Here is a 123,352-nt window from a genome sequence, read left to right as displayed (position 1 = left end):
TGGTCTCACATGATGTGTCCATCCCACACACCCACTTCCCTCAGCCTCATTATCCATCCTCTACATGTTCCAGGACAACTAAATCATGTCTAACTTACTGAGAGTTGGACATCATTTTTTCCAGTCTACATGGGTCCACCCCAGCAGTGGGTTTGCCCCATGCCCTGAGGTCTTTGATAAGCCCATACCCTGAGAAAGTGCTCCCAAGCCAAAGGTGTTTTTTTAAATTTATCCAGCTTGATTCTGGCCCTTTGATCAAACACCCTTAAATTCCAATCCCAGAACTGCTCCTCAGGCTCCTACGGGGACATAATGGCTGTTACTGCAAAGCTCCTGAGTGGAATTCCCGCTGCATCATAGGGGTGAGGCTTCTGCAGCATCTTCCAGTGTAGGAAGTGGGAACCATTACTAGAGAAGGGCGAGCCTCCTCTGCATGCCCAGAGAGTTCTAAAGGGCACCCATAGGATAACCCTGTTCCAGTTTGCAGAATCTTCGGTTTCCCCACCAAGGCCTTGACTTTCCCACAGCAGGTCTGCCTCTGATGAGTGTCCAGACATCTCTGTAGTACTGTGACTTTCACAATGATGTCATCAGCTATCATTCCACCCTGCAAGGGGAGAGGGGCAGGTGCCCCTCCTTGGTCTGTCTCCACCAGGCCCTGTGAGGGTGGGTGGAGGCTCTCTCCAAGCCCTCGTTTGGCCCCACCCCAGCATGTCTCCAGGTTCCTCTTAGCCCTGGTTCCTTTTGGCCCTGCAGTCACAATGGGCAACACTGTGACACACCCTGTCCTGTGTCACAGTGTCATACACTCAGGCTCACATTGCCCCTAGGCCACTTGCCAGCCGAGGGACATGGCCACATTTTGTGCCTTCTGTACCTCAGCCTTGCTTTCAAGTGCAGGTGATGATGGCACCCATGCAGAACAAATGTTATTTGCTATCTTCATCGAGTTTAGTCATCCAATTTTCCAGCCCTCAATGGGCAAGTAAGAGTGTGGTTTTCACCAGAAGGCAGGATGTCAGCAGTCACAGGGGCAACCAACAGGCAAAGCCACTGGAAAATAGACCCCGCAGGAAGCACAGGTGTCCAGTGGAGATGGGAGCCCTGCAGATTTGACCGTCTTTAAGCACATTAGAAAGATTACCATTACTAACAACTTAGCCATAAAAGTTTATTAGCTATTTTCAAAAAGCATAAAATTATGTAATATAATTTTTTTAAATTTCCATCAATACAAAACTAATCTGGGCACTGCAACTTCCGGTGGGCAACTGGGATAGGCGGCATCATCAGGAAGGCGAGCCCTGCCGTGCCCCATGTGCCAGTGCCCCAGATGGCGGCAGCCTCCCCAGAAGCACCTTGTATCTCCCCTGCACAGGGCCAGGGTCCCAGCTCCCCATACACCTTCTCCTGCTTTTTCTTTTCTGTCCTTTCCTTTTTTGATAAACCACCTGCAAAAAGGAAAAACCATTCTGAGGACAAGAAACATGTCAATGGGAAATACACAGTTGCCAGAGGGTAAAAGGCCCTGTTCATTCTCATTGAAAAGCTCAGGTATTTCTGTTAAAGTCTCTCCTTTTACTTTAGGATGCTGACTCCTGCGTCCATCTCAACCTGGGCATCGTGCCACCACCTTCAAGAAGAGAAAAACTAAGTAGTGCTTTGCAAAGGGGCAGCAGCATTTCTCATTTCTGACCATGTCAGGCACACGGCCATGCAGATGAGCAGGTGGGGGACACAGGTGAGTCTCCAGACCTGCTCTCCTCCCACAGTACATTCTTGAGTCTTTTTAAACAGTTGTGAAAATGCCACAGATGCAAACACCTGTGGGCCACTCCCATGGGGACCGTTGCACAAGGCAGTGCCACTCATTCTCAGAACCTCCTACCATGGGCTATGCTTAGTGACCCGAGGCCAAGCCAAGGACGACGCCAGCCACAGGGTGCCATCCTCAGGGGCATGCTGCCAGCAGGGGCAAAGTTATCCCTAGCAACAAGATACAGAAAGAAAGAAAAAAGGAAGGAAATGTAGCCAATGGGCCAGCTCAGGTTCTTGACTTTGCCACACAAAAGAATTTGAGAGCAAGTCCTAAGTAAAAGTCAGCAAGAGAATTTATTGCAAAGTGAAAGTACACTCTGACAGCTGATCAGAGCAGCTGCTCAAAAGAGAGACAGTACCCTCCCCTCACGGGAGTCTTACATGATTATTCATGAATAGGTGGGAAGGGGTATTGTTTTAAGCATGTTCTGTGGTCTCTTGGATGTGCATGCACTGTGGTTGTACATATCAGCACACACATCTTACGTCTCATTAGCATCTTAACTTCCCGCTCAGAGTTGTGTTTGCTACTATTGTAATGAGCATAGGTCAGCCCAAGGACGCTATTCACGGGTTTCTGGGCTTCCTCAGATGTGGGGATGCTTCCCTTGGCTCTTCTACCTCTTTGCTGCAGGATGTTCTAACCACAAGCCCAGGATATGGTTTGCACACCGTCGAACAGCTTGTTCTCTCCATCAACCTGACAAGTCTCTTGTTTCCTTTCAAGGGAGGCTGTGAGCACCCTATCTCACCGACCTCAGAAGGACAGTACAGCAGTAGCCACCATGACCAAAAAGATGATTCCAGAAGTGCAGGACAACTCCCTACCCAGAGGCTGTGGCTGTGCAGTTACACACCAAGAGGGGAGTCCAGCTGGCTCTCAGGGTGCTCAGTACCCTCATCTGGGGGCCTGGAGGACATCAATTCCTGAGAACGCCACGTTCTAGTGAGTAGAATGAACTGAGAGATACACAGCAAAGCTCCACACACTTTTCCTTTTCTTTGTGCCTGCAGTGTTCTTCATCAGTGTGCTCTCGCTTTTCAGCTACTACTGTTGGCTGGCTGGAAAAAATAGAACAATAGTAAAAATTAGAGACCAGTCTTTGGTGATGAAGAGAAATATTGGCTACTTCCAGTATTTTCTAGCTTTGGTTATGGTTGCAGTTTTCCAGCTCACCTTGTGGGGATGAATTCAGAAAAAACTTCAGTTACAAATTGAAATGAAGATGCCAGAAGTATTGGCTCAAATCAACCTTGTCCTATTAAGTCACTTAGTGAATCAAAAGACCACTTGTTGGACTGTTAATCTCGGTGGCCAGAGAAAGGAGCTGAAGAAGGTGTTGTCAGATCAGGAACAAATAATTACAGCGGCAATAGAAAATGGAAGGCCATTTGTTCATAACCATTTGAATAAGGGCAAGGTGTATGGAAACACATTATGAACTGATATTTTCAGTTTTGTTTGCAAGAAAATGATTAATGGGGTGAAATAATTGAAGTATCATGGAAGATACATTAAAAAAAAAAAGCCTTTGTACAGTTTGCTGGAGCCACAGAAGCCCTACTCCAGAGCAGAACAATGCCCGAATCTTCAGGGTCCATTTGTGCCGCATTCACTAGCAACCATAAACGTGACTTAATTTTACTTTGGAAATAATGCTTACCTATTGTGAGATGCTGTAATATGAACCATCATTACATGTTAACATGGCACATGGAATTTTGAGTGTCTAAGTTACATTTTTATAGTTGTTTCTTAGTAGCCATGTGAGTTTCCACTCCAAAAACACAAGCTAAAAACTTGTTTTGAGTGAAGGACATCTAGGGCAAATGGTGGCTGAAAGTGAATGAGATCCCAATTACTCTTTCTTGTACTGTATAAGGAAAAGAAAATAAGTGCTTTTCTTGTTGGGTGTTTGCTAATTTATAATTACTGTTTTATGCTTTTCAACATTTTTAATAAAGTTTTTTATTGTTGGCTATAAACGTTTTAAAAGGATTCTCTTCCTCTAGAATCACTCTAAGTACCAAAATCTATTATTCTGGATTCATTAGAGAAACAGAACCAATAAGGTGTGTGTGTGTATGTGTTTTATTCGTGTTATGAAACTGACTCATGCAATTATTACGGTGGCAAGTGTGAAATCTGTAGGATACGCCAGCAGGCTGAAAATGCAGACAGAAGTTGATATGGTAGTCTTAAGACAGAATTTCTTCTTTTCTGGGAAACTGTAGTTTCTGCTCTTAAAGCCTTCTACTGATTGGATGAGGTTCCTCTACATTATTGAGGGTAATTTCCTTTTCATAAAGTCAATTGATTGTAAATGTTAACCACATGTACTAAATATCTTCACAGCAACATCTAGATTAGGTTTCGATTAAATGACTGGGTGCTATGTCCTAGCCAAGTTTATTGGCATTGACTCTGGGTCAAGGCACCGTGTCTCCCTCCCATCGAGTTTTCCATCATCTACACGAGACCTAGATGACTACTTTGATATCTACTGAGGGCCACAGCCTTGTCAAAGCCAGCCCCAGCTGAAATGCACTCACTGCATTCCCACACAATTTTACATACAATTTGGGGGAGGTTATGGGACCTATGAAGACCAAGGGTCTGTGGTCCTGTGACACTTTCTCTCAGAGGGTGAAGAAGGAGTTCCTTGGGGCAGCAACTCCCCAGGGGTCTCCTGCCTGCCTCTCCTCCCCTCTCAGCCCCAATCCTCTTTCCTGCTGTTGATCATCATGCAGTTTTTAAATCCCTACTCCCTGCCCCACCAAGGTTGGGCTCTAGGACCTGCCTATTGGGAACCTGCGGTTGGGAGAAAGTACGAAGTGACCCACCTGAATTTAGAGGAGGGAAGTGAGGAATTTGGAGACATCTAAAAACATTTTGTCCCTGTGGTTTGACTTAAAATTATCTATTTTTATTGGAGATTTGTTTGAAATTATAACCGGTATCTCATGATTATTCAGCATATGCCATGCCCCCTGGTAACCCTGGTTCTTATTTTTTTAAACTTGTACAAATATTTTAAGCAAACACAAAAGTAGACAGAAAAGTGACCTTCACTGTACACTTCACTCAGTCACATCCACTCTTGATTTATCTACATCCTCAACCATAGCCCAACACCAGGTTATTTTCAACTAAATCCTAGACAATATATTATTTCACAAGTTAGCAATTTTCTTTTGAAGATGCCAATGTTCAGCTTCTTTAAAAAGAGAAACAGAGACAGGCAGGAGAAGGATTGAACTGACAAAATATATTTTCAAATACAATTAAGGCAGAGGACAATGCAGGAACCCTCGAGTCCCGTTTTAACTGAATGCTCAGCACCTCTTAGATTCTCAATACAAGAAAGCAGCAGCCCAGAGCCAAGGAGCCCAGGGAGGCACATCATGGTTTGATTTTGTGGCTGTTTTCAGGGCAGTATCTGTCATCTCTGAATGGTTACACTGGACATTTCTATTCCCACACTTGCAATGGGACTCCCCAGCTCAGAGAAAGGGAAATTATCACCCATTCTCATTTATACCTTTAATGCCTCCATCCGTTCCTTTGGTCCTGACTTTCCGGTTGGAGGAGGGGGAGGAAAAGCAGAGGCACGAAATTGAAATGTCTTCTCTGCCATCTGCTGGGAATATGCTTGAATAACAGGAAAGGCCTACATAAAAGATATGCAGCCAGGAATAGAGGTTCCTTTTCCTGTTTCCTTCAGGAAATTTCCCCGGGGGCAGACAGAGCAAGAGCGATGGACAGAGGAATGGGAACAGGACCCAGGGGGAGGTCTGGTCATATGTGTGCGTTTCTGCCTCCCCGTCTGTCATTGTCCTTCCTCACCAGGCCTGCAGACCACCTGCGATGACCTGGCCTCTTGCCATCCCTAGCTGGGCCAAAATTCCATCACAGGAACACACAGGATGGCAGAAGCGCAAGGCCTCATACCCGCTGGGGCAGCCTCCTGGAGATGGCTTCAGAAGGGCTTCTGGGAACTTCTTTAAAACCTGCACTGCAGGCACCAATTTCCCCAGTTATCCCATCCTTAAGTGAAAAATCAACCACAGAGATGATTTATTGTAATAGCCTTATTTCAGTACAAGCAGACAAAAAGTGTTTCTCTTCACTGGCCCATTAGTTACAATGGGGAGGGGTCACTGAGTGAGCAGTGGGTGGTGGCAGTGACGACCACACCCTCTCACTGCGGCCCAGTACTTTTGAGACAAGTTCCCACCTCTCCATTAGATGTGTCTTCTCCACATGCAGTAAATGTGGTCTCGTAGCTTCCCTTCTCGGTGCTGGATTGCTGGCATTTCTTTTCTTTATCAGAGACATGAATATCTTTTTTCTTTATGGATTTCTAAGACTTCAGGGTTTCTTCAGGGAGAAGCTGCTTAAGGAGGCTCCTGCATGGACTGAGTCCTTCCTGAGGGTTTGCTGGATGCCTCCGGACACTGTGCGGCTGTGTCCTCCGGGGTCCCTAAAGCTGGCACATTCTGCTGTGTACCCAGAGGTGGGGACAGATGCTGCCAGCTCCACCTTACAGCTGCCACATGAAATTTGAGGTCAGAGAATTCTCTTGTCTTTAAGGGCCCCCACATTTGCCTTCTTCGATGTTTCAGGAAATCATAACTGAATTTAGAAAGGTTCCCTTCTCAGTTTACTCTCTGGAAGGAAATATACTGAAAATTCAGTTTATTTTCAGGTATTGAATAGAATTGAAAAGTCAAACTGTCAGTTTGCTTGCAGTGCACACAGAGAAATTGAGTGTTCCAAGCCATTGGGACATTTCTAGCAGCTCCATCCTTTTCCAGTAGGACATGAGTAAAGTCAGTGAGGAGCGAACCTGCAGTCCACGGGCACCTCCAGGATTGTGGGAGGAGACGCACATGTCTTTCTGATGTGTGGAGTCCTGAGGACAGAGGCTGAGACCCTGCATTTCCCAAAGTACTTGTTTTCTAAGCAAGTGTTTCTGCTACTTGAAATAAACTTGGGGGTGTGGAAGCCACCTTGCAACCAACCAAACACAGGTGAGAAAATGAATATGAAGTGTTCTGGGAGAAAGCAGAAAAGCCCATTGCCATCATGTTTCCTTATTTTTACAATTCTCTTAAACAACGTGCCAAAGGTTATAACCCCTCCCGTTTGTAACAACTTCTAAATGAGAAAATCGTTGAAGGGGCATTAGTAAGTGTGGATACAGAATAAATGCTGAAAATCAGTGCTTTATTCAAAGTAGCGATAGAGTCTCCCAGGTATCAATAGAGAGGTGGGCCAGGGACTTTTCCCAGTGACCAGAAACAAGAGCCTCAGGGAGATGAGGATGTCTCACAGCCAGGGACGGGACAGTGAAGGGCCCTACGGGAGTGCATCCCAGGGGTCTGTTCCTGTTTAGACGCCAATGCTCAGCACCCAGTGCGGCACGTGGCAAGACCTCAGCAAATATGTCAGTTGGCTGGATGAAGGAGGGCAGGTGTGAGCCAAAAAAAGATTTTTGCTGGGGCATAAATGTAAAAGTGTTGATGAACCTACCTTGCAAGGAGATAGAAAGGTGGATGGGTGGATGGGTAGATGGATGGATGGATGGATGGATGGATGGATATTCATTTTCTCTATGTGTGTGTGTACGTGTGTATCTATCTCTATGTCTGTCTCTCTGCTCTTTCTCTCCATTTGCCATTGTTCCTTCACAATCATGATTTCACTAACTTTTTTTTTTTTTCTTTGAGACAGAGTCTCACTCTGTCGCCCAGGCTGGAGTGCAATGTCACAATCTCTGCTCACTGTAGCCTCCACCTCCCGGGTTCAAGCGATTATCCTGCCTCAGCCTCCTGAGTAGCTGGGATTATAGGCACATGCCACCACGCCCGGCTAATTTTTGTATTTTTATTTTTATTTTTTTGTAGAGATGGGGTTTCACCATGTTGGCCAGGCTGGTCTCAAACTCCTGACCTCGTGATTCACCCACCTCAGCCTTCCAAAGTGCATCAGTAACATCTTTTACCTGGTCTTACAGGACCTTGCCTGTCTATTCTATTCGTGGTCACAAGACAGAAAAAGAAAAGGAGTGTGTGGAAAACAAGATAAGGAAACATGCTTCTGATGTGGGGCAGTGGGGAGACAGGGGCTGCGCCTCACTGCAGAGTCCATCCTGCTGAACACAGAGGGGCAAAAGCGCCCAGACAGCCATGCCTGTGCTGATCAGAAGGGAGGGCTGCGCCTCGCGATCCTTCTACCTGTATCTTTCAGGCTTTGCTGTCTAGGTCCAAGTTACTGCTATGAAAAGAGATTTGAGAATTCCCAGAGGGGCCTTTCAGCCTCTTTCCATGGCTCTTCCTGCCCTTTCGAAAGCACAGCCAGAGACATCAGAAATGAAATTGTACATAATTCTTTTGGACTTTGATGCAATCTTTGGAAAGAACTTTTGTAAATGCCAAGCTACATTTTGGCAACCCCATCAAGAGTCAGGTGTGCCCAGGGCAGTCAACCCAGGCCCTGGAATCTCATTCTAGTTGGATTCTATGACAGCTATTTTGCCATAAGAATTCTAGAGCCAGATCTTGCTACACCACAATTGCCTCACGTTGCAAGACAAACAAATCTAACCTGAGTCCTGTGATTCCAGAGGTGCTCAGGAGGAACCTCCATCTCAGCGTGGATGACCTCAGGTTCAGCCCCGTTTGCCCATTCAGCCCGCAGCCCCGTCCCGGAGAGCACTCAGAATCCGAGAGCCAGCGCAGCGACGCCCCCGTGTGGCCACAGGGCCGAGGACAGAGACCCCGCTCCCCTTTCTCCCTAGCCAGGACCTCCCAGGCTCTCCTGCACCCAGCACCTGGACAGGGCTCTGCATACAAGGGGGTTCCCGATCTCAAGTCAGGCTCTGAGTCCATCCAGCTTCCCAAAATCCATGTTGACACTGACGTTTCCTCCCACCACTGAGTGACTCTGGATTTTGGCTTCAGGGAAGAGACACCTCCAGGCCAAAACAGTGGGATCATATCTGGGGCTCATGAACCCCCAAACCATTGCTACCACATGACCTAGTCCCTCAGCCTCCAAAATGGGGCCTTGCCCTCCTGTCCCCTCCCTTGTTCCTGCTGCTGCTCCTGCAGGTGGAGGCTGCTCATCCCAGGAATCAGCCTGTGAGCTCCAACCCTGGAGTCCGGGCCTGGGGCCTTGGTCCAGAGAGCGGAAGGGAGACGAAATGGATCATAAGAGAAAGGGGAGAGTGGAAGGAACCAGGGGGGAGAGAAAAACGAGAAGGGCCTGTTAGAAGTTGTGTGTGCATGTGTGTGTGTGTGTGTAGATCAGGAGGGGGTTTCTAGGGACCTGGGGAAAGGAGACCTAAGGGCAGGTGCTAAGGGGCCCAGCCCTGTTAATTCCAAGGTCTGGAATTAATTCCAGGATACTGCACTTCCTACAGTACCACTTTATGGCCATATCCAAGTCCAGCCCTGAGCAGCCTATGGTCACAGAAAATCGTGAGAATAATCAGAGAAAAATGACACGTTACATACATGAGAACAATTATGAGAATGACCAGTCCATGTGTTCATAATTTGTCATCAGAAACTATGGTGGTCAGAAGACAATGAAATGGCATTTTTTTGAGTGCTGTAAGAAAACAACCTAACTCAGAATTACACATCCAGTAAAAATATTTTCAGGGAAGAAAAATGAAAAGGTGTCTCCAGATAAAATAAAACTAGGAAAATTTGTTGCAAACATAACTCTACTACAAGAAAAATACTGAAGGAGTTTCTCAGGTTGAAAGAAATCATACCAGATGGTAACTTGAGTCTTCAGATAGGAGTGACCAGCACTGGAAATGCCAAATATATGGTGGGAAGTTAAAGATGCTCTATTTTTTCTTAGTTTTTTTTTATTAATTTTTTTTTGAGATGGAGTTTCGCTCTTGTTGCCCAGGCTGGAGTGCAATGGCACAATCTCTGCTCACTGCAACCTCTGCCTCCTAGGTTCAAGCAATTATCCTGCCTCAGCCTCCCGAGTAGCTGGGATTACAGGCGTGCGCCACCACACCCAGCTAATTTTGTATTTTTAGTAGAGACGTGGTTTCTCCATGTTGGTTAGGCTGGTCTCGAACTCCCGACCTGAGGTGATCCACACGTCTTGGCCTCCCAAAGTGCTGGGATTACAGGCGTGAGCCACCGCGCCCAGCTTTTTCTTAGTTTTTTAAAAATACAAATGAACAACACTATCAACCGTCTTGATCTGACATTTACAGTCACTGTGTTCAACAACTCCAGAATATATATTTTGTAAAGTGAATATGGTACATTCACTAACACAGGTCATATGTTGAGACACAAAACAAGTAACAACATATTTCAAAGGACTGAAATCATACAGAATATGTTCTCTGACCAAAATAGATTTTATTGGAAATCAATAATAAGTTGTCTAGGGGCAAAAAAGTATTGAAAATTTTAAATCTTCCTTCTAAATAACCTACTGATCAAAGAAGAAAACATAAGGGAAGTTAGATAATATTTTCAACTGAATGATGATGAAAACATACCTTTCAAAATTATTAGATATTATTTCCAGTCTTTCTGCAAAGGACAGTGATCAAGAGAGTGTGGTATTGGCAAAAGGACAGACACATAGATCAACATAACAGAATGGAGAGGCCAGAAATGGAAGGACAAAAATAGAGTCACCTGATTTTGAATACAAGTACAAAGGTCATCCAATGAAGAAGGGAATCTCCTTTCAATAATGATGCTGAAACAATTGGCATCCATCTACTTTGGGAGGCTGGGGCAGGTGGATCACTTGAGGTCAAGAGTTTGAGACTGGCTTGGCCAACATGGTGAAACCCTGCCTCTACTAAAGGTACAAAAATTAGCTGGTGTGGTGGCTCATGCCTGTAATCCCAGCTACTCGGGAGGCTGAGGTAGAAGAATCACTTGAACCTGGGAGGCAGAGGTTGCAGTGAGCAGAGATCACGCCATTGCACTCCAGCCTGGGCCACAGAGTAAGACTCAATCTCAAAAAAAAAAAAAAAAAAACTTGACAATACTTCACACCTATAAAAAAGTAACTCAAAACGTATCATAGACTTAAAAATAATATGCACAGCCATAAAACTTCTGGAAGAATATAAAGGAAAAAATCTTAACCTTGAGTTTGTGTTTTTAGATAAAACACCAAAAATACAATCCATGAAAGAGAAAACAAATCAATTAGACTTTATCATAATTAATAGTTTTTGCTTTACAAAAACACTGGTAAGTGAATGAAAAGAAGACAAGGCACAGACTGGAAGAAAATACTTGTCAAAAAACTGGAAGTTACAGATGTGACAAAGGACTTGTAAAGATAATACGTGAACAAAATTAAAACACAATAATTGGGAAAAAAATCTTGATTTTAGAAGTGGTTGAAAGATCTCAACAGACACCACCAAAGAAGATATATGGGTGGTAAATAATACTTGAAAATATGCTTAAGATCATCTGTCATTAGGGAAATGCCAATAGGGTGCAGTGGCTCATGCCTGCAATGCCAACACTTTGGTAGGCTAAGGCAGAAGGATCACTTGAGCCCAGGAGCTCAAGACCAGCCTGGGTAACATGGTGAGACAATGTCTCTACAAACAAACAAACAAACATTAACCAGGTGTAGTGGCATGCGCCAGTGATTCCAGCTACTTGGGAGAGTGAGACGGGAGGATTGCTTAAACCTGGGAGGTGGAGGCTGATGTGAGCTGTGATCGCACCACTTTACTCCAGCCTGGGCAACAGAGTGAGACTCTGTCTCAAAAAGCAAAACAAAACAGAACACCAAAACAAAGTACTGCTACACTATTAGAGTAGCTAAAATTTTTTAAACTTACAATAAAAAATGCTGAAAATATACAGAGCAACAAGAATTCCCACTCACTGCTAATGGGAATGGAAAATAGTAAAGCCACTTTGAAAGACAGTTTAGAAGTTTCTTATAAAGTTAAGGAGAGACTTACCATCAATCGTGCTCTTAGGTATTTACCCAAGTTAATTCAAGGTTGATATCCACACAAAAACCTGTACATGAATATTTATAGCAGCTTTACATATGTTCACTAAAAACTGTAAACAACCAAGATATCTTTCAACCATGCAAGACTAAGCAAACTGTGGTATAACCATATGGATCATAAGAAATGAGCTATTGTCAGGCCAGATGAGGTGGCTTACACCTGTAATCCCAGCACTTTGGGAGGCTGAGGCAGGTGGATTACCTGAGGTCAGGAGTTTGAGACCAGCCTGGGCAACATGGCAAAACTCCGTCTCAAGTAAAAATACAAAAAGAAAACATTAGCCAGGCGTGGTGGCGAGCAACTGTAGTCCCAGCTCCTCGGGAGGCTGAGGCAGGAGAATCACTTGAACCTGGGAGGCAGAGGTTGGAGTGAGCCAAGACTGCATCATTGCACTCTAGTCTGGGCAACAGAGCAAGGATCTGTCTAAAAAAAAAAAAGAAAAAAAGAAAAAAAAAAAAAGCTGTTGCCCTGGTGCAGTGGCTCATTTTGGGAGGCCAAGGTGGAAGGATCGCTTGTGGCCAGGGTTCAAGACCAGTCTGGGCAACATACCGAGATGCTATGTTTATTTAAAAAAAAAAAAAAAAATTGGCCAGGCGCAGTGGCTCACACCTGTAATCCCAGCACTCTGGGAGGCCGAGGCATGTGGATCACCTGAGGTCAGGAGTTCGAGACCAGCCTGGCCAACATGAAGAAACCCCGTCTCTACTAAAAATACAAAATTAGCCGGGAGTGGTGGCGCATGCCTGTAATCCCAGCTACTCAGGAAGCTGAGGCAGAAGAATCATTTGAACCTGGGAGGCGGAGGTTGCAGTGAGCTAATATCGCACCATTGCACTCCAGCCTGGGCAACAAGGGCAAAACTCTGTCTCAAAAAAAAAAAAAAAAAAAAATATATATATATGTAAATAAAGTATTAATCCATACATCAATTAATCTTAAATGCGTTTTACTAGGTGAAAAAAATGTCAGACACAAAAGGCTTCATTTTATCTGACTCAATTCATATACCATTCTGGAAAAAGCAGATCTATGGGGACAGAAAACAGGTTAATGGTTATCAAAGGTTGGAGGGAGAAGGGATAAAGAACATTCAAAGGGAAATTTTTAGGATGAAGGAACTGTTGTAGATGGTACTAGGGTAGTGGATATATGATTCTATACATTTGTCAAAATCCAGGCTGGGTGTGGTTGCTCATGCCTGTAATCCCAGCACTTTGGGAGGCCGAGGCGGGTGGATCACCTGAGGTCAGGGGTTCAAGACCAGCCTGGCCAACATGGTGAAACCCCGCCTCTACCAAAAATACAAAAATTAGCCGGGCGTGTTGATGGGCGCCTGTAATCCCAGCTACTCGGGAGGTTGAGGCAGGAGATGGAGGTTGCAGTGAGCCCAGATAGCACCATTGCACTCCAGCCTGGGCCACAAGAGTGAGACTCCGTCTCAAAAAAAAAAAAAAAAAAAAAGAGACTTCATCTCAAAAAAAAAAAAAAAAAAAAAGTCATTGTTGTAAAAAGGGCACAGGCTTTGCTACAGATTTTTCTACCAGTGAAAAGATGTATACACTTGCCTGGCCTCATCATTCAGACCAATTCATAAAATAACAAATGCACGGAAAAAAAAACTTAAAAACACAATCATCATGTGACTGACTTCCAAATTAGATTCTCCTTCAAATCAGAGAGTATTGCTTGTTAATAGTGTTTATAAATTTTAATTCCTGATTGCTGAGACAATATGTACATAAAATATTTAGCCAAAGAGTTCAAAATAAAATTACCCAAATTACCTATTTGTTATTTTATACATAGTAATTATTTTTTAAAAATCGTTTGGCTGGGTGCGGTGGTTCATGCCTGTAATCCCAGCATTTTGGGAGGCCAAGGCGGGCGGATCATGAGGTCGGGAGTTCGAGACCAGCCTGACCAACATGGTGAAACCCTGTTTCTACTAAAACAACAAAAATTAGCCGAGCATGGTGTCGCGAGCCTGTAATCCCACCTACTTGGGAGGCTGAGGCAGGAGAATCGCTTGAACCCAGGAGGCAGAGGTTGCGGTGAGCCGAGATCACGCCATTGCACTCCAGCCTGGGCAACAAGAGCAAAACTCCATCTCAAAAAAAATTTTTTAGAAAGCATAAATTAAAAAAAATAATAAAACTTTTAAGATGTTAAGCCCCTGAAGCTCCAACTACAAAGTAGGGTAAAAGGCTGCCTAAAGCAGTGAAGATCAAGGAGTGACCTTGGAGGCAGCAGAGGGAGACTGTATTAGTCCATTTGCGTTGTTGTAAAGGAATACCTGGGTTTAAGTCATTTATAAAGAAAAGAGATTTATTTGGCTCACAGTTCTGCAGGCTGTACAATCATGGGGCCAGCTCCACTAGGATTCTGGTGAAGTCTCAGGAAGCTTTTACTTGTGGCAGAAGGCAAAGGAAGAGCAGGTGTGTCACATGGAGAGAGAAGGAGCAAGAGAGCTGCTAGGCTCTTTTAAATAATCAGCTCTCGTGTGAACGAATAGAGTGAAAGCTCACTCATTACCATGGGCAGGGTACTAAGCCACTCATGAGAGAACCGCTCCCATGACCCAAACGCCTCCCACTAGGCCCCAGCTCCAACACTGGGGATCTTTCAACATGAGATTTGGAGGGGACAAACACCCAAACCTTATCAGAGATGATCCCAGCCACAGGTCTCAGACAACCAGCAGAGGGCACTCCTCCACGGCCCAGCCTGAGTGTGGAAATAGCTGTCAGAATCACGTCAGAATGTTTCAGAACTCATGGGGAAAAGCTGAGACAGAAAAAAAGAAGAAAGTAAGAAGCTGGCAGAAATCAGATAGGAACCTTGAGAGACTTGGTATTTCACTGAAAGGTAAGATAGGAGTGTTTTGACTCCCGTCGTCCCTAAGGAAGACCACCAGCATCTGAACTGTCGGAGAGCTCCTCTGCCCTCACAAAGCCAAACACTGACGTGCATGGCGATTTGGGAACTTCTGGAGGGCATCACACCAGACAACCAACTTGCGCTGGGTCACTTGTCCCTCCTCCAGACTCGGACAGTGTTGGCAGGGTGCCATATTAGGAGTGTAGCCATCAGGGGACTGTGTCCTTCCCAGGGAACCCCAACCTTTGTATATTCACATCACAGAAGCTCCTGCAGCCATGCCCCCAGTGCCCACTTGGATTGTGGCAGCCACACAGGGCTGGCTGGACCCAGTGGAGCTGCAGGGTTCCCAGTGGTCTAGCCATCAGGGATTACTGCGCCTAAGGAAAGGGAGACTGCAGTACACAAAAAAGTACCATTTGGGACAAAGGAGGCCAGACCATGTACTCATCTGTGTCCAAGAGCTCCTTGTTTGTGGGCTGAGTGACTGCACCACTTCCAGCAGAGTCGTGGACACTGTGTTCAGCTCTGCGCTGAAGGAGTGTAGTTCCATCCCAGCAGCCAAGCAGCCCCAGTGCTTAGGATCAGGCATGGAAAGGGGAAATTCTCCTGCCCTTCCCCCATCCACCACTGCTTCAAACACAGCATGGCCACTCCCATGGGAAATTGGCACATGTGTGCCAGAGAAGAGCCTTTCTAGGACTATCAGGGGTGACTGTGTTTCCACTGGCAGTGTGGAGTGAGCCAGGCTTGTGTGAAAGACAGGGCCCTTTCCCCTCTCTACAGGGAGTGCTAGCATTCCTGCAGTGGAGAGCAGGAAAGCTGAAAAGCTATGTGCAGGCCAGGCACGGTGGCTCACGCCTGTAATCCCAGCAGTTTGGGAGGCCGAGGTGGGCGGATCATCTGAGGTCAGGAGTTCGAGACCAGCCTGACCAACATGGAGAAACCCCGTCTCTACTAAAACTACAAAAACAATTAGCCAGGTGTGGTGGCGCATGCCTGTAATCCCAGGTACTCAAGAGGCTGAGGCAGGAGAATTGCTTGAACCTGGGAGGTGGAGGTTGCGGTGAGCTGAGATCGCGCCATTGCACTCCAGCCTGGGCAACAAGAGCAAAACTCCATCTCAAAAAAAAAAAAAGAAAAAGAAAAGCTATGTGCTTGGGGTTGAGGGAGGATGCTCTGCACCAAAGACATTTAAATGGTGAGCTGAGGAGAAGACATCTTTAATGAGTCTCAACTACATTGCAGTTGGAGATAGAGAGTAGTGTCTGGTCAATTTGAGTTTCCCCGATGCCAGGACTAGGGAATGACAGGGAAATGGATGGCATTCCTGCCTGGCCAGGTCATGAAGCTGGGGCAGCCCTCTCCTCATCTGTGGAGACCTAGGCACGTTTCACCAGAAGTTTCCCATGCCATCACTCCTGCCTGAAAGCTGCTGCCTGTGCTCACCATTGTGGGGCAGGCTTGGGGATCCAGCTCTACTCAGCTATGTCCCCCTCTCTGGTGCTGAGCAGGGAGCCCAGGCTGCTGTACCTTCCACTTACCAGCACATTTCCCGAGGCAACAGAGAACTTTTCTAGGTATACAATGATGAAGCATATACTCACGTGCTTCTGCCGCATAGGCTTTTAGGCATAAGCCCACCTACTGTTCTGGAGGCTGAACCACGCACCTCAATACAAATCAGTTGACAAAAGGGCACATGAGTGGAAATAAACTTCTCATCTCTTCCAAAAGAGGAAATGAGATAAACTTCTTAAACCTCTGCCATCCTGGCCCTGCAGGAGGCTGTGAGCCTGTTCACACTCCCAGTACATCACCACCACAACTGGCCTTTGAGAAAGCCACCATACAAAGGCTATCTATAACCAGGGGACAACTACAGAGTCTTTGCCACTGAAAGCATTCACAAACAAATGCAAAGGACCTTAAACAACATACATTATAGTCACATTGTAAAGGGAAAAAAAATCCTGCCCAAATGAAATAAATTCAAAAATAAGAAGAGAAAGTTTCTACAGATGAGAAGGAACCAAAGAAATGATTCTGGAACTCTCTATGTTTTCTATTTTTTAAGTAAGTCCTTTGTTTCTCTGTTGAAAACAGTAGAATGTTTTGAAAACATACTCTGAAAAGATAGAGTGTTATGACATCCCCAAAACATTACACTAACTTTCTAGCAATAGAGCCTAACAAAAATAAAATCTTTGAAATACCAAATAAATAATTCAAAATAATGATTATAAAGAAGCTCAATGAAATCCAAGAGAAAGTTGAAAACAACACAAAGAAATGTAAAAAATCAATTCAGCATATGAATAAAAAATTTACCAAGAGATAAATATTTTTTAAAAAGTAAACCACCTGGGCTGGGCGCGGTGGCTCACGCCTGTAATCGCAGCATTTTGGGAGGCTGAGGCGGGCAGATCACGAGGCCAGGAGATCTAGACCATCCTGGCTAACACAGTGAAACCTCGTCTCTACTCAAAATACAAAAAATTAGCCGGGCCTGGTTGCAGGCGCCTGTAGTCCCAGCTACTCAGGAGGCTGAGGCAGGAGAATGGTCTGAACCCGGGAGGCGGAGCTTGCAGTGAGCCGAGATTGCGCCACTGCACTCCAGCCTGGGCGACAGAGCGAGACTCCTTCTCAAAAGAAAAAAAAAAAAAAAATTAAACCACCTGGAAATAAAAAATTCATCAAAGTAGTTCCAAATGCAGCTGAAAGCTTTAACAATAGACTAGACCAAGCAGAAGAAAGAATTTCAGAGCTTGAAGATAGGTCTTTCAAATTAACCCAGTCAGACAAAAAGAAAGAAAAGATAATTAAAATATGAACAAAGCCTTCAGGAAGTATGGTGTTATGTAAAACATCTGAACCCATGAATCATAGGTATTCCTAAGGGAGAATGAAGGGTAAAAAGTGTGGAAAATCTACTTGAGGAAATAATTGAGGAAAACTTCCCTAACCCTGGCTAGAGATTTAAAATCCAGATAGAAGATACTTAGAGAACTCCTGGAAAATACATTGCAAGATGGACTTCACCAAGACAAATAGTCATCAGACAATCTAAACTCAATGTAAAGGAAAAAAAATCTTAAAATGAGCAAGAGAAGAGAAAAAGTGTCCTAAAAACCTATATAGGAAATTCCATCAGTCTAACAGTGGATTTTTCAGGCCGGGCACGGTGGGTCACGCCTGTAATCCCAGTACTTTGGGAGGCTAAGGTGGGTGGATCACGAGGTCAGGAAATCGATACTGTCCTGGGTAACACTGTGAAACCCCGTCTCTACTAAAAATACAAAAAACTAGCCGGGCGTGGTTGCAGGCGCCTGTAGTCCCAGCTACTCGCGAAGGTGAGGCAAGAAGGAGAATGGCCAGAACCCGGGAGGCGGAGCTTGCAGTGAGCCGAGATCGCGCCACTGCACGCCAGCCTGGACGACGGAGCGAGACTCCGTCTCAAAAAAAAAAAAAAAAAAAAAAAAAAAAGCACTGTGAAAATCCCTATCCTGTTTTTTCCGATCTAATTACTGGGACATGCAGCCCCTAGTCACATAACCCCTGCTTGCTCAATCGATCACGAACCTCTCAAGCGCACCCCCTTAGAGTTGTGATCCCTTAAAAGGGACAGAAATTGCTCACTGGGGGAGCTCGGCTCCTGAGACAGGAGTCTTGCCGATGTCCCCGGCCGAATAAACCCATTCCTTCTTTAACTCGGTGTCTGAGGAGTTTTGTCTGCGGCTCGTCCTGCTACAATATGGCGCCATTGCACTCTAGCCTGGGCAACAAGAGCCAGACTCCTTCTCAAAAAAAAAAAAAAAAAAAAAAATTGCGGCCGGGCGCGGTGACTCACGCCTGTAATCCTAGCTCTTTGGGAGGCTGAGGTGGGCGGATCACGAGATCAGGAGTTAGAGACCAGCCTGGCCAGTATGGAGAAACTCCACCTCTATTAAAAATACAAAAATTAGCTGGGCATGGTGGCACGCACCTGTAGTCCCAGCTGCTCAGGAGGCTGAGGCAGGAGAATCGCTTCAACCTGGGAGGCGGAGCTTGCAGTGAGCCGAGATCGTGCCACTGCACTCCAGCCTGGCTGACAGAGCGAGATTCTTTCTCAAAAAAAAAAAAAAAAAAGAAAAGAAAAAAAGAAAAACAAGCAAAGAGTGGTGATGAAATTTGAAAGAAGGGACTAGGCCGGGCGAGGTGGCTCACGACTAATCCCAGCGCTTTGGGAGGCTGAGGCAGGCAGATCACCCGAGATCAGGAATTCAAGACCAGCCTGGCCAACGTGGTGAAAACCTGCCTCTATTAAAAATACAAAATTAGCCGGGTATGGTGGTGCGTGCCTATAAATCCCAGCTACTTGGGAGGCTGAGGCAGGAGAATCGCTTGAACCCAGGAGGCAGAGGTTGCAGTGAGCCCAGATCGCGCCATTGCACTCCAGCCTGGGCGACAAGAGTGAAATTCCCTCTCAAAAAAAAACAAAAAAGTAAAGGAAAAGAAAAGAAAAGAAATAGCATATAGTAGCATATAAATTCCCAAACATTAAACAATTGCCTTTGTTCATATAAACAATAAAAAGTTAAAATTTTTGTGAGGCGATAACCTCATATATAATAGAAACAAAAAGGTTTTTAATGAAAAAAATCACTAAGAAGTGTGCAAACTTTAAATGAAAACATTAAAACACATCTGAAATTTAAAAATTAGATATGAACAAATCGGGCCGGGTGCGGTGTCTCACGCCTGTAATCTCAGCACTTTGGCAGGCTGAGGTTGGAGGATCACCTGAGATCAGGAGTTTGAGACCAGCCTGGCCAAGTGGTGAAACCCCGCTTCTACTAAAAATACAAAAATTAGCCGGGTGTGGTGGTGTGAGCCTGTAATCCCAACTACCTGGGAGGCTGAGGCAGGAGAATGGCTTGAACCTGGGAGGTGGAGGTTGTGGTGAGCTGAGGTCACACCACTGCACTCCAGCCTGGGTGACAGAATGAGAGTCCATTTCAAAAAAAAAAAAAAAGGAAGAACTTTTTTTTTCTTTTCCGTAAGTTCTTGGGGTACAGGTGGTATTCGGTTACACGAGTAAGTTCTTTAGTGGTGATTTGTGAGATTTCGATGCACTTATCACCTGAGCAGTATACACTGCACCTTGTAGTCTTCTGTCCCTTGCCCCCTCCTACTCTTCCTCCCAAGTCCCCAAAGTCCATTGCATCATTCATATGCCTTTGTGTCTTCATAACTCAGCTTCTACATATCAGTGAGAACATACGATGTTTGGTTTCCCATTCCTGAGTTATTTCACTTAGAATAACAGTCTCCAATCTCATCCAGGTCACTGAAAATGGTGTTAATTCATTCCTTTTTATGGCTGTGTAGTACAGAAGAACATTCTCAAACAGGAAGACTATACAGCACATTTGCAGAGTAAATTTTCAAATGTAATACCTCCTAATCAAAATGCCAACAACTACTTTTTTTCTCAAGCTAGACAAGTAGATTATAAAGTTCGCATGAGAAAATAAATAAGAATAATTAGAAAATCCCTTGGGGGAAAAAATAAATTGAGAATTGGGTGTCTAGTTATGCCTAATAGTTAAATATTTTACAAATTCCCTGTCACTAGAACAGTGTGGCACTGGTGAATGAATAGACCAACCAATGGAACCGCACAGGAAGTCCAGAAACAGCCAAGTGCATAGCAACCTAGTCCTCATTTAATGACTTTAATTCATTCCTGGACATCGTGCCACTAAATAAAAAGTATTAAACCAGGCTGGGTGCGGTGGCTCACGCCTGTAATCCCAGGAAATTGGGAGGCCAAGGCCGGCAGATCACCTGAGGTTGGGAGTTTGAGACCAGCCTGACCAACATGGAGAAACCCCCTCTCTACTGAAAATACAAATTAGGCAGGCGTGGTGGTGCATGCCTTTAATCCCAGCTACTCGGAAGGCTGAGGCAGGAGAATCGCTTGACTTGAACCCAGGAGGCAGAGGTTGTGGTGGGCCAAGATCGGGCCATTGCACTCCAGCCTAGGCAACAACAGCGAAACTCTGTCTTAAAAAGGCCGGGCACGGTGGCTCACGCCTATCATCCCAGCACTTTGGGAGGCCGAGGCGGGCGGATCACTAGGTCAGGAGATCGAGACCATCCTGGCTAACGCGGTGAAACCTCGTCTCTACTAAAAATACAAAAAAATTAGCCGGGCGTGGTGGCGGGCACCTGTAGTCCCAGCTACTCTGGAGGCTGAGGCAGACGAATGGCGTGAACTCGGGAGGTGGAGCTTGCAGTGAGCCGAGATCCCGCCACTGCACTCCAGCCTGGGCGACAGAGAGAGACTCTGCCTCAAAGTGGAGAAAATGGTACAGAGGCCGGGCGCGGTGGCTCACGCCTGTAATCCTAGCACTTTGGGAAGCCGAGGAGGGCGGATCACGAGGTCAGGAGATCGAGACCATCCTGGCTAACAGGCGAAACTCCGTCTCTACTAAAAATACAAAGAATTAGCCAGGCACGGTGGCGGGCGCCTGTAGTCCCAGCTACTCGGGCGGCTGAGGCAGGAGAATGGCGTGAACCCGGGAGGCGGAGCTTGCAGTGAGCAGAGACAGCGCCACTGCACTTAAAGAGCGAGACTCCGTCTCAAAAAAAAAAAAAAAAAAAAAAAAAAAGAAAGTGATACAGAAGTGAAAGAGATGTTTACCTATTGAGCAAAAGGTGTGAGGGTGTGTGTGTGTGATAAATGATACTAGAAAAAAAGAGAGCAAATGAATGATATTGTATTCTCTTCAAAGTTAAGGTGTTCTGCTGTTTATATTTTGTGGGGGAAGGGGGGCGCGGGGCGGACAGAGTCTCACTCTGTCGCCCAGGCTGGAGTGTAATGGCGCCATCTCGGCTCACTGCAAACTTCTGCCTCCCTGGTTCAAGGGATTCTCCTGCCCCAGCCTCCTGAGTAGCTGGGATTACAGACACGTGCCACCACGCCCGGCCAATTTTTGTATTTTTAGTAGAGATGGGGTTTCACCATTTTGGTCAGGCTGGTGTTTATATGATATTAATAAACAATGAAAGATAAAGAAAAGATCTGAATCATTTGCATTTTCAGGAAAATTGTTACACATCAGAAAATCTGTCAGGAAATATTTGAGACTCCATCACAATCATTGCCCCTTAAACATACCCATCAAGACGACTGTTCTTCCTCCTTTAGAGAGTAAAATGAACCTTCAGTACATTGAGTTTTGTGGAATTCTTACCTATTTACTCTGAAGTTTCTATTTACTACTTACATACCTTTGTTTTCATTGCTCTATTGATATATCTATCTGCAAAGTTTTCTGTGAGTCCTCTATTGTTATAGAATGCACCATAATTTTTTCCATTAGGAAAATTAAATTTTGTTTACTCTTTTTTTTTTTTTTTCTTTGAGACAGAGTTTCACTCTTGTTGCCCAGGCTGGAGTGCAATGGCATGATCTTGGCTCACTGCAACTTCCACCTCCCGGGTTCAAGCAATTCTCCTGCCTCAGCCTCCTGAATAACTGGGATTACAGGCATGTGCCATCACACCTGGCTAATTTTCTATTTTTAGTAGAGACAGGGTTTATCCATGTTGGTGAGGCTGGTCTCAAACTCCCAACCTCAGGCAAAAAAAAAAAAAAGTTCTCAATGTGGTGGTGGTGTTGGAGGTGGGGCTTAGTGGGAGGTGTTTGGGTCATTGGGAGCAGATCCTTCATGAATAGATTAATGCCCTCCCACATGAGCGAGTAATTTATTACTCTGTTGGGGCTAGGTTAGTTACCAAAGAGCAGGTTGTTATAAAAGCAAGTTTGGTTTCCTAGACTCTCTCTTGCTTCCCTGTCTCCCCATGTGATCTTTTTGCACATGCCACTCACTTTTCCCCTTCTCCACCATGTTTTGACCTAACATTTGGCCTTCACCAGAAGTTTGCCAGATCCAGCACTATCCTGTTGAACTTCCCAGCCTGCAAAATCATGAGCTAAATAAACATCTTCTCTTTATAAACTACCCAGTTTCAAGTTATTCTGTTAGAGTAATACTCAACATACTAAGACAGTCATTGAAAACAAAGTCAACCTGGAGGAGCCTTAAGGAGACATGATTAGGACTAAATACAATGTGATATCCTCGATGAAATCCTGTGACAGAAAAAGGAAGTTAAAAGAACTAATGAAACCTGGCTGGGCATGGTGGCTCACACCTGTAATCCTAGCACTTTGGGAGGCCAAGGCGGGTGGATCACTTTAGGTCAGGAGTAAGAGACCAGCCTGACCAACATGGTGAAATCCTGTCTCTACTAAAAATACGGAAATCAGCCAGGCACGGTGGCATGTGTCTGTAGTCACAGCTATTCAGGAGGCTGAGGCATGAAAATCATTTGAACTCGGGAGGTGGAGGTCGCAGTGAGTGGACATCATGCCATTGCACTCCAGCCTGGGTGACAGAGCAAGACTTTGTTTCAAAACAGAAAGAGCTAATGAAATTGAAATAAAGTTTAGTGATACTGTATTAATATTGTCTCACTGGTTGTGAAAAATGTATAATAGTGATATAAGATGTTAACAATGGGGCTGGGGGCAGTGGCACACGCCTGTAATCCCAGCACTTTGGGAAGCCGAGGCGGGTAGATCACCTGAGGTCAGGAGTTCGAGACCAGCCTGGCCAATGTGGTGGAACTCTGTCTTTACTAAAACTACAAAAACTAGCTGGGCATGGTGGTGCGCACCTGTAATCCTAGCTACTCAGGAGGCTGAGGCAGGAGAATGGCTTGAAACCCGGAGGCAGAGGTTGCAATGAGCCGAAATCGTGCCATTGCACTTCAGCCTGGGCGACAGAGTAAGACTCCCTCAAAAAAAAAAAAAAAAAAATATGTTAACAATGGGGAACTGAGTGTGACATATGTGAGAACTATGTATTATCTTTGCAACTTTTGTGTAATCTAAAAGTATTCTAAAATAAATAAGTTTATTAAAAAAAAAAAACCCTCAGAAGAGGAAAGGAATAGGGAGTTAAAGAAAAAACAGTAGACTTTTTAGTTTTCCCAGGGTTTTCTATCAAGGGGCTGGGAAGAGGGAGAAAAGATTGGAACCTCAGAGACAGTGCAGGGCTCCAGAGTTCTCTTGTCCTCTGACTACTGGGGCTGCTCAGAAATTGTCTTCATCCCCCTATTGATGTCAGGTTCCAGGGTCAGCCACCTCTGCCCAACTCAGACCACAGACATCCCAGCCTTTTCTGATTGCTCAATTTGTGTCTGAGACGCCAGAGATGTGCCACCCCCAAGTGGCCATAGGCCTGAGGACAGACGACCTGAGCCCCCTTTTCTTCTCGCTGTGGACCTCCCCTGCGTCTCCTTGGGCTCCCAGAAGTCAGACAGGGTTCTTCATGCAAGGGCAAGTGTTTTAGTCTCTTTGGGCTGCTGTTAAAAATTATATATCATAGACTGGGAAACACTGCCCTAGCCAAGAGATGGAGGTTAACATAATCATTCGATAAATCAACTGGGTAATATACACTCTTGGTATGTTGTATTGAGAGTATTGCATTTCATCTCTGTGCTCTTCTTCCCCCAAACCTATAGCCCTGTCAACCACACTCAAATTAAGGGACATTTTACAATATGCCTCACCAGTACTCCTCAAGAAATACCAAATTATCAAAAACGAGGTCTGAGAAATTGTCATAGACCAGAGGAGGCTAAGGAGATATGAAGGGGACTAAATGTAATGTATCCTGGATGGGATCCTGGAACATAAAAGTGATGTTAGGGAAAAGAATAAAATCCAAATAAAATAGGAGTTAGTAACAATGTATCAATATTGTTTCATAACCTGTCACAAATGTATAATAAAATAAGACATTCATAATAGGGGAAACTGAATGTGGAACATACGAGAACTATGTACTATCTTTGCAACTTTTCTGTAAATCCAAAAATATTGTAGATTTGATTTGATTTGATTTAATTTTTGAGACGGAGTTTTGCTCTTGTTGCCCAGGCTGGAGTGCAATGGCGCGATCTTGGCTCACCGCAACCTCCACCTCCCAGGCTCAAGAGATTCTCCTGCCTCAGCCTCCTGAGTAGCTGGGATTACAGGAATGCACCACCATGCCCGGCTAATTTTGTATTTTTAGTAGAGAGAGGATTTCTCTATCTTGGTCAGGCTAGTCTCAAACCCCCCACCTCAGGTAATCCATCTGCCTCGGCCTCCCAAAGTGCTGGGATTACAGGTGTGAGCCACCGTGCCTGGCCAATATTTTAGATTTTAAAAGGATATTTTTATAACTAGTGCTCAGGAAAGAAAAAGAAAGTGGAAGTAAAAATTATCTACTTTTCTGGCGGCTTACCTTCACTCCCTCATTGACAGCCAGCCTCCACACCAGCCATATCTGTCCAGTTTAGACTGCAGCCCAGTCCTCTCCCAGGCTGCTCAATCAGAATCCAAGAGAGCAGAACATCGGCACTTGTGTGTGGTCACCGGGCTGAGAACAGAAGACCGGACTCCTTTGGCCTCCTCCTCAGGTTGAGACCTCCCCATTGTCACCTTTGGCTTTCAGCAACTGGACAGGACAACGTACCCAAGGGGGCGCCCCAGTCCCGTGTTAGGTTCGGAATCTGAAGTGTTTCCCAAATCCACGCTGACATAGATGTTTCCTCTCCACCTAGTGACCGTGGATTCTGACCTCGGGACAGAGCAAGGTTTCCAGGCCAAAACAAGTGGCTCCCAGGTTACAAGTGGACCCCACAAACATACTGTCACTTCTGCTGCTGCTTCCAGGGATAAATGTGGCTTATCCTGGGGACCAACCCCTACTCTCCATCCCCAGGATGGGGGAGAGGAAGGGAAATTCTCAGGGCATTGGCCTAGGGAGTTGGAGAAGCTGCTGGTGAAGTGAAAACAGGAACAGAATAGGGACATTAGAGATAAAGGGGCATAGAAAGGAATCAGCTCTGATGACACCTGTGTAGGATCAATGGGTTCTGCTTGGGGAGAGGCTCACAGGTTTCTAACTGGGATGGTGTTTTTCACATGGATGATAATTATAGCTGTGTCAGTTTTACAAGCGATCAGAAAACTACACTTAAATTTTAGGCAATTTCTGTGCTTACAGAGATAGTATAATGTGCTTACACATGAAGAAAGGGAAGAAGACAAGGGGAGAAGAAGTGATTGTAGGAATTAGGTTCCTGTTTCCTTGCTAGCTGTCAACCAAGGGTTGCTTTCAGCTTCTGGAAGTTACCTGCATTCTTTTGCTCATGGCCACCTCCATCTTGAAACACAGCCATGGTACACTGAATACTTCTTTTGCTTTGAATCTTCCCAACTTCTCTTTGATCTTTGTTTTTTCTGCCCCTTAAGGAGTTCATGTGGTTAGATCAGGCCCAACCAGATAACCTGTTTTATGGTCAATTGTCTTGGGACTTCAATTACAACAGCATAATCCCTACATAGTGGTACAGATGGTCCCTGATTTACGATGGCTCAACTTACAGTTTTTCAACTTTATGATGATGTGAAAGCAACACAATTCAGTATAAACTGTACTTTGAATTTTGATATTTTCCTGGGTTAGAGAGTATGATACTCTCTGATGGTGCTGGACAGCAGTAGTGAGCTGCAGCTCCCATCAGCCACACAATTATGATGGTAACAACTGATACTGTACTCTATAGTATACTGTATGCAACCAGTTACATAGATAGTCAACACTTTATCATACAATGGGATTTGTGTTAAGTGATTTTGCCCAACTGTAGGCAAATGTGTTCTGAGCACATTTAAGGTAGGCTAGGCTGAGCTAATACATTCAGTAGGTTAGGTGCATTAAATACATTTTCCACTTGAAAATATTTTTCAGTTACAATGGTTTTATTGAAACATAACCCCATTTTAAATTGAAGAGCATCTGTACTTAGATTAGTATTTGACTGAATAACCAGGGGAAGCAATCTTGAGGGGGAAAGCATCTTTAGAATTCTGCCTATCACAGTACCTTGGGGACTACTGCAAATGAATGTATCCCATTAGAACTTCTCTACACCTCTAATCACCTTTTGTCTTAAAGTGGCTGAGGTGAGATAAAGGGATCTAAAGGGATCGGGAGCATGGAGGGAGAAACCAGTTCTGTTCCATTAAAGTCACACATTTACTTTCAGTTTCTTGCTGCATGGCAAGCTTTCAGTGTTCTCAGCCCACCCAATACTTTATATTGGGCAGAAACGTCCTGATGGCTGATGCCATCAGTTTTGGCCTTGGATCTAGCACCCACAGCCATAGGCTCTGGCTGAGTCCATGGGGTTTGCACCTTCAGGCTGACTTGAGCTTGACTTGCACAGGGGTAACCTTGAATGAGGAGGATTCCATCCATTACCAAGTTAACATTTTTAAAGTTCTCATCAGGTTTCAACATAAGGGCTAGGGGAATTTTTCAGAGGAACAGGGCTGACTGCAAGCATTTATTTACATTTCTTTAGGTCAGTTTGTTTTTCATCAATGGATCGCCTTCGTCAGTACGGTAACACCAACCCAGAGTACTAAGAGGCTGAATATGCACTTGATTTCCCATAGTACTTTGTCTCAGGGAAATCTTACCTAGAGGACCAAATCTTCCTGATGGCAGTCAGGGCTCACTGTGATGAAAATATGAGACCTTTTACTGTTGCCTACAAATGGATCTAAGGTTGGGCTCGTAGACTGCAGAAGGTGCTGATCTGTAAGGCAGCACAGTTGTTGCCATTCTTTCTTAACAAGCATTGACATGCTACCTCCTTATACCCTCAACGTCTCAACTCCCAGATGATCCAGCTAAAGTGTAATGATTTGTTTGGCTCTGCCAATAGCTATTGTTAATTTCCCTCCTTTCACATTCACTGTGCGTCTCTGTAATTTTCTGCGGAAAAATTGCAGATACTAGGATGAAATAACTTTTGTCAGACCCAGATAAAATAGGGCCAGGCCAGGCACGGTGGCTTACGCTTGTAATCCCAGCACTTTGGGAGGCCGAGGCGAGCGGATCACCTGAGGTCAGGAGTTCGAGACCAGCCTGGCCTACATAGTGAAACCCCCATCTCTACTAAAAGTACACAAATTAGTCGGACGTGCTGGCATGTGGCTGTAATCCCAGCTACTGGGGAGGCTGAGGCATGAGAATTGCTTGAACCTGGGAGGTGGAGGTTGCAGTGAGCCAAGATCACACCATTGCACGCTAGCCTAGGTGAAGAAGCGAGACTCTGTCTCAAAAAAAAAAAAAAAAAAAAAAAAAAAAAAATGGCCAGGAAGGCATGAAGGAGAGGAACGTCATGCTTACATGTTTGAAGTAAGAATTGTTAAGTTGGGCGTGGTAGCTCATGCCTGTAATCCCAGCACTTTGGGAGGCCGAGGTGGGTGGATCACCTGAGGTCGGGAGTTCGAGAACAGCCTGACCAACATGGAGAAACCCCATCTCTACTAAAAATACAAAATTAGCCAGGCATGGTGGTGCATGCCTGTAATCCCAGCTACTTGGGAGGCTGAGGCAGGAGAATCGCTTGAACCCGGGAGGCGGAGGTTGCGGTGAGCCGAGATCATGCCATTGCACTCTAGCCTGGGCAATAAGAGCGAAACTCTGTATCAAAAAAAAAAAAAAAAGAAAAGAAAAGAATTGTTTCAAAGGACTTTTTAAAAACTCCACAAGAAATCTTTTCTAGGGAGTGGGGAGGGATAGCATTAGGAGATATATCTAATGTTAAATGATGAGTTAATGGGTGCAGCACACCAACATGGCACATGTATACATATGTAACCGGCATGTTGTGCACATGTACCCTAAAACTTACAGTATAATTAAAAAAAAAAAAAGAAAAAAGAAAGAAATCTTTTCTAGCCAGGCGCGGTGGCTCACGCCTGTAATCCCAGCACTTTGGGAGGCTGAGGCAGGCAGATCATGAGGTCAGGAGTTTGAGACCAGCCTGACCAACATGGTGAAACCCTGTGTCTACTAAAAAAAAAAAAAAAAAAAAATTAACTGGGTATGGTGGCACGCACCTGTAATCCCAGCTACTCAGGAGTTGGAGGTTGCAGTGAACTGAGATGGCGCCACTGCACTCCAGCCGGGGCAACAGAGCAAGACTCTGTCTCAAAAAAATGAAAATAAAAAAATAAATCTTTTCTTCATCCTTCATGAATGTCCTGTCACAAGGTTTATCAGCAGGCATTCTTTTTTTTTTGTTCTGTTTAGAAATAGGGCCTCACTCCATTGCCAAGGCTGGAATGCAGTGGTGCAATCATAGCTCACCGTAACCTCAAACTCCTGGGCTCAAGCAATCCTCCCACCTCAACCTCCTAAGCAGCTAGGACTAAAAGCATGTACCACCACACCTGGCCAAGTTGTTTTCATTTTTTCTAGAGAAAGGGTCTTGCTATGTTGCCCAGGTTGGTCTTGAACTCCTGGCCTCCAGCAATCCTCCCTCCTCAGCTTCCCAAAGTGTTAGCATTCCAGGAGTGAGCCATGGGGCCCAGCCTAGACATTCTTTAGTACTATAGTAATTCAGAGAAGATGCTCTTGAAAGAACACTTGCCCAGTAACGGCAATGTCTCCCAAGTAGCTGGGATTACAGGTGTGCATCACCACCACCGGCTAACTTTTGTATTTTTAACAGGGACAAGGTTTCGCCATATTGGCCACGCTGAGGTCGAACTTCTGACCTCAGGTGATCCGCCCCCTCCGCCTCCCAAAGTGCTGGGATTACAGGTGTGAGCCACCGCTCTCGGCCGCGTGTTTTAATCATAATACTTTGCTCTTTTTTTTTTTTTCGTAAATACTTTCCTTTTTTTTTTTTTTTTTTCGGATGAAGTTTCACTCTTGTTGCCCAGGCTGGAGTGCAGTGGCGTGATCTGGGCTCACTGCAACCTCCACCTCCCGGATTCAAGCGATTCTCCTGCCTCAGCCTCCTGAGTAGCTGGGGTTACAGGCGCCCGCCACCAAGCCTGGCTAATTTTTGTACTTTTAATAGAGACGAGGTTTCGCCATGTTGGCCAGGGTGGTCTTGAACTCCTGACTTCAGGTAATTCACCCGCCTCGACCTCCCAAAGTGCCGGAATTACAGGTGTGAGCAACCGCGCCCAGGCTTTTTTTCTTCTTCTTCTTTTAGAGTCAATTAAGACTGGGAAAGCGAAAATCCTAGCGCTAGTTGGGACCAGCAGTTATCAGTTGGTCGGAGGCTCGAAGTGGTGGTGCATGGCCAGGCTGTCTATGATTCTTAGAATGGGAAGCTTGACCTTGGCGGGCTCACCCTCTCAGCTGGGTCAAGGGGCACGTTCTCGGTGGCCTGATGACTGGGAGGGAGCGGAAGAGGGCGGGGACGGGGCGGGGCCGCGGCGCCGGGACTGCGGGTGCTCGTCCGGAGCGCTCCAGCCGCTGGTCCCCGGGATACCCTGTGCCCCTAAATCGCGGTCCACTGCGCGCGTCAGGTGAGTAGAGCGGCGGCGGGGAGTCGCGCTAGCGGTAGTAGAGGCTGATGTTGGATGTTGTCCCCACTCCTCTGACTCTTCCGCAGGCCAGGGGAGCACTGCGCCCCTAATCTTGGAGGGGCTTCCAACCTCTGGGGTCCTCCGGGGAAACGTGGGTTAGTCTGGGGTGTATCCAGGTGCCCTGTCCACTGTGGGCACTCTGGGGATTCCGGGCCGAGGAAGGGCTCCTGGCACGTGTTGAAAAAGTCGGCATCCCAGAAGGAAGATTCTGGGCAGATAGGCATCGGGGAAGGTAGTCCCAACCAATGGGACCGTTTCTGAGCACATAAGCGTATTCAGTGGGTGCTAACAAGCGCCTGCTTTGCCAGGCAACTGTGAGCAAAACCGGCTTTGTTCCCGGCCACCGGAAGCTTCGAGGCTGGGGTTCCGGATCTGGGCGCGCAATGACAAACTAAGCGCGGAGGACAGGGCCAGGAGCGCCCACCAGGGCGGCGATCTGGTGGGTAGGTGCAGGGCAATGGCTGGAAAGGGTCCCTGAAGCCCTGAGCAGAGACCAAAGGGCCGTGCGACTGCAGGAAGGCCATTTTGCTTGGCTGACAGGCGAAAAACTCACGTGGCTGGAGTAGCAGGGTTGGTGACGACAAGGGTGAATCCCACTAAGCATTGCAACTGTTTGCGGTGTGAGGGGTGAGGGGGATTCTCATCATTCTCAGAATTGCTGTGGATAAAGGGTTTTGGGTTGGAGAGAGACTGGGTGCACTCAAAGGACTGAAAGATGGCGACGACACATTCCCTCAGAGGATTTACATTCTGGAAGGGTGGGGACAGGCCCGGGTACAGATAAGCCCGCAGGCGGCCTCCGGCTCTTACAGTCGAAAGTCTGATGAGTTATGCCCAGTCTCCTTCCTCCTCCCGCCGGCATGAGGTTTGGGGCCCTGTGGATGAAGGAAGTTCATGGGAGGCAAACGTGCCTGGGCAAGCAACAGCTGCAGAGATTCAGTCCCCACGGGGGTTAGAATCCACACTTAGGGCCTCTGCCTACCGCCTCCAGCAAATGCCATCTTGAGGACTAGCGGCAGCAGTAGGTCTTCTCTGCCAGAGAACTGGAAGGCCAGGTTCTTGAGGGCACTGTTACTAACGCGTTTTTTTTTGTTGTTGTTGTTTGTTTGTTTGTTTTTGAGACGGAGTTTCACTCTCGTTTCCCTGGCTGGTGTGCAATGGCGCGATCTCCGCTCACCGCAACCTCCGCCTCCCGGGTTCAAGCGATTCTCCTGCCTTAGCCTCCCTAGTAGCTGCGATTACAGGCATGCGCCACCATGCCGGGATAATTTTGTATTTTTAGTAGAGACGAAGTCCATGTTGGTCAGGCTGGTCTCAAACTCCCGACCTCAGGTGATCAGCCCGCCTTGGCCTCCCCAGGTGTTGGGATTACAGGCTGAGCCACCGTGCCCAGCCTTATTAAGGCTGTTTTGAAGTGCAGTTGGCTGGAAAGTGGAAGAATAATCCAAGATCTGCATGCCTCATAAAAGGAGTGCGAATGGTTTTGAAAGACAGGAAAGGAAAGGGAGAGAGAAGAAAGAAAGAGAGAGGAAGAAAGGAAGGAAATCAAATTCATATCCCAGGAATACACCTTTCATGACAACATTTTGGAGATCCAATTAACTCTATTCCTCGAGGGCGTTTTTCCTTGCTGGTATTTTCAGTTCTATTAACACTTCTCAAAAAGTGAAAGGAAAAAATAGTCAACAGGGTTTTTTGGTCTTTATTCTTTTCTTTCTATCTCTAGTGAGGGAGATGTGGGTGAGTGGCTGTCAGCAGGAAAAGGTGAGAGTTCAGCTATGTTTGCATCTGAGCAGGAAATTTCCAAGGATGAGCAGGGAACTCCAGTGCTGGGCTCATTGTGAGCCCTGAATAAGTGATTGCTCTTGGGTTGTTAGCAGTATTCTTCACAAAGATCTGTGTATACAGTGGTTCCCCTTATCCACAGGTGATATGTTCCAAGAGCTCTAGTGGATACTTTGTTTTTGTTGTTGTTTGAGGCAGAATCTCGCTCTGTCACCCAGGCTGGAGTACAGTGGCAAAGTCTTGGCTCACTGCAACCTTCACCTCACGGGTTCAAGTAATTCTGCCTCAGCATCCTGAGCAGCTGGGACTACAGCGTGCCACCACGCCCAGCTAATTTTTGTATTTTCAGTAGAGACGGGGTTTCACCATGTTGGCTAGGCTGGTCTCAAATTCCTGCCCTGAAGTGATCCACCGCGCCCCACCCCAGTGGATACTTTGAAACCATGAATAGTACCAAACCCTGTATACACTATGGTTTTCTTTTTCTATACATACATAATAATGATAAAGTTTAATTTACAAATTAGGCATGGTAAGAGATTGACAACAATAACTAGTAATAAGATAGAACAATTACAGCAATATATTGTAATAAAAGTTGTATGAATGTGGTATCTCTCTCAAAATAATTTATATTGTAAATCTTAGCAACCTCAGCATATGATTATTTTTTCTTTCCTTAAGACAAGAATTTTTACCTTTTTATTTTATGGCTTCTCTTTGCATATCTGAATTTCCAGCATCTCTACTCTTGTGCTTTAGGGTCATTATTAAGTAAAATAAGGCATTCTTGAGCACAGGCAACTGCTATACTACAGTAGTCAACCTGATAACTGAGATGGCTAGCTACTAAGGAACTAATGGGCAGGTATTGTCTGCAGTGTGGATATGCTAGTCAAAGGGATGATTCACATCCTGGGCAGGCCAGAGAGAAAAGGTACAAGATTTCATCACACTACTCAGAATGTCAAGCAATTTAAAACTTAGGAATTGTTTATCTCTGGATTTTTTTTTGAGACGGAGTCTCGCTCTATGTCCCAGGCTGGAGTGCAGTGGCGCAGTCTTGGCTCATGGCAACGTCCGCCTCCAGGGTTCAAGTGATTCTCCTGCCTCAGCCTCCTGAGTTGCTGGGATTACAGATGTGTGCCACTATGCCCAGCTATTTTCTTTTTGTATTTTTAGTAGAGACAGGGTTTCACCATGTTGACCAGGCTGATCTCGAACTCCTGACCTCAGATGATCTGCCTACCTCAGCCTCCCAAAATGCTGGGATTACAGGTGTGAGCCACTGTGCCTGTCCTCTGGAATTTTTCATTTAATATTTTTGAACCATGGTTGACCATGGGTAACTGAAGCATTGGAAAACAAAACCATGATAAAGGGGAACTACTACATGTATTGAAAATCCAGATCACAGAATTGTGTGTGTGTGTGTGTGTGTGTGTGTGTTTTGGTCATGGAAGAGATCTTAGAGAGTGTCTCCTTTATTCTCACATTTCTGATGAAACCAAGTCAGAAAGAATAAAGAGACTCACTCGAGGTGATCTGTGACAGATCCTAGCCTGGTTACCCCAGCTACATGATTTCCAATGGTACTGAGTCTAACATTAACATTAGGTTTAAACATTAACTTTTGTAGATCAAGAATGTCCACTTGTCCTTGGAAAATTATTTAGCATCTCTGCATTAGGTCCTTAAGACAGGGCCAGTAATTGTTACCTCATTGCTGAGAGCATCCAGTGGCACACAGCAGGGGTTTAGTAACTGCTGGCATTCCCTGACCAAATAAGGAAGCTGTTTCTTACCCTCCCTCTTGCTGATATGTTTTGTTTTTCTCTGACCTCAGGTTTCTAGAAGCAGGGTAGAACAGAGGGCAGACACCTAGCAGGCTGGTGTTGTTACTAAACAATGGCAGCTGGTGAGCCAAGGGTGACCAGGGCCCTGAACTCTGTGGCCCCAGCTTTGAGGGAAGCAAAATTGTTCTCAATTGTGGAAGAGGAGAATTTGGACAGCAGAACAAAAAAGGAAGACAGCCTCTTGGAGCAGATACATTTGTCACAGGAAGCCACATCAAACCCTGGGGCCTTTGCTGGGCCTCTCCATCTGCCCAGTTACTGGGAGGTAGATAGCCCCAGGAAGGAATCCAGTCAGGCCTGGGCACCAGGCCAGGAGTGGATAAAGCTAGAAAGAGACACCACAGAAGAGAAGATGTTTGAACAGCTGAAGCCAATCGAACCTGTACAGAAGACGCTCCCATGGGTGGGCGAGGTAGCTGCCACCCTGCAGGAAGCCATGAAGAGAGATTGCTGGAGGGAGGCACGGGTGAAGAAGGTGAGGAGACTAAGCTAGAGAGAGGTGGGGTCCAGGTCCTGGACTCCAGGAGCTCTTTCATGCATACTCCTGCCTGCAGGTCAAATGAAATCTCAGATTGTTCCAGACTGAACGACATCCAGAAAAAGGAGCTGCAAGACCTTTCTCCATCTCCCGCACCATCCTGGCATCCTTCATGGAGTACTTCCTGAAATTTGTTAGAGTGGCAGCATTTTTTCCTTTGCTTTGCTTTCCTGTTTATATTCTGCATATCTGCATATCCTCTTTCCTCTCCCCCATGTCTTATCTTTCTCCCTTTCTCTTCACCTTTCCTTTCCTTTTTTTTTTTTTTTTTTGAGACGGAGTCTCGCTCTGTCACCCGGGCTGGAGTGCAGTGGCGCGATCTTGGCTCACTGCTACCTCTGCCTCCCGGGCTCAAGCAATTCTCCTGCCTCAGCCTCCTGAGTAGCTGGGATTACAGGCAGGCGCCACCACGCCCAGCTAATTTTTGTGTTTTTAGCAGAGACCAGGTTTCACCATATTGGTCAGGCTGGTCTCGAACTCCTGACCTTGTGATCTACCTGCCTCAGCCTCCCAAAGTGCTGGGATTACAGGCGTGAGCCACCGCGTCCGGCCTCCTTTCCTTTCTATACTTCACAGTTGCTGGCCTTGTGTCTGTCTTTTAATATTTCTCTCTTCCTTCCATGGTTTTATCTTTCTCTTAGGTTTTAATTCTCTGAATCTTGAGACTGGATGTTAATCTTGTACACACACGCACACACACACACACACACATACATATATTTATATAAACTTCTTGAGTCTCTCCTGTTCTTCCAGAAGCCAGTCACCTTTGAGGATGTGGCAGTGAATTTCAGCCAGGAAGAGTGGGACTGTCTAGATGCCAGCCAGAGGGTCCTTTACCAGGATGTTATGTCGGAAACCTTTAAGAATCTAACATCTGTGGGTAAGAGGCTGGGCTTCCCTCAGCAAGCCCCCTGTCCTAAGGGCCCTGGAACATCTGGTTTCCCTGGACAGGTAGATCAGCTTACAATTAGTTTCACTGACCCCTGGTTCTATGCTTTCCAGGTGTGAAAGATCTGAGTCACTAAGCTCAGTGGTAAAGAGAAGAAATGATAGCCTGCATGAAGGCAAAGATAACACTTGTAACATGATGATAGTGTTCTCAAAATATGCAAATTTTTCCATTCATCAAACAAATATTTACTAAGTCACTCCTGAGAACCAGGTACTTTGCTAGCAGCTGGCCTTTTAATGTCTCCTTTCCGCATCTACATGTCCCAGGTTATGGTTCTTAAACAAAGGCTACAGGAGGTAGCCTGTTGTCCCCATCAGATGTGAAGGGGCCATACCTGGGACCAACTCAACTCTTTCTCATTCCCACACATCAGCCAGAATCTTTCTGCATAAGCCAGAGCTAATCACCAAGCTTGAGCAAGAAGAGGAACAGTGGAGAGAGTTTGTCCATCTCCCAAACACAGAAGGCCTTTCAGGTAAGAATTGCCAAGCAGGGAGGAAGGGGAAAAGGGCCCAGGATAACCCCTGAAAGGATGGAGAGTTGATGGAGAGGATGAATGCTCTATAGATGCTCTCCTAGTGTACCTCTGTCCAGCCTGGTCAGACTTGGAGTTGAAAGAGAGCTTAATATCATAGGCTCAAGTCCCTTGACTTCAAGTTGAAGATCCAAGTCTCTCTCTCTCTCTTTTTTTTTTTTTTTTGAGACACAGTCTCGCTGTGTTGCCAGGCTGGAGTGCAGTGGCACAATCTTGGCTTACTGCAACCTCCACTTCCCGGGTTCAAGCAATTCTCCTGCCTCAGCCTCTCGAGTAGCTGGGACTACAGGCACGTGCCACCATGTCCAGATAATTTTTGTATTTTTAGTAGAGACAGGGTTTCACCATGTTGGCCAGGATGGTCTTGATGTCTTGACCTCAGGTTATCCATCCACCTCGGCCTCCCAAAGTGCTGGGATTACAGGCGTGAGCCACCGTGCCTGGCTGGCTGAAGATCTAAGTCTTTCAGGAGAAGTAGATGTCTTCAGTTTCTAGAGATTGAGAGATGACATGAAAGTTGCTTATGTCCATGATAGTGCTCTGATTAAAATGTTCTTTCCAAGAGAAAAGAGAAGCAAAGGAGATAGGTTTCATGCTGGGTTGGAGTAAGGGAGGCTTGTCCCTGGTAGTAAATAGTTGAGAGAGATATCAAGCCAGGCTGACTACACTTTTTGGTTTTCCAGGACAGTCCTGGTTTATACTTCTCATCCCAGCTTGATTATTAATAACACCTCTTTTCACCCTCAAGTGGCCCAGTGTTCATGATGCATTATTATGTGGGTGTCTGTGGATTGTCTATGGGAGTTTGAGCAATATTGAGAATGAGATAAGATAGATTTCAAGAAGTGTTGTAAGTTAAAATTTACATTTCTGACAGTGTTGAAAGATTCCAGTTAAATTTTTATTTGCTTCTAATTTGAAAAGCCAATTTTTTCTTTTTTTCTTCTTATTTCTAGCCTATGAGGCCCAAGGGTAAGGATGAATGTGCTGGGTGGGAGAGCAAGGGCAGAGACAAGAAGTGTGTTGGGCTGAATGGAGCGCTGTGTTGGAGTTCTTTCTCCTTCTTCTTCTTCTTCTTCTTTCTTCTTCTTCTTCTTTCTTCTTTTCTTCTTCCCCTTCTTCCCCTTTTCTTCCCCTTCTTTCTTCCCCTTCTTCCCCTTCTTCCCCTTCTTCTCCTTCTCCTTCTTCTTCTTTTTCTTTCTTTCTTTTTTTTCTTTTTGAGACAGAGTTTCACTCTAGTTGCCCAGGCAGGAGTGCAGTGGCACCATCTTGGCTCACTGCAACCTCCGCCTCCCGGGTTCGAGTGATTGTCCTGCCTCAGTCTCCCTAGTAGCTGAGATTACAGGCAGATGCCATGACGCCCAGCTAATTTTTGTATTTGTAGTAGAGACAGGGTTTCACCATGTTGGTCAGGCTGGTTTCGAACTCCTAACCTCAGGTGATCCGCTGGCCTCGGCCTCCCAAAGTGCTGGGATTACAGGTGTGAGCCACCATGCCAAGCCTCTGTTGGAGTTCTTACAGTGAATTTTGTGTTATTCTTCCTCATTCACTGTAGAAGGCAAGGAGAAAGAGCTTCGAGAACAACATCCCAGTCTGAGAGATGAGGGGACTAGTGATGACAAGGTCTTCCTTGCATGCAGAGGGGCTGGCCAGTGCCCCCTATCTGCCCCAGCTGGGTCTATGGACAGGACCCGGGTGCTTCAAGCATCCCAGGCTGGGCCACCCTTTTTTTGCCACACCTGTGGCAAATGTTTCAGCAGGCGCTCCTACCTCTATAGCCACCAGTTTGTTCACAATCCCAAGCTGACTAACAGCTGCAGTCAGTGTGGGAAGTTATTTCGGAGCCCCAAGTCCCTCAGCTATCACAGACGCATGCATCTTGGGGAGAGGCCCTTCTGTTGCACGCTCTGTGACAAGACCTACTGTGATGCTTCTGGACTAAGTCGTCACCGCCGCGTCCATCTGGGTTACCGGCCCCATTCATGCTCTGTGTGTGGGAAGAGCTTCCGGGACCAGTCTGAGCTCAAACGCCACCAGAAGATACACCAAAACCAGGAGCCAGTGGATGGAAACCAGGAGTGTACTTTGAGGATTCCAGGCACCCATGCTGAATTCCAGACACCCATCGCCAGAAGCCAGAGGTCCATCCAGGGGCTTTTGGATGTGAACCATGCACCAGTGGCCAGGTCCCAGGAACCCATATTTAGAACTGAGGGTCCTATGGCCCAGAACCAGCCATCTGTACTTAAGAACCAAGCACCTGTGACCAGGACCCAGGCACCCATCACTGGAACCTTCTGTCAGGATGCCAGATCCAACTCTCATCCAGTGAAGCCCTCAAGACTCAATGTCTTCTGTTGCCCCCACTGTCCTTTGACTTTTAGCAAGAAATCCTATCTCTCCAGACATCAGAAGGCCCACCTCACAGAGCCGCCCAACTACTGCTTCCATTGCAGCAAGTCTTTCAGCTCATTTTCCAGGCTGGTCAGACACCAGCAGACCCACTGGAAGCAGAAGAGCTACCTTTGCCCTATCTGTGACCTCTCCTTTGGGGAGAAAGAGGGCCTTATGGATCACTGGAAGGGCTATAAAGGCAAGGAACTGTGCCAGAGCAGCCACCATAAATGCCGGGTGATCCTGGGCCAGTGGCTTGGCTTCTCTCATGATGCCCCCACTATGGCTGGGGAGGAATGGAAGCATGGAGGTGATCAATCTCCCCCCAGGATCCACACCCCCAGGAGAAGAGGCCTAAGAGAGAAGGCCTGCAAAGGAGACAAAACAAAGGAGGCAGTGAGCATCTTGAAACATAAATAAATGGCCTTTCTGTCTGAGCTCTTTCTTTGTGTTTGGTTTTCCTGAGGACTGACCTCTGGGGTAATGAGGCTGGAGTAGACGGAGACAGGTGCGTGGATAAGGAAGGAAATACATAAAAGACAAGGGGTTAGAAGTGTGCTTATGAAAACTTGTATTATTATTTATTTATTTATTTATTTATTTAATGTATTTATTTTTGAGACAGAGTCTTACTCTGTCACTACAGCTAGAGTGCAGTGGCACGATCTCAGCTCACTGCAACCTCTGCCTCCTGGGTTCAAGCGATTCTCCTGCCTCAGCCTCCCGAGTAGCTGGTATTATAGGTGCCCACCACTATGCCCAGTTAATTGTTTGTATTTTTAGTAGAGATGGGGTTTCACCATGTTGGCCAGGCTGGTCTCGAACTCCTGACCTTGTGATTCGCCCGCCTCGGCCTCCCAAAGTGCTGGGATTACAGGCATGAGCCACCGCACCCGGCCAAAACTCGTATCGTTATTAATTAGCACCTAGCTTGTTTGTTTGTGTCTGACCATCAAGTAGTAATTGTTGAATAAACAGTGGATACTCTGATAGATATGAAGATAGGAGAAAAGGATGAGAGGAAGGAAAGATTCTGAGACCTGTGGAAGATGTGTAAGTAGAAGGAAAACATTCTAAAGCAGGCATGTTGCCCAGCTTTCGTTTTTGCTTCCCCAGGTCCCTAGTAGGCTGCCAAGACAAGGTGGAGCTCTGGCTAGTATTCTGTAGGTTTCTCCCCATCTCCAGGTTTGGGTTGGGGCTACTCATATCCTCACTCTTCAGCTCACTCAGCTCTCTCTTCAATGTTTTGCACTCTTCCTCTTCCTTCCCTTCACATGCCTTTCAGTTTTGCGCAATCAGGGCTGGAGTCTTGGAAGAAACAACCACCATTTGCAAAGTTACCATACTGTAATTTTCAGTGAGGAGATTCCTGGCCTCCAGTTCATGGCAGAGACCATCCTGTGTTGCTCTCCAGTACAGGTGTCCTCTGATGGAGAGAGGGGCACCTGCCTGTCCTTAGCCAGAGAGGGCTTCCAGGTGGAAGACTGGAGAGAGAAATGGAAAGAAGGGTAATAAAAATGGGAAAATGAAGGAAGAGAAAAGGTAGATGACAGAAGAAGGGAAATCAATTCTACTTGGAATTCAGAGTGTTCCTGAAAGTGCAAATTGGAATGTCCCCATAGCAAAGATGCCAGTGAGTGTGCAACTTGATGGATGAGATATACCCAAGGACCAATCCCTGGGCAACCAGGCTCTCCTCCACCCCTGCCAAGATGTGACATCACTCAGAAGGGATTTCCTAGAAGAAGGAGAAAATAACTTGAAAAACGTATGTCAGTAGTTTGTATCATAAAACCATTGAACTAAGGAGAAGAAAAGCCCTTGGGGTCATCTTGTCTCCATTCCTGACTCAATGGTTGATCTGAGAGGTGAGGCACTGGGCAGTTGCTGTGGAATGGGCAATGAGACCAGCTAGGGTTGGATTCCTGCTTAGGGGCAGTGAAGGAGGAATGGATCAGGTGGCAGATAGGAGTGCCTCCAGCTTCTCTGCCACCTGTAAATGTGTCTCTAACAGCTGGCCTCTTTGCCCTCTACCTCCCAGGAGGAGTCTTCCCTCCACCCAGGCTCTCCAGCTCCTCCTTTCCTCTGGGAATGTGATCCCTCAATAGCCCGCCTCTTCCTCTTGTTGCTTCTGTCTCCCTTTCCTGGCTTTTTATTCTCTGCTTATAACAGAGAGAAGAGAACTTACGTAGCTCTTCAAGGAATTGCCCTGAAAACAAAAAGAAACAAATATGTGATTAGTGGAAGATGAATAGCACCTTCCCCACATCCTCCCTATGGACATTTGGAGTGACCCACACTGCCCTTTCCACTGGGGAATCCCACAGATCCAGTAAGTGGTTCTCTTCACACTTTCTCAGAAGAGCCTGGGGTTGGGCATGGGGACAGAGGAATAAGGAAATCCCAGCTCCCCTAATCTTGAGTCCTGGTTCTATTCTCTTTTGGCTTCCCATTCAGAGCTGACTTGGTCCCCCACTATCTGGCGGTCTTGCCTGCTGCCCAGACACTGCACCTGCTAGTCTTCGATGTAGCCAGTTGTAGCAGATGATCAAGGCAACCAAGGGTCCAAGAACCGGCACAATTACAAACAGGGTTATCTTCCAGCAGGGCACCCTCAGAAAGTGGGGATCTGAATTGTTCACCAGAACAAACAGGGTTAACATGTGTTTCCCCTCATGCCCCACCCACCTGTCTTTTTTGGTTCCTTAACCTGGGGTCCTAGAACACCAAAGGACTCTGGGGACAAAATTCAGAGAGTCCATGAACTTGGATGAGAAAAGTACTGCCTCCTTATTTTCAATAACTGGATTTAACATTTTCTTTCATTAAAAATGTAACAACTGCCAGGTGTGGTGGCTCATGCCTGTAATCCCAACACTTTGGGAGTCTGAGACGGGTGGATCATGAGGCCAAGAGTTCAAGACCAGCCAGGCCAGCATGGTGAAACCCCATCTCTACTAAGAATGCAAAAATTAGCTGGGCGTGGTGGCACGTGCCTGTAATGCCAGCTACTCAGGAGGCTGAGGCAGGAGAATCGCTTGAACCTGGGAGGCGGAGGTTGCAATGAGCCAAGATCCTGCCCCTGCACTCCAGCCTGGGCCACAGAGCAAGACTCTTGTTGATCCCACCAACACCCATTCCCCCAAGTCTTGGAAAAAACAAAACAAACCAAAACATTTTACAACTAACCACAATATGAGCAGTACCTGTGACTTAATTACCAATGGAAGCCATAGATGTTTTCATTCCCATTAGAGTTATTGCAGAAATCTTGAAATACTGTTTATGTTTATTAGTATTTTGAAATTAAAGGTTATTGGGCTGGGCCTGGTGGCTCATGCCTGTAATCCCAGCACTTTGGAAGGCCAAGGCAGGCAGATCACCTGAGGTCAGGGGTTCAAGACCAGCCTGGCCAACATGGTGAAACCCCGTCTCTACTAAAAATACAAAAATTAGCTGGGCATGGTGGCATGCACCTGTAGTTCCAGCAACTTGGGAGGCTGAGGCAGGAGAATCGCTTGAACCCAGGAGGTGGAGGTTGCAGTGAGCCGAGATTGTGCCATTGCACTCCATCTCAAAAAAAAAAAAAAAAAGAAAGAAAGAAATTACAGGTTATTAGACTTGCTGCTACATTACTTAATGTATTACTTTGGCTAAAGAAATATTTATGGCCGGGCACGGTGGCTCATGCCTGTAATCCCAGCACTTTGGGAGGCCAAGGCGGGTGGATCACCTGAGGTCAGGAGTTCGAGGCCAGCCTGGCCAACCTGGTGAAACCTAGTCTCTACTAAAAATACAAAAATTAGCTGGGTGTGGTGGCGGGCACCTGTAATCCCAGCTACTCGGGAGGCTGAGAATCGCTTGAACCCGGGAGGCAGAGGTTTCAGTGAGCCTAGATCGCGCCATTGCACTCCAGCCTGGGCGACAAGAGCAAAACTCTGCCTCAAAAAAAAAGAAAAGAAACATTTATGTTACTATATCACAAATGTGATTATCGGTTGATAACTGTATTTTAGTACAATGATTGTTTTTGCAATCCTATGTGTTCTATTTTATGTGTATATTTAAAAACATTCTGCAAAGGGGTCCTTTAGACTTCACTGGAGTGCCAGAGAGATTCATGGTACAAAAAGGAGTTAAGACCTTTCATAGTCAAGTCCTCCAAAACAAAGATACTATTCCTCCTCTTTGGGTGTGTAAAGATGTGTGTGTGTGTGTGGTCCACACACTGGTCTAATTTCATAAATCGTAGGATAGAACTCTGTGTGCCAGGTGACAAGAGTAGAGTCACCTACAGCCTCGGGAGGAGGAGCTGTGAAGGAAGTTTGCTCAGAGAAGGTACCATCTGTGCCCTAATGACACCTTCTAGTGTCTGCAACATTTATCTAACAAATATTTGGGTGCTCTTCTGTTGCCATTATCTTTAGGCATTGGGCAATCTGCAGTGAACAAAAAGGCTAGAAACCATGTCCTTGAGGGGTCAATTCCTAGTGGGGCTTGGTGGCTTTTCTATTCCTCTATGAGGTCTTCTCTGATTAGTCATGTTGTGTACTCATGGAAACATCCTGAGTTTGTAAAGCAGAAATATAAGTACAGGTGATACAGTTGTGTCTTGTTTCTGTTTGTTTCACCTCCCCAACCAGACATCAGGTTTACGTGTAAACGATCTATTTACCTCTGTTTTGCCATTCCTGAAAAGAGAGATCATGTGCATAAGGAGTTAAACAGAATAAGATAACGTTTTTCTAAAGTAGTTAGAATAGTGCCTGGCACATAAAAACAGTACATGAGTATTTTTATTATGATTTTACCAATCCTAAATGCAAATGACTTCTTATTTAAAGAAAGAAAAGAGAAGAGAGGAAGAGACCCAACCAGGAGCCAGGGGTCCTTGTTCCCCCAGGTGACTGGAACTAGAGTGAAATACCAAGTTGACCCGGGAGGGCCTAGACATGCCGGAACTTACCAAAAGTCCGGTGGAGATTCTCTGAAAGAGAAACAAATGGAAATGGATTTAGTAGGGCACTCAAAAAGGATCTTTTATCCTGAGTCTTTGTTATTTAATTACTTAAAACTTGTTCTAGGCACGACACACCCACCGTAGAGAAAGGGAAACTGAGCGGAAAACAGGGTATTGAGAGGGAGAGACGGTCCAAGAACGGGACCATTTCCGTTATGCCAAAAAACCAAAAGGCAAGAATTGGGAGAAACGATGACTGGAACTCACCTATCTCTGCTCGAAGTTTTCCTAAAATAGAAAAAGGCAACATTTTAGTTCCTGCATGTTCTGGCTCTCGGTGGGGACCCTCCCGCACCCAGCGCCTGGGCCCCTTGTGCAGGCTATTTCTCTGCAGCCTGGAAACAACCTTAGGAGAGTAGGAAGAGCACTGGATTTAAAGCCAAGGGTTGCGGCTCTTTCTCTAGCTATAGTCTAGATACAATAGAGAATAAAGAATGAGCAATGCTCCAAGCCAGCACAAGCATCTAATACATCCCAGCTGCTCTTCGCCCCTTTTCTTGGATTCTCAGTTCACAGAGCTGCTCCAGCCCACTGCTTTGCCACTTTGTAGATCTAAAGCCACTTCCCATCTGAATGAGGAAGGAGGAGCTGAACATTTAGTGAGTAGCTAGCTACTTTGTGACTGGATTTGTAGTAGACACTTTGCATGACTTTAATCCTCCCTACAATTTAGGAGGGAGGATGTTTTCTCTATTTGACAGACAAGGCAACTGAGGCTTGGAGAATCTAAGAATTTTGCTATATAGTTCAGTACCTGAGATGGAATTGAAACCCAGGCTGCCTGACTCTAACATTCAGATTCTTTCTGCTCAGCCATGAGGGCTGAAGGCCTTTTTTCGTGTGGAAGAAGTAAACAAGCAGGCATCTGGGATGAATTCAAGGTGAGAGAAAGGACTTTGTTGTTGATCCCACCAACACCCATTCCCCCAAAACATTCCCCATACCCTCCTTGCTACTTTCTCCTCTCCTCTTAGTAACAAATGGGAGGTGGGGCATGGGGAGGAGTGAAGACTCTTCCTGCTCTGGCACTGGGGAGACACTTGGTAGGAGGAGCAGGCTCAGAATGAAAGCTCTAGGCAAAAAAGAGGAGCTTCATCAGCAGCTGGACCTGAGTCCTCAGTGTTGAATGGAGAAGGAGGAAACAATTTTCGAATGCCTACTGTGTGGTAGAGACTTTCACTTCAGTATTTTTATTCAAAACTCCTAATAGCCTAGACCTGTCTGACTTTGAAGCTCACACTCTCCCAAGTTGCATGGAGCTGCTAGGTATGATACAGAGGCCCCAGCTCTACCACTTATAAGTTATATCGGTTTGAGTAAGTCACTGAACTACTCCTGGCCTCAGTTGTATCCTCTGTAAAATGGGGTTACTATATGCCATAGTTAGCTCATAGGGAAATGCTAGGTCCGATTATTCATATGAAAGCATTCCGTAAGATGTAAAACTCCTTCATCATGGAGTTATTTTTTTTCTTTATCACTCAATAGTGAGAACTTCTGAACCCAGAAGTCACTCACAAATACATGTTAAGTGGTGTAGCTCCAAGAAGCCAGCTCATTTAAAGAAAGGATCCTGATCCACCCACCCTCTGCCCTGTACCTCTCAGTCTGTACTGCAGGCAGAGGAAGACGAGGCCAACAGTGATCTGCAGGAGGAGCACAGGCAGCACTGCGAGGAGAACCAGCACTCCAGGGCTCACCCAGTAGAAAGGATCTGAAAGGCAGGACTGACATTTGACTTTGTCCAGAGCTGAATCCCCAACACTCAGCATGGTGCCTGGGGCCCAATAAATCAGGTCAAATAAAGAAGTGAATATCATCAGGATTCAAAGAAGGTGACACAGAATTGGTCCCTGAGCTTAGCCCTGAAGGAAAAATGGTTTTTTTTTTTCCAGGAAATGCTAGTGATTTAGAATGACAAGTGGTTTAAAGTCAAGATTGTGTATTGGGTCAGGCTGGGGGAGTTTTAAGGAGCAGCTAACGGACTTAGATCGGATCCTCAAGGCTGTGGGGGTGCACTGAAGGATTCCAAGCTGAGAAGTGACCACATCAGATTTAGCACCTACAGGACTGGAGAACATAGGGAGAAATGTTAGGAGACTGTGATAACAATTAAAGTAAAAAACAACATGAACCTGAACTAGGACAGTGGTAATGGTATAGGAAGTCAGGGGATTCAAAGCTTAAATAGGGAATAAAAAATACATATTTATTTTCAGTAAACTTTAAACTGAAATTTAGTGTTTATTTTAATTATGCTTGTAGGCGATACACCACAATAATATGAAGAGAACCTTTGACTTTGTCATCAATAAAAATCACAAATATTGGCCAGGCGCGGTGGCTCACACCTGTAATCCCAGCACTTTGGGAGGCCGAGGCGGGCGGATCGCCTGAGGTTGGGAGTTCGAGACCAGCCTGATCAACACGGAGAAACCCCGTCTCTACTAAAAAATACAAAATTAGCTAGGCGTGGTGGCACATGCCAGTAATCCCAGCTACTTGAGAGACTGAGGCAGGAGAATCGCTTGAACCCAGGAGGCGGAGGTTGCAGTGAGCCGAGATCTTGCCATTGCACTCCAGCCTGGGCAACAAGAGCGAAACTCCATCTCAAAGAAAAAAAAAAGAAAAAGAAAAATCACAAATATTTTCATGTCACATTAGAAAAGTCACAGAAATCTCAAACTATCACTTATGTTCATTACTATTTTGAAATTACACTAATTAATAGGGCCACCCTAACTCTTGTTAATTTAATATTTTGATAACTGTATTTTGGTATTAATGTTTTATTTGGTGTATTTAAAACATTCTTCTGGTTAGGTGTGGTGGCTCTCCCCTGTAATCCCACCACTTTGGGAGGCCAAGGCAGGAAGATTGCTTGAGCCCAGGAGTTCTCAAGGCCAGACTGGGCAACATAATGTGAGACCCTGCCTCTATGAAAAAAAATTAAAAATTAGCTGGGCATGGTGACACAAGCCTGTGGTCTCAGCTCTTCAAGAGGCTGAGTCAGGAGGATCACTTGAGCCTGGGAGGTGGAGGCTGCAATGAGCCATGATCGTGCCACTGCAACCAATCCTGGGTGACAGAGTGAGACACTGTCTCAAAAAAAAAAAAAAAAAATTCTGAGATGGGGTCTATCAACTTCATCAGCTTGCGGAAGGTGCATGACACACAACAAAAGGTTAAGAGCCCTCTTCTAGAGCTTTTAAGAAGGTAGTTTACAGCGGGCACGGTGGCTCACACCTGTAATCCCAGCATTTTGGGAGGCCAAGGTGGGTGGATCACTTGAGGTCAGGAGTTCGAGACCGGCTTGGCCAACATGGTGAAACCCTGTCTCTACTGATAATACAAAAATTAGCCAGACATGGTGGTGCACGCCTGTAATCCCAGCTACTCGGAAGGCTGAGGGAGGAGAATTGCATGAACCTGGGAGTTGGAGGGTGCAGTGAGCCGAGATTGCACCATTGCACTCCAGCCTGGGTAACAAGAGCAAAACTCCGTCTCAGAAAAAAAAAAAAAAAAAAAAAAAAAAAGAAAAGAAAAAAGAAAAAGAAGGTAGCTTACACAGGATTCAGTAACTGAACAGATGTGCAGACCTGGAGATGTGGAGTAGGTTGAGCAATGAGGGAGGGGGACCTTCACTTCTGTGGCTCCCATCTATTTCCCATTCTAGGTCTGCTCCTCAGCATCCAAAAGCCCCACTCTAATCTCCATGTGCCATGCTGCAACTGAAGCCCTTTTCATCTTGATCTCTGCTTTAAGGGAGCTAAGTAAGGATAATGACATCAAAGGTAGGGATACATCACAGCTAATAACGTTGAACTGGTCCAGGAGGGTTGCTTAGGTATAATTACAATCCTTCAAGCTGTAGACTAAGGCTCCTGTCTATCGTTGTGTTCCCTAGGGGAAAATGCAGCTACCTTTACTTTCAAGTTCTTAATGGAAGTTACCTGTAGCAATGTGATTTAGTGAGTATGTACTTAAGGGTTTTTTTCTCCCAACCCCCCACATTTTTCCTTTCACAAATAATTAGAAAAGAGAGAAAAGCAGACATTATCAGCCTCCGGATGCAAAGCAACAAGAAGTATAGAGTATCACTGATGAATTATATTTGCCAAAGTAAATCAAACACAAATGTCATTGCACCTCCACATCTATCAGTTTACAGAAAAACACAGGGCATGGAGGACCGTATTACATAGCAACATGGGAATGTCGTCAACAAAATTCAGACCCTGGGAAACCCTAAGGGCAAAGGTCAAAAGGTGGGTCTCGTTTGAATCTCTCTAAAAGAAACCAACTGTAAGAGTATATTTATGAAACAATCAGGAAAATTTGAACACAAACTGGGTATTTGATGATATTAAGAAATTTTTGTTGAGTTTGTAAGATGTGATAATAGTATTGTGGTTATTTATTTATTTATTTATATTATTGTGTGTGGGGAGGGGGGGCTTTTTTTTTTTTTTTTTTTTTGAGACAGAGTCTCACTCTGTTGCCCCAGGCTGGAGTGCAGTGGCATGATCTCAGCTCACTGCAAGCTCCGCCTCCCGGGTTCACTCCATTCTCCTGCCTCAGCTCCCAAGTAGCTGGGACTACAGGCGCCTGCCACCATGCCAGGCTAATTTTGTTTTTGTATTTTTAGTAGAAATGGGGTTTCACCATGTTAGCTAGCATGGTCTCGATCTCTTGACCTCATGATTCGCCCTCCTTGGGCTCCCAAAGTACTGGGATTACAGGCATGAGCCACCGCACCCGGCCTATTTATTTTTTAAAAAGTGTTCTTCGCTGGGTGCAGTGGCTCACGCCTGTAATTCTAGCACTTTGGGAGGCCGAGGTGGGAGGATTGCTTGAGCCTAGGAGTTTGAGACCAGCCTGATCAACATGGTAAAACCCAGTCTCTACAAAAAATACAAAACATTAGCAGTGTGTGGTGGTGTGTGCCTGTGGTCCCAGCTACTACGTAGGCTGAGGTGGGAGGATGGCTTCTGCCCAGGAGGCAGAGGCTGCAGTGAGCAGAGATATGCCACTACACTCCAGCCTGGGTGACAGAGACAGATCCTGTCTCAAAATAAATAAAAAGAAAAAAAAGAAATGATCATGCTGCCTAGGATTTACCTCAGTAATTGAGTAGGGGAGGGTGGTAATGAGTGGGGAGCCGGTGAAGTGGGTGGTCCCTGGATTGACAAGTGCTGCAGCAAGATGGTAGGCACTTGGAGGCTCATTATAATATTATCTCTGGTTTGTATGTGGTTTTTTTTTTTTGAGATGGAGTTTTGCTCTTGTTGCCCAGGCTGGAGTGCAATGGCGCGATCTTGGCTCACCGCAACCTCTGCCTCCCGGGTTCAAGCGATTCTCCTGCCTCAGTCTCTCAAGTAGCTGGGATTACTGGCATGTGCCACCACGCCTAGCTAATTTTGTATTTTTTAGTAGAGACGGGGTTTCTCCATGTTGATCAGGCTGGTCTCGAACTCCTGACCCCAGGTGATCTGCCCGCTTCGGCCTCCCAAAGTGCTGGGATTACAGGCGTGAGCTGCCGCGCCTGGCATTTGTTTTTATTTTTCATAATGAAGAATTTAAAGAAAGGATTAGAGACAACTAGTAATAAAATCATAAAAATGACAAGAAAAAAATAAGTAAAAAAGAGAAATTAGAAACTCTTCAGAGAAAGAGCAGAGGTAGTTACACCTGAGACTTGCAATAATACCATTACTTCATCTCATTCCTAAATTTGTCTCAACTTCCTGGCTCCGAAGCCTAGACAAAGCGTCCCTTATTTACTTGTAAAACAGTTTCTTAGGCATGCAGACGAAGAGGTGGGAACAGGAGGTTGGAATGTCGATAGCAACCCAAAAGAGAACTTTCTCCCCTGAGGCAAAGTCTTTAGCTGCTTTTCTTTTTGTCTTCCTTGTTTTTTTTTTTTTTTTTTTTGAGATGGAGTTCCACTTTTCTTGCCCAGGCTGGAGTGCAATGGCACGATCTTGGCTCACTGCAACCTCCGCCTCCGGGGTTCAAGCGATTCTCCTGCCTCAGCCTCCCAGCTCGGATTACAGGAATGCGCCACCATGCCAGGCTAATTTTGTATTTTTAGTAGAGACAGGGTTTCTCCATGTTGGTCAGGCTGGTCTCGAACTCCCGACCTCAGGTGATCCACCCGCCTCGGCCTCCCAAAGTTTTGGGATTATAGGTGTGAGCCACTGCACCTGGCTTGTCTTCCTTTTTTGGTGTGGTGAAACTGAGGGAGTTTGTTGGGAGAGGCAGTTACTGAGCTAGGAAGTTGTTGAGCAGGAAGGAGAAAAATCTGCAAACTGGAGAGGATCTCACTATCAAACTTTTCAGCAAGTAGAATTTCCCCAATAAGAACAGCTGTATGAAGAACATTCTGAGACACATAAAGCTATTTCCATATCCCTGCAGGCAGTCTCTAGAAATAGTGCTTTGTTGTTCCACATACAGTGCCATCTTCTGGTCCCAGCACTGCAATGGTCACTCCCACCTCCAAGATACAATAGTGATCAATTGTCTGATGTTTGCACTGCAAGTGGGGAGGAGGAAAAGGCAGAGGATCTGACCCCCAGGCTCTCAAAGCAGTTTAGTTCCTCAATTAAATAGCAAGTAACTTTCAAAGCTCCCCCTCCATCCACTTCACCTTGTCCACATCTTAATCATCCTGCGATAGAGCAAAAAATATTCTCCAAAATCACCCATCATGCAAAACATGTTGAAAATGAAATTCTGAGGCCGGGCATCATGGCTCATGCCTGTAATCCCAGCACTTTGGGAGGCTGAGGCGAGTGGATCACCTGAGGTCAGGAGTTTGAGACCAGCCTTGCCAACCTGGTGAAACCCTGTCTCTACTAAAAATACAAAAATTAGCTGGGTGTGGTGGTGGGCACCTGTAATCCCAGCTACTCGGGAGGCTGAGGCAGGAGAATCACTTGAACCCAGGAGGCGGAGGGCACCATTGCACTCCAGCCTGGGTGACACAGCGAGACTCTGTGTCAAAAAAAAAAAAAAAAGAAAAGAAAGAAAGAAAAAAAAAAGAAATTCTGCAATTCTGCAGAATGAAATAGTGGAGGTACAGCCAAAAGGTGACATCTCCTTTCTATAATTATATTTAGACATTTGATTTACTTGCTTATTCACTAGGACCAAGCACAGGTGTGTGTGTGTGTGTGTGTGTGCTCACAAATACAGGGTTTTTTTGTTTGTTTGTTTGTTTTTTTTTTGAGACAGAGTCTCGCTGTGTCCCCCATGCTGGAGTGCAGTGGCAGAATTTCGGCTCACTGCAACCTCTGCTTCCGGGTTCACGCCATTCTCCTGCCTCAGCCTCCCGAGTAGCTGGGACTACAGGCGCCTGCTACTACGCCTGGCTAATTTTTTTTTTTTTTTTGTATTTTTAGTAGAGACGGGGTTTCACCGTTTTAGCCAGGATGGTCTCGATCTCCTGACCTTGTGATCTGCCCACCTCGGCCTCCCAAAGTGCTGGGATTACAGGCGTGAGCCACGGCGCTGGGCCCAAGGGTTTTTTTGTTTTTGTTTTTGTTTTTTTTAGAGACGGGTAGGGAGTGGGGGTGAAGGTCTTTGCTCTGTTACCCAGGCTGGAGTGCAGTGGTGCAATCATAGCTCACTGTAACTGCAAACCCCTGGGCTCAAGCCAGCCTCCCACCTCAGCCTCCTGAGTAGCTGTGAGGCAAACCACCATGCCCTAGGGTTTTGTTTTTGTTTTTGTATCCTACAGCAGCTTGCTCTTATCACTCAATAATACCTTATAGAAGGCCTCCAAACCATCTGGCCTAGTGCTAAAATAATCTTTTTAATGCCTGCATAATATTCACAGTATGGCTACCATTGTTCATTCAGTCATTACCTACTCAAAGGCCTTGATTTTGATCCCAATTTCCTTGCTACTCTGAATAATGATGCAACAGACATCCCTAAGCATGAGTTTCTGTTTATTGATGTGTACATTTTTATGGAAATCATTCCCAGGACTGAGATGTTTGGGTTGAGGGATCTCATCTCAGTTGAGAGAATAATTGTTCTTGGCCACCCAACAGTTAATACCTAATATTATATGGCACTACTCACCTTCTACTTTCAATTCCATTGCTGCCTCCTCTTGGTAAGAGTGATCTCGGAAGAAGCAGGTGAAACCTCCTTCATCTGAGAACCTTACATTCCGGATCCTGAGAGTCACCTTTCCCTCACCAATAGCATCTTTCAGCAGCTCTGTCCGGCCCCGATATTCAGGTGCCTGGTCTCCATCTTGGTCCTTGCCATTTCTGTAGAGATGAACCACCCTAGAGAAGGGGGGGCGGTACCACCCCACCTCCATGCCTGTAGCATTCTTCCCAGGAGATATGCGACATGGCAATTCCACTTCATCCCCGACCAGAGCCCGGATAGGTTGTCTTGGTCCTATCACTCTGAACTGCCCTGTCCAAGACACCAAAAGGAAGAGATTTAAGGTCAGAGGGAACCTTGGCAAGCAAGCCTGTCATGAGAAGGGCTGCTTCAAAACAGGGAAGGAAGAAGACACTCGACTTTTAAATGACATTCTAGAGCCAGGGAGTATTGCAATTGTTCTTCTTCTTCTTCTTCCTTTTTATTTATTTATTTATTTTTTGAGACAGTCTTACTCTCTGTCGCCCAGGCTGGAGTGCAGTGGTGCAATCTTGGCTCACTGCAACCTCCGCCTCCCTGCAACCTCCGCCTCCCAGGTTCAAGTGATTCTCCTGCCTCAGCCTCCTGAGTAGCTGGGATTACAGGCACCTACCGCCACACCCAGCTAATTTTTGTTTTTTTAGTAAAGATGAGGTTTCACACTGTTGGCCAGGCTGGTCTCGAACTCCTGACCTCAGGTGATCCGCCTGCCTTGGCCCCAAAGCGCTGGGATTATGGGCATAAACCACCACACCCGGCCCCAAGTTTCCTTCTTGAGAACAACAACGACAAAAAAGACTCTGGTTATAGAGATACTGTGAATGTCCTGGACAGAACATTCTAGCAATCATCTCCTCTCAGCATCTGCCCATCTTTTTGCCAGCTGTAGCCATCTCTGACTCTTCAGCCCAGCCTTTAGGTTCCCTCTTGGAATGTGGCGCAGCATCTTGAGGTTGAATCCTCCCATGGGCCTCCCTGTTAGGACTTGGCCAAATTGCTGCCTATTCTACCCTTAGAGGTTTTGCTTTTGTCACTCCATCTACTTTAACTGTCTCTCCATCACTTCTCACTATTCAGTCCTTGTTCATACCTTGTTTCCCAAATTCTCTTCTGAGCTCTTCCACCCTGGGGATGGCTCTATTTCACTCTTCCTTCCCTTGTATCTTCCACCTCACTGTGGCTCCCAGACCCTGACCCCAAAAAGTTCCTTGTTTTTTTCTATGTGGATGTGTTTCTCAAGTCAGATTCTGAGCTACTAAGAAACAAGGCTGCTTTCTCCCCTAGACCTGGAGAGTGGATGCACTGTGCCTCTGTCAGTCAGGTGGCTCCCTGAGGGTGGGAATCTTTCTGTTTATTTCTCCTCTGCACATGACAGCCGGGTTCCTTTATAAAAACCTACTGGTGCCTGATTATGCAGAGCAAAGTCTCAAACATGACAAGATATTATAATTCCACAAACATTTATTGAGATTTACTATGGACAGGCACTGCTAAGCATGTTACATATCTCATTTCATGTAATCCTGATGAGAACTCCAAGAGGTTGTTATTATTTTATCTCAATTTGAGAGGTGAAAAGACAAAGCTGGAAAGACAAGTAAGAACTAGTTCAAGGAAAGCCTTGAGTTAGTCGCATTAAGGAGTCTGGGTCAGACGCAGTGGCTCATGCCTGTAATCCCAGCACTTTGGGAGGCTGAGGAGGGCAGACCACTTGAGGTCAGGGGTTCCAGACCAGCCTGGCCAACATGGTGAAACCCCATCTCTACTAAAAATAAAAAAATTAGGCCTAGCGCAGTGGCTCACGCCTGTAATCCCAGTACTTTGGGAAGCCGAGGCGGGCGGATCAGCAGGTCAAGAGATCGAGACCATCCTGGCCAACATGTGAAACCCCGTCTGTACTAAAATACAAAAAAAAAAAAGAAAAAAGAAAAGAAAAAATTTAGCTGGGCGTGGTGGCAGGCGCCTGTAGTCTCCGCTACTTGGGAGGCCAAGGCAGGAGAATTGCTTGAACCAGGGAGGCTGAGGTTGCAGTGAGCCGAGATCATGCCACTGCACTCCAGCCTGAGCAACAGAGGGAGACTCTGTCTCAAAAAAAAAAAAGAGTCTGGACTCCATCTTGAACGCTGTAAGAACCACCCACGGAAGGTTTCTGAGGAAGGGAGGCATGTCAGCAGGTCTATGTTTTAGAAAGATAATATAGCAACTTGAGGATGATTGAAGGAGCTAAGCCCCAGGAAACTAGCCTTTCTGTTTTCAGGGTCTCCCCAGGACAGGAAAAAAATAATGTCTTACCTGCATAGCTGGAAGACACTTGGAGGAGGAGGAGGAGGAAGGAGCAGAGGCAGCTGGGCAGAGAGGGTCTCGATAAGCTTGCCATCTCTACTGCTCCTGGGGACAGAGAGCCCCCGCAGCAAGGTCAGGCCAAGTGGAGGCCCTTGGGGTGCATGTCCCCTTACTGCTGAAAAGCCCGAGGGAAGATCTTGGAGGGCAGTGCTGCCTGGGCCCTGCCTCCACTCCGGTAAGTGCTGCAGCTGTGCCCGCAGAAACAGCCCCACGTCACCCTTGCCAGGCACTCACACAAAAGGGCTACAGACTGAGGGGATGACCAGGGTTTGCCTTCCCCACCCCCCCAGAGCAATGGAGCAGAGGCTGCCTGGTACAGGGCTTTCCTCCCCCACTCCCTCCTGGAGATCCAACCTTTGAAGGGTCTTCTAGGGGCTAATCAGTGGGGCAGGATCACTTACAGGACCTTAGGAAGAGGCTTGTTCATGGAATACGTAAGGTTCCTCCAATCCACCCCAGCCCTACTGACTAGTCAAAAGAGAGAAATTATTATTGGTTCTTAAAAAAAGAAAGAAAACTTAGATTTCTTTATCCTATTTCTATTATCTCACAACTGTCATCACCAGACCATTCTTCTTGATGTCCAACCTCCCTTTCTTCTACCGCAAATCCAAACTCTGTTCTGTATGTTTGTATATGTGATAGGTCACTTGGGATTTGTTAGTTTCTTGTTCCCAAAGAATGTTTTTAGGGAAGTCATGAGATGAATGTCAGGTGTGCTCAGAGAGGCAAGGTTGGAGGAAGGGAGACCAGCAAAGGCAGCAACTAACTATGTCAGTCAACACAGGCGGAAGGGACAGAGCCAGCATACAGGACACGCTCTCCAGCCTTCACATCACTTGCCAGTTTCCTCAGTGTCACAGGGGAGAGTGAGATCTGGAATGGAAAATGACCTTTCTCTCACCTCGGGGCTCAGCTGAGAATTGCAAGTGTGAGACCAGCATTGGTAGCAGGTTCCAAAAATAGACTTCCCAATATTAAGGCAAGTATGCCTCATCAAATAAGGAAAAAAGGCCCAATTTAGAGCCGTGCTGTCCAATGCAGCAGTCACTCCCTGCATGTGGCCACTTAAAATTAATTACAATTAAATAAAATTAAAAATTTGGTTCATTGATTACACTAGCCATGTTTCAAATGCTCAATAGCACTACAGTTAGTGGTTATCTCATCAGACAACACAAATACAGAACTTTTCCATCGTCACAAAAAATTATATTGGGCAACACAAAAATTTATATTGGGCAGCAAGGGGTAGAAACACAATTGAGACATACATTTCTGCTTTTGTCCGAGATGGGCATAAGGAGCTAGAAGGACATTAAAGTCAGCTGAGTTTGGGAACTGCTTATTCTTTCACCCTGCAAGGCAGCCAGCGTTTGGACACAAGCAATGTTTGGCTACTCTTGTGCTGTGTGGTTGAAAGTCAAGATTGCAGGGGTCAGTCCCATGGAAAAAGTGGCCGCTGTGGATCTCTGGCTTTTTACCAAGTGGGGATTTTCTCCTTCAAAAACCTAAAATGTCCTGGGACACTCTTTCTCCCTGTTGCATATTCAGGTAGGAGAGTTACGCACAAGATGCTTCTGGGCAGGGTTTGGGGGTGGTAAGATGTGTGCAACTGTCCAGCACCAAGCAAGCTGTCAAAAGCTGGATGGGAGATCAGGATGAGGGTGGAGGCATGTGGGAGCAGAGAGGGTCAGGAGCCTGCCCAGCCATCACAGCCACTTTGGAGAAATCACAGCATCTCTGAAAACAACAATAAAAAATTTAACCACCTTACTGAGATATTCTATGTGCTGTGGTTCTAAGTGGTTTACTTGCATTAACACCTTTAATCCTCACAACAACAAAACAAATATCAAACTATTATCACCCATATCTTACAGGTGAGAAAAGGGAGGTACAAAAGAGGTAAAGGAACTTGCTAAAATCACACCACTAGGGAGTGGCAGAGCTGGGATTTCAAGCCAGGCTTTCTAGTCCTAGAACTGGCTCTTTTAACCACCACAATACAAGGCCTCTGATGAGCTCAGCTTATTTACTTTCATGCCCTCAACTGCCTCAAATTTCCTGAAAGGGGAGGATTCCTGGAGCTGTGAGAGCAGTCCCTTGGCTGACGTGGTCTTTGGGCAAAGGTGATATATACAAGGGAAGGCCAGAGGGGCCACCAGCAAAATGAAGCCAGCAGTGTTGCCACTTGCAGAAATCTGGGGTATAGGGGCCGGGCCTACTCACGCCTGTAATCCCAGCACTTTGGGAGGCCGAAGCGGGCAGATTACCTGAGGTTGGGAGTTCGAGACCAGCCTGACCAACATGGAGAAACCCTGCCTCTGGTAAAAATACAAAAATTAGCTGGGCATGGTGGCATGCGCCTGTAATCCCAGCTACTCGGGAGGCTGAGGCAGGGTAATCCCTTGAACCCGGGAGGCGGAAATTGCGGTGAGCCAAGATCCCACCATTGCACTCCAGCCTGGGCAAGAAGAGCAAAACTCTGTCTCAAAATAAAATAAAGAAATCTGGGGTATGGGAACATCAGGTATTGCCAGGAATAGAGCTCAGTGTAGATGTGTCCAAGAAGTGAAACCACCCTGTATCACCCTGGGAACTGCTCATTTCTTTCAGCATTTAAATATTATTTTAATTGATTTTGTATAGCATATGTTATGAGATCCTGCAAGTATTCTTGAGTTCTTGAGTTGCCTCTTTTTTTCTTTCTTTCTCTTTTTTGAGACAGGGTCTCTCTCTGTCACAGGCTGGAGAGCAGTGGCGTGATCAGGGCTCACTGCAGCCTTGACCTCTCAAGTTTAAGTGAACCTTATGCCTCAACCTCCTGAGTAGCTGAAACTACAGGTATGTGCCAGCATGCCTGGCTAAATGAAAGCTTCTTTTCTTTTCTTTCCCTTGGTCTCAAACTCCTGGACTCAAGTGATCCTCCTGCCTCAGCCTTCTGAAATGTTGGAATTACAGGCTGAGCCACTACACCCAGCTCAATTTTCTTCCAGTGTTGCTGTCCTCAGTAATTTCAGCTTAATCTGTATCTCTCACCATGTCCAATGACAGACCATGTACACAGTAATATATTCAGAGTGACACATTGAATACAGTAAATGTGTGTGGTAATTTTTTAACATGCTCTATGCTGTCCATATGTGAAATAGTAAGCATTCAATAAATGGTAGCTTTCCTACATAAATACCCAGCAACAGTACTGTATAAGCTTTTACAGATAATCTGTAAAATATGTATCTTTACATTATTTATGTTATCAGAAGTGATAATAGACACACCGTTTTGATTCTTGTTGTCTACTTAATTCATAATTCCACATTAATACATAATATGGCTTTTTTGTACTTTTGAAAATTGATTGTTAGCTGGGCGTGGTGACATGCACCTGTTGAGCCCAAGAGAGAGAGGCTGCAGTGAGCACTGATCGTGCTGCTGCACTCCAACCTGTGCGACAGAGTGAGACCCTATCTCAAAAAAATTTTTTTAAATAAAAATGGATTCTTATAAAGTAACATGCTTTGAAAATCTCAGCCAGCCAAAGCCGATCTGTATTTTCTCTAAATCCTTCCGTTTGTATATATACCACTAGAGGGCGCTCCATGAAAGTCACTGCCTGTGAGTACTGCAAGTAGCGCTCACACATCCCTCCCTCTCCCTCCTCCCACCTGTTTTACATAAATGGTAACAATTTATCTTGAAGCTCTTTCCTTATCAGTACCTAAAGAAATCCTTGTTATTTTTAAACAGCTTACAATATTTTATTGGATGAATATAATATAGTTATTTAAGTAGCTTCCCAAGACATTTAGACTGTTTCAGTTTTTTAAATATCTATTTTTACTAGGTTGAAGCAAAAATGTACTCAATTAATTTAAGTCAATACATATGTAAAAGCAAGTGCTATGTGTCATACTTTATATTAGGCCCTGATTATAAAACTTTCAGCAAGGCAGACAAGATTCTTGCCTTTATGAGTTATATTCTAGTTGTATTGCAGTTATATTACAGTTATATGTTACCTAAAGGCACAAATTGATCAATGTCAGGCCATTATTTTCAACCTTTTTGCTCTTACATATAATTTGGCAATGAATATCAGTCTACTAAGGCCAGCTACATATTTTGAGGGGCAAAATGAAACTATGGAGCTCCTTGTTTAATAGCAGGAAAAAACCAGGTGCAGTGGCTCACGCCTGTAATCCCATCACTTTGGGAGGACCAGGTTGGAGGATCGCTTGGGCCCAGGGTCTCGAGTCCAGCCTTTACGACATAGTGAGACCCCATCTCTAGTTAAATAAATCTATTAAAAAATAATAAAATAGAAAATAAAAAGCAGAAAAAAACCCCAACCTTTTCCTTTTTTCTGTGGTTCCACTGTCAACCTATTATGTGGGGTTTTTTTTCTTTTCTTTTCTTTTTTTTTTTTTGAGATGGAGTCTCGCTCTGTCGCCCAGGCTGGAGTGCAGTGGCGCAATCTCGGTTCACTGCAAGCTCCGCCTCCCGGGTTCAAGCCATTCTCCTGTCTCAGCCTCCCAAGTAGCTGGGACTAGAGGCGCCCGCCACCATGCTCAGATAATTTTTTTGTACTTTTAGTGGAGACGGGATTTCACCGTGTTAGCCAGGGTGGTCTCGATCGCCTGACCTCGTGATCCGCCTGCCTTGGCCTCCCAAAGTGCTGGGATTACAGGCGTGAGCCACCGCGCCCGGCATTTTTTTTTTTTTTTTTTTAATTTAATGTCACACTCCAGGCACAGGAGTACCTAGTGGGAAGTGCAGATCTTCACAAGTGCCTAGGGCCATGCCTTCCATTTGGCAAGGGAGGTGTGTATGCCTGACCGCTCCCCTCCTTTCCACTGTTCCCAGTCCCCTGCTGGGAGCGAGCCTGCACAGAAGGTGGTGGAGCCGGCAGCTGAAAACCAGTCCTGGGGAGGCTGGGAGGCATGGGGAGCAGGACCTCGCTTGGGCCGAGGCTCCAAAAGTCTCTAGCCCATGTTCTGCCTTCTCATCGGACTTCATTATAAGACACAAATTGAAAGATAAAATTATTAAGAATTTCAAGACAGGAACCACAGAGCTTTAGAACCCAAACACAGTATCCCTTCTAAGCATGGGGCCCTTGTGTGACTGCCCTGGCCACTCACCCATGAAGTTTACTCTGCTTTCTACACTGGTAGAATAGTTTGTTCAGAGAGCATGTTTTTTGGTAATTTCAATAAATATTGATAAATTGCCCTGCACAAAGTTGTATACTTCACTGTACCCTGGCTTTCTCCTTAGTGAGTGAGGGAATAATATCATCCACTTCATCAGGGTTATAATGAGAATGACATGAATGAGTCCCTGTGAACTGTGAATGGTACACAGTAACCACTCAGTAAATACAGTCATTAGCCCTTACATGCAGTGATTTTCTTCTGGAACTCCCTCTAGTGGCATAAATATAAAGAGGAATTCACGTTTTCTTTTCTACTTTTGTGGCCCTATTTCCCATAATATTTGTGTGTCTAAATTGGTCTAGATATTCCACTGAGGCTCAATGACTGATAGACTATAAAATGTCTAATTTACATCAATTTAGCCAGATGCTTCCTAGGTAGGTCGGAGAAATGAGAACACTGATCCGAATCAATGTGAGGCAGCTCCCAGCAAGTGAGCGCTTGTAGCATGTGTGAGCATGGGTGCTGTGGTGAATGCAGCCAGGGGCTGCTCTTTCATACTGCTTTATTTCTTTTTCTTTTCTTTCTTTCTTTTTTTTTTTGAGACGGAGTTTCGCTCTTGTTGCCCAGGCTGGAGTGCAATGGCACGATCTTGGCTCACCGCAACCTCCACCTCCTGGGTTCAAGGGATTCTCCTGCCTCACCCTCCTTTGTAGCTGGGACTACAGGCACCCGCCACCACGCCCGGCTAATTTTTTGTATTTTAGTAGAGACGGGGTTTCACCATATTGGTCAGGATGGGCTCGATTTCCTGACCTCGTGATCCACCCGCCTCGTCCTCCCAAAGTGCTGGGATTGCAGGCGTGAGCCACTGCGCCCGGCCATACGGGTTTCTTTCTTTCTTTCTTTCTTTCTTTTTTTTGAGACAAGAGTCTTGCTCTGTCGCCCAGGCTGGAGTGCAGTGACACGATCTCGGCTCACTGCAAGCTTCGCCTCCCGGGTTCACGCCATTCTCCTGCCTCAGCCTCCTGAGTAGCTGGGATTACAGGGGTGCGTCACCATGCCTGGCTAATTTTTTGTATTTTTTTAGTAGAGACGGGGTTTCACCGTATTAGCCAGGATGGTCTCGATCTCCTGACCTCGTGATCCGCCCGCCTCGGCCTCCCAAAGTGCTGGGATTACAGGCGTGAGCCACCGCGCCTGGCCTACTGGTTTATTTCTTTAAGTAACACATACAGTGTAGAAAAATTAGAAACGATATGGAAAAATGTAGAGAACAAAAAACTATGTTCTACCAAAGGTTTAAATTTTATCTATCAACATTTTTTCCATTTTTGTGTATTCCCTATTGTTAGTCTGAGATTCACCAATATTTTTATCTTTCAAAAGGAAAAACATTCAGCTTCTTATGAGTCAAGTGAGTCAGGAACTGAGGCTTGCCCCTCCCCCTCCCCCGTCACCAAATGGGAATGGGTTTGCGCTGATTTTAACCAAAATGCTATGGGTTGTCCTGCGTAAGAGGCTTTGGGCTGTTCTGTAGGTCCCCGTGGGGTAGAACAGTTGGGTGCAAGACTCTGAAGGCAGATTTCAGCTCAAAAGAAAGAATTTTCCCTCCTTCAGAGCTGTTCAACCGTGGTGGGAATGAGTGGGAACTACGGGAGTGAGCTTCCCATTCCTGGATTTTCCAGCCAACATAGAACTGGAGGTTAGGCCACATTATCCTAATATTTTTACCTAGCTGTAGGATGATACAAGAATATACATTTTCCTTCCCCATCTTCTCCCGCTTTTCCTCGCCTACTTTCCATTTCTTTGGCCCCTTCGCTTTTCGCCACCTAGCGGCAGAATCTTGCTAGGTAAGGACCGGGAAGCTCTCCCAATCTGACCCGCAACAGCTGACGTCACGACTTCACCACCGAGAATTGGTTGCCAGCAGCCTTTGGGGGCGGAGAATAAGGCGCAGATTATAAATAGGTCAAAGAGAGGTGCCTGCGAGCGGCGCAGTGACACACCGTTCCTAAGGGCAGAGCTTTTCTTGCCTTTCGCTTCAGACCCACTGCACTTGGTTACGTGCTTTTCCTCCGCTGTCCGCTTCGTTTATCTGCTTTAACCCAGCCTGGGCTATGTAGGCCTGAAGCCTATAATGTTGCTTGGCTGTTGCTCAGGAGAAGAAAGGCCCAGGTGGCCAGTTTGGCAACTGGCACAGTCCCTGTGAGCACCCACCTGCTGATGGTCCTTCTGTCACTACGTAGTCGCTCCGACGCCAGGAAAGTGCGGTGGTGGCCATTTTGGAACTGGGCAACTTTCACTTCGCCAATCATCTTGGGGTCTGGCCACCACAGTACTTCTTTTCATTATTATTCTGGCAGAGAACACGTTATGGAGGGATAATTATGTAGCCTAGAATTTCTAGAGTTGTTTCAGGACTCATAATATCCTCATTCCAGAATATGAGAATATAGAAGCTTGGAATACTCAGATGCAAATTCCAGCACCACCTTTTCCTAATTGATTGAGGAACACATCTGACTCTAGTCTACGGTCCTGTGGAAAGACCTGTGACCCTAGGCAAAGAGCTTAAAGAAATCTCTTTTTTTTTTTTTTTTTTTTTTTGAGACGGAATTTTGCTCTTGTTGCCCAGGCTGGAGTGCAGTGGCGCGATCTTGGCTCACCGCAACCTCCACCTCCTGGATTCAAGTGATTCTCCTGCCTCAGCCTTCCGAGTAGCTGGGATTACAGGCTATGCGCCACCATGCCCGGCTAATTTTGTATTTTTAGTAGAGATGGGGTTTCTCCATGTTGGTCAGGCTGGTCTCGAACTCCGACTTCAGGTGATCCACCCGCCTCAGCCTCCCAAAGTGCTGGGATTACAGGCGTGAGCCACTGCGCCCGGCCATGAAGAAATATCAATTTATTTAACTGTAAAATGATAATTCTGTCACCTCGTGGTGCTGATGTGAGGATTAAATGAGACAAGGTACATAAAGTGCTTAGGCCTGTGTCTGGCTCCCCCAAAAAGCATAACACCTCTTGTGCAGCACCTGTGCTTAGAATGTTAGCCAGTGAGGGCAGGACTTCGTCTTATTTTCCCTGTGCCCTCCTGGGCATTGAATAGTGAGGGGATACATAATAGAATAAGTTTGCTGAAAGAATGAATGACAAAGAATCCCTGCCTGTAGGTCTTCAGCCTTTGTATTCTATTATCTTTTAGGCTGTAGGCTCGCCCTCAGGCATCTTCTTGCCACTCTAACCCCTATAGGCTGATAATTACACCTTTACTTGCTCTAGGTCACAGCAATCTGTTAACTACGAGATTAGTATTTTTATTAGTATTTTTGACTTTTTTTTTTTTTGAGACATGGTTTCACTCTTAAGAGTGCAGTGGCGTGATCTCAGCTCACTGCAACCTCCGCCTCCCAGGTTCAAGCGATTCTCCTGCCTCAGCCTCCTGAGTAGCTGGGATTTCAGGCGCCCGCCACCACCCCCGGCTAATTTTTGTATTTTTTTTTTTAAGTAGACGGGGTTTCGTCGTGTTAGCCAGGATGATCTCGATCTCCTGACCTCGTGATCCGCCCGCCTCGGCCTCCCAAAGTGCGGGGATTACAGGCGTGAGCCCGCGCCCGGCCTAATTTTTGTATTTTTAGTAGAGACAGGGTTTCACTGTGTTGGCCAGGCTTGTCTCCAACTCCTGACCTCGTGATCTGCCTGCCCGCCTAGGCCTCCCAAAGTGCTGGGATCACAAGCGTGAGCCACCGCGCCCGGCAGATAATTTACTTATTATTTCATACACCACCTGATATATTTTCACAGTGAGCATATGGCCTTTATAATAATGATTTTTTTGTTGTTTAAGTTACAAACAAACCTGAAAAAATATTTGCTTTTTAGAAATGCTCAGTTTCTGAAGGGACCTAAGTTTGCCTTGTAACTGGTACCATCTAATGGTCAAACTGAGCTATTGCGCTGAGGTTGGATACAGGAAGCTAAGGGAAGACAGGGATGTGGGAAGTTCAACAGGGGTATGCTATGGAATAGGGTGATAGAACTTTGTGGATGACATACCAACATCACTTGCTGAAGTTGTGTAGAGCTTATTCTTACTGAAACAGTAATCCAGAAATTAACTCATATCTAATGACTTGGTGGTATAGCATACCAACACTTTTATGCCAGCCACTGGAGAAAAAGTGTGTTCCTATAGCATTTTCACATTCTGAAAACATTTGTCTATGATTGTATTTATTTCTCACAATAGTATGTGAGTTAAAGATATCAAATAGTTTTATTCCTATTTTACAGTTGATGAAATTGAGGCCAGACGGGTTGTGACAGGCTCAAGGTCAGTCAGAAAACCATTGTCAGAGCAAGACCAGACTGGCATTCTTTTTCAGGTGTTTCTGCTGCAATTGGGGGCAGAGATATGCAGGCTTAACTTTTATAAATATAAAAAAGATGCTTTATTGGGAAACGTGAAGTAGTGGTTCTCTGAGTTTTTTGTACGATTTCTTAGCCTTTTTGTTTTATGCAATTTTTTATTTGCCCCAACCTGAACTCTATGTTTGGATAGGTGATTTTCAGCAACAAAGCTAAATTTATGTATAATTTATTTCTTTTTCTTTTATTAATCAAACGTGTTTTGACTTGTAACTTTTCTTCTAAAGTCAGCATCATGTGTATACATATGTGAATAATTCCACTCCAAGGTAAGGAAACTTTAAGGACATTTTAATTAGTGCTCACAACAAATATGTGTATCTGTTCTGATTTTTAAATAATAAAGATGGAGCATGACTTTCTTCTTCTCTTTCTGTATTCCAGTTTTAAAATCATTGGCTGGGTGCAGTGGCTCATGCCTGTAATCCCAGCACTCTTGGAGGCCGAGGCAGGCAGATCACTTGAGGAGAGGAATTTGAGATCAGCCTGGCCAACATGGCAAAACGCTGTTTCTATCAAAAATACAAAAAAGTAGCTGGGCACGGTGGCATGCACCTGTAGTCCCAGGTACTTGGGAGGCTGAGATGGAAGGACTGTTTGAGGCTGGTTGACACAGTGAGACTCCCATCTCAAAAAGAAAAAAAAAATCACCATACCACATTGTAGGAGCTATGAAGGCTGACATCATGCTTAGCTCATGTGTGTGATCCCAAACTGCCCTATTCCATAAATATTTATTGACTAAATGAGAAAAAAATCTTACAGCCAGGTAAGTTTTCTTTTCTTTTTTTTTTTTTTTTGAGACAGAGTCTTGCTCTCTTGCCTAGGCTGGAGTGCAGTGGCGCGATCTCTGCTCACTGCAAGCTCTGCCTCCCAGGTTCACGCCATTCTCCTGCCTCAGCCTCCCGAGTAGCTTGCACCCGCCACCATGCCCGGTTAATTTTTTCTTGTATATTTAGTAGAGACAGGGTTTCACCATGTTAGCCAGGATGGTCTCGATCTCCTGACCTCATGATCAGTCTGCCTTGGCCTCCCAAAGTGCTGGGATTACAGGCGTGAGCACCGCGCCCAGCCATAGCCAGATAAGTTTCTTTTGCACACCTGTACTACTTTTAATGGTAGTTATGGCAGGTGATATTAAATAACAATAATATTTTCTGGGCCAGGCATGGTGGCTCACCCCTGTAATCCCAGTACTTTATGCAGGAGGGTCATTTGAGGTCCAGAGTTCAAAACCAGCCTGGCCAACATGGTGAAACCCTGTCTCTACTTCAAATACAAAAATTAGCCAGGCATGGTGGTGCATGCCTGAAATCCTAGCTACTGGGGAGGCTGAGGCAAAAGAATTGCTTGAACCCTGGCGGCAGATATTGCAGTGAGCTGAGATTGCACCGCTGCACTCCAACCTGGGTGATTATATATATATATATATGTAAATATATATATTTAGTTTTCTTATGAGCCCCTTAAGAATAATATCAATACACGGGCAGAAAAAAAGCATTCCAAGATCTTTTTTTTCTTTTCTTTTTTTTTTTGAGATGGTGTCTCACTCTGTCACCCAGGCTGGAGAGCAATGGCGCAAACTCAGCTTACTGCAACCTCTGCCTCTCCAGTTCAAGTGATTCTCCTGCCTCAGCCTCCTGAGTAGCTGGGATTACAGGTGTCCACCACCACACCTGGCTAATTTTAGTATTTTTAATAGAGACAGGGTTTCACTATGTTGGTCAGGCTGGTCTCGAACTCCTGACCCCGTGATCTGCCCACCTTAGCCTCCCAAAGTGCTGGGATTACAGGTGTGAGCCACCGCGCCTAGCCTTTTTTCTTTTCTTCTTCTTCTTTTTTTTTTTTTTTTAATAGAGATGGGGTTTTGCCATGTTAGCTTCAAACTCCTGGGCTCAAGCAATCTGCCTGCCTCAGCCTCCCAAAGTATTGGGATTACAGGTGTCAGCCACTGAACCAGGCCTAAAACTTTATTTTCTAAAGTTGAAATAACTTCAGGATATAATTTAGAGATATCATGACTCCTTGGGGTCCAGAGAAGAAAATCACTCAGGAGTTAAAATTAAGAGAAGGGTCAGGCACAGTTGTGAGTGCTGTAGTCCCAACTACTCAGGAGGCTGAGCAGGAAGAATTGGTTGAGGCTGGGAGTTCAAGAGCAGCCTGGGCAATAGAGTGAGACCTGTCTTAAAAAAGTAAAAATAGGTCAGGCGCGGTGGCTCACACCTGTAATCCCAGCACTTTGGGAGGCCGAGGTGGGCGGATCATCTGAGGTCAGGAGCTCAAGACCAGCCTGGGCAACATGACGAAATCCCATCTCTATTAAAAATACAAAAAATTAGCCATGTGTGGTGGCACACGCCTGCATTCCCAGCTACTCAGAAGGCTGAGGCAGGAGAATCACTTGAACCCAGGTGGAAGTTGCAGTGAGCCGAGATCACACCTGCATTCCCAGCTACTCAGCCATCCTGGCTAACACAGTGAAACCCCGACTCTACTAAAAATACAAAAAAAGTAGCCGGGCGTGGTGGCGGGCACCTGTAGTCCCAGCTACTCGGGAGGCTGAGGCAGGAGAATGGTGTGAACCCGGGAGGCGGAGGTCGCAGTGAGCCGAGATCGTGCTACTGCACTCCAGCCTGGGCAAAAGAGCAAGACTCCGTCTCAATAAAAAAAAAAAAAAAAAAAAAAAGAAAGAAAATGCCTTGGAGTGGGAGTTGGGTGAGAGAAGTGCCTCAAAACTAAGCCTCTCAATGCAGTAGAAAGAATTTGAAAATAGGGCAACGAACTTAAGTTCAAATGTTGGCTCTGTCAGCTTTACAGCTGTGTGACCTCTGATTTGCTTCTTACTTTCTTTAAATGGTAGTTTACTAGGCTCAGTATAGAACATGAATATCCACTCTGTGTGGTTAGGTGAGAATTTAATGAGATACTCCCAAAATGTACCTAGCATCTACCTGATCATCAATCAAGTGAACCACGTTGGTTAATATGTTTTCAGGGCTCCCAGAGTGTTAAATTCTGGGCTATATGCTCTCAGGGATGGATGGAAGATGAGGCAGAAGAGAGAAAAGGAAGGAGCCCTTGTCTGTACCCTCAAATGCCTCTGCCTCCCAAACAAGTAACAGATTTTAGCTATACTGATGCAACTTGCTAGGAAGGTTTTCTTTTAAACCTTTATAAATCAATTAAAAATGATTTATAGAGGAGACACTTGTAAAACATTTGAATAAAAGTTGAACAACAAATATGACGAAAGAAAAGTGTGCAGGCCCCGCACAGTGGCTTATGCCTGTAATCCCAGCACTTTGGGAGGCTGAGGCAGGTGCATCACCTGAGGTCAGGAGTTCGAGACCAGCCTGACCAATATTGTGAAACCCTGTCTCTACTAAAAATACAAAATTTAGCCAGGCATGGTGGTGTGCACCTGTAGTCTCAGCTACTCGGGAGGCTGAGACAGGAGAATCGCTTGAATCCGGGAGGCGGAAGTCGCCGTCAGTCGAGATCACGCCATTGCACTCCAGCGTGGGTGACAAGAGTGAAACTCCGTCCCCCCCCCAAAAAAAAGAAAGAAAAAAAAGAAAAGTGAGGGTGGAGGGAGGGAGCGCACGACGTGCGCGCACCCTCTCCCCGTGTCCACGGCTGCCGCCTCCTTCTTCTGCCGCTCCTGGTGCTGCTTGTGTGCTCGTTTGGAGCGGACCTGGTACCTCTTTTGTGAAGCGGCAGCTGAGGAGACTCCGGCGCTCGCCATGGCCGAAGAAAAGCCCAAGGAAGGAGTCAAGACTGAGAACAACGATCATATTAATTTGAAGGTGGCGGGGCAGGATGGTTCTGTGGTGCAGTTTAAGATTAAGAGGCATACACCACTTAATAAACTAATGAAAGCCTATTGTGAACGACAGGGATTGTCAATGAGGCAGATCAGATTCCGATTCGACAGGCAACCAATGAAACAGACACACCTGCACAGTTGGAAATGGAGGATGAAGATACAATTGATGTGTTCCAACAGCAGACGGGAGGTGTCTACTGAAAAGGGAACCTGCTTCTTTACTCCAGAACTCTGTTCTTTAAAGACCAAGATTACACTCTCAATTAGAAAACTGCAATTCGGTTCCACCACATCCTGACTACTACCGTATAGTTTTCTCTATTCTTTCATTTCCCCCTTCCCCATTCCTTCATTGTACATAAAGTAACTGGTATATGTGCACAAGCATATTACATTTTTTTTTTTAAACTAAACAGCCAATGGTATGTTTTGATTGACATCAAGTGGAGACGGGATGGGGAAAAATACTGATTCTGTGAAAATACCCCCTTTCTCCATTAGTGGCATGCTCATTCAGCTCTTATCTTTATATTCCAGTAAATTATTTTGCTCTCACTGTTTTAACAACAACAACAGAAAAACAACAACATAAAAATCCTTGCATACCTTGTTCAATTGGAGAATTTTAATGTTTTTCATTTATCATTGTAAAACCAAGGACAATTTTATAACTTTTTTGTACTTAGCTGTTACATGTAGAGCAATCTGTCTTTAAGTAGGGATAAATTACTCTAAAACAAAAAAGAATCCTAGATAGTTTTCCCTTCAAGTCAAGCGTCTTGTTGTTTAAATAAACTTCTTGTTTAAAAAAAAAAGTAAAAAAGAAAAGTTATGCAACAATTAATGGCCCAGAGGCAATCCTTGTTAACATTTTGATGCATCTTTTAGCTGTTTTTTTTTTTTTTTTAACTGAGTTTCACTCTTGTCACCCAGGCTGAAGTGCAATGGCACGGCATGATCTTGGCTCACTGCAACCTCCGCCTCCCAGGTTCAAGTGATTCTCCTGCCTCAGCCTCCTGAGTAGCTAGGATTACAGGCATGCACCACCATGCCTGGCTAATTTTGTATTTTTAGTAGTGATGGGGCTTCTCCACGCTGGTCAGGCTGGTCTCGAACTCCCGACCTCAGGTGATAAGGGAAGGGGTGCTATTGACATTTATGGGTAGGGCAGAGGTGTAAGATATTCTTCAAAGCACTACCTACATGCTGAAGAATTGTTCCTCACCCAGATTCTCAAAAGTCCCCCAGGACATTCATGTAGTGAAAACCTGTGTTTAATTATCTGAGCCTAGAACTTAATACAGTTTTTAAAATTTTTTAAAAATATACAATGAACTTTCTAGGAATGCAATTATAGTTGTGTGTAAATTTAGGGAAAATTAACTTTGCTACCAAGAGTTGTTCAACATTTTGTTAAATCACTTCATTGATGGCAACATGCTGGAGGTAGTTGAGTCACCAACTCAGCACCTGGATCAGCTTGTGTTGGTAGCAGTTCCATCCCCGTGGTTCTGTGAATAGGTGGAAGCATCTGCTTACTCCATCAGGACTTCTAGGGTAGTCGGGCCTTGGCACTCACACATTAAAATACTGTTTATTTTATTGCAAGTTACTTTTCTTTCATTTCCCCTTTACGTTACAGAAAGGGAAGCATTTTGCTTTCTGTTTAAAGTTGTGTATGTAGGTAGGTTATATCATCTATGACTTTCTCTCCCTCCTTCCCTTTCTTTTTGTTTGAGATGGAGTCTTGCTCTGTCACCCAGGTTGGAGTGCAGTAGTGCGATCTTGGCTCACTGCAACCTCCGCCTCCCGGGTTCAAGCGATTCTGGTGTCTCAGCTGGGATTACAGGCGCACACCATCACACCACGCTAATTTTTCTATTTTTAGTAGAGATGGGGTTTCACCATGCTGGCCAGGCCAGGCTGGTCTCAAACTCCTGAGCTCAAGTGATCGGTCCGCCTCGGCCTCCCAAAGTTCTGGGATTTCAGGCGTGAGCCTCATCTATGAATCTCAATTTAGGACAGTAAAAGTGTCATTACAAAATATTTATTGTAAAAAAGGGTTGGAGGTTGAGAATCTCAATTCTAGTCAGTCTCTCAGTGTTTGGTTTCTTCCTACCATTTTTCCCCCTAGGACCAGCCAGAAAGCAGCTTTTTTTTTTGTCCCCCCCAACAAGGAGCCCACTGTTTCCTCTCCCAGCCCAAACTCAGGCCTGCGAACAACAACAGCACAACACACACACACACACACACACACACACACACACACACACACACACACACCCCTCCACTTCAAGGTATAGCCAAGAGCTTCTGGAGCCGTCAAAAAGGTCTGTACCTGCTGTCTTTAGAGCTTCCAGTTTGCCCTTGGTCAAGAAATACTGTTTGCTAGGCCCTGCTGGAGTACATCAGGTAATACTGGCTTCTAAACCACCCGGAGGTTCTTTTTTCTCTTGTCCTTTTACTCCCTTCGTACTTCAATTTCTCTCCTTGATGTCCCCCTCCCTGTTTTGTTTTTTGCCTCCAATCCGTTCTGCGCGTTCCCTGCAGAGCAGGCGAGTAGCAATGCTGCTGGACCATGGAGCTGCTCTGGTCTCCCAGAAATCTCTTCTACACCCAACCCTTCTTGCGCTTAGGTGGTCCTCAGTCCCCCTCCCCCACCTCCTTCTGACCCAGGCTTCTTTCTCGCCCTCCGGTCGCAGTTCTCCTGGGCATCTGCCTCTGCCTCTCTCCTCTCACCCGGATCCAGGGCTGCCTTCTCTTTGTGCAGCCGTCCTTCTCCACCTTCATCCCAGACTCCCTGTCTCAGCGCCAGCTCCTCTGCCTTTGGCTCGGGTTCCCTCTCCCCCACCCCAGCTTCCAGTTGTTTGGCCCGCAGGTCCCTCGGCAGTGACCGGTGCCCGCCGACGAGTGCGTGTGCACCAGTGCACCTCCCTCTCCCCCACCTCTCAGCCCCGCGCCTCTCCACCGCCCGCCCCACCGCGCTGTGGGCGGTCCAGGGCGGGGCTGGGATCCGGGGCGGCTCCCGGGGCTCGGGTTGTGGGAGGCGCCCTCTCCCCGGTCTTCCCCTCTCTTCCCCCCGCCCTGCCTTCCCTTGCACCCTCCTTCTTCCCTCCGCCCGGGAGCTCTCCCCGGTCCCCGGCGCCGCCTCCTTCCCTCCCGGCTCCCCGCTCCCCGCTCCCGTGGCTGCCGCCGCCCCGGGGAAGAAGAGACAGGGGTGGGGTTTGGGGGAAGCGAGAGAGGAGGGGAGAGACCCTGGCCAGGCTGGAGCCTGGATTCGAGGGGAGGAGGGACGGGAGGAGGAGAAAGGTGGAGGAGAAGGGAGGGGGGAGCGGGGAGGAGCGGCCGGGCCTGGGGCCTTGAGGCCCGGGGAGAGCCGGGGAGCCGGGCCCGCGCGCCGAGGTAAGAGCCAGGGCCCCGGGTTAGCAGGGATCGGAGAGGGGGCGCGCGGCGTGGTGGGGGAGGGGGCAGTGGGCGCAGGGCCCAGCTGGGGGAAGCGGGGCTGGGGGAGAGGAGGAACCGCGGGGATGGAATCGGGGAGCGCTGAGGCGGCCGATGCCGGGAGCGTGGGTAAGCCAGGCTTCTGCGAGCCGCGGGGGCCGGGGGAGAGGAGGTGGTGAGAGGTGGAGTCCCGGGAGGGTTGGGGGCCGAGGGAGGCAGGAGGAGGGTGGGGACAGGCTTTCTCTCCTCCTCTCCCCCCACCCCGCGCGGGGCTCCGCCCCCGCCTCCTCCGCGGGGCGCTCTCTTGGTCCCCAGGCTGAGCCCGGTCGGAGCCTGCGAGGCAACCGGCAAGAGGTCGAGTAGTCTCCGGGTGCGGGCCGCGCCGGCGGGGCTCGGTCCAGTCCTCATGGCCGCCTCTCACTTAGATGTTGCTGCTGCTGCTACTGGCGCCACTCTTCCTCCGCCCCCCGGGCGCGGGCGGGGCGCAGACCCCCAACGCCACCTCAGAAGGTGCATCCTTCTTCGACGACCTCGGGCCCTCCTTCGCCCCACTTCCCTTTCCCTGCATCTCCTCATTTCTGGTCCTCATCACTATCCCATCAGTCCCACATATCATCCCGGTCTGGCAACCCCTTCTGCTCGGCCCGACTTTACTACTGCTGACCTCCTTCTGTCACCCCACGTTACTATCCAGCACCTCTTTTCTCTGCCCACATTGCTACACTATACCACCTTTCTGTGCATTTTCTCCGCCTCAATCCCCTTTCCCAGCCCCACATTACTACCTCAATTACTCCCTTTTCTTGGTCCCACTTTGCTGTCCAGATGATCTTATTAGCCTCCCTTTATCCTCCTATCCTAATTCAACTCTAATATCCTCATTTAGCCTTTTTTTTTTTTTAAAGAAAAGCTCCACCCACATATCATACCCTTCATGATTTCTTAATTACTTTTCTTTCTTACCTCCACCCAGCACCCTTCCCTCCCCACTTGTGGGTTCTCTCATCAGCTTTAACCCTGGCCCTTTACTCTCTGTCCTTTAGCCAGGGGATCTGTACCTGTCCCCACTCCCACCCTCTAGTGCCCCATCCGTCTTCCTCTGTCCCCAGCCTGCCCACAGACCACGCCCTACTCTCCCCTTCCTCCCACTGGGGAGCCTGCCTTTTCCTCTTTCCCACCATTCCTCTCTGTATGCCTCCCCGACTCACCCCTTAGGTTGCCAGATCATACACCCGCCCTGGGAAGGGGGCATCAGGTACCGGGGCCTGACTCGGGACCAGGTGAAGGCTATCAACTTCCTGCCAGTGGACTATGAGATTGAGTATGTGTGCCGGGGGGAGCGCGAGGTGGTGGGGCCCAAGGTCCGCAAGTGCCTGGCCAACGGCTCCTGGACAGATATGGACACACCCAGCCGCTGTGGTGAGTAGCCTCGGAAGCCCCTCCCCTCTTCAAGACTATTCCTTTTCCTGCCGCAAACTTAGCATTACTGCTTGCAAGTCAGCACTTTAAATCCAGTATACCAAAATTCACAAATACATTTATTGAATGACTACTACATAAGAGCAATTTTGCTCTGTGCGGTTGGAGGTAGTAGAGCTAGCAGCCTGCACAGTTCATTTCATCCTCCCTTCATTAGGCCACTGATCATTGGCCTATAACATTGATAATTCATCTTGTCAGTTATTCTCTTTGAGGATCATTAGTGGCAGATGATGACAAAAAAATTCTAAAATGATTTCATCACATTTTTGAATACCTCTGTCACCAACCCAGAGACCATATGCCCAAGAAACAAAAGCCAGTTTAATATTAATAGAAGCCAACTATAATAAGAAAAGCAAATCTGATTGTGCATCCAAAGTTATATACATCTACATATTTCAAAGCCAGAGAACCGCCCACTGTAGCTGACTTTGAAGAGATCCCATTTTGTGTGCTTATAGCCCCATCTTGGGTTCCTACAATGGTAATTTTTTTTTTCTTTTGGGAATGTGTGGATGTTGCAGAGGTAAAGGAGGATTGGAAGATAGGTAGGCAAATCCTTTTCACATGTGATTTTCTTTAGAGCAGGATGCTTGTGGACCCAAACCTGCACCTGAGTCCCCTGCTCTTTAAAGGGAAAGAGCCTTCTTCAACTCGCCTCTCTTCTTATTTTCCTATCTCTCCACAGTCCGAATCTGCTCCAAGTCTTATTTGACCCTGGAAAATGGGAAGGTTTTCCTGACGGGTGGGGACCTCCCAGCTCTGGACGGAGCCCGGGTGGATTTCCGGTGTGACCCCGACTTCCATCTGGTGGGCAGCTCCCGGAGCATCTGTAGTCAGGGCCAGTGGAGCACCCCCAAGCCCCACTGCCAGGGTGAGGGGAACAGCTGCCTGCATGCAGCTGATGAGGACGCTTGTGTGAGGATGGGAGTGGGGTGGGAATGGATAATGGGAAAGAATGGGGAGCTATAAAAATGTGGGGGAGGACACTGGAAAGGGGAGATGAAAGTCCCTTTTTCCTCCATCACCTGCCTCAAACTTCCTCTTGCAGTCCCCGGTATCCTCTGTAGGTTGGGGGCTTCCTTCCTTTACCTTTTAAAAAAATCTTCTTCCTGCTCCCAATTCTTAGACCTCACGTTTTCTCTTTTCCTTTATGAATTTCACCTCTCTCACCTTCTTCAGGTTTAAATACTCCAATTTTCCCTTTCTCTAAACTTAGAAATTTCCATGCATCACCCTCTTCTAGAATTCATCCCTCACCATTCCTTATATAATTGATTTATTGTAAAGACTCAGAAATAAATCAAACATTCTACTAAGAAAAATTGAGAAGGGGAGCTCTAGGGGTGGAAACATATTAGGGTAAAAGACTTAAAATTGGAGGCAGCATTATCAGAAGATGAAGAACAACTCAGGGATGGGGTGGGAAGACAGTCCTTTTCTGTACTTCCTAGACAACCTCCATTATTCCCTAAGGGAATCAGTGTTGTGTCTGTCTACTTTTTTTTTTTTTTTTTTGCCACGTAATTTTACAAACTCTCCCTTTTCTAGGCACCCGAACTCTCTGCCATCTTCTCTCCTGGGATGCAGTCATCCCATTTCTATGCCTCATACTTCCTCTACCCTGGTAGATTCTTTCAAGATCCTTGGGCTTTACTTTCCTCACATAACTCAGTTATTCTGCTTCTAGTTTACCATTTTATTCTGGAAATTGAGAGTCCCATCCAGGGGTGGACTTATGACACTACTGAAACTTAGACTTCAAGGTTCCTCACCTACAGGGCCCTCTTCCTGTGCTCTAATAATATAGAGGGCTCGATGGATATGTGTTCATATGGTAACAGGCTTTTGTAAAAATTGCAGAAATAAGATTTTAACAGCAATTGCTTAAAGCCAATTGTATGTGTAATTTTTTTCTTAAAGACTCCCAATTTTGTAATATTCAGGCACCACAGAACCAAGATCTGCCCCAAACTTAGCTATTGGCATTCCCGTCTCAAATTCTGTTGTCCTATGAAAAATCGAAGAAGAAAATAAGTCCTGACCCCCTTACCCCCAGACCCACCTTGTTCTTATCGCCAGGCACCCTCCCCTCAGAAACGCAGGCTTCTGCTCTCCCCGGTCTTCAGCATGGACAGGTGTGGGAGGGGGCTGGGGATCAGGCCAGGGAAGCTGGGCGCCAGTGGTAACTCTTCTCTGATCCCCGTCTTTCCTGCTGCCAGTGAATCGAACGCCACACTCAGGTGAGATGAGAAACCCTTACCGCGCGCACTGCAATGCCCTCCCCTTCACTCTGCACCCTCCACCCCCCTGAAATTCTGCCCTTAGGCTACGGAGCGTCGTCCTTTCGCACCTTCCCCAACCCACCCCAGTTTGCGGCCACCCCCTTCCCTCCCTACCTGTTTCCTGCCTCCAGTCCCGGTTTTCCACGAGGCTGCGGTCTCTCCTTGTCCCTGCTTGGCTACACTTCCCTGGGCTCCACCTCCTCCCAGACTGAGCCTCGCCGGCGTCAGGCAGAGTCCAGCAGAGGGCGGCAGGGTGCTGGGAGACCCTGAGCTCCCACCACGTTTTCCCCTGTGGGGTTCCTTGCGACCTTCGCTGGAACCTTTTCCAGCCTGCTGCCTCCTAGGATTTCACCTAATGGACTTTCTCAGCCTGTCCCACCCATCCCAACCCTGGCCAGGCCTCTCGCGCTCTTCCCCACATCTTTTCCTTCCGTGTACCGCTTCCCTCGTCTTTTCTCAATTCCATGTCCTGTCTCCCTTTCTTAGGCTTCTGTCTACCCAGCCCCAGGCTCCCTTCCACGACCCCACCACTCCCTCAAACGAGCCTCCCTTCCGTACCCAACTCGTTCCCTCCAAAACCGTTTCCTCTCCCCCACATCCTCAGTGCTTCACTGTATCGACTCATACTCCCACTTCAGACCTCAGGCGCCAGCCCCGTTTCTCTCCCGTCCCACTCGCATCCTTCCCTTCCTACCCTGGTTCCTCCGTGCTTCAGCCTCCCGCGGCTCCCTCCGCCCACCCCGCGCTCCTGGCACGCCCCGTCCCCATTTCTCCTCCCCTCGGGTCCCCTTAAGTGAGATCCCTCCCTTCCTCTTTCGTTCCTTTCCTCTTCGAGGTTGCATCCCCCCTCCCCTCCCCTCCCCGCCCCTCCGACTGTCGCTCCCACCTCGGCGCTCGCTTCCCTCCCCGCCCCCTTCCTGCCTCCCCAGCTCCCGCCCGCCCCCCCCACCCCCCGCTGCCGCGCGCCGCCCGTGACGTCAGAGCCCCCTCCCAGCCCCACATCTCCCTCCTGCTCCTCCTCCTCCCCTCCGTCGGTCAGTCAGTCCGCGAGGAGAGTCCGCGGTGGCGGCGACGGTGGCCAGAGCCGCGGGGGCCGTAGGAAGCCAACCTTCCCTGCTTCTCCGGGGCCCTCGCCCCCTCCTCCCCACAAAACCAGGGATGGAGGCGCCTCCCCGGCACCCTCTCAGCAGCCCTCCCCAGGAAAAGTGTCCCCCCTGAGCTCCTAACGCTCCCCAACAGCTACCCCTGCCCCCCACGCCATGGGGCCCGGGGCCCCTTTTGCCCGGGTGGGGTGGCCACTGCCGCTTCTGGTTGTGATGGCGGCAGGGGTGGCTCCGGTGTGGGCCTCCCACTCCCCTCATCTCCCGCGGCCTCACCCGCGGGTCCCCCCGCACCCCTCCTCAGAACGGCGCGCAGTGTACATCGGGGCACTGTTTCCTATGAGCGGGGGCTGGCCAGGGGGCCAGGCCTGCCAGCCCGCGGTGGAGATGGCGCTGGAGGACGTGAATAGCCGCAGGGACATCCTGCCGGACTATGAGCTCAAGCTCATCCACCACGACAGCAAGGTAGCCCTGGACATGGGGGTGGGTGGGAGGTGGGGGCTTGCGGGGCAGGGGGCCAGCCAGCTGCACGCGCCCCCATCTGTCTGAGTCGTCTCTGGGATTGCGAGGCAGACCCCTCCCTTGTGTGACTGGCAGGAGATGGGCTGGGGGTGCAGGAGCTTGGGGAGAGTCGCAGGGGCTGGAGGTCCAAGATGAGGGTCTAGGGGTTCAAGATGGTTAAGCATGCTGCAAGGCAGACCCTTCTGCCCCGCTGCGGGAGTCTCGCAGAAGTGTCGGGGTTTGGAGAAACTGGTGGTGGATTTAAGGTATTAGGAGACACTGATCCTCTGAGGGAGTAAACTAACCCTGGAATGGGTTGGGGGTGGAGGGAATGTCAGAGGTGGGGAGCTGGATTGGGGGTTTACATTTACCATGGTAACAAGGTAAAATCTTGGCGTAGGTTGGAGCTGGAAGGAATAGGGACAGAATGAGGAAAATTTTGAGAGACTTGAGAGCTCTAGTTTATTTATCGTAACAAAACAGCAAGGTAGTGGTGAGCCCTACCTGACTCCTTCTCATCCTTCTATTCCCAACCCTGTTGAGCATTCCCAGACTGTGGGATAGATGGCATATGGTGATTGGGGAAGGCTAATGATCAAGAGGTGGGCAGAGGCACTGGGAAAATGAATTGGATTGGGGATCCACATGGGAACCCCCACAATAGCATGGGGATGAAGAAGAGTCAACATACAGGGAGAAGAAAACAGAAAAGAATGGCAGTGGGGGAGAGGGGCAAGGAGGTAGCGTGGGGATAATGAGAGATCTTGGGGCACCTTATGGAACTTGGGTCCTGACCTTCCCTTCCCTTATAGGATTGTGGCCTCTAGGATGTGAGAAGGGAAATGGGATGTAGGGATTAGGGAGGTGAGTTGAGGGAGAGAGAGAAGGTAAGCAAATTTGGGTCCAGGGGTATTAGGGGATAGCTCATAATGAGGTTTTTTTTCCCACCCCTCTCCCCTACATGAATAATTGGGGGTGCAGGGAAGGATGTGACACAGGGAAGGAGATTTAAGATCTCAAATTTATCTTCACTGACATGTGGCCCCAGAGACTTAAGGAATTGGGTTAGGGTGAAATAAAGTACACAAGGTGAGAATTTGGTGATCTTACCAAAGATCAACCTTGGGATGATCCAAGGATTTATATTCATTTTTAGAACATCACTATACACCTAGAAATAGGTGTGTGTCTGGGATAGGTATGTGAGGGGACAGAAGTGAGGTTGAAGGTAGGGTGCTTGAAGAGAAGAGAGCACAAGGATTATCAGGAGCTTGGCGAGAGAACTGAAAATCCTTTTTGACTGTTACTTTCTCGTGGTTCTCAGCCTTCAGTGTACATAAGAATCACCAGAGGAGTTTGTTAAAAATACAGATTCTAGCTCCTTGGTCAGGGATGAATCCCAAGTATTTATCTGTATTTTTACTAATAGACATCCTATCTTGGTGGATTCCTGAGCTGTAAGCTAACCCCAGAATGCCTATGGGAAGAGCAGCAGGGTACAGGAAAATAATTAGGTATTAGGGTACGGGAGGCAGGAAGAGAAGTAGAGGATGGGATCTGGTAGAGGGTCAGACTTGGGACAGTCAGAGAGATCATTGGTTTTGGGGAGTGGAGTGTGAAGAAAATGACAGGGAGAGATGGGTGCAGGCTTTATGATAGGGGATCACAGGAGATAGAGGAGGCCTGGCTGTGAGCTCAAACTCATCCACCATGACAGGTGATTCCCTGGAGGTGGCGGGGAGCAGACGCGGGACCTGGGAGAAGGGAACTGGAGAACATATCAGAGGCATCAAGCGGGGTGGGATGGGAAGGCAGAAGAACCAGAATGTGTCAATTGGAATGAGTCGGTTTCCTGCCTGCAAATCCAGATCCTTGCAAGAGCAAAGAGAGGGAGGAGAACTAAGGAAATCTGTTGGGGAGGGGGAGAGAATCACGTGGTGGAGAGAATCTGCAGTGATGAATAGTGTGTGGAAGAGGGAAAGGGTTGCAAGGAAAGGTAGATAAGAAATCAGGAAACAAAATGGGGGGCATGCCTTGCCCTGTTGATATGTATCTTATATGTTCTTGTATGTCCTCATTGTTCCTATTAACCCTGTCTTTAGAGAAGTGGAGGGGCAGTGAGGGGCTGTGGGAGAAGCTGGGAGCAGGATCTGGAGTAATAGATGTGGGGAGAGTGCAGGAAGGTGGGTCCTGAGAATGGTAAAGATTTACAAAGTTGCCCTAGTGGGAGGCATAAAGAGAAAACCTTCCAATGTTGTTGAGCACTGCCCTTGGCCAGAGTGAGGGTAGGGTGGGCAACAGAGAATTCTCAGTGAGTGCTGGTTCTTCAGATTCCAACAGATTCCCCTGGCTCCCCCTTCTCCAACTTCCCACCGTGTCCCAAATGTCAGGCCTCAGTGGGAGGTAAGCAGGCTCCAGAGTGATTTCTTTACTTCCTTTCTACTTATCCTCCCCTCCCGGCAACATTTCACCCTCCTTAGTCCCCTGAGCCCCCTGTCTGTGTCCCCTCTGCCCTGGCTCCCCACTGGCTGCCATTTCGTCTTCACATGCATTGGGGTTCCAGCAGCTTCTGAAATGTCATGTATCAGTGGGAGGGGAACAGGCAGTGGGAGACCCAAGGCTGGCTCTTCCTCCCCCATTTCCCCTCCTCCCAAGCTTCCTTTCTTCTCCAGCTTTCTGCTTGTTTACTTTCCCTAGCTCCAAGCCTCTCTTTAAGGCACCTCTCAAATTGTCTGGTTTCTTGAGAGTTCCATTCTATTCATTCTCTCTGTTCTTTCCTCATCCTACATTCTTCCCCACTTCCACCCCCCAGTGTCTTTTTTTCTAATGGACCTGTCAAATGTCAGCGCCCAGCAGGAGGGATGGATCACTGAGCGGGACCCCCTACTGGTCTTGTTCCTGTTCTCTCTTTACTTATCACTAGCTCTGAAAAGAGAAGAGGGAGGAAACAAATGGAAGGTGGGGAGAAGGGGTTTGCAGAGGTGAGGAAGGAATTTTCATAATATGGCTTTGAGCAAGCTATCTGGGGATGTGGAAAGAGTTTACTATATTCCTATTGACTCTTCTTCCACCCACTGGTGTTTGAAGCATAGAAACATGGGGTAAAGGGCTTGGTGACAGAGGGAAGGGGGATGTCTGAGGGTGAGCTGAAAGGAGGTAAGGTGGTATGTTCATTAATACCAAAGGAGGGGTGTGCAGGAGAGGTGATGGGTAAGGCTCCAGATGGAAGACAGAGAAGGAAGTTTAATGAAAGAGGAGAAAAAAGGCACTTGACAGGAAGAGATGCCAGAAAGGAGAAGAAAATGGTAATTAATGATGAAAGTGAGTAATTGAGAAAGGAACTAATTTGTTCGAGAAAGATAAGAGTAGGAATTGCAGACAGGGGAGGGGCCCCAGGAGAGCTTGCCCTCATCTCCTCTTGTCTTTCAGTGTGATCCAGGCCAAGCCACCAAGTACCTATATGAGCTGCTCTACAACGACCCTATCAAGATCATCCTTATGCCTGGCTGCAGCTCTGTCTCCACGCTGGTGGCTGAGGCTGCTAGGATGTGGAACCTCATTGTGGTAAGCAGGGCTATGGGGGTCAGAAGATGGGGTCATTCCCTTTTGAGCTCTACTGAAGGGACGATGGCAATTGTGGGTTTGTATTGAAAAGGAGTGTGGAGGACCTGCTACTAAGATTCAGAGTCCTCTGCAGACCTGAGCTAGGCAGCCTCCTAGCAACAGTGGCCTGACAGTGCTGCAGCTGACCTCCTTCTTCAGAAGGAATTGAAATTAGATCAGTGAAAGAGCATCCCGGTTGTGAGGGGTGTGTGGGCCTGTGAGAATCTCTTTTCCTTAGGCAGACCAGAGGTGGGGAGGTTTGGAGAGAGTAAGGAAGAGAAACCCAAAGGCAGGAAGAGGGTTAAAGGAACTCTTGGCCACTCTTGGTGTCCTCAGTGAACAGACCCTGTTGCACTCACTCTCCCTGCCCCACAGCTTTCCTATGGCTCCAGCTCACCAGCCCTGTCAAACCGGCAGCGTTTCCCCACTTTCTTCCGAACGCACCCATCAGCCACACTCCACAACCCTACCCGCGTGAAACTCTTTGAAAAGTGGGGCTGGAAGAAGATTGCTACCATCCAGCAGACCACTGAGGTCTTCACTTCGGTGAGGAGGGGTTGGGCAAGGGGTAAAGGGACGTAAGCTCAAATTCCAGCGCCAGGAGATGTGACGTGAGAGTCACTTTTAGGGGCAAGAACTTGATTCTTCATTAAAAGAGAACGCATTCCATGTGGATTAAGTGCAGTTCTTTCTGTAGCCAGGGGAAAGAATGAGTTGAGTTTTTGGGATCCTCTCTGTCTTTATGATCTTATGATTTTTTCCCCCTGTTTGATGCCCTGTTCCCCAGACATATAGACCCAGAATGACTCAGTTCTGTTAAAGTAGGTTCAATCCAAAGTGGGGGCAAGAGATGGGAGCGAAGATGAGATAGGAATCCAGGAAGGCAGCAGATTCCAGAGGCTTTCAAGGGGGGTGGTGGGTGGGTGCGAATGGGAACAGAGGGGATGGAGCCAGTGGATTACAGAGGAGAGAGAGAGAGGAAAGAGAGAGAGAGAGAGGAATGAGGGAGAGGAGAGAAGAGGAGCAGAAAGACAGCTGCATGGATCTGGTAGCTGGTACTAAGAGAGAGAAGCCGACAGACAAGGAGAGGTTGAGGGGGAAGAGGGAGATTTGGGGAGGTAGAGAGGAAATACAGCCTCTACATCTGAAGAAGACAGTCTGCTCCCTCCCTTTTGTTCTATTCTTTGGGTCTTCTATCCACTGTGTTCAGTGGCCCTTTAATCCTCCCCCACTTTCACTCTGATTCAGACCATTCTTCTCTGATCCTTTGTCTGTCTGCCCATTTGCCTCTTGAGGTTGACATCATGCTGTCTGTCCCAGTCCTTGCCTTGTCTTTTCCTGGTTCCTTTATGTTTCTTTCCCCCATCTTTGCCTTCAGTGGTAGGAGTGGGTGAATGGAGTGGCTTCCCCCACACAGAGCCTCAGCAGGGGCTCACCATTCACCTTCCCACTTGGAAGCCACATCCTAAGATCAGATGCCTTCCCGAACTCCTCACTTCAGGGACAGAAGCTGTTGAAGGAAGGTTCAGAATGGCTGCTTCTTTGCTCTGAGTATTGCTCTGAAATCCCCAGTTAACCTCTCTGGTCTTTACTCCCTCATGCACCCCGTGTTTTTCCAACTTGTTTTTTATTCCCACCCAAGACTCTGGATGACCTGGAGGAAAGAGTGAAGGAGGCTGGAATTGAGATTACTTTCCGCCAGAGTTTCTTCTCAGATCCAGCTGTGCCCGTCAAAAACCTGAAGGTCAGATGGCTGGGAGTGGTGGGCTCTGTTTACGGAGGGACCAAGCTGGGGGACAGTGACTGGTTGGAGAGGAAAGCCAGGCGGGGGCAGGTTTTGATTCTCTGAGGCAATAGCATCTCCTGGGGAAGTTTAGCTCCATCTTCCAGTTGACGTTTATTCGCTATACGTTGAGCATTACCCTGCACTAAGCACTTTGGGATGGGAAATCAAAGCTGTGAAGATGTCTGGCTTAGCCCCTCAGGCATTCCCGGTCATCCCTCAGGAGCTGTTTCTGTCTCTGTTCTGTAGCGCCAGGATGCCCGAATCATCGTGGGACTTTTCTATGAGACTGAAGCCCGGAAAGTTTTTTGTGAGGTGGAGTTGGATCTGAAGAGGGAGGGGTACTGGGTGGGAGTTTCCCTTGGTTTTCTTGTGGGGCCTCCTCTTGGCATCTGTGCCTGAGTTGATAGCATATGATCTGAGGTGACGATTCATAGGATGTCTTTGTCTGTTGGCTCTGACTGCATCCCTTGTCTGCACACACATGATACTTTCTTCAGATCTCATTTTTCTACCGCTTTGTGTTTCCTGAGAAGCCCATGAATTCCATCTGTCCTGACTGGCTGGAAAAGGCCACTCAGAAATACAGGGGCTGGGGAGAAACTTAGAAGGAAGAATTGTCAGCCTTTCCTACTATCCCCAAGACTGGTAGATTTCCCTTTTTAGTTCTACTGCTCTTCCCTGATTCCCAAGAGGCTAAATAGTATCAAGTGAGATAAGACAAAAACAAACAAATGAGCAAACAAAAACTCAGCCATTCTCCTCTGTATTCAGGTGTACAAGGAGCGTCTCTTTGGGAAGAAGTACGTCTGGTTCCTCATTGGGTGGTATGCTGACAATTGGTTCAAGATCTACGACCCTTCTATCAACTGCACAGTGGATGAGATGACTGAGGCGGTGGAGGGCCACATCACAACTGAGATTGTCATGCTGAATCCTGCCAATACCCGCAGCATTTCCAACATGGTGAGAGTGTGGGGACTTGCAGGCTGGCACCTGGGAGGGTGGAGAGGACTGAGGGGGCCTTGCAGGGGAAAGGGTGGCAGGCAGAGGGTGCAGAATTTGGATATAAAGGAGAAGAGGGGGCTGTGCCCACCCTGAACTTGTCTGCATTATGTTTCCTGTGGATCCTACCTTTGCTCTGACTTCCTTGGGTAGAGAGAGAAAAAAAAAAAACGATAAGAGTTGTATGTTCAGTAGGTTCCTGATGAGTGGAAGGGCTGTTACCATGGAGACGAGGAGCAGTTGGTGAGAAGTCAGGAGGAACCGGCGTTAATGATAATATGGATGCTTGTATACGCAAGCACACCTTTACAGGAGCACTGTGTCTGGGCAGAATTGCATTTTATTTTCGTAGTGACTTAATGTTAGTATTTTAGAGTTGCTTAATATTCACTCATGATTGATATGCAATTAGCTTGGATCCCGTTGCTTTTTTTAATGATTCTTTTTTTAGAATTTTATGTGGAGAAGGGGCTTTTGAAATCATTTAGCCCCAGACAGCTGGTTAATGACAGACTTGGAGCGAGGAGGCGCATTCTCTGATTTGAGAGGGCTGGGGCAGCCCTGCAGCTGAGGGGCAGAAGTGAGTGTGGGTGTGGGCGTAGGGGAAGAGGCTTCTTTGTTGCTCAGCACTACATTGTAAAGAGTACAGGAATTTTGGGTAAGCTCGATACGGCCACCTATGTGTCTGCTTATTACACCAAGTGTGTACCTGCTTTGGAGAGCATGTTAGGGGTGAGTTAATGGTTGTAAAGCCCCAAAATAGCTTGATTTAAAAAGTTTTACTAACAGTGGCATTTATGTGGTACTTAGATTCATGATTTCAGGGATCCTAACGGCAAAACTCTGATGTGGACTTATCTACATTTTGTAGACCAGGAAAATGAGACTCAGAGTGGTTTAATGACTTGTCCCAGGTCATGCAGCTACTCAGCAGTCCAGCTGGAATTGAATCCTAGTTAAATCTGACTCCAAACTGCTCTGCCTCATCACTTCCCATGGAAAACCATGAAGCCTGACTAAAAAGTTTGTACTTTTATCTGCTAACACTGTTTAGCTACTGGCAGTTGCTGAGCAAAGGAGAAATAAGATTTAGGAAGTTGACTCTGGTGGTGTGTTGTGATGAAAGATCTGCTGCCACATGGACTCTGATGATACACACTGTTTTGGGACATTCTAAATGGACTCTGTTTTAAGGTATGTTAGTTGAAAAATACAATGAAAAAATTTTGGAAGATCACTTTCCTGTAGAGTACCCAAGAGGTGAGTCATCCATAAAACCTGGGAAAGTATTGGAACTGGCTACCAAAGCCAGAAGGACTTGTTGGTGCCCTGAGCCCAGGAGTTGCCAATCGTTTCTTCTGTCTTATAGCAGGGAGCTAGAGGAGGCTGACAGAAAACAGGGATTTGGCTGGATCTAGTGGCTCACACCTGTAATCCCCAGCACCTTGGGAGGCCAAGGCAGAGGATCACTGGAGCCCAGGAGTTCAAGATCAGCCTGGGCAATATAGTGAGACCCCCAGCTCTAAACAAAAAGAGAGAGAGAGAGAACAGAGAGTTGGTTAGGGACATAGAGGGACACCTGAGCATTGGGGCGGGAAGACTTGGAAGGTCCCTTTCTGACTTTGTGTCTAGAGAAAGATGGTTCCTGCTTTTGAGGCCATAGAGCTTCCAGTGGGACCAGCCTAAAATGCCAGTGGGGAAGCCAATATTTTCTGAAGAGGATAGAGCAGTCTTAACAACAGGTTAGGGCCGAAAGAGATTATAGATGAATCAAACAACACAAATAGAAGTGGATCAAAGCAAGGGTTGGACCTAGGGGGCCGGAGCCATGGAGACTTAGAAAAGAAGCAGAGTTGCTTTTATTCCCTAAGGATGGCCTTATGTTTAGATCAATAGTTCTCAAACTTTAACGTCTGTCAGAACCACCTGGAAAGGTAGTTAGTTCACAGGTTATCAGGCCCTTTCCCTGGAAATTCTGATTCAGTAGATCTGGGCTAGGGCCTGAGAACTGACATTTCTAGCAAGTTCCTGGGGATGCAGAGGTACTGGTCTGGGGATCACACCTGGAGAACTATTAGTTAGGGTAGTGGTTTTCAACTACTACCCTAGACTTTCAGACGCTACACTATCTGGAGGCATTTTTGGTTGTTACAGTTGGGGGTAGGGGATGGGGAGGGATACATGCTCCTGACATCTAATGTGTAGAAGCCAAAGATGATTCTAAATATCCTACAAAGCACAGCCCCTGACAACAAAGAATTATCTTGCTCAAAATGTTAATAGTGCAGAGAATGAGAAACCCTAGTTTAGAGAAAACATCTTTAGGGGCAATATGTGGAAATGGAGAGTGGGTTAGAGTGGTTTTAGAGAAATGTAGCTGTGGGCTAGAGGGGAATGTGGGAGGTGGCATCCTGGAGATAAGATTGTGAGGAAATCTTGATTGGGGTAGAGATCCCATCAGACCTAGGGCCAATACAAACTAAAAAGCTACCTCAAGATATACATTTTAGCCCACTGTCAAGCATCCATTCTTGAGAGCCAGACAAGGCTGTTAAAAAAATTAGGTATAAATTTGCACTTGGTTGATTAACTAATTGCTGTGGGTTGAGGGGTCTTTATTGTTCAGATTTCCTTAAGCTGCAGAGTAGAGTGTCTCTTCGACAATCTATAACTGTATCTTTACTGACTCAAGGGGGAAGCATTCTACTCTTCTTTACTCTTGGGGTGGCAGGAGCAGTGGTGCCCCCAGTGGTTAGGTGTGTTAGTGGTAGTGACCTGGCGTGAACATAGGGTCTGACCACCTGAGCAGGGGACTGCATCATGCTGAGCAGATTAATCCCTTTCTTTCTGGGTAATTTTTTTGATGCCATATTTACCTTGAACTGAAGATTGGATAGACCAGTCTTTCAATTTGAAGCCAAAGGACTACTCAAAGTATTAGCCTAGCTGCTATTTGTGCAGGTGCTCTTAGAGAGAGGCAGTCTCATGTACAGAGACTGTGTAGGGTGGCTGGTAAGAGTATGGATTAGCTCTGCTACTCATTAATAGTATAACTTTTTTATAGGCAAGTTATGTAACTTTTCTGTGCCTCAGTTTTCTTATCTCTAAAATGGGGATAATAACACCTCATTGGATTGTTTGAGGATTAAATAAGGTGATATAGTTTCCTCAGGAAAATGCTCGATACGTACTAAGGACTGTATACATGTTAGCCACCATCATCGTTATCATCATCATCATCCTGTGTAAGGAGGGATCGATATCAATGAAACATTTCAACAAAAGAGTTAAGAGGACTGAGTGATTTGAAAGGGTCTGATGTAATTCCAAGGCTTCAGTCTCATTTACTGGGAGCTGTTTGGGAGTAAGAAAAAAATTGAGCTTCATCTTGGATATTTTGATTTTGAGATTATTCATCATACATTAAAAATGCCTCAGAGTCAGTTAGAAATATGGACTTGAGGCTGGGCGCGGTGGCTCACGCCTATAATCCCAGCACTTTGGGAGGCTGAGGCAGGTGGATCACAAGGTCAGGAGTTCAAGACCAGCCTGGCTAACACGGTGAAACCCCGTCTCTGCTAAAAATACACAAATCAGCTGGGTGTGGTGTCGTGTGCCTGTAATCCCAGCTACTCAGGAGGCAGAGACACAAGAATCGCTTGAACCCAGGAGGCAGAGGTTGCAGTGAGCCAAGATTGCACTACTGCACTACAGCCTGGCAACAGAGCAAGACTCCATCTCAAAAAAAAAAAAAAAAAAAAAGAAAGAAAGAAAAGAAATATGGACTTGAAATACTGGGCTGAAATTATAGATCTGAGTATCAATAACAAAGGTGAGGTTGAGAGTCAAGGAAATTCATGTAGAGAAAATGTAACTTACTTCATACCCAGCATTTTTATACATGTTCTAATTTCATTTCATACTATTTTAGATAGTATTATTCTCATTTTAAAGCTGAATAACCAACTAGTGAGGTTTAATAACTTATTTGAGACTTCATAGCAGGTAAAATGATTAGAATATGAATTCATCCATTTATCTATCCAACAGACTTTTTTTTTTTTTTTTAGTAGAGACGGGGTTTCACCGTGTTAGCCAGGATGGTCTCGATCTCCTGACCTCGTGATCCGCCCGCCTCGGCCTCCCAAAATCCTGGGATTACAGGCGTGAGCCACCGTGCCCAGCCTTTTTTTTTTTTTTTTTTTTTTTTGAGGTAGAGTATCCCTCTGTTGCCCAGGCAGGAGTGCAGTGGTGCAATCACTGCAGCCTTGACCTCCTGGGCTCAAGCCATCCACCCACCTCAGCCCCTCCCAAGTAAGCTGGGATCACAGACATATGCCACCAAGTCTGGCTAATTTTTTTTTTTTTTTTTTTTCTCGAGATAGAGTCTTTCTCTGTTTACTAGGCTGGAGCACAATGGTGTGATCTCGGCTCACTGCAACCTCTGCCTCCTGGGTTGAAGTGATTCTCCTGCCTCAGCCTTCTGAATAGTTGGGATTACAGGTGCGTGCCACCATGCCCAGATAAGTTTTTGTATTTTTAGTGGACATGGGGTTTCACCATGTTGGTCAGGTTGGTCTCGAACACCTAACCTCATGATTCACCTTCCTCAGCCTCCCAAAGTGCTGGGATTACAGGCGTGAGCCACTGCGCCGAGCCAAGTCTGGCTAATTTTTTTTTTTTCTGAGATGGAGTCTTGCTCTGTTGCCCAGGCTGGAGTGCAATGGCATGATCTTGGCTCACTGCAACCTCCGCCTCCCGGGTTCAAGCGATTCTCCTGCCTCAGGCTCCTGAGTAGCTGGGATTATGGGAGCCCACCATCACACCCAGCTAATTTTTGTATTTTTTTTTTTTTTTGAGAAGGAGTTTCATTCTTATTTCCCAGGCTTGAGTGCAATGGCGCGATCTTGGCTCACAGCAACCTCCGCCTCCCAGGTTCAAGCCATTCTCCTGCCTCAGCCTCCGGAGTAGCTGGGATTACAGGCATGCGCCACCACGCCTGGCTACTTTTGTATTTTTAGTAGAGACAGGGTTTCTCCATGTTGCTCAGGCTGGTCTCGAACTCCGGACCTCAGGTGATTCACCCACCTCAGCCTCCCAAAGTGCTGGCATTACAGGCGTGAGCCACCGTGCCCGGCTAATTTTTGTATTTTTCATAGAGACAGGGTCTCACCATGTTGGCCAGGCTGGTCTTGAACTCCTGACCTCATGATCTGCCCGCCTTGACCTCCCAAAGTCCTGAGATTACAGATGTGAGCCTCCATGCCCAGGCCAAGTCTGGCTAATTTTTAAAAAAATTTTGTAGAGTTGGGTCCTCTCTGTTTTGCCCAGTCTTGTCTCAAACTCCTGGGCTCAAGGAATCCTCCTGCCTTGGCCTCTGAAAATGAAAATGTTGGGATTACAGGTGTGAGCCCCCTGTGCCTGGCTGCCTTTTTTTTTTTTTCTTTAAGGCAGAGTCTCACTCCATCGCCCAGGCTGAAGTGCAGTGGCGTGATCTCCGCTCACTGCAACCTCTGCCTCTTGAGTTCAAGGGATTCTTCTACCTCAGCTTCCCAAGTAGCTGGGATTACCGGAGCCCACCAACACACCCAGCTAATTTTTGTATTTTTAGTAGAGACGGGTTTCACCAGGTTGGCCAGGCTGTGTGGAATTCCTGACCTCAGGTGATCCACCCTCCTTGGCCTCCCAAAGAGCTGGGATTACAAGTGTGAGCCACCGTGCCCAGCCTGACTTGTTTTTTATAAAGCCTTTTTTTTTTTTTTTTTTTTGAGATGGAGTCTTGCTCTGTCGCCCAGGCTGGAGTGTAGTGGCATCATCTCAGCTCACTGTAACCTCCACCTCCTGGGTTGAAGTGATTTTCTCACCTCAGCCCTCAGCCTCCCGAGTAGTTGGGACTGCAAGTGCACACCACCATGCCCAGCTAATTTTTTGTATTTTAGTAGAGATGGGGTTTCACCATGTTGCCCAGCTGGTCTTTAACTCCTGAGCTCAGGCAGTCTGCCTACCTCGGCCTCCCAAAGTGCTAGGATTAAAGGTGTGAGCCACTGTGCCTGGCCTTTTTTTTTTTTTTTTTTTTTGAGCAGTTTTAGTTTCCCAGCAGAATTGAGATGAAGGTACAGAAACTTCCCATATGCTTCCCACATGCATAGCCTTCTACATTATCGACATCCTCTGCCAGAGTGGTACATTTGTTACAACTGATGAACCTACATTGATACATCATAATCACCCAAAGTCCATAGTTTACATTAGAGTTCACCCTTGGTGTTATATATTCTATGGGTTTGGACAAATGTATAATGACACGTATCTACTATTAAATACTTTACAGAGTATTTTCACTGGCCTAATCCAATGGACATTTATTGTTACTTCATTATGGTTGGGCACAGTGCTAGATGCTGATGATTAAGAGAGGGCATGGGATTTGGTCTTGTCCTCAAGGGTAGAACCTAGGCCCATTGCATCTTCAAAGCCCAGTGTAGTAGCAACTGCTGTACCTTGCCTGTGCCCTTTGCGTATCTCACTTCTCTATCTCTCTAGAAAGTTGGAGAGAAAAGTGAGCAAGGCATGAGGAACAAAGTTATTTATTTATTCTTCATTCATCTATTTATTCTTTCATTACCGTGTGTGTTAAAACATTCCAAACCCAAACAATTATTTGTATGGTCTCCTGTGTATTACTTGTGGTTTCCCAAGAAGTAGTTGCTAAGCTTTTCCTTGTATGGTTTCTGTGAGGTAAGGAAGGAATGATGTGATTTTCTCCAGTATGTAGAATGCAGTTCCAAGAGGTTAAGTAATTTACTTACAGTTATTTAGCCAAACAAGGTTACTGCAAGGTATATGAAGTCAGGTCTCTTGACCCAGTTCATGAGAGAGTTAAAGGAACTATCATTCTTTTTAGCTTTCATGGAAAAAGAAGGTTGAGTGTTGGGAGGGGTGTGGGTAGGATTGATAATGGACTTCAAAAATGTGAAGGGTATTTCTGTAGTTTTCATTCTTCTGAAAGCCTTCTAAGAGGCAGTGAACCAAAAGCACACAAGAATGGCAAGAAGTTAGCACGCTGAAGAAATATCCTCCTGGCTGGCAAGCAGAGTGAGAAGACTGCTATCACCTTTTCTAGAATCTTTTGGAATTGTAGGAGCTGTTAGATCCTGGGTTAACTCTATGAAGAAAGTCAGAAGGATCAGAGAACGTCAGTGTCACAGCTCTTCATTGGAATATCCATGTCTCCTCCTTTACTCTGCTCTACCTTCCATCCTTTGCCACTAATTATCCAGAGTGTTTGTCAAACTTCTCTGTTTGCAGTTCTGAGCTAGCAACTGTACACACTAAGACCATCAGACACAGCTAATACCTACTCTAGTCTAGTAGCTTCCGATCTAAGGCAGACACATGGGTGTAGTTAAAGATTTTGAATGTACATGTGTCCAATCTGACAACAGTAACACAAACCATCCATTCAAGTAGAAGTGTTTGAGTCAGAATTGGATTGCACCCCTTCCCCCGCACCCACACACATTTCAGTTCTTTCCTCATGATTTTTTCCTCCCAAGACATCCCAGGAATTTGTGGAGAAACTAACCAAGCGACTGAAAAGACACCCTGAGGAGACAGGAGGCTTCCAGGAGGCACCGCTGGCCTATGATGCCATCTGGGCCTTGGCACTGGCCCTGAACAAGACATCTGGAGGAGGCGGCCGTTCCGGCGTGCGCCTGGAGGACTTCAACTACAACAACCAGACCATTACCGACCAAATCTACCGGGCAATGAACTCCTCGTCCTTTGAGGGTGTCTCTGTGAGTTACAACTTCCTTCATACTCCCCTGTCTTCCCAGTCTCGAGAGAGACTCCCGAGAGGCACCTTCTACAAACATGCATTCTCTGTTTTTCTCAGTTACTTCTTTGCAGTAATCAGTCTCCGACCAGAGAAGTAGGGACCTTCAAATTAGAAGAACCCATCAAAGACTAGAGGAAAAAAAATGATGTATTCCATTTTTTAAACCCCTCCCCTCATTTCTTTTCAAACTAGACCAAGTATTCATGAGTCAGATGAGAACTATAGGATTTTGAAAGACAAAACAGTCTGAAAGGTCATCTTCTTATTCCTTTTAAAATGAAAAGATTAGTTTCCAGAGAGATTTGCTGACTTGCTTAGGCCACACAACCAGAAGCCTGCTGGTGTTCTGTCTGGGGATTTTTTCCCATACAAATCTCATAAGTGAAGCTCCTTCTCCAAAGAATAATGTTTCTAAAATCTAGGGTATGGGCATCTGGGGTATGTCCTATATGCAGGCAAATGCCATAAATAGCATTCATTCAGAGGCTCAATTACATCAAAAACAGAAGGATTTAAAGAGTCCCTGATGTTCTCTTTCACTCCTGCTTTTGTCTCCTTTGCCTTGCTCCACATGTTCCTTCCCTCAGGGCCATGTGGTGTTTGATGCCAGCGGCTCTCGGATGGCATGGACGCTTATCGAGCAGCTTCAGGGTTAGTACAGGGGCAGGAGGGGACCGGACATGGGGGCTAGGCTGGGGCTGGGCTGGGATGCCACCTGGGGAAGAATGCCAGAGACATCACAAGATTGCCCTGGCACCTCCCAACTTCTGCCCTTCTCTTTTAACTCTGTTCATCAAGCTTGTAAATAATAATAATACTAATAAGCTTAACTACAAGAAGATTGATGTCTTTGAGTTGCACTGGTTTTGCTCTTGAAAAGAGGTGTGCAGGCTGGGTGTGGTGGCTCACCCCTGTAATCCCAGCACTTTTGGGAGGCCAAGGCAGGCAGATCATGATCACGGTCAGGAGTTTGAGACCAGCCTGACCAACATGGTGAAACCTGTCTCTACCAAAAATACAAAAAAAAAAAAAAAAAAAAAAAAATTAGCTGGGTGTGGTGGCAGGCGCCTGTAGTCCCAGCTACTTGGGAGGCTGAGGCAGGAGAATAACTTGAACCCAGGAGGCAGAGGTTGCAGTGAGCTGAGATCACACCACTGCACTCCAGCCTGGGTGATAGAGTGAGACTCTGTCTCAAAGAAAAAAGAAAAGAAAAGAGGCATGCAAATTAAAAACAGCTACTCTCTTTCCCAGTGGCTTCCATTAATTTCAGGAATTTCCCCTTGAGTGGCTTGGGTTGAGAGGTTGATGACCTGTCAGTTAGACTTAAGAAAGCTGAATCTAGGAGAACCGCTATTTTTTTTTAAGGGAATCTGCCAAATTTCCTTGCTGTGTAAAGCTTCAATGTGTATAGCTTGGCTTTTGTAGATTGTATTTTCTTGAAACTTAGCACACAGGTATTTGCAGAACTTCTAGGAGTTAATTTTTCTGCTCCACTCGGCTCTCAGTCTTTTACGGCATGGCCAAGAGAGCTATTTCTTGGCCTCCTGTGAAAAGTTTCTTTCTTCCTTTCTCCCCACCTCCACATCCTCTCCGCTCCTCTTTGTATCCAGGACAAGAGGAAATGGACTTCAGCCATGGTGAAAGGAGTGTGAGTTGGCTTTTGAAGGAAAAGTTATGGTAACGGAAGCAGTTCTAGAACAGAAATCTTAGAAATGACCAAATTTTACTCAATGGCGCTTTAAGAGGCAGATATAACTTATCCAAGGAATTAAAACCCAAGCCAACAGAAGAGAATGTTCTAAAATTAAAATGAAAGCCACTGGGAAAATAGAGCCTGCCCATCATGAGAGGAAGAATAAGCAGAAATATGTGTAAAGCTTTAGAAGCCAAAATCAAAGTGAGAGACATCTCGCCGAGAGAGGTGTGAGGAATGGAATAGGTGGCAGACATGTTGTGGAGCCTCCTCACTGAAGACTTTTAAACATAGATATTCTTATTTATTTGAGTTGTCTTGGGAACCACCTTATATTGCTTTTAAGTCATGTTGCTGATTCAAGAGTCTCGTAGGTCCTTCCAAGCATCCTTTAGGGCCTCAGGTGAAAATAAAATCAGATACAACCATGCAAAGCTCTAGGGAAGTGGGAAGTTGAAAATGCCTAGGATCAGCTCTCTGGCTACCTGTGGTCACTCCTTTTATTGTCATCTGCCCAGGTGGCAGCTACAAGAAGATTGGCTACTATGACAGCACCAAGGATGATCTTTCCTGGTCCAAAACAGATAAATGGATTGGTGAGTGGATCTTGTTTGTATTTTCCTTCAGCCCCTCTGGACAGTCAAGGGAAAAAGTCATGCCTTTGAGTGAGGATGGAATGGTGGAGACTGTTAGGTTGGAATGTGGCTGGCAGCTGGGCCAGGAGAAAGGGTTAAGTGAGAGTGAATACAACCCCTAAGGCGTGGGTAGGGGAGACTGGTGTATTTGGAGAGGGAATAGGCGGTGGTTAGTACTATTTTTGATGGTGCATTGCTGGGGTAACTGGGGATTAGAGGCAGGGGGTGGGCAGAGGGCGGGAAATGGAAACTCCATTTGGGTTTCCCAGATGTCCTGGTGTCTTGATATATTTGAACCAGCTACTTCAAGCCCAGAGCTGTCTCTTTGTCTGTCTCTGTCAGGAAAACGGTTGCTTAAACTATGGAGGAGGAGGGAAAACCTCATGTAATTGTCATCTGCCAAAATGTGCTTTTTATTTTTATATGTATTTTTAGAAATTTTCCTATTTTTATGTAATTTAGAGGTAGATGTGCAGTTGTGTTACATGAATATATTGCATAGTGGTGAAGTCCGGGCGTTTAGTGCGCCTGTCACCCGAATAGTGTACCTTGTACCTAATAGGTAGTATTACATCCCTCAAAATATACTTTTTAAAGAGAGAAAGGAAGCAGTTATTCTTTGTGTACTTGGCCTAAATGATAGGACATAGGAGAGAAACTGAAGGTGGACAAAAGGAAGGTCCTACTGATAAAAGAAAGCCTCCTTGAGAATGAAGGGGAGGCCCAACCATTGAAGATGGCTGCCGTCTGCCCTGCCCAGCAGATATCCAGTCATTCCCAGCACTGCTGGAGTTTTGCCCTTTTTTTTTTTTTTTTACAATTCGAATTTAGGACAGTGTTCTGGATTGCTATAAATGCTGCATGGCCTAAATTATTCTTTAAAAAAAAAAACTAAGCAAATTGAAATTAGTTTTTTTTGGTGAACTCTGACAAATTTGAACTTCCCCCTAATAATAACTGGAAAACATATTTGGGAATATTACCCTGCCAGGATTAAAATTTCAGATTAGCTTTCCTTCTTTTTTTGTTTGTCTTAAGAATAGGTGTCCACACTAGATACTTCAAGGCCTTTTTAGCTTTATGATTCCATAATTGTCATTTGAAACTTTGATTTGGGTTATAAGAAACCTTATAACATTTTTTAATGATCCCCTTCTTTCTCCTCCCATTTTCCTTTGCTGTAAGAAGACAGAAAAACTTAAAGAACAAACAAAAACAAAGACTACAACTTTGGTGACATGCCTCAGCATTTCCCAACCTATGGATAGACCATTCACTCCATCTTCTCATCTCATTTCTGGTTGCTTCCTAACGGCCGCAGTGGCACTGAGCATTCTGCCTGCAGTAACCTCTGTCCAGTGCAGTTAGGGCCTCGTGTCCCCAGCCAATGACTGAATGTCCATCAGCAATCTAGTTCTTTGCCCTTTTCTCCTATCCCGTCTTCATTCCTTTGTCCTCCTTCCCTTCTCTTTTCCCTTCCCCTCTTCCTCCCCTGTGCCATGCAGGAGGGTCCCCCCCAGCTGACCAGACCCTGGTCATCAAGACATTCCGCTTCCTGTCACAGAAACTCTTTATCTCCGTCTCGGTTCTCTCCAGCCTGGGCATTGTCCTAGCTGTTGTCTGTCTGTCCTTTAACATCTACAACTCACATGTCCGGTAAGTTTCTCTTCTGACGTTTTCCTTGTCTGCCTCTCTGAGATACTGATCATGTTCCTGGACAGGATGAGAATAAAACCTGTGTAACTCCCATGGCCATGTATCATGGAGTTTTTCATTCTGACTTGTTGAGAATGAAAACAGGGAAACCAGATATAACCCCTACTCCTACTCCAAAGTAGCTAACGGGAGGAAAAAAGAAAAGAAGAGAAAAAAACAACCTTTGGGGCCAGGTCTCACAGTCTTGGACTCTACATAAATAGCCTGTATTCTAGTGGGGGCCTGTGCTTGGGAAGCCCTCTGCAACTCCATCTTCAGCCCCATGACTGCATTGCTCTGCCTCTCAAGGCTCCACTGTCTTCTCCAATCCTGTCTTCCTTTAGCCCCTGGCCCTGAAATTAGGGTCATGCCATTGCGTGGTATTTGGAGAGCTCAGCCTCCCTGGAGAAGAGGGGTAATTCTCTCTCCCTCTCACCATTTCCACCTCTGCCCTAGTTATATCCAGAACTCACAGCCCAACCTGAACAACCTGACTGCTGTGGGCTGCTCACTGGCTTTAGCTGCTGTCTTCCCCCTGGGGCTGGATGGTTACCACATTGGGAGGAACCAGTTCCCTTTCGTCTGCCAGGTGAGGAGGTGGTGGGCAAATTCCTTACAGGATGTGACTCTCCCACCCGTCTCAGGAGCACCTTCCATGATTTGTGATTCTCTGCCCTTCCTCCTCAGCTTTCCCTGACTCTTGTCCCTGTTCTTTCCTTCTAGCATCACCCCTCTGTTCTCTGTTTGGCTCTGTCCCTTCTTTCTGTGCCTGCAGGCCATTTTCATTCTGTAGTTTACTTGTCAGTTCCAAGGTTGCCATGGCAGGCCTTGCAGAGAAGAGGAGGGAGCCACTGAAGGCAAAGGAAGGGGATCTGCTCAAAGGTCTCCTGAACAATGGTGGCTTGTCTGTGGTATGGGGGCTGAGAATCAGAACTGTGGACTTTTTTTGGAGCCTTTGTTGGGTTTCGAAGGATAGAAGCAGAGATGGAAACACAGCAGAGAGTTGGGGGGAAGGGACCACTGCCACACAGGGAGGAGGGGCTCTGGGACTGTTGGTACATGGAAGGTTCTAGTGCTGTGGGGAGAGGCCAGCTTCAACAGTGATAGTTGAGTGGTTCTCTTTTCCACTGGTGGAAACACCCACTCTTTCTTCTGATCTGCCTGCCTGTCCTTGCTCTCTCTTTTTCCTCTGCTCTGTGCTGTCCTGATCATACATCTGTGCACATGGCATTTCCATGCACATGCACATGCAGTTCATCAGGAATCCTCTGTTCCCAGTGAGGCCAGAGTGCAGCTGGAGAAGCAGACAATTAGCTGTAGTGCAATAGGAGAGGTTCCAGAGTAGGGATCTGCACAAAGTGCTTTGGGGGCAAAGAAGGGAACACAGTTCACTGCTGGCGTGATTGGGTGGACCTCACTGAAGAGGTGGCATTTGATTACTGAAGGACAAATAGGATTTTATCAGCTAGAGAAATAGAGGAAGGCTACTTCAGGGGCATAGGGAGCATCGTGTGCCTAGAAAATACATGAAAGAGAGTAGATGAAGAGAAAGTGAGTAGTTCAGCATGGCTGGAGCGTGGGGTAGGTGTGGGGCTGGGAGATGAGCCTAGCTGGACAGGTGGATGGGAGCATGTTGTGAAGGGTCTGTGTCATATCCAGAAGTGTTCAGGCTATAACTTATAGATACTGGGGAGTGGTTGGAGGTTTTTGGCCACTAAAGCCAGGAGGTTTTAGCAAGATCACCCTGGTGGTGTGGAAGTAGAGGGTGGATGGGAGGAATTGTTCAAGATGGGGAGACTGCTCTCCTCCTGCTGCTCCCCGTCCTGCTCACATTTTCCCATCCTCCCTGTGTCACCATGAGCTCCCTGCCCGTGCTCCCTGCCCACTCTCCCTTAGGGTTCTGCCCATCCTTACTGCAGTCCCGGCTACTACCCTACCCTGTTCTGCCTGTGCCCTCTCTTCTTTTCTAGGCCCGCCTCTGGCTCCTGGGCCTGGGCTTTAGTCTGGGCTACGGTTCCATGTTCACCAAGATTTGGTGGGTCCACACGGTCTTCACAAAGAAGGAAGAAAAGAAGGAGTGGAGGAAGGTGAGCTGCTGCCCAATCCTCAGCCCCCAGATCCTTGGCTCCTGGGGCACAGAGCATTTCCCCCTGACGTGCCTGTTCTCCCCACATATTTATCCAGACTCTGGAACCCTGGAAGCTGTATGCCACAGTGGGCCTGCTGGTGGGCATGGATGTCCTCACTCTTGCCATCTGGCAGATCGTGGACCCTCTGCACCGGACCATTGAGGTACCACTGGAGAGGAGGTGCTATGGTCAGGAGAATGAGCAGGGCTCAGTGGCCATCAGGGCCCTGGGGCTGTGTGTGATCTTGAGGGATGAAGCTACTTAGAGAGAGTGCCTTCCTCGTATTGGAAGCTCTTCCTTTCCTTCCTAGAAGGAGCCCCTCATAGGCCTCCAGATTCAGCTGAAGAAAGGAAGGGGTGGGGATCTGGGAAGGGTGTGTAGAACTTCCAGGCGTCAGGGAAAGTGGGGAACAAGCACCTCCAAGGGTTCAGGAAAACATTCTTAGGCCTAGAATGAGATTTGGCATCAGCATTGAGGGTCTCATAGGAAAACAGTTGGAAGCCAGAGACTGAGAAGCGTTGAGGAGAGGAGGGGAGGCTGGCAACCATCTTTCTTGTGACCTTGTTTCTGCCCTAGACATTTGCCAAGGAGGAACCAAAGGAAGATATTGACGTCTCTATTCTGCCCCAGCTGGAGCATTGCAGCTCCAGGAAGATGAATACATGGCTTGGTGTGTGGGATGTGGGCAAAGGAGGGCAGGGATGCACAAAGGCAGGAGGGAAGGCAGGGGTAGAGGGCTTGGAGGGAGAGGGCTCTTTGGAAGAGGAGGTAGAGAGCTTGTCAACCCAGTTTGAACACCCTACTCTTTGTTATTGCACTAATCTTTTCTGAGAATAGGGGAGAGTTGCTCTTTTGCTATGAGGAGCTTAGGGCCCAAAGCACAGATGAAGAACTTGTGTTCAGCAGAGGAACAAGTGGGGGTAACCCCACCTCCAGACTTGACATTATCTTTTAGATCCCCCTTGGCCATATTAGCATTGTTCGATTCATGGTCACAAATTGCAAACCTACCCTCTGCCTGGAAAGCCACCTTCCCACCTGTAGGGTAAGGGTGAGGCATGTGTGGCCCAGACTGGCCTATTTCTAGATATTCAACAAGCCCTTGCCTGACTGACAGCGGCTTGCCACCATTGCTTTCCTGTGTGAATCCCAGGAAAAAGTGATGTGGTCTGGGCAAGTTGGGTGGACATAAGGGATAGGGGACACAGGGTGAGGTTTGCTAGGTCAGAGGGGTTGGATTGGAGAGGAGGGCCCCCTTTCCATTTCAGAGTAGGTGAAGGGCAGAGAGGGGATGGGGATTGAGTGAGGAGCATTGTGGTCCTTGTTGCTCAAGTGACTCTCTCCTGCCATCCTAGGCATTTTCTATGGTTACAAGGGGCTGCTGCTGCTGCTGGGAATCTTCCTTGCTTATGAGACCAAGAGTGTGTCCACTGAGAAGATCAATGATCACCGGGCTGTGGGCATGGCTATCTACAATGTGGCAGTGAGCACTGACCCCATGGCATTGACCCTGTAGGCTGACCACAGCAGCCCAGATATAGAGGACTAGGAAGAATCAATGCTAGATCTGGGATCGGTTGCTTAGAAGTCTTAAAAAGTTTGTTAATTCTTCAGGTCTATAAAGCACTTTACAGTTTACAAAGCTCACTACAGACATTGTATCATTAATCTTGCAACTACCCAGTGAAGTAGATATTAGTATCCCCACTTTATAGGTGAGGAAACAGAAACACAGAGACGTTAAATTGCTTGTCTGTGGTTAATGGGCTGGACTCTATTGACATTTCCTGCCAGGGACCGACTCTGGAGGACCCGGAATCTGTGCATAGAGATCCTGGGAGTTCCTGCCTTGAGGGGAGGGGTTAACCAAGAGTGAAAACTGGTTTGGGACAGTTTGAGATTTTTCTCAATCTATATTTGAGGATGATCCTGAATTTGGATCCTTTTCAAAGGGAAAGTTCACCAGGAAACTGTCTGCATAGACTCCCTCCCATGGGAAGTAAACTCTGGATCTTGTCTGAGCCTGCAGACCTGAGACTCCCTCAACGTGTCTTTCCCTCTAGGTCCTGTGCCTCATCACTGCTCCTGTCACCATGATTCTGTCCAGCCAGCAGGATGCAGCCTTTGCCTTTGCCTCTCTTGCCATAGTTTTCTCCTCCTATATCACTCTTGTTGTGCTCTTTGTGCCCAAGGTAAGGATCTGGCTTTTCTCCCACCCTCTTTGTTCCCATGTTCCCTCCATCCCTCCTTCCTATATTACTGAGTTCCTCTGCCCTTCCATTCACCCTCCTCTCACTCCTCCCCTTGTTTTGGGCCCAACTCTTATCAGCATTCCTTCCACCTCCAACCTTCCATCAGCCAATCACTAGTACAGTCCTTGCTGGGCCACCCCACGCCCAAACATTTGCCCCCAGATGCGCAGGCTGATCACCCGAGGGGAATGGCAGTCGGAGGCACAGGACACCATGAAGACAGGGTCATCGACCAACAACAACGAGGAGGAGAAGTCCCGGCTGTTGGAGAAGGAGAACCGTGAACTGGAAAAGATCATTGCTGAGGTGCGGGGGTGGGTGTCAGGGTAGGGTGTTGGGAGTGGTCCAGGAGGCTTGCGTCTTAGCTTGGGTTGTCTGAAGCCAAGCCTGAGATACAGGGTCAGATGTTCTTGGCTCATGGAGGGAGGGTCCTAGGAGACAACCTGTAAGGAGTGAATGGAGCAGCATAGGGGAGGGGAAAGGGCTGAGCAAGATTCTATCTCAGGCAAAATCCAGTGTTGGCCTGGCAGGTGGAAGGGCTCTGGAGTGGGAGCTATGTGGTTGACTCAGCCTCCTTAAGGCAAGAGGATGGCTGTTGGCTGTAGGTGACAACTGGAGAGAGGCAGCTGTGAGCCTCTAGTAGTCAACACTCACAGTAGCTGGGTGTAGCATGCAGCCCCAGCATAAAGGACCTGGGCAGGCGTTCACTGTGCCCCAGGCTGTCATTAGGGGCTGGTGCAATGCCAAAGAGAGGGATGTTCCAACTGGGTTGACACATCTCTCTGATTTATTGGAAGCTCTGTGCACTGACTTTTCTCTCCTTCCCCACTTTTTCCTTTTGTTTTTAAATTCTCTCTTATTTCCCTGATCGCATTTTTTCTATTGGTATCCTTATGTTCTCTGGCTTTTCTTGTTCTGTTTTGATTTCTCCTTTTAATTTATTCTGTCCACTTACCCTATGTCCTCCCCCTACATTTTTCTGTGCCCTTCCACTCTTTCCCTCCTCCCCACCCCTTCATCACCTTCTCTTCTCCTACTATCCCAATTGTGCTTCTTCCTCCAGAAAGAGGAGCGTGTCTCTGAACTGCGCCATCAACTCCAGTCTCGGCAGCAGCTCCGCTCCCGGCGCCACCCACCGACACCCCCAGAACCCTCTGGGGGCCTGCCCAGGGGACCCCCAGAGCCCCCCGACCGGCTTAGCTGTGATGGGAGTCGAGTGCATTTGCTTTATAAGTGAGGGTAGGGTGAGGGAGGACAGGCCAGTAGGGGGAGGGAAAGGGAGAGGGGAAGGGCAGGGGACTCAGGAAGCAGGGGGTCCCCATCCCCAGCTGGGAAGAACATGCTATCCAATCTCATCTCTTGTAAATACATGTCCCCCTGTGAGTTCTGGGCTGATTTGGGCCTCTCATACCTCTGGGAAACAGACCTTTTTCTCTCTTACTGCTTCATGTAATTTTGTATCACCTCTTCACAATTTAGTTCGTACCTGGCTTGAAGCTGCTCACTGCTCACACGCTGCCTCCTCAGCAGCCTCACTGCATCTTTCTCTTCCCATGCAACACCCTCTTCTAGTTACCACGGCAACCCCTGCAGCTCCTCTGCCTTTGTGCTCTGTTCCTGTCCAGCAGGGGTCTCCCCACAAGTGCTCTTTCCACCCCAAAGGGGCCTCTCCTTTTCTCCACTGTCATAATCTCTTTCCATCTTACTTGCCCTTCCATACTTTCTCACATGTGGCTCCCCCTGAATTTTGCTTCCTTTGGGGGCTCATTCTTTTCGCCAAGGCTCACATGCTCCTTGCCTCTGCTCTGTGCACTCACGCTCAGCACACATGCATCCTCCCCTCTCCTGCGTGTGCCCACTGAACATGCTCATGTGTACACACGCTTTTCCCGTATGCTTTCTTCATGTTCAGTCACATGTACTCTCGGGCGCCCTGCATTCACAGCTACGTGTGCCCCTCTCATGGTCATGGGTCTGCCCTTGAGCGTGTTTGGGTAGGCATGTGCAATTTGTCTAGCATGCTGAGTCATGTCTTTCCTATTTGCACACGTCCATGTTTATCCATGTACTTTCCCTGTGTACCCTCCATGTACCTTGTGTACCTTCTTCCCTTAAATCATGGTATTCTTCTGACAGAGCCATAAGTACCCTACCTTGCACATTGTTATGCACTTTTCCCCAATTCATGTTTGGTGGGGCCGTCCACACCCTCTCCTTGTCACAGAATCTCCATTTCTGCTCAGACTCCCCCCATCTCCATTGCATTCATGTACAACCCTCAGTCTATACTCACAATCATCTTCTCCCAAGACTGCTCCCTTTTGTTTTGTGTTTTTTTGAGGGGAATTAAGGAAAAATAAGTGGGGGCAGGTTTGGAGAGCTGCTTCCAGTGGATAGTTGATGAGAATCCTGACCAAAGGAAGGCACCCTTGACTGTTGGGATAGACAGATGGACCTATGGGGTGGGAGGTGGTGTCCCTTTCACACTGTGGTGTCTCTTGGGGAAGGATCTCCCCGAATCTCAATAAACCAGTGAACAGTGTGACTCGGCACCTTGCAGTCTTCCTGTGAACAGAATGGGCTTCAATCCAAGAAGGGAGGCTCAGAGGACTCCAAGTTCATGAAAAGGCAATAAAACGGAGGGTGAAAAGAGATGTTTTATTGATCCATTGAGGGCTTAGCAGAATGAAGCAGGACATGATTAAGTCTGAGGTTAGTGAGTGAGGACACTACTGGTTAAAAGTGTGGGCTCTCGAGTCAGACTGCCAGGGTATCAGATCCAACCACATGCAAACATTTTCTTAGTCTCTATTCCCCATGTCCTCATTTATGAAAATGAGAATAACAGTAATACATTCCTCCATAGGTTGGGTACAAAGACTATTATAAATTGTGCATTCAGGTGCCTAGGTTGGCCCTCGGGCCATGGTATATGTTGCGTGAATGTTAGCCTCTGTCCCTGCTGTTTAATGAGTTCCTTGACAGTAGTGGGCATGTATTGGGAGCCTGGAGCAAGTGCCTAAGCATCCCCTCTAGGGACGCTCCTTCCCAGGAACTAAGAAGAGTAAAAGAATGATGACTGCTAGAAGGTAATGGATGAGATGGCTGCTGAGTGCTTGCAACCTTAAACATCTTTGTTTAGGAACTCTGAGCATCTTAGAAATAATTTGCTATCAAAATGAAAAAAAATCTTGAATGGACAAGGGCAAAAACATTTGCCTGAGACTTTAAACATTTTTTGTGTCATCTTGGAGAGTGCTTTTTTGAAGCTCAAATTTTCTTTTATTTTGGCACTGATTTTTAAAGTGATTCTCAGATTTTTGTAAGACAGCTGCAAGGGTTGGATGGGCCCTGTCATTCATTGACCTGTTAAGAGCCAATTTCTGAACTTCCACTAAAGCATGGGCTGGTTGAATCTTAGACCAGTACTTGAAAAACTTTCCACTGTGATTATCCACCTTGGACCAGTTGGACTTAATTTGAGTCTCTCTTCTTCCCACAGTGAAATATCCGCTAGGAAAAGAGAAGAAGTCTGTGGAGTAGATAAGCCTGCAGTTTGGAAAATGAATAGTTGGCATCAGAACAGCAGCAGGAGGCTGGGTGTGGTGGCTCACGCCTGTAATCCCAGCACTTTGGGAGGCTGAGGTGGGTGGATCACGAGGTCAGGAGTTCAAGACCAGCCTGGCCAAGATGGCGAAACCCTGTCTCTACTAAAAATACAAAAATTAGCTGCGCGTGGTGGTGGGTGCCTGTAATCTCAGCTACTCGGGAGGCTGAGGCAGATAATTGCTTGAACCCAGGAGATGGAGGTTGCAGTGAGTTTGTGCCACTGCACTCCAGCCTGGGCGACAGAGTGAGACTGTCTCAAAAAAAAAAAAGAAAAAAAAAAGAAACAACAGTAGCAGGAGCTATAGAACAGCCCTGGGTAGAACCTAAAAGACCCAAATTATCATCTCAAACTTGCATTGCACTTAAGTGGGCTGTAAATTATAAACAAAGGGTGAAAAGTTCTACTGGGGCCAAAGGTGAGCCAGACACTCTGCTAGCAGGAGTGCAGGAGTCGAGAGCCAAACGGTGCGACTAGCAGAGTGCCCAGTGCAAAGGGGAGGGAAGGAGTGAGATTGAGGATATTAAAAAGATACTTAGAAGAGAACTTGTAAGATTTTTACTGGCCAAATTTAAAACATGACAGCACTATTTTTCATACAGGCCTCCTACTAATAAGAAAAACAATTTTGAGATAACTACTTGTTTGAGTTCACAGTTAATGTTCCTGATGATTAAGATCAGTTGCAAATGTTCATCTGTCAATGCTTATCTACAATGAGACTTCATGTATTCATTTCTGAAAGTGTCTTTTCAGGGTGAAAGGTGCTATTGATTAGCACTAATACTAATTATTAGTATATTATATATAATTACAATGAGATATATATACACACACACATATATACATATACACACACACAATGATATCTAATTAATATATAATTGTACCCCAAGGGGTGCAAAGGAGATGTGTTGCCAGGTGGAGAGGCCATCACTTGGCAGTTCTGGGAGGACTTGCTCCCTGGGCACTGTGAGGCAGGCTTTGCCTTTCAGACCTGCCTTTGGGTAGGGTTCAGATCACTTTCTAACTCTGGAATGTCCTAGAATGTAGACTGCCTGCAGGCTTCCATGTCCCCTGCTTTTCCCTGACTTAGCCTGTTGCCTCCCTGCCCTCCTGTTGGTTGTCTACCAGTAGAGAGCACTTTGTGTGCACTTGGCTGCTACATTAGTTAGGTGATCTTCAACAAGTGTTTATGGTGAGTTGCTGTGGCAGGTGCTTTTTTTGGCACTGAGGCAAAATGGTGAGTAAGATGGCTTTCAAGTGTTGTACCTTCTCGACGTGGGAAGATGACCAGTGAGCAGAAAAGCAAACGAGATCACTTAAGAGAGCAACCAGGAGTGTTGGGCATCTCACAGCCATTAGCTCTGGTGTGAAGGACAAATCTAAAAGCAAGGGGACTGTGTGTTCGTTTTCTGGGGTCACAAAACTAAGGAGCAAAGCCAGCATTCAAACTGCATATATTATTATCTATTGCCACAAAACCTGTTACCCTAAATGGCTTCAGACAACAATAATCATTTATTATCCCTCATGGTTTTTGTGGGCTAGAAATTCAGATAGGGTACAGTGGGGAGGGTTCACCCTGCTCCACAGCATCTGGAAGATCTGAAGTCTGAGGGTTGTTGTCCAAAAGGTCCTTCACTCAGCATCTAAAGGAGGTGTTGGCTGTCAGCTGAGACCCCTACACATGACCTTTCCATGTGGCCTGGTATTCCTTATGACCTAATGACAGTTCCAAAGGCAAGTGGAGGCAGTTGTAGAGAGTCAGCCAGGTTTAAGCTGTATTTTTTTTTTTGTTCCCTGACAAAGCCTTGAAAGTCACGTAGCATCACTTCTGAGATATTCCACTGGTCCAAGCAGTCACAAGGCCATGCCTAGGTTCAGGAGAGGAAACACTTCACCTGTTGGTGGGATGAGCGTAAGTCACACTGTAAAGAGAACATGTGGAATGGGACAAATGTGTGTTGCAGGCTGCTTTGGTAAAAGCAGTCTGCTGCATCTGGTCTGCCTGCTGCAAAGCCAGTGTTCACTTCACTTTAACATGTTCTTTGTCCGCCCTCTGAGCTGAGCACCCTAGCCTTGTATATTTGCTGTCATACAGCCTCTTACCAGGCCCTGGATTCCTCTGGATGCGTGGGGGCCAGCTGTGATCTCACCCCAGCAGAAAATGGGAAGTGTTGAAGATGGTCCTGCCAATTGCTCCTCCCACAGTCCTTGGTAGTTTTAGGACACCCTGGATAGGCAACAGTTTGTTTATCCACTCGGGCTTTTGAAACAGGTAATTCTGTGACTTTGCCCTTGAGGGAAGCTATCACTTGACGTGAAGCTTACCAAAAGGTAGGCTTCATGTTAAGGGAGGCTGTCACTTGAAGGCAGGCAGAAAGGTGCTATTCATTAGCCACCTTATGGTGGGTTCATATTAAGTGACAGCTTCCCTCAAATGGGATGCTACTCAAAATATTTAACCAGTATGGCATCCACTTACATGGCTCCCTGGAGTGTGGAAGGACATGCTGGAGACTCTCCTGGAAGGTGAGTTCAGCACCAGCAGCAGCTGTGATAGGGACACGTACTGAGGCCTGTGTGGGCTGGACACTGGGACTGATGCAGCAAAGCTAGGGAGACAGATGCAGAAGCAACGTCATGTGGCCTGCAGAGTGCATTCCCCAGGTGTGTGTAGGGAGTGTAGGAAAGAAAATCCTTTTCCTCTCCCTGTCTTAGGTTCTCCAGCTGTGGCTGTGTAAATTAGAGTGGCATAAGACAGATTAATGAGAGAAAAACAAATAGAAGTTTATTAACATTTGCTTCATGCATGTACACATGGGAGTACCCAGTGGTGAACAATGCAAAGGGGCGGTTAGAATTTGGGCTCATGGCTGGGCGTGGTGGCTCACGCCTGTAATGTCAGCACTTTGGGAGGCTGAAGCTGGGGGATCACTTCAGGTCAAGAGTTTGACACCAGCCTGGGCAACATGGTGAAACCCTGTCTCTACTAAAAATACAAAAATTAGCCGGGTGTGGTGGCAGGCACCTGTAATTCCAGCTACTCGGTAGGGTAAGGCAGGAGAATTGCTTGAACCTGGGAGGCGGAGGTTGCAGCGAGCAGAGATCGCGCCATTGCACTCCATCCTGGTTGACAGAGTGAGACTCTGACTCAAAAAAAAAAAAAAAAAAGAATTTGGAGCTCATGCAGTTGCCCCTTGAACGACTTGGGGCTTAGGGTTGCCGACCCCACACACAAACGAAAATCTGCACATAACTGTTGACTCTCTCCAAACTTAGCTACTAATAGCTTACTGTTGACTGAAAGCCTTACTAGTAGTGTAAACAGTTGATCAACACATATTTTGTATGCTATACATCTTATATATGTATTCTTATAATAAAGTAAGCTAGAGAAAAGGAAATGTTATCAAGAAAATTGTAAGGAAAATACATATAGGGTACTATACTGTATTTATTGATGCCTTAAGTTTACATCATTTACATGATGAATCGTCTGTCTGAAATGGCAGCAAACCCAGCAACAGACCTTGATCTATGGTGTATATCAAGCAATTCAACTTTTTATAGAGTCATGACTTTGCTTCTTGGGAGAACTTCCAGCATCACTGTTGGCACTTCATATGGGTCCTATGGTGTTATTTAAGGTTCACAGTATTGCTCTAGACATGATGAAATATATGCAAGAATCTTGAGAGACCACTCTTTACTGCTATACACAATTTACTGGATAGATGAACTGCTCATGCAGAGATGATTAGTGTCACTTGGCATTTTAGGCAGATACTTGCAACAGTTGAGCTCTTTGCAATAGTAAGAGGAGGTGGCTATCAAATTACAGTAGAACAGTATACACTACAGTTAATTTTATGCCGTTATGATTTAATTCTGCATCTTTTGTTAAGCTTTCTCTTGACTTTGAGTGGCTTATGTGTGGTCTGTAAGTTGTGCGTAAGTTTTGATAAATTTTATTTATTTTTTGAGACATGGTCTCACTCTGTTGCCCAGGCTGGAGTGCAGTGCCATGATCTTGGCTCACTTCAGCCTCAACCTCCTAGACTCAGGTGATCCTCCTACCTCAGCCTCCTGGGTAGCTGGGACTGCAGATACATGCCACCATGCCGGACAAATTTTTTGTGTTTTTAGTAGAGATGGGGTTTTACCATATTGCTTGGATTGGTCATGAACTCCTGGATTCAAGCAATCTGCCCATCTAGCCTCCCTAAGTGCCTGGCCAAATTTTTGTTTTTTATAGTAGATTTGTGTATATTTTTTGGTAGTATCTACATATATTTTATACATTTATTTGTTGATGAAAAAAGTAAAATTTGTAAAATATTTGAAGAGGTTTATTCTGAGCCATTTATGAGTGACCATGGCCTGTGACACAGCCTGAGGAGTTCCTGAGAACATGTGCCCAAGGTGGTTGGGTTACAGCTTGGTTTCATACATTTTAGGGAGCCAGAAGTTGCTGACAAAGACATAAATCAATACATGTAAGGTATACATTGGTGCAGCTCAGAAAGGCGGGACATCTCGAAGCAAGGGAGCTCACAGGTCATAGGGGGATTCAGATTTTCTGATTGCCAATTGGTTGAAAAAGTTAAGCTCTGCCTAAAGAGTTGAAGTCAGCAGAAAGAAATGCTTGAGTTAAGGGGGCGTGGAGGTGGCGTTGGGGGAGATGTTTGTGGAAGCAAAGATTCTTGTTATGTAGATGAAGCTTCCAGGCCTCAGAAAGAATAGATGGTAAATGTTTCTTATCGCACCTTAAAAGATGTTAGACTCATTAGTAAAATCCCTCCTGGATCAGAAAAAGACCTGGAAGGGGAAGGGGATTCTCTACAAAATGCAAATCCCCATGACAAGAAATGGCTTTGCAGAGTCATTTCAAAATGTCAAATAAGTATATTTTGGGGTAAAATACTTTGATTTCTTTCAGGGCCTGCTATCTGTGATGTGATGCTGTATCAGAGTCAGGTTGGAGTTGACTATTTTATTGCTACAGAGAATCTTTTGTCAGTCTTATGATCTCTGTTGTAATGTTAATGCTGGTCAGTTGTCCCTAAACTCGAGAGGAAGGAGGGTATCACTGGCATGTCTTACTTCTCTTCCTGTCAGTTAGGGGGCTTAGAATTTTATTTTTGGTTTACACATGACATACTTTTCTCTTATTTATTTATTTATTTATTTGAGATGGAGTCTTTGTCGCCCAGGCTGGAGTGCAGTGGCGCCATCTCGGCTCACTGCAACTTCCGCCTCCTGAGTTTAAGCGATTCTTCTGCCTCAGCCTCCCAAGTAGCTGAGATCACAGGTGTGTGCCACCACGCCTGGCTAATTTTTTGTATTTTTTAAGTAGAGACGGGGTTTCACCATGTTAGCCAGGATGGTCTCGATTGCCTGACCTTGTGATCCACCTGCCTTGGCCTCCCAAAGTGCTGGGATTACAGGCGTGAGCCACCGTGCCCAGCCCTATTTATTTTTTTAATTGAGGCTGGAGTGAGGTGGTGCAATCACAGCTCACTGCAGCCTCAACCACCTGGGCTCAAGAGATCCTCCCACCTCAGCCTCCCTAGTAACTGGGACTACAGGTGCGTGCCACCATGCCCAGTTAATTTTTTTTTTTTTTTTTTGCAGAGATGGGGTTTCCCCATGTTACCCAGGCTGGTCTCCAACTCCTGAGCTCAAGCAATGCATCCATCTTGGCCTCCCAAAGTTCTGAGATTACAGGCATGTGCCACAGCACCTGGCCCATTAATTTTTCCAGTGCTTCTAAGCTATGTGGTTTGTCTGTGAGTTTTTTCAAATTGTCACAAATCTCCAAAAATTTTCAATATACTTACTGAAAAAAATCATATGTGAGTGAATCCATGGAGTTCAAATCGTGTTGTTCTTAGCAACTGTATTCCATCTTGGCTAGGTAAAGGAAAAGGAGTTTGGGGCTTCTGGGTGAGTGGTAGATGGGCAGGCAAGTTATGGGAAAGTGACCAGGAAAATATGGAACAAAGTGGTTTAGTAAGGTTTGTTATGTGGATTTAAACTGTCTTCTCCATTAGTAGAGTTGTACCTTTACAGATAGAAAAGATTTGTTATGTAGATTTAAACTGATGTCTTCTCCATTAGTAAGAGTTGTACCTTTACAGATGTGAATTTATTTACAAAAGGAAAACTTGTATCCTGTTTTACAGCATTCCCTAGTCTGATGATTTTCAATTGTTAGCTCAAAATAATCCACATGCTAAAGATAGTTTGAGGTGGCATATACTGGTACCCTTCAAGGGTGAGCGATTAATTCTGCATAGGAGGAGCCAGAAGGTTTCCCCTTCCCTGGGAGATAGAAGGATAAGACAGGGCTGGGCCCTACACATAAGCATCTATTCATGATTCAGTGAGCCCTTCAGACGTTTGAGGTTTATTTTATTTTATTATTTTTTTTTGAGATGGAGTCTCACTCTAATTCCCAGGCTGGAATGCAGTGGTGTGATCTCAGTTCACCGAAACCTCCACCTCCTGGGTTCAAGTGGTTCTTCTACCTCAGCCTCCCAAGCAAGGGGTTTACAGGCACCTGCCACCAGCCCTGGCTATTATTATTATTATTTGTATTTTTAGTAGAGGCTTTTTAATTTTTATTAGAGACTTCATATTTTTAGTAGAGATGAGGTTCTTGAATAATGTTCCTTTAAGGCTTCCAACTCACATGTCATGTTAGAATGAATAGTTAAGTGCCTGCCCTCAGGAGACCTAAATCATGTAGGTTTGAAACATCTGTAAGGGGTCCTTTTTTTTTTTTTTTTTCTGGTTGTATTCAATTCAGTAGCTTCTGTATCTTTCTGAAATAATCTCTACCTTCCTCCTTAATCATTTTGCTCCTCGGTGTAACTCCTTCCCCCACATCTCCCTATCTTAATGCACAACATGCTTATTTTTGTCTTTAGCCTTTTCTGTTATAGAACCAAACTGGGGTCTGCTTACCTGGTGCAATAAAACCAGATACTTACACCAAGGATTGCACCAATAGAAAGAAAGGCATTGGTTGCAGGACACTACGCAGGGAGGACCAGGCAGCTAAACACTCAAGTCCTGGCCTCCCTGATGTCTTGCAGGCAAGGGTATTAGCGGCAGAATGTATCAGAGTTACATGGCATGAAAATATGTTAGCAGCTGCGAATCTGTACAGGTCTGCAGCAACCTCAATTTTTGCCTCCTCAGAAGAAAGAATCTGACTGAGGGGCATAAGGCAGAGTAAGAGACCGAGGCAAATTTTAGAACAGGAGTAAAAGTTTATTAAAAAGCTTTACAGCAGGAACAAAATAAAGTAAAGCCCACTTGGAAGGGGGCCAAGCAGGCAACTTGAGAGATCAAGTGCGTGGTTTTGACCTTGACTTAGGGTTTTATATGTTGGCAGGCTTCCAGCGTCCCTTCTCCCCTGAATCTTCCCTTGGGGTGGGCTGTCTGCATGTACAGTGGCCTGCTAGTGCTTGGGAGGGGCTGCATGCATGGTATGTTTACTGGAGTAGTACGCATGCTCCCTTGAGGCATTCTTCCCTTACCAGGGAGTGTTCCTATAAGGTTATAAACCAGTTAAATGCTGTCATTTCTCCTCTTAGTGCCCATGCATGAGCCCACTTGCCCAACTCCTGAGATCTTAGTTTCAGGTTTTTCTATTTATTGGGAGACTGTTTTTCCCTGGCACAGGCTGTTACCAATGATTATTTTAGAGAGACAGCTTAACAACCGCCTATCACCTGATGGTTGCCTGACATTCCTGGTGGGGAAGGAGGCCCTTTCCTGCCCCGCTCGTGTCTGACTAACTATTGTAACATGGGTTTTTAAAGGCAGGGGTGAGGCAGTGTGCAGTGGCTCACACCTGTAATCCCAGCACTTTGAGAGGCTGAGGCAGGAAGATCACTTGAACCTAGGAGTTCATGAACAGCCTGGGCAACAACGTGAGACCCCAACTCTACAAGAAATAAAAAAATTAGCCAAATATGGTGGCATATGCCTGTACTCTCAGCCACTCAGAAGGCTGAGGTGAGAGGATCCCTTGAATCCAGGAGGTCGAGGCTGCACTGAGCCATGATTATGCCACTGCACTCCAGCCTGGACAACACGGCAAGACCCTGTCTCAAAAAACAGGAAACAAAAAAAGGCAGGGGTAAATTTCAGAAAAGCAGAAGCTACAAGGAACATTGGAAATCAGTGCATGGAGGTTCCGCATTTTTTTTTGAGATGGAGTCTTGCTCGGTTGCCCAGGCTGGAGTGCAGTGGTGTGATCTTGGCTCACTGCAAGCTCTGCCTCCCAGGATCATGCCATTCTCCTGCCTCAGCCTCCCGAGTAGCTAGGACTATAGGCACCCACCACCACGCCTGGCTAATTTTTTTTTTTGTATTTTTTGTAGAGATGGGGTTTCACCGTGTTAGCCAGGATGGTCTTGATCTGACCTCGTGATCCGCCCACATTGCCTCCCAAAGGGCTGGGATTACAGCTGTGAGCCACCGTGCCCGGCCTCCACATTGGTTTTGATCTAAAAGGGTGGGATATCTTGAATCAGGGGCTTACAGGTTATAGGTAGATTCAAAGATTTTTCTGGCCAGGTGTGGGTCATGCTTGTAATCCCAGTGCTTTGGGAGGCCAAGGAGAGAGGATCCCTTAAGGCCAAGAGTTTGAGACCAGCCTGGGAAACATAACAAGACTCTGTATCTACACACACAAAATTTTTTTAAATTAGAGGCTGAGGCAGGAGAATTGCTTGAGCCTGGGTGGTTGAGCTGCAGTGAGCTACGATTGCAACTGCATTCTGGCCTAGGTAACAGAGCAAAAGCCTGTCTCAGACAAAAACAAAAAACCCCCAAATTTGCAATTAGTTAAGGAAGAGAATCTTTGTTTAAAAATTTGGGGTCCAGTAGAAAAATGTTAACTGCCTAGGAGGTGTTACTTTCTCCAAGCTTCTCAGGAAGAAACTTAGAACAAAGAATGATGGTTATAAAGTTCAGTCATTTTCCTGTCCTCTGAGGTCTATGCCAGCAGATTCATTTGGTGGGGTTCCGAGTTTCTGAGAGACAACTCAGAGACATATGTTAAGAGGTCATCTTTAGTTTCTATGAGGAAAGCAAACCTATTCAGAACGCTTAACTTCCTTGGCTATTGTCTTAGGCTGCTATTACCTTCTTGCTTTTCAAGTTGCTACTTATTTCTCAGAGCCAGCTAGGTGCCTGGAATTTTCCTTGAAGAAACTCAGGATTTTGCTTTATTTCCATGCTTGGAAGTCCACAAGCCCCTAAAAAGGGGGTCTTTGCATCATCTCATTTCTACACAGTCAGCAAATACTTCTTATTTTGTTTACTCTTCTGTGGTTCAAACCTCTAAGAGGCTTCCATGATCACTGCCGCTCCAAGCACTCACACACTTTATTCTTTAATTCTGTATTCCTGTAGACTCTTATTTGCTCCAATTCAGTTGTGTAACTGTCATGTATGCTGGAACTATGTGTCTGACCATCCCTATTTTCACTGGACATTGTGGGGGTTGTGACTGAGTAACTTTATATTGGATTTTCTCACAGAGTATCCAATAGATGACTGTTACATGGAAACAATGAATTTAGGATAAGAGATGTTAGTCCTAAGTCCTATGTTAAACCATTTATTCAACAAAGCAGATTCTTTTAGACTGCTTTATTTAATTCTCTGTTGCGTTTCCCCTAGAGTCTGTCTAGAAACGATTTTACTATACACAAACGTTACAGCCTCTGGCTGTAGGGAGCTGATGAACAGGAGAAAAGTGTAGACATTTCTAGGTGCCAGTAAGAGAAAGCGGATAGAAGGGGTCATGAAAAAAAGGTCTTACTACAGTGATTTGAAAAGTGGAATTAAGCTTAGCCTTACCTGTAGGGCTGAGATTATGATTATGATTATGATTATTTGAGATAGAGTCTCACTGTGTCGCCCTGGCTGGAGTGCAGTGGCATGATCTCGGCTCACTGCAACCTCCGCCTCCCAGGTTCTCCTGCCTTAGCCTCCTAAGTAGCTGGGATTACAGGAGCATGCCACCACGCCCGGCTAGTTTTTTTTTTTTTTGTATTTTTAGTAGAGATGGGGTTTCACCATGTTGGTCAGGCTGGTCTCGAACTCCTGACCTCGTGATCCGCCCGCCTTGGCCTCCCAAAGTGCTGGGATTATAGGTGTGAGCCACTGCGCCTGACTGATTAGGATTATTAAATATAAAATGGGGAATCTACATTAAGATTAGAATATGCTCTAATAACGAGGTCAAGGAGACAATAAGATTAACACAAGGATGACTAGGATAAAGATTAGGATTATAATAGAATTAATGTTGCTGTTCTGTGCTGATGCCAGGATAAATGTTGAATCAAAATCATTTTATATTGGAACTAGAAATAAAACTAAGATTTTCCTTTTTCTTATTTTATCGGCGTGTACTCAAAAGGGAATTTGGTATTGCTGCCCTTGCCAGGGAAAAGCTGGGAGGCAGCGTATGTGGGATTGGAACCCCAGAACCTTTTATATATTCTCTTTGGAGAGTAAGATTCATTCATTCATTCATTCATTCACTTATACATTTATAAAACTGGGTGCCAATTTTATGCAAAATTCTGGTCCTTTCCTTCTGAGAGCCTGAAATCTAGTGGGTGAACTAAGCCAGAAACACACACACAATGAACTGTAACACAACTTTTTCCAAAAGTTTTATTGTTCTGTTGTTTCTTATGCTTTGAAGTATTTGAAAAACTCTTATTTTAAGGAAGTGAAACCCCTTCGGCCGGGGGATCATTTAGATGTAGTTTTAGATTGAAATGATTTCCTCAAAGCTTGTTGAGAAGTTGAAGCTTTTCACCTGGGCCGGGGAGGCATTATTTTTACCAAAAGGCAAGGTTAAGAGCAAGGAGTCTGGAGCCAGTTTTCCTGGGTTCAAATCCTGTCTTGCACATTTGCAAGTGGTAACATAAATTCTGTGTTTTAGTTTTTACCTCTGAAAAAGGATAATAATATTATCTGCTTCATAGTGTCGTTATAAGGATTAAATGAGTCAATATGTGTAAATTGCAGGGGGTTCCTGACTTTGACCATTTTTTGACTTTATAATAATGCAAAAGAGATACATTCAGTAGAAACTGTACTTTGAGTACCAATATAACCGTTCTGTTTTTCACTTTCAGTACAGTATTCAGTAAATTACATGAGATATTCAAAACTTTATTATAAAATAGACTTTGTATTGAGGATTTTGCCGAACTGTAGGCTAATGTAAGTGTTCTGAGTATGTTTAAGGTAGGCTAGGCTAAGCTATGATGTTTGGTAGGTTAGGTGTATGAAATGCATATTCAACTTACAATATTTTCAGTATATGATAGGTTTTTCGGGAGGTAACATCATCATAAGTCAAGGAGCATCTGTACTTTAAGTGTTACTTGGGTTAACATAACAATTACATAAATGCTTATAGTATCATAACAATATCTATGTCTTTGAGCAAAGTACAGTTCGGATGACCCTGGAGCAGAAGTCTGGGATGTCACATGCAATACCATATTTGGCCGGTAGATGACACCAAGGTCCACAATGTGCCAGCCTAAACATGAAGATATTTTTGTGTCTTTTTGGCTGCTCCTTTACCTGCGATTTGTGGGCATTGTAAGAGAAGAAATAGGACTGAAGAAGCTAAGTTTCCTTTGTAAGGCTCAAGCCTGAAATACTGGGATATTTGATTATGGTGTGAAAGCAACAGTGTGTATTTGAGAGTTGCCTGACTGAAAATTATGGGGCCTGGATTTTAGTTCTGATGCTGTGGACACTGTGTGTTCTTGGGTGAGTTTCTGAACTTACCTGGGCTTCAGCTTCCCCTTCTCTTTTGCTGTTATTTGAGGAATAAAATAGAATGAGAATACAAAACAGACATATAGTGAAGTGGGAAAAACATGAGGGAGAAGCAAAGAAGATATGGTAGGAATTAGAATTGGAGGTGAAGGAATAGTGGGGATATGGCAAGGGAGGGGAGTTAAAAATGGAAGTGATAAAGGTAGGAACATGACTATGGAGGCGAAGACTTAAAGTAGAAAAAAATATAAAATATACTTGATGCCTATAATTTTTCGCATAAAGATACCTCCCTTTACTACATTTCAGATGCTGTCTCTTGCACACATACATGCACACACACAGACATGTGGCTTTCATCCATTCCCACAATGTAATGGGTGTGAAGAAGGCAGAGGGGCAGGGAACTCAAAATTTCTGATAAAAGCACATAGAATCTCCTCTCTTTTAAAGCACATTAAGCAGCTCTCCCTGAGCTTTGTGTGAGCCCCATTTCCTTCCCCAGCAATCTCCTGAATGCCCTGGTTACCTCCTTGTTCCTCAGGGTGTATATGAGAGGGTTAAGTGAAGGAGTGCCCACTGCATAGAAGAGACCAAAGAACTTGCCCCTCTCTTGGGCATAGGGATTTTTGGGCTGGAGGTAGACAGCAATGACTGAGCTGTAGAAGAGGGTGACCACAGTGAGATGGGAGGAGCAGGTCCCAAAAGCTTTCCTCTGCCCTTTTGCAGAGTTAATCCTCAGCACTGCCTGGGTAATGGCTCCATAAGAGACAAGGATGAGGCTGAGAGGCATAACCAAGATGAAGACACTGGCAACAGCCATCTGGATCTCATTGTAGGAGGTGTCCCCACAGGAGAGTCGAATTAAAGCTGGGACCTCACAGACAAAATCATCCACTTGCCGATGGGGGCAGAAGGGCAGGCGCAGGGTGGATGGTGTCTGGACCACTGACTCCACTAGCCCAATGACCCAGGCCACAGATGCCAGCTGCCAGCACAGGCGGGGGTGGATGATGGTGGCATAGTGGAGGGGCTGGCAGACAGCCACGTATCGGTCAAAGGCCATCACTGTCAGGAGGATGCACTCAGTGGTCCCCAGGGACAGGAAGATGAAGAGCTGGACAGAGCAGCCCAGGAAGCTGATGGTCTTCTTTGGGCCCCAGAGGTTGACCAGCATTTGGGGGACACAACTCGTGGTGAAACAGAGGTCCAAGAAGGAGAGGTTGGAGAGGAAAAAGTACATTGGAGAGTGGAGCTTGGGGTCCAGCACAGACAGCAGGATGATGAGTGTGTTGCCCACTAGGGTTAGGAGGTAGGAAGTGAAGACAACCACGAAGAGAGTCCTTTCCAGTGCTGGGTGTTCAGAGAAGCCCAGAAGGAGGAAGCCCTGTGTGGAGCTTTGGTTAACCATGGCCTGTTCTTGTTTGTACCTGGAGGGATGAGGCTGTCACCCCAGTGTGATTCAACCTGTCTTATCAAAACTCAGCCTGGGTGTTTGTGAGGTCACAGCAGGTAGGTGTTTCTCTTCTGTCTCTGCTCACCCAGCCTCCCTTTCCAAGGCTCATCACCATCCAGCAGCTCCTTCTCGTTCCGTGTTCTTCCTGGTCAAACATTGTCTAGTGAGAGTGAGGAATCCATGAATGTACTGGACAGCAGATGGATACTCACACTGGTGCCTCTGACTTCCTGGGTGAGGGCAAAGGAGGCTGATTAAAATATGCATTAATTCATTAATTCATTCATTCAGGGGAAATTTATTGAGTGCCACTATGTTCTGAATGCTGTTCTAGAGTTGTCTCTTATTTATTGGATGATCTCGTAAGGTATATTGAATGAATTTTCTGATAAGTTGTCTCTCTAGGCTCAATTATTGCTCTATTGGTTGAATGAATTTTATAGAACTCTGTACATTCCATTTATTTTGTATTTTTTCATTTGCAAGTAAGCTTATCAGAGACAGTGTTTTATCTATGAGAGAGATTTTGTTTTGTTTTAAGATATCCCTACTTATAGAGAGATCAGGTTGGTTGCCCTGGCCTTTTTAGCAACCTAAGTTTCTGAACCAACTGACTTGCAGGGAGGGGTGGAAATTGGTCCACATGCTTCGTCCTTGCCATGAGTAGCTTTCAAGTAGGAGGCAAGAGTGACCACAAGCATGTTAAAATCACCAGGGTTCACAGGAACATTATCGAAAGACTCCAAGAATCACTCTCCCTAAATCCTGTAGTCTTTCAGACACCACCAAAAAGAGAGTCCAAAATTTAAAGGCCAGTAACACCAATGTACTGGGTGAATGAGAGTAAAGGTTCTGTAGGATGACTGACCAATTTGGTTGGGTATATCAGGGAAAGCTTCCTAGAGGAGGTGACTGGACTTTTTCCTTAAAATAGAGATGTATTGGGGCATAGAAGGTCAGCTGAGGGCTGGGGGTGGGAGACTGAAGCCACTCTGGCAGGTCAGAGACAAGGACTCAGGGTCTTACAGGACCTTAGGAAGGCCATGAGGGGAGCAGATGAGATGGTGGGCCACCCCACAAACATGCCATGGAGCTCAGAGGATGGCAGGAGTGTCTTCCTCTTACAGGGTCCCCATTTTGTATTAAGCTCTATCACATCTCCCTTTTTGCCAGGACTCTCTGCCATTGTCTCTGTCTTCTTCCTCTTTCTCCCATTATTCTTTTCTCGCTTAAAATATATTTTTAATTTTCAAAATATTGTTACATATTTAAACAACTAGGTTAAGGAACTGAGCAAATGTTTCAAGTATCTTAGAAGCTTCTGTGTGCCCCTCCCTGCTCTCTCAATTTTCTCAATTTGTCACCCCTCAAGATGTCACCACCATTCTAATTTTTTTTTTTTTTTTTTAAGACACAGTCATGTTTTATAGCCCAGGCTGGAGTGCAATGGCACGATCTCTGCTCACTGCAACCTCCACCTCCTGGGCTCAAGCTATTCTCCTGCCTCAGCCTCCCAAGTAGCGGGGATTACAGGCACTCAAGACCATGCCTGGCTAATTTTTGTATTTTTAGTAGAGACGGGGTTTCGCCATGTTGGCCAGGCTGGTCTCAGACTACTGACCTCAGGTGATCTGCCTGCCTCGGCCTCCCAAAGTGCTGGGATTACAGGCATGAGTCACCGTGCCTGGCCTCTAAATTTTTAATTATGCCTTCGCTTTCATTTTTTGAGATGTATTTAACATACCATAAAATTCACCCTTTTGAAGTGTGTAATTTAGTGGTTTAAAGTATATTCACAAGTTGTGCAACCAACACCATTTACTTCCAGAATATTTCATTACTCCGAAAAGAAACCTCATGCTCATTGGCTGCCGCCCCCTCCTTTGTTTTCTTTGTAATATAAAATTCTTTGCATGTAACCTTAAACAATAGCCAATTGTTTCTTATTCATCCATCATGTGTCATCCTAATTAATTTTCTACATTTCTAACTTTGTCATTATCTTGGCATTTCATTCCTTTCCTTTCTCTGCTATATCGCTGAATCTCTTTAGATTACACCTTTCTTAGTGACTCTTTGTTTCCCTTTCCCTCTTTGTTCTCTGTCTTTTCCACTCTCATTATTTTTCTCCTACTCCTTTTCCTTCTGAAATATTCATGCATTGGTCTACGCATTTATTCCTCTCTTGAGCCCCAAAGTGCCAGCATTGTGTTAGGAGCTGGGGAAGGAGTTGGGAGGTCCTTTGAAAGGGGTTTATGATAGTCTAGTGACCATGAGCTACCCTTGCTGTTAGTAGCTACCATCAAAGCATGGTGATAAACAACTCCCTGAACATCTGGTTCTCACAGTGACCGTACAAAGAGATAAAATTATCCCAATTTTACCAAAAAGTGAACAGTCACAGACGGGACAAGAGACTTGTAGAAGGTTACCTAGTCAATAAGTGCTAGGACCAGGATTTTAGAGTACGTTTAACTCCAAATCCGGTGCTCCAGTGTTGAGGATAGGAGGAAACTGATATCTCACAGCCAAAGAGCAAAGGTTCTGCTTACCTTCAATCAAATAAAAATCTCTTCTGCTACCAGCAATTCCCCATGACAGAGCTCTTAACTGGTGCCCAGCCTCCACTTGTGCATCAGGAAGAAACAAAAAAATAAAAAGGAATGGGCGCTCTCCCTCTCCCTCTCCCTCTCCCCACGGTCTCCCTCTCCCTCTCTTTCCACGGTCTCCCTCTGATGCCGAGCCAAAGCTGGACGGTACTGCTGCCATCTCAGCTCACTGCAACCTCCCTGCCTGATTCTCCTGCCTCAGCCTGCCGAGTGCCTGCGATTGCAGGCGCGCGCCACCACGCCTGACTGGTTTTCGTATTTTTTTGGTGGAGACGGGGTTTCGCTGTGTCGGCCGGGCTGGTCTCCAGCTCCTAACCGCGAGTGATCGGCCAGCCTCGGCCTCCCGAGGTGCCGGGATTGCAGACGGAGTCTCTTTCACTCAGTGCTCAATGGTGCCCAGGCTGGAGTGCAGTGGCGTGATCTCGGCTCGCTACAACCACCTCCCAGCCGCCTGCCTTGGCCTCCCAAAATGCCGAGATCGCAGTCTCTGCCCGGCCGCCACCCCGTCTGGGAAGTGAGGAGCGTCTCTGCCTGGCCACCCATCGTCTGGGATGTGAGGAGCCCCTCTGCCTGGCTGCCCAGTCTGGAAAGTGAGGAGCGTCTCTGCCCGGCCGCCATCCCACCTGGGAAGTGAGGAGCGTCTCTTCCTGGCCGCCATCACATCCTGGAAGTGAGGAGCGTCTCTGCCCGGCCGCCCATCGTCTGAGATGTGGGGAGCACCTCTGCCCTGCCGCCCCGTCCGGGATGTGAGGAGCGTCTCTGCCCGGCCGCCCCGTCTGAGAAGTGAGGAGACCCTCTGCCTGGCAACCGCCCCGTCTGAGAAGTGAGGAGCCCCTCCGCCCAGCAGCCGCCCCATCTGGGAAGTGAGGAGTGTCTCCGCCCGGCAGCCGCCCCGTCCGGGAGGGAGGTGGGGGGGTCAGCCCCCCGCCCGGCCAGCCGCCCCGTCCGGGAGGGAGATGGGGGGGTCAGCCCCCCGCCCGGCCAGCCGCCCCGTCCGGGAGGGAGGTGGGGGGATCAGCCCCCCGCCAGGCCAGCCGCCCTGTCCGGGAGGTGAGGGGTGCCTCTGCCCGGCCGCCCCTACAGGGAAGTGAGGAGCCCCTCTGCCCGGCCAGCCGCTCCGTCCGGGAGGGAGGTGGGGGGGTCAGCCCCCCGCCTGGCCAGCCGCCCCATCCGGGAGGGAGGTGGGGGGGTTAGCCCCCCGCCTGGCCAGCCGCCCCGTCCGGGAGGTGAGGGGCGCCTCTGCCCGGCCACCCCTACTGGGAAGTGAGGAGCCCCTCTGCCCGGCCAGCCGCTCCGTCCGGGAGGGAGGTGGGGGGGTCAGCCCCCCGCCTGGCCAGCCGCCCCATCCGGGAGGGAGGTGGGGGGGGTTAGCCCCCCGCCTGGCCAGCCGCCCCGTCCGGGAGGTGAGGGGCGCCTCTGCCCGGCCGCCCCTACTGGGAAGTGAGGAGCCCCTCTGCCCGGCCAGCCGCCCCGTCCCAGAGGGAGGTGGGGGGATCAGCCCCCCGCCCGGCCAGCTGCCCTGTCCGGGAGGTGAGGGGCGCCTCTGCCAGGCCGCCCCTACTGGGAAGTGAGGAGCCCCTCTGCCCGGCCAGCCGCTCCGTCCGGGAGGGAGGTGGGGGGGTCAGCCCCCCGCCTGGCCAGCCGCCCCATCCGGGAGGGAGGTGGGGGGGTTAGCACCCCGCCTGGCCAGCCGCCCCGTCCGGGAGGTGAGGGGTGCATCTGCCCGGCCGCCCCTACTGGGAAGTGAGGAGCCCCTCTGCCCAGCCAGCCGCCCCGTCCGGGAGGGAGGTGAGGGGGTCGGCCAGCCGCCCCGTCCGGGAGGGAGGTGGGGGGATCAGCCCCCCGTCCGGCCAGCCGCCCTGTCCGGGAGGTGAGGGGCGCCTCTGCCCGGCCGCCCCTACTGGGAAATGAGGAGCCCCCCTGCCCGGCCAGCCGCCCCGTCCGGGAGGGAGATGAGGGGTCAGCCCCCCACCCGGCCAGCTGCCCCGTCCGGGAGGGAGGTGGGGGGTCAGCCCCCCGCCCGGGCAGCCGCCCCGTCCGGGAGGGAGGTGGGGGGGTCAGCCCCCCGCCTGGCCAGCCGCCCCATCCGGGAGGTGAGGGGCGCCTCTGCCCGGCCGCCCCTACTGGGAAGTGAGGAGCCCCTCTGCCCGGCCAGCAGCCCCGTCCAGGAGGGAGGTGGGGGGGTCAGCCCCCTGCCCGGCCAGCCGCCCCGGCCGGGAGGTGAGGGGCGCCTCTGCCCGGCCGCCCCTACTGGGAAGTGAGGAGCCCCTCTGCCCGGCCACCACCCCGTCTGGGAGGTGTACCCAACAGCTCATTGAGAACGGGCCATGATGACAATGGCGGTTTTGTGGAATGGAAAGGGGGGAAAGGTGGGGAAAAGATTGAGAAATCGGATGGTTGCCGTGTCTGTGTAGAAAGAGGTAGACATGGGAGACTTTTCATTTTGTTCTGTACTAAGAAAAATTCTTCTGCCTTGGGATCCTGTTGATCTGTGACCTTACCCCCAACCCTGTGCTCTCTGAAACATGTGCTGTATCCACTCAGGGTTGAATGGATTAAGGGCGGTGCAAGATGTGCTTTGTTAAACAGATGCTTGAAGGCAGCATGCTCGTTAAGAGTCATCACCACTCCCTAATCTCAAGTACCCAGGGACACAAACACTGCGGAAGGCCGCAGGGCCCTCTGCCTAGGAAAACCAGAGACCTTTGTTCACTTGTTTATCTGCTGACCTTCCCTCCACTATTGTCCTATGACCCTGCCAAATCCCCCTCTGTGAGAAACACCCAAGAATGATCAATAAATAAATAAATAAATAAATAAATAAATAAATAAATAAAAAACAAACACAAAACTTTTCAAATTGTACACTTTAAATACCTACAATGTATTATACTTCAATTATCCTCAATAAATCTGCAAAAAAAAAAAAAAAAAAAAAAAAAAAAAAAAAAGGAATGGGCATCCTTGAATGGGCAACTGCATCTCTGGTCACAATAGGGATTGCTAATGCTGACCATCTGGCACTTTTCTAAGCACACATGTGTGTGATGAGCTGGAGCTGGCTCAGATTATCTCTTGATTAGTACATTTTTAGAAATTTTGTGAGACAGTTATTAAACCGTCAGTGGCTTGAGACAGCCATGGCAGGAATATTTACACTATGAACATTGGCAAACACTACAAATTAGGGCTCTCCCCATCTGCCACCAACCAAGATGTTTATTAAACATTTACTCTACACTGCTGATTATCCTTCACAACTCTACATATTATTCTCTTCCTTCCAATATGAAGAAGTTGAAACAAAGAAATATAAATAACTTTCCCAAGGCAGTATAGTTAGTAAGCACCAGAGCTGATATTTGAACCCAAATCTGCTAACTGTAGAGGGTGTGCACCAACCAAAGCCCACCAAATCTCTGCAGGGAGGATGAAGCCAAGGTCAGAGCTTTGCCATTGAGTTCTTTGCCATCGAGTTCTTTGCCAACAATTTTCCCCCTCAGTCTAGGCAGAGGTGTGCCTCTGTTTTAGTGGCATTGGAGGTAGAAATGTTGACATGGTATGGTGGTAGAGAGAGGGATCCCACGGAGGGAAAGAGCTCATTAATTCTGCTGAGACTCTAGGGTCCATAGCCCACAGACAATTCATTAGCCACAAATTATGGTAAAGGGGGCAGGGGAATATCTATAGGAAATATGCCAACAATAGTCATCACTGTGGTAGGTAAAAGAGGTCACTCATTGCTTTTTTCTGTCAACAGGAAGAAAAAGGACAGTGTCTCTACTCCCACCTCCAGTGAGTCCCGGGCATCCTGATAGTCCTCTCAGGCTTATGATTCATCTATTCAGGACCTCAGTTTTTAAAGTTCTCAGCTTCCTCCTTTTCTATTTAGTTATTCTGAGATGGAGCACACTGTAGTAACAGAGAATTATAAAGCTCTGGGTTTGGAGAGTACTTAGAACATTTAGCCAATCTTCATATAACTGAATTGTTATGCTTCTCTTCCATTAGAAAGGGAGCCTATGAGATCAGCTAATAAATGGCATGTACTAGGTCCATGGATCTACCCAGTAGTCATTTCTGCAGTCTCTAAATCTGTAACTGGAATGCACATGCTTGGCCGTTGGCAGAATCCCCACATAGTTCTTTAGTCTGTGGAGTACGAGCTACAGATTGAAGTGGAAGCCCTGAATCTATACCTCTTACCACAAAGACAGTGAATCAAGAACAATATCACAATTCAAGGGAAATGGCTGATTGAGGCCACCTTTAAAGGATGCGGGGGTTTGTTTCTATCATATTTTACATTTAATTCACCAGTCTGGTCACTACAAATATCAGATGCAACTTGAAAGATGACCAGACTAGCACAAACTCAACCAAGAAATAGCTGTAATTACAGCTGTTGTGCCTGATTAGCACGGTTTCAGGTCCATGTTATATGGCTATTAATCTGGTGAATAATGTGTTCTTTTCTTTTCTTTTTGAGATGGAATCTCACTGTTGCCCAGGCTGGAGTGCAATGGCACGATCTTGGCTCACTGCAACCTCCCCCTCCCGGGTTCGAGCGATTCTCCTGCCTCAGCCTCCTGAGTAGCTGGGACTACAGGCGAACGCCACCATGCCTGGCTAATTTTTGTATTTTTAGTAGAGACAGGGTTTCACCATATTGATCAGGCTGGTCTTTAACTCCTGACCTCGTGATCTGCCTGCCTCAGCCTCCCAAAATGCTGGGATTACAGACGTGAGCCACCGTGCCTGGCTGAATGTGTTCTTTTCAAATACTATCAGGAAGAAAGACCAAAGGCAGTTTGAATTTACAGGTATGGATATAAGTGTACATTTACATTTACATTTTTGCTTCAGTACCATGTTAAAACTCTCCCGTCATAATAGGGTCCAATGGGACATGGATGTGCTGCAAGTCCAGGCAAAAAAGCCTTGATTTACATCATTTGCTGATTTCTGCAGTGTAAATATTCTCACCATGGCCAATTTTAAACTGTCAATGTGAGATTACTGAAAATGCAGAGTTGTAGAGAAATGTACGGTAACACACCATTACACAGAATAATTTATAATACAGAGGGGTTTTTTTTTTTGTTTTTTGTTTTTGAGGAATA

The 123,352-nt window shown here is 46.7% G+C and overlaps 4 protein-coding genes and 1 pseudogene across 11 annotated transcripts; 3 read left to right on the top strand and 2 right to left on the bottom strand.

Moving 5' to 3' along the window:
• Positions 1-30,080: 30,080 nt before the first annotated feature.
• Positions 30,081-38,836, top strand: ZFP57 (ZFP57 zinc finger protein). Of its 3 annotated transcripts, XM_004043546.4 has the most exons (5): positions 30,081-30,192; positions 33,884-34,368; positions 35,188-35,314; positions 35,760-35,861; positions 37,477-38,836. In XM_004043546.4, the coding sequence occupies exons 2-5, from the start codon at positions 33,946-33,948 to the stop codon at positions 38,733-38,735; spliced, it is 1,911 nt and encodes a 636-aa protein (XP_004043594.2). In that variant the 5' UTR covers positions 30,081-30,192; positions 33,884-33,945; the 3' UTR covers positions 38,736-38,836. The 3 variants fall into 3 exon arrangements, with proteins under 3 accessions (XP_004043594.2, XP_030868257.1, XP_055245843.1); XM_031012397.3 differs by lacking the exon at positions 33,884-34,368; XM_055389868.2 differs by lacking the exon at positions 30,081-30,192 and having other exon boundaries at positions 30,199-34,368.
• A 32-nt stretch (positions 38,837-38,868) lies between these two features.
• Positions 38,869-54,091, bottom strand: MOG (myelin oligodendrocyte glycoprotein). 2 transcript variants are annotated; one of them, XM_004043537.5, is made up of 8 exons: positions 53,797-54,090; positions 51,430-51,777; positions 44,936-45,049; positions 43,543-43,563; positions 43,282-43,302; positions 40,828-40,944; positions 40,504-40,524; positions 38,869-40,053 (listed from the first exon to the last, which is right to left on the bottom strand). In XM_004043537.5, exons 1-8 carry the CDS (start codon positions 53,879-53,881, stop codon positions 40,040-40,042), a joined length of 741 nt encoding a protein of 246 aa, XP_004043585.4. In that variant the 5' UTR covers positions 53,882-54,090; the 3' UTR covers positions 38,869-40,039. The 2 variants fall into 2 exon arrangements, with proteins under 2 accessions (XP_004043585.4, XP_018885552.3); XM_019030007.4 differs by having other exon boundaries at positions 38,869-40,524; positions 53,797-54,091.
• A 12,975-nt stretch (positions 54,092-67,066) lies between these two features.
• LOC101138213 (small ubiquitin-related modifier 2-like) lies at positions 67,067-67,756 on the top strand (annotated as a pseudogene).
• Positions 67,757-70,339: 2,583 nt separating this feature from the next.
• On the top strand, positions 70,340-101,258 carry GABBR1 (gamma-aminobutyric acid type B receptor subunit 1). Of its 5 annotated transcripts, none has more exons than XM_019029486.3 (23): positions 70,340-70,674; positions 71,139-71,223; positions 71,929-72,132; positions 72,884-73,069; positions 74,418-74,438; positions 75,885-76,045; positions 79,511-79,645; positions 80,060-80,230; positions 81,327-81,428; positions 81,717-81,782; positions 82,242-82,433; positions 90,029-90,271; positions 90,900-90,963; positions 92,524-92,601; positions 94,146-94,296; positions 94,792-94,924; positions 96,306-96,422; positions 96,520-96,627; positions 97,041-97,134; positions 97,820-97,947; positions 98,528-98,656; positions 98,879-99,022; positions 99,780-101,258. In XM_019029486.3, the coding sequence occupies exons 2-23, from the start codon at positions 71,139-71,141 to the stop codon at positions 99,951-99,953; spliced, it is 2,886 nt and encodes a 961-aa protein (XP_018885031.1). In that variant the 5' UTR covers positions 70,340-70,674; the 3' UTR covers positions 99,954-101,258. The 5 variants fall into 5 exon arrangements, with proteins under 5 accessions (XP_018885031.1, XP_018885033.1, XP_018885030.1 ...); XM_019029485.2 differs by lacking the exon at positions 70,340-70,674 and adding an exon at positions 70,763-70,842; XM_019029488.2 differs by lacking the exon at positions 72,884-73,069.
• Positions 101,259-114,621: 13,363 nt separating this feature from the next.
• Positions 114,622-115,575, bottom strand: LOC101136730 (olfactory receptor 2H2). Its single transcript, XM_004043534.4, has one exon. It carries the CDS (start codon positions 115,573-115,575, stop codon positions 114,622-114,624), a length of 954 nt encoding a protein of 317 aa, XP_004043582.2.
• Between the last annotated feature and the right edge of the window lie 7,777 nt (positions 115,576-123,352).

The sequence above is a fragment of the Gorilla gorilla genome, chromosome 5, assembly GCF_029281585.2.
Source record: "Gorilla gorilla gorilla isolate KB3781 chromosome 5, NHGRI_mGorGor1-v2.1_pri, whole genome shotgun sequence".
NCBI classification, from domain to species: domain Eukaryota; kingdom Metazoa; phylum Chordata; class Mammalia; order Primates; family Hominidae; genus Gorilla; species Gorilla gorilla.
The sequence above is the reverse complement of the archived record's forward strand: the minus strand, read 5'-3'. Positions and strand labels throughout refer to the sequence as shown.

Bases quoted from the DNA above. Each gene is read 5' to 3' on its own strand.
- LOC101136730 (XM_004043534.4), bottom strand. From the start codon at position 115,575: ATGGTTAACCAAAGCTCCACACAGGGCTTCCTCCTTCTGGGCTTCTCT.
- GABBR1 (XM_019029485.2), top strand. The intron at 71,224-71,928 runs GTGCATCCTTCT...CTCACCCCTTAG, and splicing joins CCCCAACGCCACCTCAGAAG to GTTGCCAGATCATACACCCG. The intron at 90,272-90,899 runs GTGAGTTACAAC...TCCTTCCCTCAG, and splicing joins CGTCCTTTGAGGGTGTCTCT to GGCCATGTGGTGTTTGATGC.
- ZFP57 (XM_004043546.4), top strand. From the start codon at position 33,946: ATGGCAGCTGGTGAGCCAAGGGTGACCAGGGCCCTGAACTCTGTGGCC. The intron at 35,315-35,759 runs GTAAGAGGCTGG...CCCACACATCAG, and splicing joins TAAGAATCTAACATCTGTGG to CCAGAATCTTTCTGCATAAG. The intron at 35,862-37,476 runs GTAAGAATTGCC...CATTCACTGTAG, and splicing joins AAACACAGAAGGCCTTTCAG to AAGGCAAGGAGAAAGAGCTT.
- MOG (XM_019030007.4), bottom strand. From the start codon at position 53,881: ATGGCAAGCTTATCGAGACCCTCTCTGCCCAGCTGCCTCTGCTCCTTC. The intron at 43,303-43,542 runs GTGAGTTCCAGT...TTTCTCTTTCAG, and splicing joins AAAACTTCGAGCAGAGATAG to AGAATCTCCACCGGACTTTT. The intron at 40,525-40,827 runs GTGCAGTGTCTG...TTTTGTTTTCAG, and splicing joins GCTACATCGAAGACTAGCAG to GGCAATTCCTTGAAGAGCTA.